Here is a 121,896-nt window from a genome sequence, read left to right as displayed (position 1 = left end):
AGTCTGCCCTGGGTCTGATACTGTTTGATGTACTAGCTATTAACTGGATGGTATAATAAAGAGGAAGATTTTTAAACTGGCAGTTACACCAATCTGTGAGGAACTGCAAGCATTTTAGACAAGAGTGCTATAATTCAAAGTAATCTTGACAAACAGGAAATAAATCTGAAAGAAAGAGAATGCAATTCAGTAAGGACATGCGCAGGACAACATGCAAAACAATAAGCATGTATACAGCTTGGCAAATGTTTAGCTAGCAGTTCTGCTGAACAGGATCCAAAACTGCAGGGATCAAAAGAGTTGTAAGTGAGTCAATAATACCAATGTCATTGGAAAAAGCATTTATGACTACAATCCAAAAGACCTGTAAAGCACTTATTTTGCATTTTCAACGCTAAGACACTAGCTGTAGTACTGCCTTTCATGTAGGCACCACAGTTCAAAAAATGTTTGGACCAGTTCCAGAGGAGAGAGCTCCCCTTCACTGACACAAAGAGAAAGGCAATAATCTAGTCGCTCTGTGGTGAACAGGATTAATAGACCTAAGTGGTAGAAAAAGGGAGAATAACTTCCTAAGAGAATGGGTAACAGCTCCTCAGAACCCCATGGGTGAAGAGGCTGTGGAATCTCCATCTCTGGAAGATTTTAAGAATTGCCTGCAATGATATGGGTATAGTTCTCCTTGCCTTAAAAAGGACAAATATACTGCAGGTCTCTTTCGGAGTTCTGTATTCTATGTTTTGAGGGCAAGTATATCAGTCTCTTCTCTCCCCAACTCATTTGATCGGTATTTTTGATATCATTTCTGGTCATTGCAACTGCTAAAACTAGGAAGTAGAGGTAATTCAGTGAACTAGCCTGGGATAGACAGGCTCTACCAAGTCATAAAATATTTGCGTTCAGACAACACAAACAAAAAGTGAGAGCTATGTGACATGGAAAATGCATAGTAAATCAAAGTACACAAAAAGCATAGTGAGTAATGAAAACCATTTCATATCCATTCACTAGTAGCTGAACTTATATATTACATAGGAATGAGGATTGAAATGTTTTTCAGCTTTATCCAATAATGCAGAGAAGTACTGGGCTGTACTGTGGAAATGGAAAAGCAAAACCATTTAGACAAGAGAAGGTAATTCAATAAGCACTATGTGAAATCTTCAGAGAGTTGGTGTAGTTCAAAAATAATCTTTTAATCCTATGGGGATCTGCAGGCCCGAGTCAGAGAAATGATAGAGACCAGAGACATGTAAAAGCAAAGTGATTGAACCCAGAGGTATAATTCTGAAATGGAGAATGATGAAAAATTACTGTATCTGATAAGCAGAATCTGAGTGTCTGAAATCTTAGGAAAAGACTGCTAGTAGAAAATGACTGTGGGCAAGAAACAGAGTTTGCAAAAATTGTAAAAATGCATAGAGAGAAATTTTGCCTATCAAAACACCAGGGAGATGCAAATAGTAAACATATCTAAAAAATATTTCAGGAGGAAACAAATGAACACGGTTACTGTTATTTTCCAATACATTGGTTTTATACAAGGTAGGTTTTCCATTTGATCTGTGTACATGTGTGTGATGGTGTTGCTTCTGATATAGTCAGGTTCCTACGTCCTTGTTTTACAAGACTTGAAACCTGTGGAAAAAACCACATGGGTATCCTACTTCCTGAAGAAAAAGAGGACTTACTACTATCCTCTTGCAGCAACAAGAAATAACAGCTGTCTTTAGATTATCTAGTTTGACAGAAAGAGGATATAGAAAGACGATAACACAAGAAGCTGTATGAGTCAAGGAAAAAAATGGCACAAGCACAGAAAGAGTTGGCAATACCATGTTAAGCACAAACATCATTATAAAAGACAAAACAAAACAAACAACAAAAAAAGGCTTCTAGAAGGATAAGACAGAGGATCAGAGAGGATCAAGGGCAATTCCTAGATTTCTGGATTTAGAAGCAAAAGTTAGGAACTTAGTTAATAAAAGTGTATTGAAATCAGATACAGGGAAAATAACAAAACAAAACAAAACACTTTTTGATAATAACTTCAGTCTAAATGAAGTTATGCCTGTGCTCAGGAGATAACAGAATCAAGATGGGCATATAAGTGGGATTTAAAAAATGAAGAATTGCTAATATGTTCATATTAGCTAAATAGATAATGGCTAAAATATATTTTCATTATGAGTTGTAACAGGATAAAGATATATAAAGAAGCCTGCCAACTGCAGATTCTTAAAGATCTCTAGAGACGGGGAAAGAACGATGTAGACCTAGTCAACACTGAAAAGTGAGAAGACAGAAAAGCATCTTCAATCAGTTTTCAGTTTCTAGCTCAACAGAAAATGCAGAAATGAGACAACTGAGGTTTAGATCATGTCTGTGCTTACTGACTTTTTTTTTTTAAACTACAAGCATCTTTACAAGAATTTTTTGCTATTGCTTTGCACATTATTTAAGGAGGAATATTCCATGAAAAAAAAGTGTTCATTTCTATGCTCTATCATCAAGATATCATTTGAACATCATTTTGATGTTCAATTAATCATTTTCTTCACCAACTTTCATTCTGAAAACCTTTTACTTCAAAATAAATTTGAAATGTCAACTTGGACTGATTTCTAAAGTATCTTTATCCTCATATTTGACTTGGACTGAATGGTGTCTTTAAGAAAGACAAATTAAAGGTAAATTTTTCACTTTTTCTGTTCAGATACCAAAATCGGACTACACCATAGTATCAATGCACCACCCTAATAAAGGCAAAGTTACCTAGCTACTCAGTGCCCATCACTGCAGAAATAAACTGCACATTTGGCTGAATGCAGAATTTCAGTACAAAGTTATGAGACTTCTCATCAGATTTGGTCCCAGATCACTGCATAACAAAGTAAAACCCGGTCAAAACTTATCCAATCTTTCCTGGAGTTGGATTAAGTTGAAAAGACACTGCAAGAAATCTCACTTGTGACTGCGATTTAGACATGTTCAAGCCCCATCTGCTCTCTACCAAAAGCAGGTCTTTCATGTGTATTGGCCATGTGCAACACAGGCAACAGGATTGCAGCCTGGGTAGACTAGGTCTACCTAGAAATTCAGACTTTAATAAGTTCAGAATTTCATTATCCCATTTCTAATAACAAAAGGATGAAAAGTTTTACTGGTTTTGATATAAAAGCCAGAAAGCGCAGGCAACAATAGTGTTTTTGATAAATAAGTCAATAAGTCTTGCAAAACTGCAACGAAGGCAGTTTTAATTGGGGGAAAAAACAAACAAAAAAAAACAAAAACAAAAACAAAAACAAATAAAGGAAATAAAAGATATCAGATGAAACAAATCAATAAATACATTTTAAAGAATAAATTACTTTTCTCAAAAGTGATGGTGACAAGTAGTATACAAATAGAAAACTGTTAATCATAGGGCACAATAGGAAAACCCAGGAGAGCCAAGCTCTCATAATCATTCTTAATTAAAGCATATTGTATGGCTAAAAACAGCCCAAAAGAAAAACAATGTAATTAAAATGTGTGCATAGATGCAGTAACCATACAAAGGAAACAATGACATATTGAAAAGTAAAAAAGAAATAATGCTGCACTTAGTTGTAGGCAAATTTTAGCTCCAATGAACAGTGTTTTCAAAATACTTCAGAAAAATCAGATTTAATGACACTTGCTGTTATACTGCCATCCTGTGGCAAGGTACCTGCAGCTTTATGTGAACATAGTGTTCTCGATAACTCGCTTTCAGGAAGACAGGACTACCTAAACATTCTTATTCTGAAGACGTGAACAAAATCAGTAGAGATTTAGCTACACTTCAGGAGATAGTGCTGGAGAAACTTTAACCCTACTGAAATTGGTATCAAAATTTTGCTGCACAAGGCTCATGACCTCATGCTCTGGAAAGACAATTTGAATACATGTATGTGGCTTCTGTCTGAATCCTAGTTTTCTGGTTCTTAAACAAAATGAGTTTATTTCATTATTTTCCTCCTGTTATAACAATAAATCTTACATTTATTTCCCTTTAATACCAGATCCTAAGACCATGCTACCTTTTAGTTTCAGCTTTGGTCCAAGTCTCTCTATTCATATGACAATTAAGGTTGGACATTCTTATAATATTTAAAATATTCCTAAACTGAAGACATCTTCAAATAGACAAAAGTAGATTTATTTAGATGTTTCTCTGAATCTTAATATGTGAATTTCCTGTTATCAATCTACAAGTGAAAAATGTAGTAAAGTGTGAAGTAAATCTTCTGCATTACAGAAATCTGAGCTTTGGGAGAATTCTCACCACCAATAAGGTGATAAAATGGAAGAGAAAACAAACAAACAAACAAACACCTATTGCAAACACCTATTTTTCTTGTCCTTACTTAGGCAAATACTTATATTTAAGATGATAATTACAGCTCAACAAGCAGATGGGGGTAAAGGACATTCTTAAGCACATGCAAAAACTCTTTTCTAAGAATGGACTGAGTACATTACATGCTTCTGTATCCCCCTGACACAAACTTGAGGAATAGGGGATGTATCAAGGATTGAACTAAAGATTTGAGATCTTTACATTCAACATCTTTAAGATTGAGATGAAAACATTTCACCTCAAAGAGCTGAAGCTCTGAGAAAAGGCCATAGACATCTACACTGTCAAATAGGCATGTACAGACATTTATAGTGCCAGTATCTGCACATTTAGTGAAAATCAGATTTCCAAAATAGTTAAGACCTTACGAATTGCTTTCAAAGCACTAGAAATTTGGCATGTAAGATATACTGAGCTCAGAATACTAAGCATCTTGCACAACCGGTTTCTAAGTTTATTAAAGAAGTTGGTAATTAACATTAGCCATTTCTGTGACATTTCTTTTTGTTATCAATATCATTAAAATTCTGCTAAGAGTTGCCCCGTAAATTACACTAGCTTCAATTTATGTGAGACCGTCAGATCGTTTGCTCAGGATACCCAATAATAGAAACTAATTTGTATTTCACTATCAAGAGAAAATAACCCACTAATCAGTTAAACAACACGTGCTAAAATACCACCGCATCTCTTCAGCTGTGTGAATTACCCAGCTCAACTCCCGTTTCTATTTTATACCTTCAAGTGACACCTAGAGGTTGTTCCCTGAATGTGACCAATTTTACTTTTTTTTTTTTTTTTTTTTTTTTTTGAGTTTGGCTCTGACAAGAAGCTTGCTCCGTTCTACATCATCCTAGAATTGCTGCAAGATTTTCAGAATACCCATGATATCTGCAAACTTTATCGTAGACTAGACTACAACTACAATACATCATCACTGTGCATGTTCCTTTCTATTTTCCCACACAGCAAATGGAAGGTAAGTAATGTGAAACTCTCTAAATACAAGCCCCTTCACCTAAAGAGCGAATAAAGTGAGCACAGGTTTTACAGTTCATTGAAGAATAAAGTTCATTGAAGAATAAAATTCCATACAGCCATGTAACTTCTGTTTCTCAAGAGTCGTCTTCTTCTCTGTACAGCAGAACACGATTTGTTTACTTGTGTATGCTTTTGGGCAGGATGCATTTTGTTTGGGATATACATACTTTTCTTTGGTGTGGTCACCAAAGTACAGACAAAAATCATCCCATGATTTTTTGGGCTGATGAGCTTCCCAGGCTGGATCTCTTAGATGTTGCCCCTGATTTCTATTGCCTTTGCAATGTATTCCGAACACATTTCGCTGTCAGAAAATGGAAAATGCAAACTGTCAGGAAATGGAAAAAGGATATTTGTGACCCTGCCTTTGGAAAACACATTGCAACATTCTGAGCTGCAGTGCAAGTGTCACTTGTAACCTTAAGAACTACTTAATATTAGCAGATCATGCTATGCACTATGAAAAGTACATAGGAAGAACTACAAGATATAGGTCTGTTTCTTCATTGGAAGAAACATGGAAAAAAACCTTCTTTAGATCAGCATGTCAATTGGCTTACAATAGATTTGTACCTGGAATATTCTTAATGTCAGAATAGAGATTTCTAACCATCCCAGGTTGAAGGTACCAAATTCAACATATATTATATACATATAACATATATTCTTGGCTTTATCACAGAATACACTACATCTGTTCTTTATCACTGTTACTAAGAGCTGTGGTGTTTCTTTCTGCCTATTCCCAAAAAACATCTGACTAAACAAGTCAACTGAAGAGGTGTGATGGCATTTTCCTCCAACATGGAAAACTGTCTTAACAGCTTTTTGTTTAGCTGACTGCAGACTGCAGGACCACTCAGACTGCAGAAATACTTGTGGTCTTTCAGAGATGTAATGGCCACAGAAATCTGTAAGATGCTTTTGTAAAATAATTATTACTGGAGAATGTCCAAATTTGTATTACTAATAGGAAAACTTGTTGATGTCTGGTGAGAGCTTATTTAGAAGACCCTGTAGTCCATTTTTACTGCTGACAAGCCAAATCTTTGACAAAATCAAATCTGGCTTCAATGTCAAAGATTAAAAATGACTGTTCTTGATTTAAGCACAACCAAGCCTCCTAACTTTCATATGTCACTCACTCTGCCAGGCCCAGCTTTCATCCAAGCCCTGGGGCTTTGCATGATCTTGCTGTTCAACATATTTGAAAAGAAAGATCTTCAGTCTTGCTGTAAGAAGATCTATCTGGCAAAAGCCCCAGCAGCTACCATTCTACAAATGACACCCCTGCATATCCTGGAAGGGACTTTACATGGAAGGCACCAATCCTCACCTTAGACCTCTGAGCCACTCAGGCTCTCATTTAACCTCAACCCTAATCTTTACAGGAAGCATAAATTCAAGACTGACAGCACCCTTCAGTGTTCACCATAAAAGATTAATCACTTTTCATTTCAACCTGTCTCAATTATCACAGGCCTGTTCGTTTGCCAAACCCAGCAATGTATACTATAGTTTGTTCCATTCCACCTATTAGGAGAACTTTAATCATAATCTAAAAGCATTAATACAGTAAAGAGAACTCCATAACCCATTTAATTAGCTATGAGTCTTCCCCAGAGAGCCCTACATGCAGAGAGTGAAACTTCCATGACAGTACTAAAGACAGACTCAAAGGCAGTTAATAGCGATTCTGCCCATCCTAAAGTAGACATATAGCGGGTAATGAATGCAGTTGCTCTCCATGCTGTACTGACTAGAGTTGTTAGGACAAGCCTCCTTTGCCATTTGAAATGGCCCTAAGGTGCTTAAGACATATCGACAGATGTGGCTTATCTGTGTTCTTCCAGAGGTCTTACAGATCTTTGTGAATCTGGAAGTCAATCAGGGTATCAAGGGTTATTTTAAACAGCATCGGACACCTACACTGATCCCAAGGAGAGATTCTGAGATAATAGCAACTGAGATATCTAAAACTTTATAGGGATGACAGAATAATTATTTGATATGTTTCAAAACTGGTCAGGAGGAACAATAATGTTCCAAAAATTAAGGGAATCATATTGCAGTATTCCAGAACCTGAAGTCTAATGGGCAGAAGCAGAGGTACCTTAAGGAATTTGGAGGATGTAGACCCCATAAGCTAATTCTCTAATCACACATTGTGATTAATAGCTACAAGGATGCCAATAAACTAAATGGGGTCAGGGCATGAGTCTGACATCTGGTATATTAACAGCCCAGATAGCATGGTTCTTGACGCAGTTTCGAACTGTGCCAAGAAGCAATCACGTAACAACACTGTGGTTAGCCAGGAGTTAGCTAAAGTCATAGATTATTCCAAGCAGGCATTGGTGGGTAACAGAGTTTATCTTTATGGAAGCCGTGCCATGCCAGTTGGCCTGGGTCTGTTGGTCTGAGCCAAAGAATGGATTTCAGGCTGTTTTATTTAGTTCTGCCTAGAAAAATAGCCAATAAAGCAGCAGTTACTGTCAAATGTGAAGGGACAACATCTGTTGTCCTTGGTAATACATCCTAGTTTACCTTTCAGTCCTACAGATTCTCAATGACCTAAGTTTGTGTAGCCTTTTACCAGAGGAATATCCCTACCACAGGCATGTTCTTCTACAATTGAAGGTCCCTGGGGAAGCCATTCAGATAAGAACACAAGTAAACAATCTCCCCAGCCATCAAGAATCCCATGATGTAACATGCAAATAGGGTAGCAGACTTAACTTGGGGAATTTAACTTAATTTCTGGGCAATTAACATAAATATTTAATGACTGATTCATGTCTTGGGAAACAAAACAAAACAAAACAAAATAATAGACAAATTTAGAATATCTGTCCTCCACCTTTCCCAGGCTCATCTTCACTGTCAGGCTCATTTCACCTCAAACACCTCTCTGTGGTGGTTTTACTCAGGTGGGCAGCTGAGCTCCACCACAACCACTCTCTCTGAGGTCAATACATAAAGGTTTCTCTCTGCTGTTCCTTCCTTTTCACTCTTTTAGTATGCTCCAGTGTGGGTCCTCTGCAGACTGTAGTCCTTTTTGGGGTGTACCCGATCCAATGTTGGCTCACCCACAGCTGCAGTCCCTTCAGGCAATTTTTTTTTTTTTTAAAGAATTATTATTTTTTGAAAAAGAATTTCAAAGAACCAGTTTCTCACAACTCTAAAAATAGAAAGCACTAGCTTCCGTATTTGGACTTCTAATTTAGTGGGGTTTGCATCATTTTAATTTGAACCATGGGGAAAACTGCAATACATTGTCAGCAACAAGCCTCGTATTGCAAAGATTCCTGCACATTAGTAATTAGGAATATGAAAAATGCACTTGTTTACAGGCAATAGTTTTTCCACTAGTATTTAATTCCCTAACAATCAGTTAGGTGCACATAAGCATTTGAGAATGGGCAGAGCAGGTAATTAGTGGGAGAAGTAAACAGCATCTGACATAATACTTGAGAAACAAGCAAATGATTTCAGTATGTATATTCTGACAGAAGGTCTAACTCTTTGACAGAATTCTAGGCATAGTACTCTTGGAAACTGTACATCATTATCATGGTAAGGTTGGACTGGTGCTTAGGGACATGGTTTAGTGGGTGACATTGGTAGCATGGTGATGGTTGGACTAGATGATCTTGAAGGTCTTTTCTGACCTTAATTATTCAAATACTCTATGGTATCTATCCCAAGCATTAACCCACCTCTAGGTTGTACCAATTGCACATGGGCAGCTGAAAGCTAATTGTACTTGACTTCACTTCTGAACAGGTATGGCCATGTTCGCCCCAAACCTACATGCATTTCTGGGTCTAAAAAGTGACCCTCCCACTGTTTGAAATAACTTGGACATAAACAATTTATTTACTTTTTTATTATTAACAAATTGCAAATGAACAAACAGTTCTTCCTTGACAATAACAATGAATCACTTCTTACTGCTGGAGAACGAACCATTGCGTAAGTTACCCACTACATCCACACAGGAAATTAAAGGTTCTGCAGTGTCTGCACAGCTTCAGACCATCTTTTCCTACTGCTATTTTCAAAGCTGATGTCTGTGCCCTACAGCTCACAGCAAGCAGCTCATAGAGTTCAACTAAGCGCACCCCCCAGGTGCTTCATTCCTCTGTGAGCAGCTTTCATCGCTGGGCGGAGCTCAACAGAGCTAGCCCTGACGTTTTTTGAAGTGGATGATGTAAATGGATCTTTGTTACTGAAGCTTTTCACAAGTTTTGCTTTCAAACTTTTAATTTAAAAAAGGGCAAATTCCGAAAAACGCCTGTTCCTCAGCGCTCCGCCTCGGGCCCCGCCTCGCCTCAGCCTACAGCGGGCAGGAACGAACGAGCCACAGGGGGGAGGCACTGCGCATGCGCGTGGGCCCGCCTCGTGCCCCACCCCCCCGCCCGCCGCCGCGGCTTAACGCGCACGCGCGCCTTCGTGGCGGGAAACCACCGGCGGCTGCCCTATTTAAACGGGGCCGCGAAGCGCGCGCGTGCGCGCGGCGCAGGCGCTAGCGGGCGGGGCGCTGGGCGCACGCGCGCCGTTTCCCTGGCAGCTGGGGTTGTTTTCGGCTGAACCACCTGCGTGGCGCTGGGGGGGGGGGGGAGGGGAGCGAGGGCGAGACCATTGGAGGAGTGGGGCGGGGGCGGCCGCAGCAGCAGCAGTACCGGTACTGGCGGCAGCGGCACGTGAGTCGGGGCCGGGGGGCGGGGGGAGGGGGGAGCGCTGCGCCCCGCGGCCGTTGGGGCCGGGCCCCGCTGGGGCGGGGGCTCTGCCTGGCGGCCCCCGCTGCGCCTCAGGCGTCCCCGGGGCGCTTACGGGGTGATTGTAATAAAGTTAGATTCAAAGATAGCGCGAACGCCTGTTTCTTAAAAATAAAAATAAAAAATAGATGTTGTAAGGCACGTTAAAAAATCCCTGATTCGTAAATCCGAGGGGTTCGGCTACCAGGCGGCTGGTTTTATCGAAAGGAATAAAAATAAACAAAGCCTGGTGCTCTGCGCGTTTCCAGCCTCCCTAGGTGGCACTCGCTTGTTGCAGTAGTTAAAAAAATAAATAAATAAAAAATAAAAAGAAAAGTGGTTTTTAGTTCATGGAAATCCTCCAACGTGCAGTTATGTTCTGTCAGCTCAGCTTCCAAAGTGGTCCGAGTGGGGTAGGGAACTTGTCAGTTCCCTGTGTGGGAAATATAAACAGTAAATATAAACAGTGGAAATGGTCTATACTCTGCTTCATTATAACATAAATTGCTTCTGAGATCGTCTAATTGTTATGGTGATTAATAAAAGTCCTTTCCTGAAAGGTGCGGCTCATGACATGCTTTGCATTGAGAACACCTGTTTTGCAGATGCGGAATACAGAGACTTACTCTGTCGTAAAACACCGTGAAAATAACAGAAGTTTGATGTAGATTTGTTTAGAAACACGGGGGAGATATTAGAGGAGAAAAAGTTAAATCAGTTTCAGGGAGGTGTCTAGTAATTCCTGGAAGTTTTCATGATTTAGTTTTCCTAGCTATTTCTGTCGCCTGGAATATACCTCTGTTCCCAAATACACATTTTTTGTCATTCCTGGATTGCTTTTTGTTAACTAACATGGAAAAGATCAAATATAGTCAGGCAAAAGTGCATCTTGCCAGTTTAATCTCGATGATAACAGGGTTTATACAGATTGGGGCTCTGTGGTTGCTGAACTCCAGTGTAAGATTAAATCTCTCCTATTTTAAGGTGAGATTAGACTGAGTAAACGCTCTTGTTCTTACCCTGTTGATTAAGGATTTATATTTACACAAGGCTAATAGTTGCTTTAATGCACCATGTCAAATGTCATGTAATTCTAAATTGCAAGTGTATATGAAATAAAAGGATGATCATTATAGGACTTCATCTCATTTTTATTGTTGCAAGAGGATAGATTATTTACCGAATACATAGAGGTAAATAGAAAATGATGCAGTCACTGGTGAACTTGGTGAATCTATGCATTTTACAGAGAGCACTGGTACATATAAGATGAGTCAAGCCTTTGGAAATGTGTTTGTTCCATTACAATCACAAGGATCTTCAAAATTAATTTAGCTGCAGGTTTGTTTGTTTGTTTTTGTGGTATGGTTCATTTGTCCTTTGGTTATAAAATTATTTCAGTAGTTGAAACATGTATGCACTTCAGTAGTTGTGCTGTTTTGTTATGCATAACCCCTTACTTTTGTTTTTAAACTTGAGAGCACTTAATCATTTCATTTGTTGTTTATAATTATTTTTTTTGGAGAGGTGGTTGAAGTCACTGAACTAATCATAACAGAATCTTGTGTGTTCTTGTCATTCACCACGAATGAATAAAGTGATTAAATGTGCTGTTTTTTATCTTGTTTTCAACTCCTTCAAATTACAAATATTTTTTAGCTGATTGTGAATCAACTACTTGAAAAGCAGCACTTAATGACTATTACTTTTAAAATGGTCCTTTTGCATAATAGGCTAAATTTCAATGGTAGATTTACTTTCAGTAATATTTTCTGTTTTTCATTTCCTGTAAGAATTAGGCATTTGTGTTATTTTTAACAGTTATTGTTCAGTTGTGACAGTAAAGCTTTGCTTTACCAGTCAAAACATTTTTTAGTAAGGGAAAATATTCCTACCCTGTGGGTGAAAGCATGAAATTACACAACAAAACATTTCCTGTGAAGTCACTTCTGGTCATCCTTGTAAATTTCAAACATCCCGAGGCGCTGTTGGATACTTAGTATAAATGCTTTGCTTAGTACACAAAATAAACTCATGACACCTGGAAGCTGGCTAAGCAGCACTTCTTTAATCCCAAACCAACCCTTGAGCTTTGCTTTTTTTTGTTTGTTTGTTTGTTGTTTATTTTTAATTTGGTTTGGTTTTGCAAGCAGGCAGGCCAAACTACCGTAAGTAAGAAATAAGAAATGACCTGAAAGTTTGTAGCCTGTGGGAGGACAAAGAAGAAGCAAATAACACTGTGAAAGAGAAATGAGAGGGATCTGAGGGTACTGTAGTGCAGATGCTGGGGCACATAAGCATGTACTTGTAAAATACGTTTGCCCAGGAGTGATTTATAGTATTGAGGCAAGTGGTGTGCATGGCCTACTTTCATGCTGTTAAACTTTCCTAGCTCCAAATCAGTGTCCACTTGCCAACTGCCTGTTAATAACAATCTATCATCCATACTAACTCCTAAACCGTATTGCGGGAGTTGTTGGAGGAGTGCTAGCTAGATGGGTTGCACCAAGGCTGTGCCAAGGCTGATTTAACAATATTTACTGGTATGTCTTAATTTACTAGGACTGGTGTAGTCTGGGTATCTGGTGAATGTGCGAGTGGCGTCTAACAGAAGGTGTTCTGCAGGGAGGACTTGGAGCTGCTGCCTGATGTGCTGTTGGAAGGGCAGGTGGGTATGGTAGTGTGCTGCATGGAAGGCTCAGGGGAACATAACATATTCATAGAAAGCTATGTTTCATTAGTTCCACTATTTACAAAACAGCTTTTTCTGTTAAAGTTTTTTTGTGAAACATTATGATTTTTTTTGATGAAAAGATAAAGCTGTGTAATAGTTTTATTTGCCTTCCAGCTTTGGTTTGAATTACATTTGTAAGATTTTCTTCACAACCAGGAGGGCCTAACATTTTTTCTTTAAAGGAATGAGTTTCATGTGATTGCTTGTCTGCTTTATGTAAAATACAACTGCTTTATATAAATGTAAATATTTAGGGATTTGCAATAAAGTTAGGTTAGCTGGCAGCTATGAACCTTTTCATTGTAGGCTATCACTTGGCTAAAATGTGACTTCGTTTATGATGCTATCAGACAGGAAACTGATTAGAAAAGCTTCAATATAAATGGCTGCATAGTTCGCTATTTAAATACACTGTACAGTTGTTATTGTTTTTGTGTTTGTGGTGGTGTTGTTTGATTTTTTTAAGATTGGAGAACTGCAGTACTGAAATATTGGCTATTATCTAGAAAGATACCTATTTTTATTGCCATAGCGGTTTAGCAGTTCTTTTACTTGCTCTCAGGTAGTTAAGTTTCTCATATGCTGAGAATTCTGAGCTGAGATCTGAGAGAACTTCTCATAATTTAGAGAAATACTTATTTCTAGACCATTTGTGTAAAAGGCCTGTACTCATTCTTGATATCAATTAGTGTGCATTCAATTTGTAGCTTCAAGTCTATGGACAAGTTACGTTAATTAAAGTTGTTAATTACTTTAAACAGAATGGTGAATTCTGAGGAAGAAGCAGCTGGTGTGCTGAGCTGCTTTTAACCAAGGACTGAAAATGCCAGCAGGTAAGAACCCTTTGTGTTTCATTTCTAATGTGTATTTTATAGTCAGAATAATATAATATGAGTTACTTCTGTCCATAAATTTTTTATCTTGCATTGTTTCTATTTTGAGTCCATACTTAGAGCTGATTTTCAAAGCATTGTTTTTGTTACTATTTTTTGTTTTACATGGAGGCTTCTGTAAATGTCTTAGTTACAATGACAAATATGCTATAGCTGAGGATTCAGTAGCCTTTTTTCATGGTGTGACACAATGCCTTTTTAATACTTTCACTGCAGGTTAAGCATTACTTAGGTGGGAGGGCAGAGGGCTAGAACACCTACCACTTCAAGGATTGAGATGCTGGTGATAGCACTGTCATAGAAGTCAGGGGCTATCAGGGCTATAGCTGATTTCAAATCCATGGGCGCTCCTGCCTCTTGCAGGTGGTGCTCTTCTGGCTTCCAGGCTCAGTAAGAGCCCAGAGCTGCCCCTTCTCCTGGGGACAGTTCGTCACCTCCATTGTCAGTGTCATCTGCTTTGGCTGACCCAAGGTTTGCTTGCCACTTGATCTCCATGTGTGTACTGTTCAAAAATCTCCTTTCTTCTTGAAACTGTAAACAGTGCCAGTTTCAGCAACAAGTAGCAGTGTGGCTTGTTTGTACAATGTTGCTGAGTTACCCTCCTGCAGTTTATAGTCAGTGGAAATTTTTAACTGAATACTAAGCAAATTTCTTGGTAAATTTTTCCTGATTAAAATAATTCCTCTCTACTGAAATTGTAAAGCACAATTAGGCAGTCTTATACCGATGGTGATTATTGAATCATAATCCAATTTTCTTTTTTTCAGTTGAAAGTGAGGCAAAGGCAAAAACCAAAGTTCGCTTTGAGGAAATCTTCCGACGTCATGCTGGCCTAACAGACAACAAGAAATCAAAGAAAAAGAAGTTCCACTCTCAAGAGAATATTGTGGTAAGTTTGAACACAGCCAAGCTTTGTTTGGTTGCCTTCCTTAGTGGAAAAAGACCACGAAAATGTATTGTAGAAAGGAGATACAAACATATATATATATATATATTTAATTATAATTTTTTAAAAGTATAAAGTGTATTTCTGCCTGTATCTTTTGGTTTTGATGTGGCTTTTATTTATTGTTTATGTACCACAAATTGATCCTTGTATTTCAGAGATATGCCAAAATTATTTGGAGTGTAACATTGGTAAAGAGTAAGTGGTGTACACAGGTATGGACTCATTTGAAGTCTGTCAATACTTTTTCTTCCAGTTTTTCGGAAAAGATTTAAGATTTTCAAATTCAGTATTGACTTCAGTGCGAGTTTGAATGATGGACTTCTGGGATCATGGCCATAGCAGTATTTGCTTTTGAGAGTAATAATACATCTGTGAATTGAGAACCAATGAGAGTTTAGGTAATCAACTTCATTACATTCCCTAAAGTTAATGGTATAAGTATCTACAAAAAATATTAAATAACATTTGAAATGTGTTTTTTCATTTTAATCTCTGTAATCAGCATATTTCTACATGTGCTGAACTTTCTTTCTTTACATGTGTATTAAGGAGTTCACCTGTTTTTAAGATATTTGCCTTAGCTTGTGACTTGAAGGTTAGGAATGCATTTATCAACCTGTCTTTATGGTTAGATGACATCTTTGTGGCATATTTTCCATTAAAAATGGAAAAAATGGAGCCTGTGAGATTCCTCTCATTAAAAATGGAGCCTGTGAGATTCCTCTAAATTATGGTTCATGTTGTAACTTTTTTTCTGAGTAGAAAAATAAATGTTTGTGTCTTATATATCCCAATTATTGACTTGTAATGTTTGGAATTTCAAAAGAAAGAAAATTGATTAAAAGGCAAATGTTCCTTTTTTTTTTTTAATTTTTTTTTCCTGTTAGACTTTGTTGTCAATCTTTTTTCTTGCAATTGCATCCATACCACATGTTGGAAGTGAATATTCATTCTTTTATAGCTTAGTTAAGACATAGAAATGATATTTTCTGGAATATCAAAATTGTACATGTATTTACAATGTAACTACTCTGAATATACTTGTATACAAAACTTAGAGTTATAATACAGAATGCAACTATGTATTACTCTCATATTTTAAGCTTACTTTGGTTTTAAAACTGGTTTTTATTCCTGAAGATTCTCATGTAAAACACTACTGTCTTGGAGTTGGCCAGAAACACTTGCAGTATAGTCATGGTGAGCTGAAGCAAAAGCTGGTGGCACACAAGCAAATTAAGAAGCATTTTTAGTATCAGTGTGAAAGCCTAACTTTATGGCTTTGGTGAAGCTGTAAACTTAAACCTGCCAAAGTACTGAAGCACTAAGAACTTGAGAAGAACCTGTATTGAAATATTGCAAAGACCATTTTGAGTATTTCCTTAATGTCTGGCAAAGATGTAAGAGCTCAGGTTGATATTTTCCATGCTGGTTGCATTCTGGTAGAAATTTCTGTAAAAGCTTCAGCTTTCTTAGTAAGCAATAAATGTGTGTGGGAGAAGAGGAGATGGAGGGGGTTGTTTGGTTCTGTTACAGTTTTGTTCACTTCATGTAACTTAATTGTGTAGTGTTTCATGTCTTGAAATAACATGTAATTTTCAGCAGTGGTTGTCTTTGTGTCACATAATTGCCATAAATGTTTTCCCAGGTTTGACCAGAAACAGGTCATGGCTGAGAGTGTGTTTCCAATGGAAATGTTCCAGGCTGTTGCTTTTGTCCTTACTAAACCTTGCTTTTCTTGAAGTAATAAAACTTCCTGTCATAGGCCACTGTTTCCTTGAAACCTGAGTTTGGAACTGCAGGAGGCTGCTGTGATTTTAAATGTCAGAAGTGAGGGTAAAGAGACCTCTTGCCTGCTATGCTCTGTGTGCCCATTGTCTGGAGAGAAAAGAAGCAGAATGACTGGAAGGGGAAAAGCCACGACAGTAGGGCAGGATGGGTTCCAAGCCACAACTGATAGGTATGAAGGGATAGGAATGGAGATGGAGATGTCAGCTATGGTCAGTGAAAGGTCTGCCTTGTCATTCAGCTTTTGCAGCTGAACTGTTTTTTCTAACTGTTTTTTCAGTTCAAGTGTGTTACGAACAGGTGATTGCTTTTAGTTCTTTTGCCCTTCATTTCAGATGGAGGATCTATGACATGGATATCTATCCATGTCTCCACCTAAGACAATCTGATGCAAATAATGTTTTAATTATTATATTTAATTAAATGGTATGCATAGAAAACGTGGTCTGAATTAAGAACGCACAGGCTGTGTCTGAAAAATTAGTTTCAACTACAGTCCTGAAACAGCTTTGTGTTGCTTGCATCTTTTAATGTTCCTGGAATTTGCAGCAGTTTGTGATTGTATTTTCCTTCATTATGAGGAGATTCTGTTTTTTGTTTGTTGGTGGTTTTTTTTTGTTCTGAAAAGTAAATTTCCTATAATCAAGTGACTGTGTACTGTATTTTTGTGGACAAATATTTTTGTTTGTAGGCATCATAAATAAAAGGTTCTAGTAAATATTTCAAGCAGGATTTTGCAACAACTAGATTTGTTTTAGGAAATGATTCTTGCATGCCAAAGTTATTTTAGAAACTCTCAAGCAGGTCAGGTATGAGTTTGTTATTGTTTGTTTGGGGTTTCTCAATGAATTCCACTTTATGTGGCTTGTAGTTTAACACCAATAGGTAGCCAGTCACCATACAGATGCTCTCTCACTCCCCCTCCTCAACAGGATGGGGAGAAAAATACAATAGGAGAAAAAAAAAAAGCTTGTGGGTTCAGATGAGGACAAAGGAGATAATTCATGAATTACTGTCACAGACAAAACAGACTCAGTTTAGGGAGATTAATGTAATTTATTGCTAACTGATAACAGACTAGAGCAGTGAGAACCAAAAGCAAACTACAAACAACTGCAACCCTCTTTTACTTCCCACCCACCAAGAGGCACAGGGAAATGAGGGCTCCCTAATGTTTTGTCTCCACCGCTCCCTCACAGTCCCTCCCTGCCCCTGCTCCCCGTGGGGTCCCTCCCATGGATGCCGTCCTTCCTGAACTGAGCCTGCGGAGGCTGCCCACAGGCAGCAGCTCTTCAAGAATGGCTCCAATGTGGGTCCGTGACATGGGGTCTGTCAGGAGCAAACTGCTCCAGCATGGGGCCCCCACGGGTGGGCGGCAGCTCCCCACAGACTCCCTGCTCCTGCGTGGGCTCCTCTCCACGGGCTGCAGCTCCGGCCCAGGGCCTGCTCCTGCGGGGGCTCTCCATGGGCCGCAGCCTCCTCCAGGCCACATCCACCTGCTCCACCGGGGGCTCCTCCACCCATGGGGGGGCTGCAGCGTGGAGATCTGCTCCATGTGGGACCCATGGGCTGCAGGGGGACAGCCTGCTCCACCAGGGGCCTCTCCACAGGCTGCAGGGGAACTGCTGCTGCCTGCCTGGAGCACCTCCTGCGCTGACCTGGGGGTCTGCAGGTAGAGCTGGTTCTCTGACATTTTCTCACTCCTCTCTCCTAGCTGCTGTTGTGCAGCAGTTTATTCCCTTCCTTAAATCTGCTCTCTGAGAGGCCCACCTAGCATTGCTCCCTGGCTCGACTCTGGCCAGCAGCATGTCCCTTTTGGAGCTGGCTGGAGTTGGCTCTGATTTGACATGGGTCGGCTGTTGGGCTCTTCTCACAGAGGCCACCTCTGCAGAGTCCCCTCCCCTCACAGAGCCCTCCGGCTACCAAAACCTTGCCATGTAAGCCCAGTACAGGGCTTAATGCATTAATGATAAAAAAAAAAAAGAGCATAACCTTAGTTATGGCTGCTGATTTGTCTTAACAACTGTTGGTGTTTTTTAACCTAGATTCCAAATGCTCTGCAGTTAAAGCCTATTGGAAGAGGAGGTGGATAATTTATTAATGTTACTTTATTTTTTTTCAGGTTTTGCAGAGCTCATTGCTTTAAATACTATTTTCTTTCCCTTACTTCATTCTCTATTTCAAGTTATTTATATGTGTTCTTCCACATAAATCATTGATTTATGAATAAAAAGGATGTTAGTAGTCTATTTCAGAAAAAAAAAAAAAGGTGATGGTACAAGACAGGCCTTTTCATGATTTCATATTGAGATAATTTAAACTATTTTTAGATGTGGGGAGCTAAAAATAAAGACACCTACTGAAAAGTTACATGAATGGGTTTTGATTTTTCTGATATATTTGATAAGTATGCTTAAATTAGGTTCTAGACACTCACTCATTTCACAGAATCAGAGAATGGTTGAGGTTGGAAGGGACCTCTGAAGATCATCATGGCCAACCCCCCTGCAGAGCAGGATCATCTTGCCTCCTAGGCACATTGCCCAGGATCACACTCAGGCGGGTTTTGAATATCTCCAAAGAAGGAGACTCCACAACCTCTCTGGGCAACCTGTTCCAGTGCTCTGTAATCCTCACAGTAAAGAAATGTTTCTCCATGGAACTTCCCGTGTTTCAGTTTGTGCCTGTTGTCTCTTTATATTTTATTAGGATAGTGTTGTTTAATATGTAGACTGAGTAATTCTAGTTAGTGCATTTTACAACTTCCTAGTTTCAGACTTCAGCTGTTAAACTTTTTTTTTTTGTCATGCTGCTTTTATTTGACGATTTTCCTGTACAAATAATAAACTTCTGTGATTTTTCCCTTCTGTGTTTTTACTCATGTAATTCCAACTTTTTCTTTCTTCTGCTTATTCATTTGTCAATAGTTACAATACTTTCCTTGCTCTCCATGCTATCTCTTTGAATGTCACATGTGAGTAAAAACAAGATAGTAATGAAGGTTTACAGGCTCACATAGTTCTGGTTGTACAGTGTGGAGGCAGTTGACTTGCATAATGAGTATACTCTTCCTAGTCACAGAATATTATTCAGAGGCTAGCATTTTAAAGTCACGATCCTCCAAAATGTGATTGCTGCTGCAACTTCACTCTCTGTCCACGTCAAGTATTCTATTCTCTTTTTGTAAGTTTGTACATTTTGGTGATCATACATTCTTGTACGCATACTATCCCTTTCTAAAAATGTTTGAGACAAATGTGATTTTGTAACTGAGAGAATCCTAGCTTGAAGCAGAAGCTGGCTATGTTTATTGAAGGAAGAAGGTCTCGGCAAAGAAAAGATTGTATACATTCTATGTGTATGTATGCACATTCTTTGTGTTTTAAAGTCCTTTTGTAATGTTTCATATGGAAACTCCAGAGTTGTGTGGTTTTTTTTGTTTGTTTTTTGTTTTTTTTTTTTAAAAGAATACAGTAAATGAACCACGGTGACTTTTAGAAGCTCCATCAAGGAACAGCAATCTGTGCATCAAGCTTTTTATGGATCTGGGCATAAGTTACTTGCTGTGTTGTTTGTAATTATGCTGGTTAGTAAACCAGGAAAAGGCACCTGAAGGAGGAAGGAAAGTTTACTACATGTTCTCTAAAAAACACTAAAAGTAGTCACAAGGAGTACAAAGACAAATGTATTAACTGAGATTAATCTCTGCTAGTTTTACTAGGCTGTTTTTTAGATTATTTGTCATTTAACTAAGATTAACGTGTTTTTTTATCTTTATATATATTTTTGGAATCAGTTTTTTGGTTTTAACTCTTTCTAATATAATTTAATTATCAAAACGTTTGTCTCTAGCTTGTACTTTAAATGTTCTTAAACATTTAAACAAAGGTTTTCATGCTATGCATTTTCTTTGAGGGTTTCATGGTGTAAAGCATTCAGTATACTTATGGAGTGGACTTGTGGATTTTTTTCATGGATGTACATAAGTCATTTAAAAACATAGTGAAAATAAACTGAAGGTGAAGTGCCCAAACAGAATTTTCTGTTTGTTTGTTTTATTTTCAGTGCAAATTATCTTGTCTTTCAATCTCTCACTTCTTAATTTTAAGTAAGAAAACTATTAGACCCTTGATTTCATTTTGCTTTTTGCTTTGTGTAATGTTGCTTAAAAAAAAAAAGTAGCATGTTCATCCTTAGAACGTAATTTTTATTACAAGTATGTTTTATATTCTTTTCCTTCATAGCTTGACACCTTTAGAACTAATATTGATCTAACTAAAGAAAGTGGGAATGATGAAGCAATTATAAACAACACATATAAACCTGAAGAAGAGAGTCCCCGATTTACAAAAAATAAACTGAGAGAGAAAGCATCAATTGCAGAGAAGATAAATAATGATATTGTTAGTGGAGAGGCAAACAAGCAACCAAAGTCTAACAAGAAGAAAAAGAAATCACTGTTACAAGAACAACTTAATGAGGAGGACAATTTATATGAAGCTAAACTGGAGAGTTTTGAAAAAAAGATAAATGATTTTCCAAAGAAAAAAACAAAAAGTAAATCACAAACAGATGTACCTCATCAAGAAGGTGATAGAAAGATTAAAAATTCCTTGACTGAAGTGAGAAATGTAACTGAATTAGAAGAGGAAGAAGAACTAATTCAAGCCTATCAGCTGCATGTGGCTGAGGAAGAGGTAAATGCAATTAAAAAGAAAATAAGAATGAAACTTAAAGAACAGATGTCTGAATTTACCTCCACTGTTCAAAGCCATGAAGCTGCACTGAATGATGAAGTTGACAAAAAGAAGAAAAAGAAAAAAGAAATCACAGGATTTTGTGAAGCTGAAACAAGGTACTATGATAAACTACCTTAAAACAATATGAAAACCTTTGCTGAAAATTCATACACACATAGTATAGTTTATCAGAGAGCTTTTGCCTGTACAATTTTTCTAAATGATGAACAAATGGATAATTCTGTTATGGAAATAATTACTAAATAGTGTTTCATAACGCAGAGAGTAATATTAAAATTTACAGATTTTGTATAACTTTTTAAAAAATATCATTTTATGTCTGTTTTATGTGGAAGCCACTCAACCATTTAGTATGTTCTCTTGGTAATGAGTGATGGCCCCAATCCAGCAAAAAACTATATACTTAGCTTTATTCAAATGAATAGTTCTGCATGCACACAGGAAAGTGTTTGGATTGGAAAAAGACTAATTCCAGGGAGCTGTGTTTGTGTGTATTTTCAAGATACACAGATGATAGAGAACTGAAGATGAAGTTTCAGGTGTATTAATGATGTTAACAAACAGTTGTATTCATATTTGCAGTAGATTGCAACTGCTGACAGTAATCCATTACATTTCAGTGCAATGTCCCTTTCTGAGCTACAGCATCACCCAGAAGATAGCAATGAAAATCATTCATTGGAAAGGCAATTTGTATCAGAAGGACAGAATGTGGAGGAAAGCATGGAAAAACAGAAAACAAAAGCAAAGAAGGTTAAAAAGAAAACTAAAAAAGGTATGCCAGCAAAATGTTAGAATGGTGTGCTGCTTTATCTTAGCCTCTGTTTTTGTTTGTGTTTTTTTTTTAAATATTTTGCATGTAGTACTAATGAAAGTGACTGAGACTGATGTTGAAGTTATTAAAGTTTATTTAGTTGTATTTTTGTGCTTCCAATTCTAATACTTTTTTTATTTTTAACAGAAGTTAATTTGATGTATCTATCCAAAATCTTGATAATTCTTTTACCGGAGATAACTTTAGAATTGTGGTTACAAGTGTCTTTTAAGAATAATATTTTATATATCTACTAACTTCACAGTTCATTACTTAAGTGCATATTCTAATTGCCTTTTTGTTATTTCATCACTTTTAACTTCTTATTTACATTGTAAAGGCTGTATCACCACTGTTTTAATGCGGTGCTCAATTTAAACGTAAGAAATACTTTTTCACACAACATATACTAGAGAATTGGAGAACTCATTTCTTCAGATGGTGCAGAGACCAAAATAAGAAATGACTTTTTTTTAAAGGGATGTTACACAAATTCATGAGGAATAGGTCTTTTGATAACTATTAAGCATGGTAGTCTTATTTTAACTTCTAAATCAGGATGTTCTTTAGCCAATGCTTGATAGATACAGGCTTTTTTTTTTTCTCTCTTTAAAAAAGTTATAGCCATAGGCTGTAGTCCAGAGCAGGATACTGAACTGCATGAATTTTAAGTCTTTCTGGCAAAGAACTTCTGTTGATTAAGAGAAAGACCTCTGCCTTTAAATAAAAATGTTTGTTAATAGGAATAGGTTGTATGAGGCATATAATGCATATATACTATGCATTCAATCATTCAAATTTTATTATTTTATTTTAACCTATTAAAAAAAGAACATATGAAGTACTTTACCATTAATTGCTAAAGGAATACAAAGTGTTTTTGTTCCTTTGAACTGCCACTAGCAGAACATAGTAACTTCTGGTGGTTATTGTTTTGTTCTTGTTTGTTACTATTTCTAGAAGATAACACAGGATTTACTGCAGAAAACAATGAGGAAATGAAGGATTCAGAAGTTTCAGTTCAGTCTAAATTTGGTTTTGATGATGATGTTGTATTGGGAGTTTATATCCATCGTTCTGATCGACTTAAAACTGATCTCCTGGTATCTCATCCTATGGTTAAAATTCATATCGTTGATCAAAGAAGTGGCTTATATGTCAAGAAGGATCATAGGTGACTTTTTTTTTTTTTAATAAACTATCTGTTGTCTGTGATTGTTATAAATGCTTTTTTTTTAATCTCTAGAAAATGTAATACAGAAATAACCATAGAATGGCTCGGATTGGAAGGGACCTTAAAGATGGGCATCCATGGGCAGGGATGCCACCCACTAGATCAGGTTGCCCAGGGCTTCATGCAACCTGATCTTGAACACCTCCAGGGATGGGGCATCCACAACCTCTCTGGGCAACCTGTTCCACTGCCTCACCTCCCTCCGAGTGAAGAATTTCCTCCTAACTTGTAATCTAAATCTCCCCTCCTTTAGGTTAAAACTCTTCCCCCTTGTCCTGTCATTATCTGATTGAGTAAAGAGTCTCTCCCCATCTTTTTATAAGTCCTCTTTAAGTACTGAAAAGCCACAATGTGGCCACCCCAGAGCATGAAGCTTGCAAGGTCGTTATTGTATTTCTAATTGTATTAGAAATACAATACTGTATTTCTAATCACTTCAGTTGCCTCTTTCCATTCTCATTATCCATACGAATCCCAAAAACAGATTTCAACCCTGCTTATGCATAGTGATCCTGGAAGAGTCCGTGGAATAAAGTTGGTCATAATAATTTGATTGCTAGGGTTTTGCAATTCAGCCTGTTGCATTTCTATGTTCATTTGCCTTAACCTTTGTATGGCTTTAGATTTTTTTCTCAAACCAAATAAATGGTATCTTGTATTTGTTTTCACTAATTTAAATTACTGTTTTGTTTGAGATTCGTTTTATTTAAGGAATTATAACAATTATAACTGTTTGGAAATTTTCAAACAGTGAGAGGAAAGTTTCATCTTATTATGAAGAAGAACAAATAGAGCACATTCTTCCTATTATGACGCAACCATATGACTTCAGACGGTTTAAATCAACAGTTCCAGAATGGGAGGAGCAAGTAATATTTAATGAGCGCTTTAGTTATTTTATTCAAAATACTGAAGAAAGCCCTCGGGTAATTCTGTTTTTTGAGGTAAGATTAAATATTTAAAATTTTTGCTTGTTATGATTTTGTGTTACATTTGTGTTTCTTCAACAGTATAAGTTTAGCTTATTCAGATGTCTTATTTCAGTTATACTGAATTAATAGCAGAGCTTTAAGATACAGCATTAAGTGGAGATATCAAAAAGCAGTATTGGTGATTGCTATTATTTATAAGCTAAAAAACCTGTTCTGTAAGCAGTAAGGGGAAGAAAGCTTTCTTATGAATTCATGAAACTTATGAACTTGAAAAGATTTGTAAGATTGTTCTAGATTGTTCCATCAGGAGGGATGGCACCACATAAAGAAGCTATCAGTTTCTTTCCCACATTCTTGAAATTCGAAACAGTTTAAGTATAAGAAACTCAAAAAAGGAGTCTGTCTGCTTGTAGCAACACCTCTTTCCTCTTGTACCAATGAACAAGCTGTTGCCTTGTTTTCCATTAATTTTTTAGACATCTGCTTCTCTCTTATTTTTCATAAATTAATTATTAGTTCACCCCCAATATGGTTGTGTTTATAGGAAAGAAATGGAGTATATATTCAATGTAATTTTCAGCTCAAGTATTACAGTATTTATAAGAATGTATATATCATGTATATTTCATATACGTTGTATATACAATATCACCTTATGTTTCTTTGTGTTCTCTGATGCTCATAAATGAACACACTTATAGAATTAAGAGTCCCTGGTTACTTAGCGCAAAAGTAATTACAGTTGAATGTAAAGGTTCATCATGGGAATCACATTAACAATGGAGAGCCAAAGTATGACTACACTGGAAGCCTGCTGTTTGATTTCAGTGTAGTTTTTGAAGTTAAAATTTCAAGATAGAATGATATACTGGAAGAATTACAGGAAATATGAGAAGATTGTGGCCTGACCAGAAAAATGAAGAATCTTGCGGGCACAACTGATGAAGTTAGGAAAGGACCTAACCATTTTTGACCAAACATTTTCAGCTAGATTAATTTACAGCTGGTTCTGGCTGTAGGATTTATTATCTATATGTATGATTTGTGAACTACATAGGATTTATGAAAATTACACATGAATTTTTTCTAATGAGACAGAAAGGAAGAAAATATTTTTTTTAAGACCAGATTTATGTTCTTTTTTAAAATACGTCATATATAGTCATCAGGCAAATGCAAAAGGTTCTGTTACTACTAATGGTGTACTTGTGTGGAAGAAGTACTGTTTTTGTACTTGCCTAAAATTGAAATCTCTTTAATTTAATGAATCACCTCTAGCATATTTTTATCAGTGTTTTCTATTAATACTAAGTATATATTCATCAGAAGTACACTTATATTCCTGCTAATGTTTGCAGATCCTTGATTTCCTAAGTATGGATGAAGTGAGAGCCAACTCTGATGCACAAATTCAGGAACGTGGTTTCCGAAAAATCTGTTGGGCATTTCTAAAGGTATTGTAAATATTTCAAGGAAGAAACAAAAAATATAAATATTTCTTATTAAATTATCTAAAAACCTAGCTTTTTATGAAGTAGTGAAACAATTCTGAATATTTCCAGACAACAGAGATGAAAATCAAATTTTTTCTTGCCTGTCTGTTCCCTCTTTTCCCTCTCCTTTCCCCACATAAAATCCATAGGAATACATTTGTCAGAAAAATATTTTTTTCAAAAAAGTATAGGATGTGTAAGAATTTTGCTTATATATCAAGAGTAGATTTACTTTTTAAAAAATTTCATGAGCTGTCTTTGCAAAGGAAAAAACAAATCTACTGATTTATGTACCTCGGCTGTGCTGTATTGTAATGGCATTTTTATTTGTCTGGTCTTTGGAAAGACTCCCTAACCTGATAATAAAATCACTGTCATTTTTAGATGCAAAGCTTGAAATGAGATACAGGTAGTTTAGCCCACACATCATGTACCTTTTTCTCCTTTTTAGAGAGACTTGAGTGTGCCAAATTGGACTTGTGAGAGCTAACGAGGTGGTATGTGCTCTAACTTGCCTGAGGATTGTACATTTTGACCTACCCCTTTGGATGGTAGATCTTGACAGTCCACAGCATGAGACATATAGGAGAGGATAAATGCACTGCAAGCTTAGGAGAAAGCACAGGGACCTCCAGGTCATTCTGTACTGATCATCTTCTCGACACTTCCCAACATGAATCTGCAAAAATCAGGGGTGTGGTATTCCCTGTCTGGGTGTATGTCTGGGCATTCAACACAGCCTACTTCTGAGCAAATGGAAGGATGAATTTCAAGCTCATAAATACAAATAAAATTACGACCTGTTCTTCATTACTTATTCTTTATTATATCTATCCTTTCATCTATCAGTCAAAGTAGAAGTTCCTGGATTCTTTCTGTGGTACACAGAAAGAAAAACACAAGCATTAATTTCTGACTTTTTCTAACAGCATGTATTGATTTTTAATCAGTAACAGGAATTCATTTTTCTAACTCTATTTAGATCAATAAAGAGAACTCTTCTCTCGGAAGAGTTAATGCTTTCATGTATCTTCTGTTCTGAGGCCATGAGACAGAAGGGGAAGAAAATCTGCTCTGAGTCAAAGCCTTACCTATGCCCTTTGCTGTAGAATTCAAACTTACGTGGGTGAGGAGGCAGGAAGAAGCTTTTCGTGGATTTACAGTCATTTGAGATTTGGGTGATTCCAGCAAGTGGTATTTAAAACAAAAAAGTCAGTGAGACTGCAGAGGGCATCCCACCTACTGGATGTTGTCACTGTGCATGTGAAGTATATTTAAGAACTAAGCTTTAATCTTAGTGATTTGATGAAGGGGTTATTTAATACATGCTTATTTCCTTATAGCTTTTAGGAATAAGCTTCCCCGATGGGAAGTAGATTATTTCTAATATAGTAAACAACCAGAAGATAAACTCTAAAATCCAAGACTTCTATTAATTTTGTGTTAATGTAACACTTCTTTTCTTTTTAATTGCTCTCCCAGCTTGTTGGTGCAAATGGAATTCTAAACATTGATGGAAAACTCCGTCTGCAATTGTATTACCCACCTCCAAAGACCAGGTCACATTCAAATGTTGTTGAGGTTTATGACTGGTGGGCAAGATGTCCTAGAAATCGTTACCCATCAACTTTATATGTAACCATAAGAGGCATAAAACTTCCAGATCATGTGAGTTAAATATATTTACAGATACACAGACTTTTCTGTAGGAGTTAGTAACTAACTGGCGTGTGTTGATGATGCATCTGTATGCATTCATATAAAAGCTGTACTTACATGTAGGATATGAAATGGTTAGTATGTAACTAGTTATAGCAACAACTTTGCATCTTAAGATTCATGTTCCAAACTCAGCACTTCACAGCTATCTTTAAAAAACAGACGTTCTCTCCTGTGTGCAAATTTGCATGTTCTGCCATTGACAGAAAACTTTCAGGGCATGTTCTGGAAAACAGGTATTCCTTCTCATTACGAGAAACACTATTTTGAGTCACGGGGCTTATGCAGGTGTGTAAATTCTGTAAGTGAGAAGGACCATAAGTCACTTAACTCTGAATTGCTTTAAATATTTGCTATGCGATAATCATGTATGAGGTTTCTTCCAGTCTCTTCATTTTTCAGATGTAAAAATGTAATGCATTTAAAGTTAAAAGTACTTTCTGATCTTTTAAGATACACACTGTTCATTTTAAAACATTTTTCCTGATAATTTGTTTGCCTTAAGGTTGCTCCTTCTTTCCGTTCTATGGTGGCTGTTCAGCAGGAACAAAGTAGTGCAACACTGTGTGAGCTCCAGAGAGAGGGATCTAAAAAATCATGTGAAATCACTTCTCCGGAGAAGAAAAAGGAGCAACTTAAATGGACAAGATTGCCTGGACAGGTGAAGTATTTTTCTTTGCTTTTTGAAGAAAAATAGTTTAAAGTTCTACTACCTTTTAATAGTTTTATTTTTATGATGTGTTATGAAGCAAATCATTCACTGAAACATTAAAACAATAACAAGAAAACTACTAAGCAAAATACAAAACACAAGGAACTCGAAATAGTAGCAGAGGCATAACATCTAACCAAACATGGTTGATATAATTATTTTTTCCCAGAACAGTCAGGTGTTCTTAATCTCCAGAATTCTCAAGGATCTGAAAGAGTAGGGCTATTCAGGTAGTGGAAGTAAGACAGTTTCTAGATTTCATCTCAGTTGTACAAGTCCTTTCAAAGGACTTAAATACACCTGAACTTCATTTTATTTCCCAATAACGTTTGCTAATTATAATAGTAAAGAATAGTCGAGTCTGTTTTACAATGCAAATTTTCCTACTACAAATAGCAGGAAACATAAAATGCATATTTATGATAATGTTAATTGCAGAAAATTGCAATTCTGCAAATAACTGTATTCAAAACCAAGTGAAATATAATCCTAAGAATATTTGCTTGACATCCAAAAACAAACAAACAAGGCAGTTCTTTTATTCTTAGACCAGTCCATATACATAATGAAGAACCTTATTAGCAGTGATCATCTCTTTTATGATGTGGTGTCTTGTGAAAGAGTTTCAGTAAGATTATCATGATGCTGCATGTCTTTGCTCCAAAGAATAATAAAGCAGATATTTCTTTTAAAAGAAATAGTCACTCCAAATTATTATTTCCTTTATATACATAAAAATGACTCTTATCTTTAAAGCAAAATTACCTTTTTAAAGAACCACAGTATATTTGTATCTGTCTCCAGAGATACAGACTGATAGGTGATGTTATTTTTAAAAATCCTCCATGTAATTATGAATCACTTATGAAATAAATTTTGTGTGAATTGCAGCTTCATGAACTTTAAGAAGTTTGCTCTAAGCTGAAATTTATATTCAACATTTTAATGATTTATTTTAGAGAGGTTTAAAAAGCATTAAAACACATGTTCAGTTTCTAAAAAAATGTGTTTACCTTTATTCTCAAGTGAAGAGTGAATACGTAATTATATAATAACCTGATTTATTCATTTATTTTAAATGCATAGGAATCTGTTCATGCACGTTTGTCACTCTTAAAAATCAAGTTTAGGTTAAATTTCTTATAACTACTGTGGATATTTTAATTTCCCTTAATTTTTTAATTTAGTTCTGGAGAAAAAGCCCATAGATAAAACAGAGGAAATATTTTGAGAGAAAAAGATGCTATGCTACCTGTATAATTTTTTGAAATATGTCATTTCCAGTTAGACTCTGAAAAAATAAAAATAAAAAATGGAAAATTCAAATACAGATGAGGAATGATGAAGGCAATTTGGTAGACCAAACTTCTGAGTTTCTGTAGTTACTCTTATGAGTCCATGCCATAACTGTTAAGTTAGTAAAGGTTATGCTTAAACTCCTTAAACAAGTTTGACTTACTAATTTCATAGCTTATATTACTGAGGATAGTCATGATTAAGCATATTTTAAAATGAATGAAATGTTACTTATAGATTTTCTTGGGTTTTAAGGACTTTTTGTCTGTATGTTCATTTCTGCACATTATAACAAAGTAAATGTGATCTAAGTTATGCTGCAGAACTGTGTCTCTTTATAAGGTTGATTTTTTCTTTTAAATTCACTTTGGATATTAATAGCTTTTGAAGATAAGATATTAATAGCATGGCATAGCTGAGAATGTCTTTTTAAGTGTTGATTAGTTGATATTTGTAACTCTGTAATCCTAATTCTTGCCTGAAAAGCTAGGCTTGTCGCATACCAAACAAACATCTGTTTTCACTGCGAGGTGGAGATATGGGCTGTTTCTGTATTCGTTTCTCGCATGATGGGAAGACCCTGGCAGCAGCATGTGCTGGAAGGAATGGATACCCCATTGCTTGTAAGTTAATTTTTTTTCTCTATCATCGAAGTAGTTTGGCATTAAAGGAAAATGTGTATTTTTATTTTTTTCAAGAGGTTTTGTTTTATAGTGTATCTTGTAAATTTTCCGTACATTAAAGACTTGTGGAAATGATCTGTCTGTTAATAGGCCTGGAACTGGCTTTTCATACATGGTAATATATGTACAAGTCAGTGACATGAAATAACAGTATTTCTGCATAGAATCCTAGTGGAAATACTAAATCAGTTTACATAAAGAACATGTTATCTGATAATAAGGTTTTAGGTGAAATAACTTTTTAAATTCTCACCCCCCACTTTTTTTTCCCCTCTAATCTATCATCACGTCTGGAAAATTGTTGTCTCCACACTGGAGGCTGCCGTCTTCCGTAGTCCAGTTCAGCTGGAACTACAAATATTCCTTATTACTCAGACTTCGGGATGCTTGTTCACAAGCATCAAACTGCATAGTACTGTTCTGCATAAGAATTTTTAGATTTACAAAGAGTAGTATTTTAAGTATACAAAGTAAATGTTTAAATGCAAGGAACTGTAAGTCTAGGTTCCTTTATCTGCAGAAAATGATCTCTGTCTTAATATTTATCTAACATTGGTCATCTGCAGTCACAGTTTCAGAAATTAAAAAAATAAATAATTCTAATGTGGTTCTAATTATGTAAACCTGGTGAGCCCAATCTCTTAAGCGTTAAGGCATTTGTGACATCCGTGAACCACTAGATGGAAGTATATGCTTGCTGTTTATGTATACCTAGCAACTATTTGATAGTGTTTTCTGAAAATGAGAAGGTAAAGAAAATGAATTGACCTATGCTAGCAAAAACTCAGTATGAGACTAGACTAAACTTTGCACTAGTAATTGTGTATAATGGATTGTAAACACTTACAAAAATTTTATTTTCCTATTTGAACTTCCATTAGTGTATGAAATTCCTTCTGGACAGTTCCTGAGAGAATTTTATGGTCACCTTAACATTGTGTATGATCTTTGTTGGTCAAAGGACAATGAATACCTTCTTACTGCATCCTCTGATGGTACTGTCAGGTACGTGTGACAGAAATGTTCTGGCAGACAGCTTCAAAAGTGTGAGAGTGGTGCAATTTTGTGTATATAAATTTGAGAGCAAAGCTTTTGCAAAAAAATGTAGTATCTAAATGTACAGCAGAAAAAAGTGTTATATTTCAAGAAATCACTGAGGCAATTGGAGTATTCTATCCTTAGAGAATTGTCATATTCGGAATACAGTATTAAGCTTGGAAATTTGAACTTGAGGCAGGAAATTTACATTTGCCATGTTGCACATATATAAACTTCTGAGGTTTTGGAGATTTGGTTGAAGTATTTAACTTTAATTACTGTAGTTATAATTTGATATTTCTGAGTCTGAAGGTGAAAACATTTTCCTCAACAATTAAAAACTGTACTTTAGTGCAGTGTTAACATTAAAATTCTAGTCTGTTTGAGATTTCAAAGCAAAACTCAAAATTACAGAAAGAACTTGAAAATATGGCTATGACACTGCAGAATTTTACTACAAGCAACTTCATAGGTTTTCATGGACATTTTGGGGGGTTTTTAAGCTCTTCAGATTCCTATCTGTTGTTTCTGTTGTGCAACTTGGTAATGCTACAGGGAGTTGCATAATTAAAATGCCAGAAGAATTGTTAAATGATACATTGTATATGTGGAGCCTTTTTGCCCCCTCCCCACCTACCTCCTCACCCCTTTTCTGTGTAGGAATAAAGAGAATATTTTGAGTACTTGTTCCATGTTTCTCTTTCTTTTTTTTTGTTTGGATGCATATTAAAGAAGAATTTCTGGTATTAAAGTAAATATTGATTTCAGTCATTTATATTTAAACAGTCCAGCTGTTCCTCAATTCTTGAATTTGTGGCAGCATGACGAAACTAGTCTTCTGCCTTCTTTTCTGTATACTACACAGTCACTGTATGAGTTATTTCCTGTATTTATTGACCGTTGCCATAAGCTCCTTAAAAGTGCCTCAGTTTAGGAAAGGAGTTTCTTCTTTTTTGCTTTCATGTTGGGAACATCTGGCCTGAGAAACATGGTAGAATTAAAGGATGAGGACCAAAAGATACACTGTTGTTGTAAAGTCATAGCTGTTTATTACCTGGATCATAAATCTCAGACTGAGTTCTAAGGCATCTTAAAGGGAAGTTTGAGAACTTAGGTGAATCCTTCTTTATATAGTGCTTCATATTGGCAGTGCTTCTCCTGAGGATACGCAGGCTTTAGTCCCTCATTATTTCTGAGCAATAAATAAACTTTTCTGTTGTTAAGAGTAAAGCCATTTTAAAAGATAGGTTTGTGACCTTTGCATGGTAAGTTGCAAGTTAAACAGTGTACTCCTAAAGATTGTAATTTTGTAATGTACTTACCTCACAGTAAGCTTAGAATTCTTCAGCAGTCACCAGAAACAAAACCTGAAAGGATAGGATAGCACTCAATTAAATTCTGTTTTAACTGTGCTTTCTGAAAATGCTACCCACTTGTATTTTATGGTTAAGGTACCATTCCATTCTTTAACCTCATCTTGGGAGAAGGCTCAATATAGGTGTGCACACAAAAAAAAATAATCCTAAGAAAGAATCCTAAGAAATCTTACAGCTGTAAGGATAGGAAATAAATCCATAGTAAAAACTGAGTTTATGTGAAGAAAGTGTCCTTGAGAATCATGATCATTATGGTGTGGTAAGTAATTGTTGTTTTTAAAATTTTCTAGAGTTCTAGTTATATTTAGTGGTCCTGAATATTTGTTTGTGGTTTTTTTTTTTTTTTTTTTTTTTTGGCGTTTGGTTGCTTGTTTTTTTTGTTTTTTTTTTTGGTCATTCTACTTTTTTCCCCCATTAATGTTAAAACATCTAAAATAATGTGTTTATAATTCTTGAAAGAAAAAGAAACCAAAGTATTCCATGCATTGCATTGTGTATTCAAAAATGTGCAAAATATCCATTAAATGAGTGTGTAGTCATGAAGTTACCTGGAAGATGGAGTACTTTGTGAGGTATTAAACATATCTTGTTTGAGAAAATGCTATTGAAGTATTAAATATAGGTGGAACAAATTTGTAAGATAAACAAATGCTGTTAAGTATTTGCAAGCATTTGATTTCAGAACCACTAGCACAAAATATGTTAATTATATGTGTGTCTGATTGCTTTATTCAGTAGATATCCTTTCCTTTTAGAATGTGGAAAATTGAAACACAGGCTGCATCTGCAGTGAGAGTTTTCCCTCATCCTTCATTTGTTTACACTGCAAAGTACCACCCAGTTGCTGAGTCTTTGGTGGTGACAGGATGTTATGACTCTGTGATTAGAATCTGGAATGCAAATGTGAAAGAAATCCATGGGCAACTGCTACAGGAGCTTGATGGTCACAAAAGTTTCATCAACACACTTTGTTTTGATGCAGAAGGTATATACATAGTATTACTTCAGATATTGCTCATTTCAATCGAAGATCAGTTTGAGTGTTACTTGAGCTTCATTTCATAGCAGCAATATGAAATGTTGCTAAAATAGAATCATTTTAGCAGTGTTAGCAATTAATATATCAGTACTGTGCATTATTTGGTACTATTTTGGGCAAACACAAAGGGATGTGTAGTCCCTGATATCATTGAAGAATAATCAGAAAAGGAAAGCATAGAAAAGACAAGCAAACAAATATATCCAGCAATCATGACAGGGCAAATTTTTTATAGTAGTTTAGTTTGCTTTGTTCCTGTAGCTAGCTGTTGTTAGCTAATGATTTGTTGTATCGCAGCAAAAATTAGCAGAAAATAGAGCACAGAAGCTGCTATTCAGAGGATGCAAATGCATCAGGATGCAGATGGAAAGCCTAATAGCTAGCGTGGAGAGGTAAGTTCGAAAAAGTAAGTTGGGATAAAGAAGTAAGTGGAAGAATTATGTGGTAACTTAAAAGCAGAAGTAGGTATTTGAAACCAGCTTCTAGAGAGCTATCCTAGCACTTCAGAAGATTTCATGATCAGTACATCAGAACAGTAGTGAAGACAGCTCCTCTGTATTGTTCAAAGCTGTCAACTAAATACAAGGATAGAGGAAAATAAAGTAGCAGTAATTAGATTATGAGAATTTTAATGCTACACTGAAGAAGTGGGAAGGTGGTGAACTGTTCCACTTTCTCTGCTAATGCTGAAAAGTGAGAGAAGGACAGATTAGTTATGACATTGTGAGGAATGTTAGCAGGTAGATTAATAGCTGAAAGTGGGTGTGAGAGATTTACTGACGTACTACTAGATGATGGGAAGAGTTGAAGATAGATGAATGAATAAGATTCTTGAAAGCGTTTGACTTCTGGTATTAGTGACATCATTAGTAGCTTTGTGTTTCATTTTTGGAGATATTCATGGGAGTAGGTACTAAGAAGAGGAAAGATGCATTTCTGTAAAAATAAATAAATAAAATAAAATGTGCTTAAGAATAACTATTGGAATTTGTTCAAGGTGTTTCCAGAGAATGTATAGGTAAACAGTAGATGATCATGTAACACTCATTAAGCTATAAATGTTCTTTTTTTGATGGCTTCCTGGAATATGAGTAGAAAATGAATACATTTAATAACGTTTTCAGCATCCCTGCATCTGACTTATTTGCTAAATGCGTATTTGTGGTTTCAGCTTCCAGCATGCAAGTGTGAGCAGAACCACCGAATCCTTTAGGTTGGAAAAGACCTCTAAGATGATCTAGTTCAACCTTTAACCTAGCACTGCCAAGTCCACCATTAAACTATGTCAATGTATTTGCACTGAGTAATCATAACAAAAGAGAGGGAAGCACTGGTGTTTGCCTATTCACAACAACAATAGAAAAAGTTGTTGATTGTTCATAAATCCTTTTCTTTATTTGTTCTTTTGCATGGTATTCTTACTTGAAGCCTTTATTTCACAGGGCTCCACATGTTCTCAGGAGATAGTTCAGGACTGATAATAGTTTGGGATACATCTGTGAAAGGAAGTTCTCAACACCTATTTCAAAATTGGAGAATTAATAAGGTATACTGATTTCTTAAACTAGCATTGTAATATTTGTGAACTGTTCCAAATCTAGTCATTTGATTTGAATTCTTTTTTTTAATACGTTAACATTTGTTTAACTGGAAAGGTGTATTTTCTTTAAACAACTTGTTAACAACGAAACAACTGATAGAACATGCTATGTTTCATTGACTTAGCACTTCAGAATTACTTTGCATTTTTAATTTTATATGTATATAACATGAAAATGCTTGAAGTTTAGTAATGTTATTAACAGATAGATGCTAATTTATTAAACTTATTCTCTAAAGGCAACAATAAAATTGACCACAGGTTTTACAAATCAACTTTGTTCATACTTCTGAGGTGTAGTGTTCTATCAGCATTTCTGTCATCAACTGTGTTTCAGAAGTTTAGAGTCACAATAGAATGTTTTTTTTGGTTGTGAAAAGCTGATTGCCTGGGATACAGGGCCTTAATCTAGGAACAGACATTTTCAGTACTTGAACAGAGTGAAGAGAGCACGAAAAGAGTAATGCAAGAGAAAAATGAATAATAATGATTACAAACATGAGTTTTAAAACACCTTTTTCTGTAGGAGATAAAAGAAAATGATATTAGAGGAACTCCAATAAATCATTTGGAGGTGCATCCAAATGGAAGGCGTTTATTAATACATGCCAAAGACAGTACCCTGAGAGTTATGGATCTCAGAATGTAAGTAGATTTTGATATTAGTACATATTTCCCTTTGTTTTTAAAGCTTATTTAGGTAATAAGGTGCCATAAGCTACTAAATATATTATAGCTGTGAAGAAGAACAGATGTCCTAATAACTAAGGATAGCAATAATAGGGCTAGGAAATGGTTTCAAAACACTGTTGTGTTGCATACCTTTTATGTGATGTTGGGTAAGTCTTTTAGAACAGAGTATCTAAAAATGACTGGATTACTTGGGAACTGAAGGCAACATGAAAGAAACTACCCTAATCTCCTAAAGATTGCATTCACTTTTAAAAATGGAATCTAGGCCTGAGACTAACTTTAAAATTATAATATTCATATATTTGTGCCTTAGTTTTGCATTAGAAAGACTGTGGAAGAGTGTTTTTATGATAAAAATAGAATGGAGATCATAATCATGTGTACAGAATAATGTATATAATGGTTATATTGAGCAAGTGGTAAAATATTTTAACCCAATTTTTTATTTTCTTACTTTTACTAATTGTGAAAATAATGCTTTAATAATAAATGGCAGTAAATTTAATAAGTAATAATTTAATAAGTAAATAAGAATAAATTACAGTAGAAAACAGGCGGTTGATAGAATCACTCAAGTTGTGGTTGAATGCAACCTCTGGAGAGTGTTTTGTCCACCCCCTTCTAAGACTAGGTGAGAGTAGGTTGCTCAGAGCTTTGTCCAGCTGAATGTCTCCAAGGATGAAGACTCCACAACTTCTGTGAGAAATATTGTCTAGTGTTTGTTCACCCTCAAAGTAAAGGGAGCTTCTTCATAAGTTTAATTGGAATATCCTGTATTATGGTTGGTTCCCATTGCTTCTTATCCTTTAACTATGCAAAGCTGAGAAGAGTCTCACTCTCATCAGTTGCACACATTGATAAGATGCACCTGAACGTTCTCTTCTGGAAAGTCACATTACAGACGTGAATGCTCTTTGTAAATGATTCATCTCATCTTTAATTTCATGGGCTCCTTTTCAATGAAAGGAGCCAAAGGGTGACCCTCACCATGCAGAAAATCAAAGGTCTCTGGTGTTCTACATGAAATTACCTGAGGGAAGTACCCGCCCCACCTCCTGGAAATCTCACTCTTTAATAATATTGGATTGGCTGTTTGAGCTAGCTGAAGACTTTCCAATTTTAAAGTGTCTCTCTTTATTTGTAACTGTAAATGATAAACTATAATGACCATGCTAGAAGGCTAAACTATCCATGTAATGAAAGCATGAAATCAGTAGATTAACTGAGGTAACTTGTAGAGTTTATTTAAACTGCTGGTGATCTCCTATCAATACCATTCCAGAAAATTGTAGAGAGTTATAGTTTAAGAAAGAAAATTAGATGTGCATATTAAACCTCTTAGAAAGGGTTAACATGGTATGCAATTGCACAAATATTTTAAGTCAATTTATCAGTAGGATACAGCATCTCCCCCTGTCTCCCACACCTTTGGCCATGTATTCCTAGCATTTTCTCTGTATCAGCTCTACAGATCTTTGGATTCAGGCTAAGTCAGATCAGTGAACTGATCCGACTAAAATCAGCCTACAAAAAAACAAATGATTAATTTTAATTTTAATCAACTATCTGATCTAACTCATCCAATAGCTGCCAAAAAACTAGAGAAGTGAGGGAGAGCCTGGGAAAATACGGGTGGAGAGGGTAGCAGCAGGACTGCCGCTTTGACCACAACCCAAAGTTACATTGGCTTAAGTCTATCAATAAACCACAGGGTCAGATACCCAGTAGTGATAATTTTACACGTCATCATTAACTGTTCATTCCCTGTATGAGAAAAGAGGGGGTGGAGGTCACAGATCAACACAATTCACTTTGACAGATAGTTGTTCTGAACTGTCCTCTTTCAACTTTTTTTTATCTTATTGGATAATGCTACTGTCCTGTCACTCAGGTATGTGATCAGGGTTTTGGTTCAGACCTTGGGGTTTCTTTCTTCTGAAGGTTAGTTTCATATTTTGCAGAGCTATTCTACATCTCAGAGAGATTGTCTTTCTGTTCACACACCAGAAGCTCTTGTTTGGGCGAATATGGTCTTGCACTGTGATCATTATAGCATACTTTTCCCCTTCTTGTCAAATAGAATTGTATCTCAGGTATATTTATCCAGAATATTGTTAAAAGTAATCCTGCCATCTGGTCATATTAATTGTATTACACTTTTCCCAGCATATGTCCATTGTCTCTGCAGTAACAAGTTTTAAATATTAATGTCTTCATTCTTTGAGGGCTGTCATGGTCTACTCCCGTTCTTGCCTCAAAATCAGTATCACAGTATTTCTTGTATATTAGTCTCCACTTTGAACTTCCATACCTCTTTCCTAGCTGTACCTCATGTTTGAGATAACCTCTTACAAGCTGGGTTATGCTTCTTTAAATGCTTTTGCAAATTCTCTATTACGTGATGTTAGCGAACTATTTAACAGTAGTTAATTAGTAGGTCATTATAACTATGCTGACCAGCAGTGTCTTACTGAAAACAAATGGATACTTAAGTAGCAAAATGACATTAAAACTATTAATAGTAAAATAATTAATGTTGATGTTTGAAATTTGTTGATTTTTCCTGCTGTTTCTGTAGCCAGTGAGACAGCCTGAAAAGTTTAAGGAGAGCTGCTGGATAAATGCAGGCTCTACTGGGATGTAATCAAACTCGGGAAGCACAATGAAAATATTGGCAGAGCTTGGAATAATAGTGCTAACTTCCCCATTTTCTTTGAATTCCAGAATCAAGAAAACTCAAATAGCTATAGCTATATTCATTCTCTAGATCTGAATATGTGCTTTCTGTGATGAAAGTCAAAGATATACTACTAAATTATCTATAATTTCAGGTTCATTAAAAAATAGGGAAAATAAAAGGTAAACACTACACTCAGCAAGAAGTGGGTTTATTAATGTGGAAGTATCTGCTATGTTTACAAACTGTTCTTTATCTTCAGTTTGGCTACAAAGAAATACATAGGTGCCACAAATTACAGAGAAAAGATTCACAGCACCTTAACACCATGTGGCACGTTCCTTTTTTCTGGAAGTGAAGATGGGAAGGCATATGTCTGGAATCCAGAAACAGGTAATTTTATGGCTTTTAAGCCAGTTTGTCAAGATTTAAGCTTTATTGAAACACCCTTTTGGTATGAAATAAAACTTCAGTAAGATGAATCAATCTTGATTCAGTAAGATGAATCAATAAGGCTTCAATCTTGAAGCCTTAGCTCTACTTTTTAAATAGCTGTTACTCATTTTCAAGATCTAATCCTTTAAAGAAAATAACTAGGGAGAGGTTGCATTTGTGGTATTTAGCAGGAATGGAGCACCTTAAACTCAGCTGCAATTCCACAATATGCAGATGAATGTATTAAAACAAAATGCACAACTGTGTTTTAAGTCAACTTTTTTTCTGTGTGTCTGTGTGTTTTGGTCAACTTTCACTCCCACTGTCAATATTAAATAATTGAAATCCACCGCTAAGATAGCTATCTCTAGTGAAATGCAAGCACAAACAAATACTGTGGAACGCCGCCTTTCCAGAACTTGCTTATCAGAAAAACACAACTCAGCTAACCTGATGCATCCTCTGAGGTTTCCTGTAGCTACACAGCTGTAGCTGTTTTTCGATGTCTTGAATAATTTAAAAACTTAAAAAAAACAAAACAAAACAAAACAAAACACTCTTATGCCAAGTAATATTTTTCAATGAGGAAAATGTCCGAATAATATTTACAGTGGCAGTCACTACGTTGCAGTAATACAGGCTTTAAACAACTCTGATATGCGAAGTACTTGCATATGCCATACTACAGTAATATATCATTTAAGTTGTTAAGCTGTGTTTAGCTTTTTAAGATGAGAACCTTTTTATCTTAATAGTGTAAAAATGAATTAGTTTATAGCTTCAGAATCATTGACTACTTCAGAAAGCTAAACAAGACAGTGCTTTGGCACCTTACAAAATACTGCAGTTAGTCAACTGTATCAAATACGTTTCCATGGTACTGATAACCATATTTCACTTTTGTAGGAGATCAGGTGGCAATATATTCTGAACTCTCCTTCACATCTCCACTTCGTGATGTTGCCTTTCATCCACATGAACACATGGTGTCATTTTGTGCCTTTGGTCAAAACCAACCCATACTTGTATATATTTATGATTACAAAGGTACAGTACAAAATCTCTTCATACATATGCTTGTAAATGTTCTGTTTTTCAAAGTGATTTGCTTGTGTTTGTGCTTTTGAAGGAAAAAGAAAACTGTATTTGGTGATAGTATGTCTCTATATCCTGGGAGATACTGAGAGGCTTCGGGGAGACGATATTGCAGCCTTCCAGTACCAAAAGGGGCCTACAAGAAAGCTGGAGAGGGACTCTGTCAGGGAGTGTAGTGAGAGGACAAAGAGTAATGGCTTTAAACTAAAAAAGGGTAGATTTAGGTTAGATACAAGGGAGAAATTCTACACTTGGAGGGTTCTGAGGTGCTGGAACAGATTGCCCAGAGAAGCTGTGGATGCCCCATCCGTGGAGGTGTTCAAGGCCAGGCTGGATGGGGTTTTGGGCATCCTGGTCTGGTGGGAGGTGTCCCTGCTAATGGCAGGAGGGCTGGAATTAGGTGGTCTTTAAGGTCCCTTCCAATCCAAACCATTCTATGAAAACATGACTGGACTTTACTCTGAACAGGGTGGTTGAACTTGGCAATAACTACAGGTCTTTGCTGCTTCAGTTTTAGATGTATTACTGTGTTGTTCTGCATGAGTCTGTCAGCACTTTATGGCACATAGGAAGCATCACGTAAATATTTAGAATCTTCATTTCAGAATCAGGGTGGATTATGAAGCCAGAAAATACCATCATTCCGAAAATTATTGAACAGCTTAAAAAAACTCTGTATTTTGTGTTATGTTAAAAAGTAATGTTGAAGAGCTCTACAGAAGTGAATTCATATAAGAGTGTATAGATTGTTTTATTAATGAGCGTTAAGTATCTGTGGCAGATATGTTTATTCTCCATGTTATCTGCATGTTAAAGAGAATTTGGTGAGAAATGCTAGCTTTGAATTTGTGATCTGCAAAACAAAATCCAGACTCTCTTTTGCAGTCTTCTCTGGTTTTGTGTTTTTGTGGTTAGCTTTAGCAGTGTCATTGTTTCAATTAAGCACATAGTTTCAGATGTCATGTTACATCTTGACAGTAGTTAATGTTAATGTGCATTATGCATTAATTTTTGCATATCTTTAACAGATTTTTGTTTGAATTATATTTGCAGTGAACATAGGTTTATAAAGCTAATCCTGTCTTTATACATTTACTTTTTAAATAGCATGTACTAATGAGATTACTCATATCAAATCTCACAGTTCAGGTTATTTGTCTATTGAACTGGTTGACTTTTACAGGAAAATAAAGTGGAATGACTTTACAATCAGTATTCAGTAGTAAACTTCAACCTAGTAAGATATCTGCATTCTAGAGAATGGAAAAATTGTCAGTTGAAAAAAAAAATTGACTGTTTAGTAGACAGTCTTTAAAAAGCTAATAAGGTAGTTTAATGTGTGTATATTTAGAGATCACGCTGATATCACACTGGTAGTTATTTGTATCATCTGACTGTTTAACTAAGTCACTGGTGACAGTAAGATTTTGCATAGATTGTGGCATTTTCTACTTGGTCTGTTAGTAACTTTTTGTTCCTTTTTTGGTTGAAAGCATACAGCTTGCTTTCAGAAGATAGTCTTGCTGCTTTAGTACTGAAAGAGTTAATCATATAGTAATACTAATTTTAGTCACTGACACAGTTTTTCAGACTCCAACAGTAGGTGTTTTACATGCACAAGAACTTTTATAAATATCCTGGACAGAAGTTGCATGAAGAATTCTGTTAACCTTTGTTGGCTTGAGAGCTCAGTATAAAAATGACAAAAGTCAAATGATGTGTTTAAATGAGTGAGCATAACTTTTAATGAAAGTGTCCTGTTCTAGAAGAGTCTTTTACCTCTTAAGAATGACTCCTATGCTCATATACGTGTCTATCAGCTTCTGAATTTTTCAAGTATAATAGGCTCACTTGAACTAGTTTGAAAAAGTCTTGAGGAGATATACACAGTAAAATAGCTGACTTGAACTCATGGCAAGCTATATGCTTCCTAGCCTTTGAAAATCTTTCCTTTTCCCCCACACCTCCCCAGTATTTCTTCATGGAGAACACCACTCTATCATTAATACCATAATAATACCATAATACCAGCTTAGTGTGAGAGGCTACCGAACACAAATAATAGAAGGGGAGCCATTGTGATCAGGAGGCTTCAGGGAAAAGTAGGGGACTGTGCGGAAAACTTCATTTCTCTTTGAGGTTTTCCTCATTGCACTATTTACAAAATATTACGGTGTTTCACTGAGGACATGGCTGGTAAAATGCTAGTGGTCGTTGAAATTTTTTCTCCTATGATAATGTAAAGCTTCACCTGATATGTTAATATTGGCTGTTTCTATAGTTGCACAACAGGAAGCTGAACTTGTAAAAGATCTCAACTCATCACTTACCTCAGCTGCACCAAGAGGACCACAAATTTTTAGTAGTTTTTCTGAAAATCCTATGCAAAAAAGTTCAGTGATGTCTCCAGCAGATCATTTTGTCAGCGTTGCAAGAACATCAATGAGAATGCAAAAGCTGAAACAAAAACTTGATTCTGTTACGGTAAGTCAACTTTCATTACTTTCCAGGAATATATAGTTTCCTCAGGCAAAGTTCATATTCTGTGAATGGTGTATGTAACAAAACATACTTATGTAGTCTTTGAATCCCATCAGAAATGAATACATATCACTGATTCTAATGCATCTGTAAGTATCTCTTCGGAAGAGATTAATCGTGTAAAGCTTGGTTACTCTTGTTTATTAAGCATTGATGACAAGGAATGCTTTTTGTTAATGCCCATTGCCATTCATACAATTTACTCCCTGGATCAATATGATCATTATGGCTGAGCTTTAGAAAGGTTGTTAGAGGTGGTTGAAGTTGTTTATTCACCTCTACAATTGTATTTGGCAGAAGTGGCAGAAGTTTCATAGTGGGGGGCTGCAGGGCTGGCCTGTGTGACAGAAGGTGAACTAACCTGTGCTGGACACAGACATTTCCAGCAAGCTCTGTAAAGGACAGTATCAATCCACTGAACACTGCAATTGGAAATAATCAGAAGAGCATATGGTACCTCTGCGAAAACATATTTAAGGAAGGGGGGTATGTCTGCGAGGTTCGGGAGACACCAGAGTGGATGGGAGGCAAAGGGAAGCACATGAGGAGGCACAATTGGAGATACAGGAGGGAGGGTTTGAGAAATGGAGGAGACACGGAACTATACAAGTGGAAATAAAGAGGGAGATGATGGAAAAGGCACAAAAGGAAACACAGGAGGAGATGTGTGAGGGGACACAAAGGAAAAGACAGAGGAGGTATGCCTCTGAAACAACTGCAACCCATGGAGGAATCCATGCTGGAGAAGATACAGCCCCTGAAGGGGGACTTCAGTGGAGGACTCACACTAAAGCAGATGAAAAAGAGTAAGAAACCAGGAGAGGCCAAAAGAAGGAACCACTGTGTGCTAATCCCAGTCTTCTGCACCACCCATTGCTTTACCAAAGGGACTATGTATAATGCAGTAGCAAAAGCAAAGGGACTAGAGACTTGGAAGGGGAAAGGAGAGGTGTTCGGAGTAAAGTTGAGGCAGTCAAAGAGGGAGGAAAGGTATTTCTGAGTTTTTTGACTGTTTGTCTTGCTTATTTCTCAGTATTTGAATCAGTAATTATTGCCAATCACAAAAGGTTTTTAAGTTAAGTAAAGACTTGAGACTATTTTGCTTGTGACAAGAATGCAGAATATTCCAGAACTGTGCAGTTATGATTGCTGTTCACAGTGACATGATCTGCGTTTGGTTTTGCATGTTTTTCATTTTAAGTATTTTTTGAGTGCATATTAATTTTATGTAGCTTTCAGCTTTGTCTTCATTAATTAGTGAAGCACAAAAGATGCAGACGATTAGATGAAAGTACTTACTGCTGAGGATACTGTAGCTACCCTCCGCAAGTTTTAGGGGTTTTGATTTGGTTTAGGTCTAGTCTGATTCCCTACATTCCCGTTATGCCTGTACTTTGAAACTACCTGAAGAAAAGCAGGTATCCCACAGCCTTCTGCCTTCTGGACTGTGAGCTTCTAGTGGACCCCTTTATAATATACCATACTATAGCTTGCATGGGTGTCCTGGTTTCAGTTAGAATAGAATTAATTTTCTTCCTAGTAGCTGGTGGAATGCTGTGTTTTGGCTTAGGATGAGAAGAGTGCTGATAACACCCCGATGTTTTAATTGCTGCAGAGCAGTGCTTACAGCAAGCCAAGGACACCTCAGACTTTTGCTCTGTCCTGCCAACAGGCAGGCTGGGGGTGCAGCAAGAGCTGGGAGGGGACAGACCCAGGACAGGTGACCCAAACTAGCCAAAGGGGTATTCCATACCATCTGACGTCATGCTAAACAATATATAGGGGTGGCTAGCCGGGGGGAGGGGGCCGGACTGCTCGGGGTTGGGCTGGGCATCGGTCAGCGGGTGGTGAGCAATTGCATTGTACATCACTTGTTTGTACATATTATTATTATTTTCCTATTATCACCATTGTATTATTATTATTATTATTGTTATTATTACTTTTGTTATTATTATTTTCCTGTCTTATTAAACTGTCTTTATCTCAACTCACGGGCTTCACTTTCCATTTCTCTCCCCCGTCCCAGAGAGGGAGGGGGAGGGTGAGCGAACGGCTGCATGGTGTTTAGCTGCCGGCTGGGTTAAACCACGACAATGGGTAATTGTAGAATCTAAGGAATGGCTTGGGTTGGAAGGGACCTCAGATCATGTAGTTCCAACCCCCCTGCCATAGGCAGGGATGCCACCCACCAGATCAGATTGGCCAAGGCCCCATCCAGCCTGGCCTTGAACACCTCCAGGGATGGGGCATCCACCATTTCTCTGGGCAATCTGTTCCAGTGCCTCACCACTCTCTGAGTGAAATGGTAGCATGTTGCTGCTGCCTGTACCATTATGTATGGCTCACATAAGAAAGGAAGCCTTTTTGTTTGTTTGTTTGTTTCTTCTCATTATGTACCTCCTCATCTACAAGTGAGCCCTGGTGCCTTGAAGTTGATTATGGGCCAAAGAGATGCATATAGTATGGAGGGAATGGAGCATGTAGCCTTGAATCTGGGACAATTTTTTTTAAGGAAGATGTTCTAGGAGAAATTATTCTTTCCCTTCTGGATGTCTTTTTGTCTACAGAAGAAGACTGAGATAATAAATATTTTATTATAGGAAAAAAAATAGCATATAGCATCTCCCACAGTGATGTGTCTCTTATCACTGTCCCACAGTGTCTCTTATCTGACACTGTTCACCATATGTGCTGTAGACTCATCCCATGCTGACAGATGTACCAGAGCGTCCTTTTCTTTCTTCCCTGTGGGGTACGTTGCCCGCAACTAATATCCTCTGTATTGATCCACTGAAACAAGCAATAAAAGGAACTCTGTACCTCGCGTTCTTCCTGTAAGACCTTTCCTCCCCAAAGCCAAACTGACTGTGATGCTCTGTAGGCTCTCAGTGGAGAAAGGTTCAAGACTGAAGGGTTAGGAGTGTGCAGTCAGCATTCACCGATAGTGGCTGATGGCAGGCAGGGAAGCCTGTAGCTTCTGCAGTGTTTTATGCTCGATAGAATGCAGAGGTGGGGAGATCACCACTATGACGAACAGCTTCAGCCTTTTAATGCTGAAGTCTCAAATAAGTAGGCATCACTCCAACCAGTACTTGCCAGCACTAGTGTTCTTGGGACTCTGAATACAATCTCAACTTGTTTTACATGGTGCTGTTGCCATATCATTGGTCTTTGCAGTATTATTGAAGTCATTAATAGCGCTTGTGGTCAAACCAAAGAAGTTCAGTACCTCTTTGCAGACCAGGGACCAATTCTGTGGTTCCACCTGAAGTTTTGTAAGCTCACCTCTTCCCTGTAAGAGGGCAGTATGCTTACTTTAGTTGAAATCATGAGTACTGTCACAGGGAGTTGTTCATAAGGGTTGCAGCTGCAAGCATGCAGAAGAGAAGTCTGTGAATGCTGATGTGCCCTTACAGGGGTCTTTTTAAGTCATAAAAACAGGATCGTTACAGCAACACAGAACCTTTGTAGTGAGGACACAGCTGTTGTGCTGCCACAAACAGCTAGCTGTCTGCCTAAATCTTCAAAAGAAAGCCTTCATCTTTTGAACTTCATGCAACACTGATCATTGATCCCCTTATATACAGTGACAGTCATGACATCAGCAGTTTCCCAATACCACTGCCATAAGATTGTCCTGCTGCCAGAGGAGCTCTAGCTGCTCAGCATGATTTGTTGAGTAGTGTTGTTTCCTGCTGGTCTTGGGTAGCATGACACTGGGTGACTGAAGAAATATGTTGCCACTAGGTGGAACAGCAGTTAGGAAAGAGTAGTACAAGAAGGAATAGCCTTAGCATGGGGGAAGTCAACAGGATATAGGACTTGTAAAGAGGAAAAAGGGATAATAAGCAAGACAAATCCTGTTCCTGCAGACCAGAACCACACTACAATGTGGAGCAGTGCACAGTAGGTGAGAGCGACTCTGGGAGACACTCAGGTGTGCTATGTCTTCAAGTTAAAAATACTTATGTGGACGCAGTCTTAGTTTCACATTCCTAGAAAGGGTAATGCCTTGTGGCTATGCACGTGAATTAAAGGACTGCCCAGTTCTGCTATAGGTGGGAACATTTTGTATGACTTTTGAGTGAATCACAGTTGATGCTTCTGCCCTGCCTTGCAAGCACAAAATAGATGTAACATCTTTCTTTTTCAGTGAAATTTCATGAAAGGTTTGCTATGTCATTGCAGTAGATGGCTTTACAGTTTCTAGTAATTGATCTTCCACTTACAGTTTAGTTAAAGTAGTCCACTCTGCACAACTTGGAGTAGTTAAGCAAGAATAATGAAATGGCTGTTGCTTTTCAAGAGCTGCACAGCTACTGTGGTGGTATCTTTAGACAGTGGTGCAACAGCACCACTCAGATTATGAAACTGGTGTAAGAAACAAGGTAAACCACGTAGTTCCTTTGAGTAGCACAATACATGAAGCATGGTTTCCTATGATTTTCATTTGTCTCTTTCCTGTGTGGATTTTATAGCGTTTGATAATGTATGGTTTTGCCAACCTTTCTGTTAATGTACAGACTTATTTGGGGTTTTGTTTTCTGGTCTACCTTTAATCAAACTTTAAGGACGTAGTATTTCCGAGACCTCTATTCCTCTGTTCAGTTTGACTAAAATTTGATTGGAGGAGGTTTAAAATTTGCAGGGAATTAAGAAGCTGATGGACTGATTATCAATCTAGGTAGATAAGCCTATTTTTTATTAGGAAAGCTGGGATGAATGTTGACTGTGAAGTAATTGCAGACCTATATACATGTGTGTGTATATATATATAGCCATCAATGTTACTTACTTCAGAATCAATTTTACTAAGCATTGCAAGTATAGTTTTTCGCCTTAACCTGTTGATAAGTTATGTGTTTGACATGCTTTCTTATTATTACTTGTCTGTGAAGACACTAGCAGCTTGCATCACAAATACTATTTCAAAATATGTTTGCTGTTCTTTATGAAATAGTTTCATCTTTCATTTTTTCCAATTAAAGCATCTAATTTTAAAAATAAGTTATTTTAAAATATATATATAAAATAATAGTTCCAGATAGAAGTTTTAATTTCTCTTGACTTATTTCAATTTAGTAGTTATCATTCATTTAACTTTGCCGTATTATATATTTCTATCTGAAATAATGCTTATTAACCCATGAGCAGCAGTTTTACATAGTTTTATGGGCTTGTGTTCTACATGACGTGATAACATCCATGACTAACTGGCAGAATTTACATAAATCCTGGTAATATGTTAACATTAAAACTTAAATCCAGATTGCAAATTAGTTGATACTTTATAGCTTTGGATGTATATACATATACACATGTGCAGCTCTCTTTCTCACGTGAAAAATGATGCTTGCATAAAAGTAAATGTAGGTTTTTCTGGAGCCTTTGCTAAAGTGTGTACTCCCACCAATGCTTTGCTAAGGTGTTAGTCAGAGTAAGCCTAATAAAAGCTTCATCTCAGCTGATTACATGAGAAAATATGTCCAAGTGCCTGGGTACAAGATGGTCGGTCTGCCGAAAATGGAGACGGGAGTCTATTAAGCCATGCATATGGTGGCAGACTGCTGTATGGTGGGGTTGGAATGTGAAAATCCAAATGCGAATGCAGATGTTATCTTTTATGTATTTGTCTGATGCTATGTAGTACTGGAAACTATGCAAACTTTGTACTGTTCTATAGGTCATGTTTGCACACCAGTGCCTTGTCACATATAGGGAGTACCATGTTGGAAAAAGCATGTTAGTGGCATGCCTTGTTGGCAGCATACCTGACCTGAGATCAGGCTTGGGGTCATGCTTTATGAGACAAAGTTGGAGATTCCAGACAACAGATGTGTCAGCCCAGAGATTTCTGGGTGACACCTGCAAGTACGTAACAGCAGTAACTGATGGACATAAAATTAATTTGTAAATGCAGAGTTTAGAGGTCTGCAACTTAGCTGTATGACTGGGAGATGTAATATGAATATGTGAAAATTCAGTTTAAGCTAGACAGAAATTGAAAAAATTCTGATCCTGTATGAGTTGTGTTTTTGGTATTGTGATAAGTACCTCCTTTCTAGTCCCTATAGATCAATGTTTTTGGTTGTTTTTCTTCTTCAGTACCTAAACGTGAACCTTAATGAATGATAGAAGTTTCTTTCCTTCTCCTCTACACCATTACCATCCTTATTAGCCCAGAAAACATGTCATTACAACCAAGAGTTGTATATTGGACTACAAGGATTTAGGAATTCACAAAAGCTAGATTGTTTTGCTACAACATTAAAGCATGTGTGATAAAAATGTTTCTGTATCCATTTCAATTGGACATGTAAGTATGAATTTCTTTATAAATCCAGAATGCGGAGCTGGCTTCTTTACCTCACAAGGAAATTGCAGTGTAGTGAATCTTGGCAGCAATTATCTGTGCCTTAGGGAACTAATGCTAATGTATGTCTCTATTCACAGAAGTTTTTGGTAGGAAAACACTTAATCCATCTCTAGTCATTAAAAGAACTCAAATGCATTTATTTCAGTGTTACTACGTACGTCCTTAAAATTTCACTTCCATCTAGCAATCAAAATACCTGTTTATAACTTTGCAAAGCAACAGGGTAATACATGTTAAGTAGATATGGAAAGAAGGACTTCTTTTAAAGGTATAATATCCTAGCTGTGAAATTGTGATTTTTTTTTTTAATGTCAGAACTTTTCATGCTATAACTTGAAAGAGAAAAAAACTTAAGGACAGCATCTATTTATGCTCTGCAGATTGCTAGAATCAATTATATATTGGCTGCCTTCTCTTTTAATATGTGAATAATTCTAAATTAATTAAAAACGCTTGGCTTTTTCCAGTCATCTTCATGGCATATTCCTGAAACAAAACAAAAAAAATATTAAAAGGTTATTGAAGAGATTACCAAAATTCTGTTACTCAGAGGGTTTTCAGTATAATGTTACATGAGTAGAATGTAGAAGAATTCTTCCTTATACACAGAACTACCTACAAATGTTGTTTTTTTTTGTTCCTTGAGTGTATTACTACACCAGAATTCATTAAGAGAGTAGGTACTGGGAGAGCATCCAGAAGCTTTCTACCTCAGATTGCACTGAATGTAGTGCACGTTGATCATTAAGCTGTATGACTACATTGTCATATATGATGCTTTAATACAGTATATGTCAAATCCTATGATATGTAGTTCTCTGTGATGGTTTCCTTTTAGAATTTAGTTGAAACGCAAAACAAAACTCATCTATAGAATTTAAAGCCACTGCTTTTCAGAAAAGATATATAGACTTCGTAGTAAATACACAAACACGACACTGATGCCATCTAAGCCATCAGGTGGAAGAAGGTGGAAACTTGTCATCTTGTCTGCAACAAAGACCTAGAGCCAGATGCTGAAATGGTGTCTCTTTTTATGCTGCTGTTGTCAGAATCTGCCTTCCAGGTTGTCCTGTATTTGAAAGATTCCAAGATACCATGCCTGACTTCTGGGTTTTAGCGTAGGTCAGGAAGAGAAGTACTCTTACAGTAACTTAGCTTCTACCTGAAGATGGAAAACCAGAAGGTTGCAATACAGTAAGTAATGAGGATTCATTTTAAAATATTGCCAGTTATCTGAATGTATTTGGCCGAGTACAGGAAGATGCCATAATGGCTGTGCTGGTTGAAATAGTTTTTTTTTTTAATTGATCTTGCCTGCACTACGACATTTTTTCTACAAGTTGTCAGAGGAACTACTGACATTCTGTAATCTTATATATCATATGTATAAGAAATAGGCAGTATTTTTAAAACCTCTTTTTTACTCTCAGTAAGTTCATATAATTATTTTAAGTTTCTCCCAAACAGAACTTGTAAATGGATAAGAAGCCATTTTTTCCCCCTGTTGTGCATCCTATGCTTGGAAAAAAAAATAGTTTTCTTTCTTATTAGAAGCGAAACCATGGCTGAATAGTCGGTTATTTTATTTTTTTTATTTTTTATGGGAAGCCTTAAAAATTTAAAGATCAATCCAATTCCAAAATGAATATGGAGAGGAGGTTTTTTTTTGTTTTTACTTAAGAAATCTTCAGTGAGCCAATGTATTGTATACTTAAATTTGTTCTGGATACCCCTGCTGTAAAAGAATATAGAAAAATTACCAGAAGCTCAAGCATGAGTAAAACAACTGCTAAGAGATATGGAAGAGTTTGCACGGAATGACTAAACTGACTAGAGCTTCCCTCAGTTTTGCTAGGGTATCAGGTGGAGATGAGTGAGAGGGAAGTTGTGATAGAAATACATAAAATCATGAATAATGTGTGTGTGTGTGAATATAAAAATGTGAGTTATACTGTTAAATGTGTGGCATTATCATGTTATTTGCCAGTGGGTTGTGTGGTAATTCTCCAGAACAGTTACTAATGTTTTTTTCATCAGATTAGTAAATAATTTTAAAAATCCACAGAAGTTGGATTTTAAAAATGTTTACCAAGGTTACTGTTCTCAAAATTACTTTTATAGCTAACTCAAGTCACATCGATGTGGCCTGCTGCATGATAGTAGGTTTGGGTTACAGTTGTTTAATTATCATATTAATGGAAAACATGATGCTATAACGTAGGCAGAGACGATCATTTTTCTGACAACCTGTACAATACGCTCTATTAGAATAAGCTCTCTTAAATGAAATAGGAGATTCTGAAGACTACTGTATTCTTTTTTCTTTATATTTCTCTTACCCCCTCCCCCAATATTCCTTTTCAGAAGCTAAGAAATGTTTTTTCTTGTTCTAGTTTTCTTGTTCTAGGAAATTGTTGCAGTTATTACTTTAAATGTAGCTACTCCAAGCTGCGCACTTATAAGGATGTGCTTTATTAAGGCATGGTGAAACCATTTTTGGGGTCTGAAATCCTATAACCTTATGCATTTTAGTTAGTGGATACAAACTTTTTTTTTCCTCATTAGTCAAGCAGATATTGTTGAATAGTTGTGATAGCAAAGCAAACATTAGTATGAAATGACTCAGGTATTATTAGAGGATTTATATAGGTAAATACTTAATAGCAAATGATTATTTTGCTGTAATTTACCTTCATATATCTTAATATTTTATTATAAAATATGGTTTTGGAAATTGTTGTGAAACATTTTTTATGCTAATTCATTCAATCTGTCGGTTTTAATTCTAAGACAGTTGGACACAATTATAAATTGCTTTTAGACTATGTTGCTTGTGTTAGGAGAAGTTGAACAAAACTTTTTTTCCCCTAGCTTTCTTCTGTGAAAATGCCAGAAAAAGCAGGCCAGATCCTTAAAATCTGTATTATTTCCTTATGTTAGAATATTCTTTTCTTAGAAACGTTTTTTTCTACGCATTCTTCTTTTTTTTCAGTAAATATGAAATGAAATTTAAAATAATGCAGGCAGATTATGTGAAAGAAAGGAAGCTATTGACTGTATTTTGTAAATAAAGGAAATTTGGCATGTGATGAGTAGTTACAGACACCCTGTCTTCATACTACTTTGAATGGATTTACCAGTTACTCTACTTATTTACAGCTACTCTGCAGTAATTGCTACTCAAGTTGCTACTTTCCACACTTGTGCAGTAAATAAAAGAAAATTGGTAAAAGCAAGATATTTTATCTTCAAATAGATGTCATTCTCTGGGTAGCTACCTTAGAAATGAGTAATTCTCGTTAAATAGGCATTCCAGCTTGTCTTTGTGCAGTGTGAGCTTCCTCCAAAGTCAGATCTCCAGTAAGATCTGGTACCAGAATTGTGAAGTCTTCCTGAGTTCCCTGAATACCTAAGTTAGTTATATTGAGGGCTTTTTCCTCTCTCTAAGCTTTTATTTAGCATTAACAATATGTTTATATCTTTTTACGTGGATTTTACTGACTGGTCCTTTAATTTTATTTCCAGTTTTGTCACCTTAGTTTTCTTGCCATGAATGTTTGTACAGTATTAAAGAAAAGTTAGTCACTGTTTGTTTTCTCCTTGCTGAACAAAGTAAATGGGGGTATCTGAGCAGTGTTATGTATATTCAAATCATATTTAGAGCAAAGAAAGCTGGGCTCGCTCATACTGGTAAAAGAGAAAAGATTATATCTGCTCATGCCAGCTGGCTTATTGTCACCAAGGTGTGCAGAAAGCAGTTCTTGTTAACAAGGATATTATATGCAAGAAAGTACCATAAAGATGGTACTTTATGTATTAAGTGATATATAATTAAGTGATTTAATTCACTTAATTGTTGTCCATTTTTTTTATTAGTGTATTTTTTGGGTGGAGATAATTTCTTGCAACTTGTTAGGTGAGAAAGAACACTACTTGTGGCCCAGATACTGAGATACTGTAAATCAACAGTAAAAAAAAAAAAAAAAAAAAAAAAAAAGTTATAGATGAATAAGCCTCAAAGGATTTTTAATGAAGTTTCACAAATTCCTTTTATATTCGCTTAGTTGGAGTAAGCAATTTGCTTCTCATTCAAACAAAATAGTTTAAAATAACTATAAATTTGCATTCAAAAGTGCTGCTTTAATATGAGGAAATCTGTCAGGTTGCTTTTTTTTTTTTTGCTTTCTCTCATTATAGTTACATTACAATCTCTGGAACAAGCAAATGAGGGCTTGTCAATTTAAGAAATTAGATTACATTTTTTGTTTAAAATACATAGCTTTAGAAGTGAAATTCAAGCTGGCTTATAGGAAGTTACTTTTTTGTTATTTAGAATAATAGGAATGATAATGATGTTTTCACAGAAAATACACCTTTTGAACATCATGGAAAAACAAATCAGAAAAGTCTACCTAAAATGGATTTTATACATGCTTGGGAAAGCCTATAGTATATTCAGATGCTTGAGTTGAGGTGAATAAAGGGGGAGGGGGCTTACAGATGTCTGAGTATTTACACGATTACCTGAAACTGCATGCTGTATTTACAGTTATGTCCTAATGTGTTTTTATCACCAGATGCAGAGGAATAGGTTTCTGTATTTATTTGAGCAGCTGTGAGTCAAGAGTTTCTGCTGTCTATTTTTCTTAAAAGGAAGAGAAGTAAAATTGTAACTCAATCTTGAGGTGTGTTTTGAATGGGACACAAGTTAAATCCATCTCCATTTCCAAGAAAATTATACTTTTTTTTTTTTTTTCCTGTAACTGGTAAAGAGAAGTCATGTTTTGTTTTGTTTTGTTTTTTTTTTTTTGTTTTGTTTTGTTTTGTTTTGTGTTTTTTTTTTTTTTTTGTGTGTGTGTTTTTTTTTTTTTTTTTTTTTTTTTTTCCTGGTCATACCATCTTTGATATCAAGATTCAAAACCAACCTTGGAAGAGTCCACAGTTTACATATAGCTTTTATTAAGTTAACGAACCTAGCTTACACTGCTATAGCTGATGACATTAGCCAATTCTGTTAGCTTGTATATCCAGGCATGTTCTCATGCCGAAATGCCAGTTTTGTCCAGTCCAGGAAAGGTCATAATCTCAGTGCTTCACAATTGAGAAAGTCTATGTAGTGTAACCTACATTTAACTGTTTTGTGCTTTGTACAAAGAATTTCGTTTCCTTTCTGGCTTAAACAATAGCCTAGTACTTTAAATGTGTAATTCTTAACAATAAAAAAAAAAAAATCTTAAAATTAAAAAAATATATTTTTGTGGTAAGCCTGTAATTGAAATGCAGGAACTCTGGCAGAAATGAGAAACTGAAATTAAATATATATAATTACTGTATGCTGAGGTATGTCAGCTGTAGGCAATGACTGTATCTACACTGTACAATGGCTATCTCTAAACTGTATGATTGAGCACCTTCTAGCTTCAGTTTCCACATGCATGCCCTAATCATTTCTGGGCTTCCATGTGGAAAAAACATAATGCACAGAAATCACAGGGGAACTATGTTATAATCTAGATGAGTTCCTGATCGGAATAATCAGAGTAGGAAGACTGCAGGGAACATCAGGGGAACAAGCTTACTTCTGACAAAGCCAGTGTGTTTCAATTTTATCTATGTGTAAGAGGATGATAACTTATGTTTTTTGGTATTTGACATTTAGACTAGAAGTTACTTATGAGCAGAATAGATTTGTCTGGATGATAGCGGTATGCCTGCCACACCAAAATTCCAGCCTTTGCTGGACACCTTCTAAAACTATTGTGATAGAAATAAATACATTTTTACCTAGATATAAACTTGATTCACACTTACATTGCAAATTTAAAAGTTGTATTGTACTATTTAAACATTATCACTTATGTATTTTTCTCTGTGCTAGAAGAATAGAATTTGTTTTGGTTTTGTATCAGATTCAGATGTTAGCTCTTATTTAAACCACAATCTTAAGGAATTTAACATTTTTTTAAATTGTCTTTAAAAACAGTGTCCTAGAGGCCTGAAGTTTCAAAAGGGAAGACTAAAACTAAAAGAGTAAGAGGCAGTATAGAGCTGGACAGCTTGATTTGACTTGCAAGTACATATGGAAATGCTGATTATATTGGTTGCAAAGGTCATAAAATTCCATTCTCAGGAAAAAAAAAAGAAAAAGAAATGGCAGTTGTCAGCCTGTCAAGTCTTGCAGTCTTCTGTTTTTTGTCTCATGCAGTTCACTTTTAATGTGAAAACTAGTTCCACTGAAAATGTATATTTGCATAATTTGCATAGAGCTGCCCTAACAAAAAAGAAAATGCAAATCATGTTTGTTTAAACTTGGCAAAAAATATGTAGGTATATTTTTATTGCTACAAAAACTACATGAATGTTATAACTTAGTTTTACTCAATTCAGGATAGTAAACTGTGTCTTTGATAAAGCTGTGGTTTTTGCATGAAGCAAGCGAAGCCTGTTGTGAAAAATAACTAGATTGATGGTTGGTTATCTTAGCCAACTTTGCTCGTTGTTGTAAAGGTATTTAGCAATGCCTTCCCACAGCATGCATTTCAAAAAAAAAAAAAAAAAAAAAAAAAAAAGATTGCTTCACTCTATTCTGTAGGTAGCCTGATGTCTGTTGTAGGAAAATTAATTACTCTTAATAGAACACTAAACTTTACCTGGAAACAATTCTGTTGAATCATTAGTCCTCATATCTGAATAGTTCCTTCCTCTCCTATAGTGGTGGTGGTGTGTTGTTTTTGCTGTCCTCCCCTTGGGCCTTTTAAGAGATTTAAGTAGTACTTGGGAACTAGTGGCACAAAGGTCATAAAACTGATGCTACATTTACTTCAGATGGGCAGACTTGTATAGCCCACCTGCACTGAGCTTCCCTGCTCTTAAGGGAAGGAATGAATGGCAGGCTTGGCAGACTTCTTAAATTTATCACTGTCTTTTAAATCTCTCTTTTATAAAAGCATGGGGGTTGTGGGTTTGTTGTTTTTTCTTTGTTTTTATTTTGTTTTTATCTTGCTTTTAAGGACTTGGAGAGGAAGAGTTGTAAGATAGAACTGACTTTGCATTTTTAAATGTCTGATTTTCTTAAATCTTCAGGAGCACGTTCACTTCTAATGTATGTGTCTAGTGCATTTGATTTCAAAGCATGCTATGTGGCATGTTTAATGAAAGTATTTGGGTAACAGCAGGAAAATAAGTGAATTAAATACTGTACAGGAATATTTACAAACTCTGTAAATATTTCTCTCATCATTTCATTCAAGCATCGTGATTTAAAAAAAAAAAGTTTCTTCTGCTGTTTTGCTCTCCCCCTTTCCCCCAAAAATGAGCCAGAGAAGTGTCTGTAAGAGGTAGTTTTGAATAGTTTGCTCTACTGTGTTTAGTTAGATTTCCAAAGAGTGATACATTCAAACCTGTCTTTATTCCCTAGTAGGGTTGGAATCCAGTTGTTTGCTGTCAAATTTGAAAGATGATTCCAAAACGTTTCATGAGCATACCTGACTGCAGAACATGCATTTGTTTCATTGGTTGTGAGGAAGAAGCCAGTAGTGTGCACCCAGCACAAAATACATGCAGAGGAGGGATCTAATTGCAGTCTTCCTGCAGAAGGGCTCCCGTTAGAGTGAACAGTCAATAAAAGGAGATGAAGCACCAGGAAACTGGGCTCAACATGTTTGCGTAACAAGATTACCTTTCCGTGTTTGAATAAACACATAAGTTAATGACTTTCTGTATTTGTGTGTATCACAGAAAACTTTATATTAATGAAACTTAGCTGCTTCCATATGTAAATGTACCAAAAGCAGATTGATTGCGTTGTTCACAAAACCAAGCCTTGCCAACATGCTTGCATTTCACAAGTGGGTATTTATTAACATTCAGTCAAATTCAAAAATTCAAAGCACTAAAATCTAGATGCTTTACAGCTTTTTATATCATGTTCCCTGGCTGATCTGATTTTGTCTTGCTTTTCTTTCTGTTCAGTTTTGGAATATGGTCATAACAATCACAATTAGTTGCTAAGAGAGTACTCCACTAGTAAAAAGGCAGTTTTTTAACATATTCTTCTTTCAGTAGATGAGTTTACAGTAAGATGAAGGTCTAGTGGAGTAATAAAGAGATGATAGCAGATGTCCTCCATACCCCAGTCAGGTTACTCAATGCGCATTTTTAGTTCTGTATTGCCTTCATCCCAGGACATCAGCCAATGCCCAAATACTCTGCTTTAATAAAACCTGTTAAATAAATAAATATTTAATAAAAGATTTAATAAATATTTAATATTTATTATACGACAGAAATAGTATTTATATAAATTATGAGTTCTGGGAATAAACCTCTCTTTGTTTTAGCTGCCTTTGTTTCTTTAAATAAAATAAGCCAGTAAATTGAACATTTTAAAAATGTCATTGTTATGTTTTGGCCCCTGAGTGAAGTTTAAGGGTCTGATTGAACTTTGCTGAAGTGCAAGGAAGTGAGAGGAGGCTTTTAGTTAGAATAAGTGACTATGCACATTGTTCTGCATTGTGTAAGAGGCTTGATTTGAATGGGTTAAAAAGTGTTTTATGTAAATAGCTTTCTCAAAAAAAATAGCATTCATATCTACTTTGAAGAAATTTACCAATCTTTTATTTAAGGTCTATTTTCCCTCCCTTTTGGCCATTTTACCAAAAGCAGACAATGAAAGCAGTTAACAAATAATAAAATGTTCAATTTGATTATGTGAAAAACTCAGAATTTCATATTTTTTATATAGGCTCTTTGGGATAAGATATCAAGAGTAAAGTTTGGGAAACATTTACGCTTTGTACTAGAAGCATGTATGCCAAGAAACTCCACAGCAAATCAAATTTTAACTACATTATCTTTGTTATTATGGAAATTATGACTGCAGGTATTTTTTTGTATAGCTTACATAAAGGAAGTGCCTGGTGTTTTGCACTAAGTGTACTGTACTGGCTTGCAGAAATAGGTTTGAAGTTAGGACTGGTTTAAGATTTTTATTTTTTATTTCTCTCAGACTAATATTGAGTAATCTCTTCTTAGATTTAGCATGGTTTGACTACTCAAAAATGGGAAGTTATTTTATATATCGCAGTTCACAACCATATATAAATGACATCTTATTTTTATATACTAAGATGCAACAAGATGCTAATTCAAGCAGTTCTTTACACTTCTCACTGCTTGAGAGTTTGTGCCCATATAAAAACATGCAGTTCAGTTTGTAGCTCAGTCACTAATTCTTCCACAACTCTCTCTACAAATGTTAAGAAGAAAAACAACAAAAAACTGTCCATCTAAATTGATATTTTCCATCCACTTGTCTTAATTTTTTCCTAAAATTTAATAGTTATTTGAAATAACTAATTATTTCTGTCTTAGCTGTTGCATCAGCAAGTAACCCAGGAAATTACACTTCATTTTCTGATTTGTCTTTCCTATTACAGGCAAGCTCAAATCTCTTGCTTCCTGCGCCATCATCACTGTCACCACACTCCAAGCTAAGACTGACAAGCACACTGAGCACTCCACTGAATCCTCTGTATGCTTTCACAGCTAAAAGCGGTATGTTTTTCTTTATTTGATCACTCTCTCTAGTGAATGAGTAATAACTTCTGCTAGGATTTTTCTTCTGTCTGGATAAACTTTGCTTTGTAGCTCTTTCAGGGCGTGGCCAGGTTATGTGATATTGTTTATTATAAAGTGCAGTGTGATACTGTCCCATACTTATACTTGTTCCTTCATAATGTTCATTTTCTTTTATATGTACACTTATTAGTGCTGTAAGTTCCCAGAACAGTGTGTGATTGCCAGTTTTTCTTAATTTAACATTTTGTTTTGAAGTATCTTGAACACAGACACTGCAAAGCACTGAAATCATATTTTAAAAAAGCGTGTGTATTAATAGAGGAAAACAATAATAAGAAAAGCATTTAAGCATTTTACCTAGGAGCAGTAGTGCTCAGTTGTCTGTTTACAGTAGTATTTAACTTATATTTAATTTTTCCTAAAACATCGTGTTCAAAGATTTTGAGAAAAAGGGTAAGCAATCAACCTCCACATTTTTGTGCTATGTAATTACTTTGATAATATCTTGTTGCATTGCTAATCATAATCATTGCTAATCATTTTGTTTAACAACAAAATAGATAATTCCATATGCTTTTTTCTTTTTTTGGGAACCTATGAAGACAGGAAATTGTAACCTTAGTTTCCAAGTGTTTATTTTTTGTTTTGTATCCTTCAGAAAAGTAAAAAGAATTCTAGGGGAAGAAGGGAATACATAGTGAACTAGAAACAGGTAATAGAGATTTAAAATGTTGATAGTACAGAAAGGGATAGTCTCTAATTATATAGAATTATCTCATAATGGAACATGATTTTTATTGGTAAATCATGTTATGATTACTTTTTGTATTTTTTTTTTAAGAATGAGTCCTTAGCATGGACCACTAGTTTCACAATCATTCTCAGCCACAGCACAAATGGTCAGCTACCAATGAACTTGTGCGTTTCCATTTTTCTACCATTTTTCATTTTTTAAGAAAAAATCTGTAACAAGCATCATAAGCATCTGCTGTGAAATAGATATTATTGTTTCCAGCATATGAAAATGTTATAGAAAGAGAATACATATTCTATTTTCTACATATTTTGAATAGGATAGATAGAATAAGTGGTTAAAATAAGTGGACTAGCCACTTGAAGGACATTAACATTATACCCATTTGACAACTTAGTGTGTAATATTGCTCAAGCCAGTGTCTTGAAGCTTGCAGAAGCACAGATAAATGTGTTGATGGCAACTTCTTAAATAGCATGATCAAACGTAGATATGTGCTCTAGATGTTTATGCACGCTTCCAGAATAGTTGTTTCCAAAACTGATCAATACTTTAACACAATCCTCAGTTATAGGGTATTAATTATGGAAGAGAAGTATAGTGAAAAGAGGTAAATTTTAATGGTCTTTCACCAGTCAGTGAAAGCAGTGAGAAAATGAAGACTCCTAGGGGAAAAAGACCATGAAAAGTCTAGTGGAGCACAACTGAAATAAATTTCCTGTAAGAAAATCTTAACAAATCCTAAATGATTTTTGTCATTTTAAGTATCCTTCAAGTTCTGCTGCTGTGATAGAACTGTTTTTATTGAAATATACAAGAAAGCTTTACTCGTTTAGTTCATCTTTCCCCATTTCTTAAGTGTGAAGATAGGTGCTTGTGTTTGTAGCTGTTAACTATCAGTTTAGTTTTACTTTTGAATAATATAAAAACTGTAATATATATACTTCTCTCTATATATACAAATATATAACATATGTAATATATATAATAATCTATATAGTCTGTACTAAAACAGATCTACTCATGTATGGAGTCTGCTGGAAACACAAAACTTTTTCGTATGTTGGTTTCATTTATACACCATATATGTCTGTTGTGTCATAAAATAATACAACATCATTAACTGTGTCTAATACAAGGATCTTTCATTTTTGACCGGTGGATGGTTACACATTCCGGAGTGCTATGTAGGCAGTTATTCTGTCTTTCTTCTCATGCTCCCTGATCAACTTTTTGCTGTGTATCTAATGCTTCTGGCATTAGATACTGGCGCACGCTTCATTGGGTTAGAAACTGGCTGGATAGCCGGGCCCAAAGAGTCGTGGTAAATGGAGCCAAGTCCAGTTGGAGGCCAGTCACTAGTGGCGTTCCTCAGGGCTCGGTGCTGGAGCCGGTCCTCTTTAATATCTTCATCGATGATCTGGATGAGGGCATTGAGTGCACCCTCAGTAAGTTTGCAGATGACCCCAAGCTAGGCGCGTGTGTCGATCTGCTTGAGGGTAGGAAAGCTCTGCAGGAGGATCTGGATAGGCTGCACTGATGGGCTGAGGTCAACTGCATTAAGTTCAACAAGGCCAAGTGCTGGGTCCTGCACCTGGGGCGCAATAACCCCAAGCAGAGCTACAGGCTGGGAGATGAGTGGTTGGAGAGCTGCCAGGCAGAGAAGGACCTGGGAGTGATGGTTGATAGTCAGCTGAATATGAGCCAGCAGTGTGCTCAGGTGGCCAAGAAGGCCAACAGCATCCTGGCTTGTATCAGGAACAGTGTGACCAGCAGGGCTAGGGAGGTGATCGTCCCCCTGTACTCAGCTGTGGTGACGCCGCACCTCGAGTGCTGTGTTCAGTTTTGGGCCCCTCGCTACAAGAAGGACATGGAGGTGCTTGAGCGGGTGCAGAGAAGGGCGACAAAGCTGGTGAGGGGTCTGGAGAACAAGTCCTACGAGGAGCGGCTGAGGGAGCTGGGCTTGTTCAGCCTGGAGAAGAGGAGGCTCAGGGGCGACCTTATTGCTCTTTACAGATACCTTAAAGGAGGCTGTAGCGAGGTGGGGGTTGGTCTATTCTCCCATGTGCCTGGTGACAGGACGAGGGGGAATGGGCTTAAGTTGCGCCAGGGGAGTTTTAGGTTGGATGTTAGGAAGAACTTCTTTACTGAAAGGGTTGTTAGACATTGGAACAGGCTGCCTAGGGAAGTGGTGCAGTCACCATCCCTGGAAGTCTTTAAAAGACGTTTAGATGTAGAGCTTAGGGGTATGGTTTAGTGGGGACTGTTAGCGTTAGGTCAGAGGTTGGACTCGATGATCTTGAGGTCTCTTCCAACCTAGAAATTCTGTGATTCTGTGATTCTCAAAGCAAAACGCAGAATTTTAATTACAGTGAAGGTAGCATGTAATCCTAATAGCAATCTTTTTAACTATGTAACTGGTGTATGTTCTTGCTGTACAAACTTAACATTGTAGTTGATGTCTTGTGATATGGACAGTGTAGTAGCCTGGATGCATGCAGCACTTTCTTCTTTTAAGTGACAATTTAATTGTCCATGTCTTCCAATAGGTAGAAATAGTGGAAGGACTGAGAATCTACTTTTGTGATTTATTAGTGATAGCAGTAATACTGCATATCTTTCCTGAGTTTTAAATCTTACTGTATCCAAATATATTTGTAGAAATAGCTGTAAATGATTTCATAGGATTTCAAACGAAAGTAACATCCAGGACTGTGTCTTTAAACATGCATGCTAATTTAACAGATGGGTTCTGCGCCCTCTCAAACATGTAGTATATTTTAGCTTTACTTCAAGTGCACACTTTCACTGTATGTAGGCTTTCATGGAGCCCATAGTTCTTGTTTTGTTCTGCTTCTTGCCTTCCTCATTTCCCCCAAGATCAGTTATCTCATGGTCACTGAGGCAGGACTGCCTTTGTCTCCAGTCAGTTCTGCTTTATTAATTATTAGCAGGGCCAGAGATGCAGCCCACCTTAGCCTGTCTAGCATCTGTATCAAAAAGTTGTCCCCAGCACATTCATAGAATCATAGACTATCCTGAGTTGGAAGGCACCCACAGGGATCATCAAATCCAGCTCTGGTTCCACACAGGACCTCCCAAAAAATCAGGCCCATGTGTCTGAGAGCGTTGTCCAAACACGGCTTAAATTCTGATCGGTGCTGTGACTACTTCCCTGGGGAGCCTGACCCCTCCCTGTCCCAGCTCCATGCCGTTCCCTCGGGTCCTGTCGCTGTCCCCAGAGAGCAGAGCTCAGCGCCTGCCCCTCCGCTCCCCTCGTGAGGGAGCTGTGGGCCGCCATGAGGCCTCCCCTCAGCCTGCTCTGCTCGGGGCTGAACAAAAGAAGTGACTTTGGCAACTATTCATATATCTCGCCCTCTAGACCCTTCACCACCTTCATAACCCTCCTTTGGGCAACTTCTAGTAGTTTTATGTTATTATACTGAGGCACCCAGAAATGCACACAGCACTTGAGGTGAGGCAGCACTGGAGAAAAGAGGGACAATCTCTTCCCTTGACTGGCTAGCAATGCCATGCCTGATGCACCCCAGGATACATTTGGCCCATGTTGGCTGTGACCAATGACCACATAGTCTTTCAGGTGTTTTTCGAGAAGTCTGAATTGCTTGTAGCCTATGTTTTTGTCTTTTAAGCAGATACAAAAATGGTCAAAATTTTCTGTGAGAAGCAGGGTCTATGATTGTGACCCTTCCCGCTATTTAAAGAAAACGTTGTTCAGTTGCTTTTCTTGATCAGGCAGTCTCTAGCAGGTACCCCCAAAATAACCTTCTTCAAGGCCTCCACATTCTTACCTTTACGCTCTTGACAAAGCTGTTACCTACTCCACAAAAAAAAAATAAAAATCTAAGACTAAAAATCTTTGGTATCTACAATTGAGGTTCTACATTCCTTGTGCTGTATAGTTCCGCTTACACTCATGCTTCAGTGCTAATTTTATTATACTTATCTTATAACGGTACTCTGCAGCACTACAGTGTGCTAGTGCAATTCCTGCCTTTTCCTTATGTACTCATCCTTGTACCTTTTTACAGGATAAGACATTATCTAGTTGTTATTTTCTTAAATAAATAAGGAAGTAGCAAAAGCTCCAGCTTTCAATTATTCATTTACTGAGTGATATTAAAATCTCCCTTTTTTTGTTTATTTCCTTCCCTCCTTAAGATTTTAAACATCTTTGCACAGAGAAATCACCTTCCTGCACGCATAGACATGGTTTTGCAGATCTGTGGCATACCATGAAAGAAATTAAATGTGTTTTTAGGCTTTGTTCAGCAGTGACTTTTCAGTAACTCCCACTGTGTTCAGGGTATGTTTTCTAAGATAAACTTTAGGCTATAAGTAATTGTAATTAGAAGTGACCCTAATTGTTAACTATGTGGGAGATTGAAATTCAACTACAAATATTACATAGATCTTTAGAGTAAAATTTTGACTTCAATAAAACTAGTTAATTAAACTTGCTTTTAAAAATCAATTATGTTATGTTCTAGAAACATGATGGTTCTTGTATCTTAAAGTCTCAAAACCAAAAAACATAATGCTTTGGCAGGGTTGAGAACAATTAGAAATTTTCTCTCTATTAACACAACTGAAAGTCAAAGGTGTTTTCCACCGGCATATAGCAAAAGCTTCAAAGAAGTCTTTCTTGCTCTCTGAAGATGTTAGCAAAATTGACTTTGCATTTAAGTCCTCAATTATATTTGATAGACTATTCAAAACATACCTTTTCTGTCTCAACCAGTCTGTAAAGTAAGTTTTTACACCATTTATCAAAAAATATTTCTGCATTATCCAAATGCTCTTAAAATACTCTTCATGTTGTTGTTTTCTGTGTTGTTTTTTTTTTTTTTTTTGTTTGTTTTGTTTTTAGAAGCAGGTAACAAGGGTACATCAAGTAACAAAATTCACATTTTTGCAGAGATGCTGTGGAAATTTTGTTAGAAGTTTCACCCTCATAAGTATGCTAGTGTGCTAGTGCATAAGTCCATGGAACCTGATGTGATGCATCTGTGGGTCCTGCGGGAACTGGTGGATGAAGTTGCTAAGCCACTGTTTATCCTATTTGAGAAGTCTTTGCAGTTTGAAATTTCCACTGACTAGAAAAAGGGAAACAACACCTATTTTTAAAATGGGAAAAAAGGAAGGACTACAGGCCAGTCTGTCTCACCTCTGTGCCTGGAAGGATCATGGAGCAGATCCTCCTGGAAATTGTGCTAAGGCACATAGAAAGTGAGGAGGTGATTGGCGACAGCCAACATGGCTCCACTGAGGGCAAATCATGCCTGACAAATTTGGTGCCCTTCTATGACAGGGCTACACTGTTGGTGGATAATGGAAGAACAACTGATATCATCAACCTAGACCTGTGTAAACCATTTGACACTGTCCCACATGACTGCCCCTTGTCTCTAAATTGGAGAGACATGGATTTGACGGATGGACCAGTCAGTGGATAAGGAATTGGCTGAGTGGTCGTACTCAGAGTTGCAGTCAACAGTTCAATGTCCAAATGGAGACTAGTGATGAGTGATGTTCCTCAGGGGTCAGTATTGGGACTGGTGCTGCTTAACATCTTTGCTAGTGGCATGAACAGTGGGATTGAGTTCACCTTCAAGTCTGCTGACAACACCAATCTATGTCACATGGTTGACACACTGCAGGGAAGGGATGCCATCCAGAGGGACCTTGACAGGCTTGAGAGGTGGGCCTGTGCAAACCCAGTGAAGTTCAAAAGACCAAATGCAGGGTCCTGCACCTGAGTCAGGGCAATTCCAAGCACAAATACAGGCTAAATGGAGAATGGATTGAGAGCAACCCTGATGAGAAGGACCTGGGTCTGTTGGTCGTTGAATAGCTCAATGTGAGCATTTCTGGGCTGCAAGTGCATCTTTCAGCCCAGAAAGCCAACAGTATCCTGGGCTGCATCAAAAGAAATCCGACCAACAGGTATAAGGAGGTGATTCTCTCCCTCTGTTCTGCTCTCGTGACACCTTACCTGGACTACTGCGTTCAGCTCTTGGGCCCCCAATGTAAGACATGGATCTATTGGAGCAAGTCCAGAGCAGGGCCATGGTTATGATCAGAGGGATGGAGAACCTCTCCTGTGAAGACAGGCTGAGAGAATAGGGGTTGTTTAGCCTGGAGAAGAAAAGACTCTGGGGGAGACCTTATAGCAGCCTTCAAGTACATAAAGGGGGCCTACAGGAAGGCTGGAGAGGGACTTCTTGCTAAGGCAAGAAGTTAGAGGACAGGGGGTAATGGCTTTAAGGTTAAAAAAAAAAAAAAAGGGGGGGGGGGGAATAGGTTTAGATTAGATATAAGGACAGCATCCTTTACTTAGAGGGTGGTGAGGCATTGGTACAGGTTGCCAAGAGAAGTTGTAGGTGCCCCTGGAGGTGTTCAAGGCCAGATTGGATGGGGCTTTGAGCAACCTGATCTAGTGGGAGGTGTCCCTGCCCATGGCAGCAGGGTTAGAACTGGATGGTCTTTAAGGTCCTTTCCAACCGGAACCATTCTCTAATGATTCTGTGATGATGGGATCTAGTTGCTAGTTGCCAACTTCTTTGTTCTCAAAAGAGTACAAGAGAACTGAATAGAGACAAAATGCAAGCTAAACACACAAATTGTATCTTCAGTGTCAGCTGACTTACCTACAGTGAAGCCAGGTAAAAACATTTTTTTTTTTTTTTTTTTCAAAAGCAAAACATTAGGTCTAAAATGTTTACTATGTATGTCTGTGTTAATTTGAATGGGAACTCCCCTGGAGAAAATGGTCACTCATTTTAAGGTATTCTTAACTCTAGCCTTTCCCTTAGGGACAATAGTAAAGAGAATAGCGTAAGAAAATATTTTTTTTTCTTATTTTTTAAATTATTTTCTCACAGAGGAGTAAAAACTGAAAGTTTTAACCTAAAATATTTTGTCAAAGTTAATTTCCTTCTTTAAATAATAGACATATCTATCACAAGACTCTTCTTATGCCTCTCTCTTTCCTTTATAAGCTATTTTGCTATACAATTTACATTTTGAAGGCTAGGTACTTGAATGTTGTGTCTCAGTTTCTTAAGTGCAAATACGTTATGAAGACTCAATTGTCACCTGCAGCCAACCTTTGCACATACTTCCTAGATTTTATTGCTTCTTCTCAGTCACTAGAGCAATTTGAGGATACTTTGCCTTACTTTTTAACTGACTTTGGTAGTAAACAAAAATCAAGAGTACCAGGACACAGCTGTGTCTTCACCATAGCTCACAGGCTGCTCAGGAAATTCAGGTGGGGAAGGAACTTCCACAGAGCTCTGCAGCCCCCCCATGCTTTGCTGCCAGTATCAGTTGCCAATGTCAGAGTTTTGGCCCAAGGCACAAATACAGGACCTTATTTTAAGGTAGAAGAGCTGAGTGTTTACATTTACAAAATGAATAGTAAAAATGATTTTTTAATTTGAAAACAAAAGATGTATAAATAGATACATCTAACCACAAAAATGTTCCAACAGAATAGCAAAGACAGAGAGACAAAACCATTAACATTAATGACAATCTAGTTCTTCAATTTTAAAAGGTTGGTTATCCAGTTTCCTCTATCTGATTGATAAGATGTTATAAATGTCAGAAGAGTTTGTATTTTCTAGTTAAACTTGCAAGAATTGTTTATACTGAGATCAAAGATACACATGTTCTTTTATTATATGTTCTTTTTCATGTTTCTTCTAGGCAAGTTAATTAAAATATTTCTCTAAAAATTACGCTAAATACAGAGCACAATAACAGTAATCTTTGAAGATTCCAAAAACTTTATCAGAAGAACACCATTTATATTTACTTGAAATTGGTGTATGTTAGGGTAATTACTGCTGTGCCTTCAGGGTAAAGGAAGTACTTTCAGCCAAATTATACAAGGGTGTGGATTAAATGAAGCATTACTCTCTGTTTGGCAGCAGTGGGTATAGATTGCAAAATCAGGGTGTGACGTAGTACTGTGGAGAGACTCTGCCAAAAGTGATTTGGCCTGAGTGTGCCCTTACTTTCTCAATTATGTGGATCTTAAACCAACCAAATCTAATTAATTCCTAAGTAGAGAGCTCGTGTTAACTGTTTTCAGTCTGAGCTTGTCTGTAGCTTTTTTGAGCTATGGAAATGCAAGACAGCAAATATTGACAAAGTGCATGCTTAAATGAAATTCTAGCTGTTTTTAGAGGTGGAAACACTTCTTATGTCAAAGGGCAGTGCAGCAAAACATCAACTCTCCGTCCAGAAGAAAGTTCAGGTCAGCAAGGATGCTTTCTGTGTAGCAATAAGCATGCAGGAATAAGGTGAGTAAATTCGTCCTTACATGTATTGCTCTAGTCCTTCTGTTCCAGTCATTTCCAGAGCAGCTGCAAGGACTATGCAAAGGATCCTGTGGCAGCCATGGTGTACAGGAGGGAGGCATCTCCCTTTCCTCCCCAAGGGCGCCAAGATGCTTTGGTTTCATCTGTGTTTTGGCAAGCGAGCAAAAAACAAGTACACTTAAAAATCGCCTTATTTTTAAGATACATTTTTGATCCTTTGCATACATACTTCTTCAACTTTTCTAAATCTGCTTTGCTAGTTTTGTAGTTGTATTTTTATTTGCGTGAAAGAAATGAAGTTTTATGGCTTTGGGTGTAACTTCTTTTATTCTTATTGTTGAAGCACCAAGTTCAGTGGTTCAGTGAGAGCCATCTTCCCTCACAATTGTTTTTTATTTTTATTTATTTATTTTTTTTTTAAGTAATTACTTTTGAATTAACTTTGGGAATCTGTGGACTATACTGCAGTTGACAATTTATTCATCGACTGTGGTACCAATGTAGCTCATGGTAGGTTAGTACTGATTATGTTGGTCCTATAGAAACTGATGATAGGGGATGTTGGCTGGGAAAGCATTAAGAAAATGTACGGATAATTTAAAGTGTCTATGGGTGCATAACTTACGCATTGCCCATTGGTGTTGTCACACAGCTTTGTGACTGGTAATACTTAGAGAGCTGGTCTCAACATGCCGCTTTGACCCAGAGTTTCAGTAGAGCCTGCCTCCTCGCTGTAAGCTTGCTCTCTTGCTCACTGGAAGTTTTAAGGAACAGTGACTCATCTGCTTGTTGACTCAAATGAGGTGGTAGAAACTCTTAAAACTCTGCATATCACTCCTTCATTTGGAAGTTTTTTTGCGGTCTTAAGGCACACTCAAGTGAAGGAACGTATTGCACAGGTTCCTTTCTTACCTTTTTCCTCAAACAAACAATTTAGTGTTTCCTGAGTAGACCTCAGGCCCAGCTCTGACATGCAAGGCAGTCCTTCTGCAGAAGACTCATATTCAGGTTGTGTAACAGGCTGTATTTAAAACATAGCATATCTCATCTGGAGGCTGGTTGTAGCATATGGCATCCCCATTCCCTATCCTGTCCATATCTCCTGTTTTGAAAAGAGGGACACTGTCTCTACTTGAACTGACTCTACTAGCATTGCTTTTTATTTTTTCTAGAGTTGTTGATGTCTGTTGCAGTTGTACATATATTGATACAGGTCTTTCCAGAATCCATGTAGAGCCTTACTAGCCACAGGAAACAGACTGCTGCAGCTAATATGCCAAAGAATAAAACATGAAATTGTAGATTACTTAATGTATATTGAATATCTTTTGCTGTGATAAATTGCCTACCAGCAGATGTGTTGAGAATTCTTTTACCAAGCTTCTGTTTGTCCCTATCCACCAGTAGAGCATAAGAAGCAATTCCCCTCTTTTCTTTTATTTTTTTCTGGCAAGGACTGTAACCTTTACACCTTTGTCAGGTGTAATGTTTTCCGTTATTTTGCAAGTGAAGAGAGTAAATAGGCTGTGTTTCCCTGCTCTTTGCATCTTTGAATTCTCATTTTGGATAAGCACATTTAAGAAGAGTTCACCATAATAATAATAAAAATACTATGGTCTTGCCTTTGAAGTTTTTTTTTTTAAGGATGTCTTGAGCAGTGAGGCCTGTCACCTCTATTTATTCAGGAGAATCTATCCATAGAATGATGGAATCATTAAGGTTGGAAAAGACCTTCAAGATCATCTGGTCCAACCATCCCCCTACTACCAATGTCACCCACTAAACCATGTCTCTAAGCACCAGGTCCAACTTCTCCTTGAACACCTCCAGGGATGGTGACTCCACCACCTCCCTGGGCAAAAGAACATTGCATTGGCCGGGAATCGAACCCGGGCCTCCCGCGTGGCAGGCGAGAATTCTACCACTGAACCACCAATGCTGACTTTTTGATGATGCAGGTTGCTATTGGAAGAAATCCTATTGCAAACCAGGTTCAAGCTAAAAACAACTTAGCTTTTATCTCATAAGGACTCCAATTCACACCAAGTTCTTGGAATTTTTCATTCTAGAAATCAATTCAGAGCCTGTTTTAAGCTACAGATAGATCAATTTGTGGTAGCTTCTCACTTCTGTGTTTATCCACTACTTCTGTGTTTATCCACTCAGTCTTAAAAGATTTTACAGCCTAACTGTTGTTGATTCAGATTTTACTGCTTTTGTTTAAAAAAACAGAACAGGAGAAGATGCATTTGTGGAGCTCTTGGAGAATCTGAAGTGCATTGCATACCTATAATGCATGCCTATAATATACCACATCATGTGTACCTTGACAGCAGTACTTTATCAGAAAGTTGTTTTTCTTGTGCTGAGGATCATAAGGGACAGTTCTATCATTTTTATTTACTCATATACATAAAGGAACTTCAGTGATTGAAACTGTGGTTTGAATTAAGGATCTTTCTGTAAATCAGCTTTTCTTCATACCAAAACAAATCCTTTTCAGGGTAAGTTCCAAGTATTCTGCAAAGAGAACAAGGTGTGTCTGGAGTTGTCTGTATCACCAGTGCTTGAGCTGATAACTTGGCATGTGCAAATGTGCAAAAATCATCTAGGATGATCTAACAGCTGTTCTTTTATATGAAAAAGCTTAAGGTATATGCTTTCAAAGTTCCAAACTTTTAGAATACTAGTAGACAGTTTTCTGTGTTTTCTCTGGTGGTTTGGTCCTTCCAAAGGAACAAATGTTTGTGTATTAGTTAGCAGTGCTAAGTCAGTTTTAAAGAAACCCAGGTATCTTTCACAGTGCATAAGATATAAAAATGGGATGCTTTCATAGTAAGGTATGGAGAAGAATTTCCTGTCCTTGAATATCCAGACCTCAATAATGTCATTTCTCTTACTGATGAATATGAAAACTTAGTAGTTACTGTTTTTATATGGATTTGGAATTACTGGAGATGCAGTACAAACCATAGTCAGAAGTTATTTTAACTGATATTAGAAAAAAAAGAATGATATAATCAGCCGGTCATTGCTGAATTTCAGTTGTGAGAGACACCAAGCAAAGTAAATAACTTTTATTTTTCTTGCTTGCTTAATTTTCATTAAAGAATAATTTTATCTCCAGTCAGATGTGGCTGGATTGTGACTATCATAACATGTTTTAGGAAAAAGATAGGTGTATATCCTGCTATTTTCTCTCATTCCAGGAGAGTAAATTAATACAGCCCAACAGAAGCAAAAATACTACAAATACAAAAGCAAAGGTTTTTTTTCAATGATGTGCATCCACAAGTGTAGGTGCTGCAGTTGCTCTGTTCCTTAGATGTGCTTTTCCACAGGGTAACATTGCAAGCTTTATTTAATATAATACAAAACAAGTTTCTTTTTCAAACTGAATTTAGTTTTGTTTGTTTTTTTCCTTTTAAGTAGTTCTGATGAGCTTAGCAAAAATTGTAATTACTTTCTCAGGCTATCTGCAGCACTAGAAGAAAAATAACTCTTATTAATACAAAGTATGTGTCACAGTCTGCATTTTCCTTGCATCTTTTTTATCTGCTATCTAGAACTTGTAAATAATATTGCCAATCTGATTTCAGAATGCTGATGTTATCTATAGAGGCTTATTGATGTTTGCTGTACAGTCACTTTCCGTTCTCTACACTGTAGAAAGAAACAACTGGGTACTATAACCCCTGTTCATTTTTCAATTGTATCTAATGCCATTATGATGTAAGGTTGTTATAAATTAGCACGTTCCTGATTAGCATGGATTCAATATATGTTCTTTACTTCAAAAGAATGCTCGGGACACGTGCTACTACTTGCATTGTTTATATATGGTACTGTAGAAACTTAACATTTGCAAGAAAAATGTGAGATGATGATTTGATAAGATTACTCAGAAATAATTAGGTGGGTGTGTAGGCTGCTAAATGTATTTGATTTTAATCTCTAATTAAAAAGTTAGATTTTTTTATTGTTTTTGTGATGCAATAGCTTTTACTTCATTATATCTTTTGTAAATAGGGGCCAAATTCTGCCTGTTCATTATGCCAAAGTACAGGATGAATGTATGTATATGGAAACACTCTTCTCCTCAAAGCCAGTGACAGACTGTCTCCTGTAGTTCCTTCTGGAGGATTATTTTAAGATACAGAACACATTCATGTTTGTATCCATGTACATCTTGAACCAGGAGTTAAAATGATGGCTAACCTTGCATGAGTATCTCTGTGCATTCCTTTGGCTGATGGTAGGTGTAATTATATTGTGGGATGTGGCACTGCCAGAAGCGCAGTGTTTTTCATGTTGGTGCTGTCTGATTCTGAGATCTCTTATATGAGGATTGGAATTAGCTGGTGTTGCAGTGAAGATATCTCTTTGTGGATCTACAGGTGTGAATTCAAGCCTTGCTCCATTCCACTGGTAGCATTCACTTAGCTCTGCTGCAAGGGTGTACTTGGTCATTTGGGCTGGGAAATCAGAGACAACCGGATGCAGTAGCCATAGACCAGTCCTTGGATATGGTATCAGTCCTGGATAGGAAAGTTACCGTGTTTAAGCACATTAGACCATTTGTCTTGCTCAGTTGAGGAAGAACATGACCAACTCTTGGTGTGAGAAGCCAACTTTCTCCTAATACCTGGAGTTGGCACACCTGCCAGAAAATCACTTGGTGGTGTGGAAGAAGCAGCAGCAGTATCTGGAACTGCATTGTACTGAATTCTGTAACTCTCAAGTTATTTTTCTAGGTAACTGTTTTTAAGACCAGCATTTAGTAAACAGTTGGTAAAAAGATAAATACCGCATACTTTCTGATGGAAAGCTTATATCTTCTTGTGCAGATTTTTCTGTATAGTGTAGTATTTTGAGCGTCATTCACAGTCTGATCTATTGACATGTTTCTAAGTTTTGTGTCTTCTGTTGGTTTGTGAGTTCTCATAGTACTAATGGGAATGGGGAAAGGAAACAAAAAAATGTTATGCCTTTCCCTGCCCGTCAGCACAGCTCTTGATTTTTTTTTGTCACTGCCACCTAGATGAGTCCAACTGGAGCAGTGACATCTGGCAGCTGTAAAGCTGGAGTTTCTCTCTCCCTCTCTCTCATTTTTTAAGTATATAAAATGAAAATAGTTCTCATATCTAACAGGTAAAATCAATGAAGTTATATATATATTGTAGAAAATAAGACAATAAACAAGGATTTTATTTGTCCTTTGTGCTTTAAAGTGTGCTTTATTTGTCCTTTGTGCTTTAGATATACATGTAGGTAACAAATTGGAACCCCATTTAGAAAATGATCCCGGAACTGAGGTGATGGGTCGATTGTTCTGAAAGAAGACAAGTGGGGAAAAGATGAGGAGGGAAAAGATGAGGCTAGTAACAGCGTGGGTTTACCTGTCATTGGGTAGAATTCTGTGAGTCTGCAGAATGCTTTGCAAGAGCCATGTGGGTGTTTGCAGAAGGCTGCATTCAGTAGTGATGCCATCACAGCACTTTGCGTGTAAACTTAAATATATAGTATGTCAGAACAGTCTGCTTTGAGAATATACGTTTTAAGTGGTATGGAAGATACAGGCTCTGAAGAGAATTAACCACTTCCTTTGGCCTTAGACTAGTTAAGAATAAAACAATATCTTAGAAAGACTGATAAAAATAGTCAATTCAGAGTAAGAAAAGGAACAGCTTTTGAAGGATGTTTTAACGCTTTACAGCTTCAGCTGAATGTGTTTCAAAGTTTTAGTTTTAAAAGCTACGATACAGATTAAACTCTATTTAAACGAATTTCAAAACATTTTGGTGCTAGCTATTTTCCATTCAGTCTAGAACACATTGAGAACGATAGGAGCTAGACAAAGTAATATGTAACAGTTTTTATGTGAGTGCTCCCCTACAGTGTTGGATGTTAGTAATAACATCTGTTTTGCTGGTAAAATGAAAAGGTACATGTGTGTTCAATGAGTGCATCCTTTCCTTTAGCTTTATGTGAAGTGCATCTGAAAATGTTTGTGGTAGGTTTTGAAAGTATTTGTGATCTTGTGCTTAAGTAAAGGAAAACAGTTTCTTATCCAATATATAAACAATTCTTTTATTTAATGAATTCTGTTTGATCTGTTAAAGCATAATTGTTGTGAGGATAAAGCCTTTGAGGGAAGTTTAATATGTATTTATATCATTACAAAATGGTCTTCTTTCTCGTATACAATACCTAGCTTGGAAAATAAAGTCCCAGAAAGAACTGAGTTATACTGCTCTGGAAACTTTTATTTTAAAAACAAATAAAAACCTTTGTCTTGAAACCTGAATTAAAGATTACACTGCATACTTCAAGATCTTGTCGCAAAATCCATACTTTTGATTAGGTGACTCTGCTGAAAACATAATTGTTTGCTAAAAATAGTTGTAAAGCCACAAAAGATGATTGGAAAAGGGGATGAGCTGATACACACTTATTCATCCTATATTTCAGATGCCTTTTTTTTTTTTTTTGAGGTGTTTGTTGTATATTTGGGTATATTTTATAACCAAGCTATGTTGCTAGAGGCCACAATATAAATTACAAGATGTATGTCTGCAATAAGAAATATGATTTCTTAGAAGCATAGTTTTTTTCATGTTTTTCAGGGATTATTTTTTTCTTCTTTTTAAAAACAGTATTAATAATGTGAAACTGGAATAAAGATTTCTTTTTTTCTCTGCATGCTTTAGAGGAGTTCATCACAGAAATGAGCTGGAATATTACCTTCTTTCTGTTTTCTAGTTATTTGTTCAGTGGTATTGTTCATTGATTTTCTGAGGACTTTCCATGCTAAACCTTTGGATGATTTCACTAACTGTAGATTCCATGAAATTAGAATTACTGGAGATTTATGATGCAGAAATACACTTATTGATTTACAGAATTAGTTTATCAAGAATTTCATGAAGGGAGAAAAACTGTTCTTTTGAAAAGTTAATAAAAAAAAAAAAAAGTGAATTCTGTCTCAGCCTCTGTTAAGAGGATGTTTTCACATAAACATTTCATATTAGGCTGTCATAGGTGCCCCAAAATGATAATAGTGTAATCATGTCACTACCTAGAAGGACATTTTGTCCCTGTCCTGGCTCTCTTGCTATTACTTTAGAACAAATGCAATAACCAAAGATGCTGCTGTTTAATAGGAAGTGTTCTCAATTAATTGCTAGTGCTATTTTGGGGGCACTGTTGTTATCATTGTTGTGAAATAGAAGCTACTTCCTCATTTAAATTTCTGTATAAATCTAATCTGTGTGGAACTGAACTCGTCTGCTTCCTGTGTATTTCAGCCCAACTATTTGGAATTTGATCACTTCATGCAACGTGCTTATCTAGAGCAGGGGGTAATATTTTTCTTCCAGTGAAAGCACACAATAAAACTGGGAATCTGGTAATGCGGACGTGCTTTTTTGGGTAGGAGGACACATACCTGGTTATCTTTTCTCTTTAGTTATCCTTATACTGGGAGAGTATACGTGTATATTGCCAGAAATGGCCAGGGGACAAAGGATGCACTTGCAGTCCACTTTTCAAGTTGTACAGGAAACTAATACAATTTGAGACTCCACATCAAGGAAGCCAGCTATATTGTTTCTCAGAAGTTATCAGTTTGATTGTCATTTTCATAAACTCAGTGCATGCTTGGACTCGCTAAATAATAAGAGCTGTCCTGCTGTTAAATTGTGTCAACGGGGAAATTCTGGTCATATGAGAAAAAGCAATACCACCTATCGTTTAGAGACATTTAACATCACATTTGGACATTAGCAGTAGGTTTTCCTAGAAGTGATTTATTCTTCTCATATAAAATTCCTTATGAATGAGACCTCTGAAGAATCAGTGAAGAGTAATAGGAAATACAGTAATTCAAATGTTAATACTTTCACAGTATTACTTTCACAGATTACCTTCTCGAGATGTACAGGACGTTGAAGGTGACATCAGAAGCTGTTAACAGAGATGATTGTTGGAAAGTTCAAATAAATCCTCTGAGTCAATAGAAGCGCTTCCCCAGTAGTGATTCTGAAGCATCATTAAGATAAGGCAGTCCAAAATGACCTAAGGGAATGTTTTTTTTTCAGGTTTGACCTTACAGGAGATTTAATTACCTTTATCAGGCTAAGTAAAAGCCCCCACAAGTCATGGTGTTCTGTAAACATCATTTTTGGATGAAATGTCCTTCTGCAATCCTGACCTCAGTTTCAATACCTCAATACAGTAGTTGAAATGTTTGCCCAGCCTAGGTCAGAGAGAATGGAAGCAAGCACTGCTGAGGCTGTTAGTCACACCTGCTTGGTGTCACTTACATGCTTCATCAAGCGTGGAACCAAGTCAAGCCAATAACTGTGTAGCATTGCTTTAAAAATCTACTGCATCCTTTGAGAAAGAAGGGATGGATTCCCTTGCTTGCTGAATGGACCTTGTTTTGTGAATGAGGGAGGTTTCAACTGTGGTTTTTAAATGTCAGTGTCATCAATGTGAAGGCTAATAAGGCAATGCTTGATAGCTGAAAACAACTATAGATAACACTAGAGAACAGTCGGATGTAACCAGATCACGATCAATATGAACAAATAGCATTGGCTGTGTGGAGCACAGAACACTTGAAACCGAGTGTGCTGTGCTCTGGTCAGCATTTACATCCCAAGCAAAGTAATAGGAATTCCCTGCTTGCTTTGAAAGAAGGCTCTGCTAACAGGAAATGCTAAGTCACAACCAGTGCTAGATGGTAGAATTCAGTACAGTACTCCTTACGTCTTTGAGTTACAAATCTGTCTCTTTTCTGTGCTTGCAGCAGAAGAGGTCTGCACTGCCTTTATTCAGGTTTTATGGTTAGACTGATATTCCCTCAATTAAGTCTTCACTTGACAAGCAGCTGCACATAGAGACCCACAGGAGTACTCACATACATGTACATAAATACAGTCCTGAAGTACTTAGTGGTAATAAATCTTTTTTCCACAGGAGAACAGGAAAATAATTAGTGTTACTGATTTTAATTAAAAATGCTTTTTTTTATTAGGAAGATATTTTTTCAAATAAGCAATTGATTTCATGATATGTGTTTTACAACTTTTACCTTAGAATGGATTTATGTGAACTGGCAAAGACACTATAGTTATCTAAAGGGAAAAATATTTTTTTTTGTCATGCAGATATTTTATTGGTCTTGAGTTTGAATTGCTTTTAATCAAATTGTTGATATGACACCTGTATGCAATAGTATATCCATATGTATTTTGGCAAATAACATACTTGAAGAAATGTAAGCTTCAGATCTACCATCTTGGAGTGTCAGTTGAATTCAGAACAGTTTCTATTCTCATCTCTTTTCCTCTTCCACAGAGTGGAAATTAATTAATGAAATAAAAATCAAAGTAAGTCTTTCAAAATGAAGAATTTCAGAATTTATACAAACATTTTTGAAATGATTAAAATCACATTTTTTTAGTTCATATACTAGATTTAAAAATTAATTATTGTACTTATCTAGGATTTCTCAAAAGAAAAAAAAACACATTGACATACGAATGATCTGCAGGAGCATGGCTTAATTACGATTGCTTGATCTTGCATCTTTTATTATATTTAGAAATATCTAAGTATCTTAATGATTAAACATTTATGAGTAAATCTCCTGTGAAAGTCTAAACCACTACGCTTTAGAAAGTATACTGTAGGTGGAATTGTGCAAGCTTCCCTATGGAGTTGTGCCAGTACATGGGAATCTGAATCTCAGAAATCCTCTTTATTCATATACTGGGATCCTTAAGAGTAGGCTTTTGGAGTGGTAAATGAAAATGAGTTTTCAGAACTCACTCGTGTTCGAAAACAAAGCTTGTTTCAAATCTAGTGTCTCACAGAGAAAATCCAGTGAGCTTAACTCTGTGTTGTCTGGCATCACTATACTTAAGAAAAAATAAACCATTCTCCAGCGAAGCAGTAGCATTTTTCATTGTCATGTTCAACAATTTTCAGATTTTTGTATCTTTTTAAGATGCTTTCTTAAGTATACAGCTGAGGAGACCAGTAACAAGAAGATAAATCCATAAGTGATGAAAGGATTTTCCTTGGCTTAGTAGTTAACATAATAGTTTGGAAAGAAAAGAATTTACAAGTACTTGTTCAAATGCGCTATGTTGAGAATGAATAAAATAAACAGCAAGATGTGTTGTGATAGGAACTCGGATGATCAAAGGGAACTACTGAATAGGCATAGTTATTCTTTCAGATAAAATAAGGAAGTAATTCCTTTGAGAGTTTTTGTGATCGTTTCTGTTGGAAAACTTTGTATGCATTACTTGGAAATTCAATGAAGAGAAAAGCAATACAGGCTAGATAATAGTGTCAGCTCTGAGCACGAGGTGGCATGTGGACATAGCTTGAGCTATTTCTCCAAATCATTTGAATGGAAATATTGGATTAGTTAACCTTGTGTCAGGTCTGTTAGTTAAATAAACCCTCCAACTGTTCCTGACTGAAGGATGCATAGTTGCGACTGAAAGATGCTGCTGCTTTTCATTAGAATTTTGTCAAACATATCCTGCTAACATAATGATTTTAAAATAAAATGGTTTATTCGGTGGAAAAGGATAACAAGCAAAAAATTCACAGCCTTTTCTTTTCACAGGGTGTTTCAGCCCAGTAGGAAATCCTCTTAGCGGAACACTATTGGGTAGAATACAGACGGTAAGGAATTCTATCTTTGCATTTTTTTAAAATTGATGTTTAACTATAAAATGTCATTATTCACAAGTTCTTATTGTAGAGAGGGTTTTTTTATCCTGTCTTTATTCACAAAAGAAGTATCTTCAAGCAAATTGTCTGCAAGGGCAAATAAGGTTCTGCCACTGCTAGCTGGTAGAGAGATCAGATATCTGCAAATTAAAGCTTTATTTTTTTCAAGTTTTACATTTTGTTGTCTAGAAATAAATAAGCCAGAATCAGTCCAGTATTATTGATTCTTATTAAGAATGTAGGCATTGATAGGGGGAGAAAAATGGGACAGTATCTTGAAATTTAATCCTGTTTTTACTGTTTACTTATATTTCATCTTTTTGTAACAAGTGACATCACAGTTATCCTCTGTTAATTTAATTGCCTATATGTAAGTATTGATTGGAAGCATACAGTAATGTTATTTTTTCCTTTATTATATTTCTTGTTTCCTGATCACTGTAATAAAAATCCAGCAGGATCTGTAAATGCCATTAATTCCAACTACACACTTGATAAACCTGGATTAAGCATGGAGGGACTCATCAGATGATGGAAGAGCGAGTGGACATTGAAAGTGTAGGGAGCTCTAGAAGGCTGGGCCTGTTGTACAGCAGATGTTAGTCCTCCCTGCCCCCATGTACAGAATATCAGCATTTAACATTCTGTGTTAATTGTATAGTAATTGAAACTTCTCAGAGAAATGTTAGAAAATGACATAAATTAACATGGAGTATTTATAACTGTTTTACAGTTTTAGGTTTGGGATTTTTTTTTGGACTTGCATCATTTATCTGCTAACAGAATCTCTTAACAGTAGGCTTGTAAGGTGCATAGGATTCACCAAAAATTTTGAAAGTTCAGTTTTCCATTGCTATGAAAAAGCAATGGAAATTTATTTTTTGTCTAATTGGTTCTCGTTTACACATTTTTCACTTATAAACCATCACTGTCTAATTTTTAGGAAAAATGATAAATTATTCAACAAGTATGTCAGTGTTCTCTGTCACAGAAAGCTTTATAAGCATTTATACGATCAGCTGTTTTGGTAAATACTAAATATTTTTTCCTGAGGGTTAGATTAAGGTTTTGAATATTTTAGTTGCATTTTCTGGTATATAAATATGCAGAAATATGTATATGCTGCTAGAGCAGGTAAATTGATTTGTTCATATCAAGAAAAGAAAATAGTAACAAATGACAAAACAGTTGAAAAGGTTTTGAATAATTTTAGGAGCTGGAGTATTCCACATACATCTGAATTGATCTTTTTTTTCCCTTTTTTTCTTTTTTCTTCCTGTCTTTTTTTCTTTCTTTTTTTTTTTTTTTTTTTAATCCCTGTGGGCTTTACTGCAGCAGCTGTGTTTGCATTTCTGTTTTCTGTTTGTACATTGTAGGTTTCAATAAAGTGCAGCCTGGCACAGGTTATTGTTTTTTTGTTTTTTGTTTTATTTCCTCTAGGCAGATTATAGATTCCCATGCTCATTAAATATTGAAAGGCTGTAATCAAATAAGGATTGTAGTCATCTGAAGCCTAAGGAAGTACCTTTACACTAGTTTCATGATAGCAGACAGATTAATTAAGACGAAAGAAGAGTACATTATTCCTAGCAGCTAATGCTTTTAGAATCATTTTAATTTAGCTGTTAATACTGTCCTTGTACTTCTGTTTCCTGTAGACTAAATTTGTGCAGTTAAGTGTCCTGAGCTCAGCATGTGTTGACAATTAATTGGACCAGAGAGCAAGAACAAAAATATGACAGTGCTAACAATATTACATTACTGTATGTTAACTCTCAGCTTATTTTGTGTTTCATTTAAAACTTCAGCTCCTGGAGTAAAGAGATTACATACTCAGGGAAGGAGAGGATTAAGTAAATTTCTAACACTTGGCTTAATAAGGAAAAATGAAAACAACAGAGAAACTGTAGAAGCTCAGATTCCATAAATTTTAAAAATGCTTTCAGTATTATCACATTTTAAGCAAGTCACGTTGTTTTTTCTCCAGTGTTGTGTGTTCATTTCTAATTTTCTGTCCTTAAAAACAAGCAAAAGCAAAGCCACCACCACCAAAACAAAACAAAACAACAACAACAACAAACCTTAGTCTCAGAACCTCAGCTGTTCAGCACCGAGGCACAGATCTGTTGGGCAGACAAGGGAAGCTGTAACATGCATTCCCTGTGTCCTGGCTGGAGTGACTGCAGAAGTCATGCTCCCAGTTTCTCTTCCCTTCCACTCTGGCAGAAAGAGGTAAAGGGAACTGGAGAGAAGCTGTGGCACTGTGCAGCATCAAGGAGAGAGACGTTTGTCCTTTGTGTCACTGAGTCTCTCCCTCTGCCAGCAAAAGGGCAGATATTTGTGGTACTTGGAGTATATTTGTTTAGTGCTGGAAATGAACTGTTGTCATTCTTCAGAAAAGGCGGTAAAACATATCATTTCTTACTCAGTGCTGCTTCTGTTAAGGTCATGAATGTTCTCTGATGCCCAAATCTTGTTGGCCACCTGAATCTGCCTGAATATAAAAGCAAAACCTCTGTTACCACAATCACTGAAACTGCCCAGTTAAGAAGAAGCCATAAATATTTTAATTAGTGCTATTACTAGGAATCAGTGACACTTGATACAGCAACTTACTTACCAGGTCACTCTTACCTGCAGTGCTCTCTCATATTAGTTATTAAAACATTTTTTGTTCATTTTTGTTAGTAAAACCGAAGCTTTAAGTGGGCCTGTTGTGGATAACCGATAAAATGCTCCATGGTGTGGAACTCTGAATCAACTGCTGGATCCATTTGTCTTCATCTGAGGATGTTCCTTATGCTAAAAGCTCCTCACAGTTTTGTCTGAGCCAAATCAATGTGACATGGTGGGCTTTTTCAACAAGCATTTTATTCCATTTTCTCACAGATGGTTTGCCTCACAGTAAGACCAGCTCCTTGGAGCATAACTATAGACCCCATGTCTGTTTGGATGTAAGAAAAGGATTAACTGGCTTCCATCTTGCATTAAAAAAAGACATTAACATTACATTAAGAACAATGTATTTATATACTTCAGTACACCTGTTGCTTTTTTTTGTAATCCTGAAAATATGGCTTAATCTTTTGATATGACATAAAAAAATCTAGTGTTTTTGGGCTGAAAAGCCACTTGTTTTTGCTGGGTTGGTACCAGAGCAACTGGTAGTTAGGATGTTTGATAAATTACATGACGTGGCAGAGCCGGCTCCGGTACTATACAGGGTTAGCACACTTGTGGTAAGCAGCCGCAGGCAATTCCCCAATTCGTGTTTCAGCTGCCACAGGGACTGGAAGGGGGATGTACGGGCAGCCTATGCTGTGTTTCGTGTACCTCTTTAAGAAGAAATTCTCTGGATTGTTGTTGCCTTAAAAGTTTAATGCAGTATCTGAGAACATTCGGCATAGTCTCAGGATGACTCATGGATTTTAGCTTGTTATTTCCAAACAACTTGCTCCTTTCAAGATCTTCTTACATTAAGTGTTTGAGAGCACATAAATACTTTATTAAAAAAAAAAAAAAAGTCAGATTGAGACACAATAAATGGGGCAATGTGAGTACCTGAGCTAGATACCTAAATAATACTACTAATAATTCTGATGAATCATTTTTGAGCAACAGGAGGCACTCCCATCCCACAGGCTAAGCACATTGCCTGCACAGTTCTCTTAACCTTGAGAGTGAAAAATGAGAATTGGCTGAAACGTGGAAGGCACTGCTAGCTACCAGTAGACCATTGATCAAGCCTCTTATTCTGAACTGCACTTCCACTATTCTTTGTTCAAAATTTGCTTATCAAATCAGGCGGGTTTGGTTTTTTGTTGTTGTTTTGTTTTGTTGGGTCTTTTTTGTTTTGTTTTGTTTTTGTCCTCTGTGTATACCCACAATTATTCAGAACCCTAGGTGGTAGGCTTAGATGTTCCGGTAAATTATAAGAACCGAGTGCAACTGTTCACTTTTGTACTGCATTCATCAGTATGCATTGTGTGTGTATGTAACTACTGTGATGCTGCCTAAACAATCTGGAGACAAGATGAAACCTTGGTTTGCAGGAGTGTAAAGGATTTCTTTACTGTGTGGGATAAGCATAGCTAAGTTAAGAAAACAATGTGCAAGGGCAAGAATCTCTGTCCTACAGAATGCCATTTATTCTGCTGAAGATTGCAATAATGATGTTTCTTGAATCATCCTAACATAAATAGATAATAAAGGGAGCAATATGTTTTAAGTACTTTTTTTAAAAAAGAGAAAACTTAATGCAAAAGACAGTTTAATGGTCTCTAAAATATGAAAAAGAACCATGTTAGAAATTCTCAAATATCAATGTTTATAACATGGCACAATCTGTTATAGCTGGAAATGTTGTTTACTCCACAATACTCACATTTGATTCTTCTAAAATATTTTAATTGCTATGTAATATTTCTATTCCACAATGTAGTTGGTATCCTTTGATGCATGCAAAATCTAGGGGAAACTGGTTTCTACATTGTGAAAATAAGCCATTGGAAAAAGTTAATTTAAGCAACCAGCAAAGAAGTTCAATCTCTTCCATTGTTCTGATTTCTCTTCTGCTAATTTTCACTGTATTTCTGTTTTCTATCTTGCAAATGAAAGGCTCTGTTTTTTGACAGAAATCCAATTTTGTAGCTACTTGCACATCCTAATTATTACATTTTATATATGGTATTCGTTTGACTTCATTGGAAGTCTGAAGAGTGTCAAAGATGGAGCAATTAGAACTGAATGTGAAAGTATTGGTTATTAAGACCAATCTGAAATTCTCCATTACGTGAAAGTGACATCTTTTGCATACCAGTTCAGAGGTAAAGTTAACTGCAACAATTTCTTAAACATCTACAGTATTATTTTCAGTGCAGACAAGCTTAGACTGTGTAATCATCAATCCTGTCCTCCCACATATTGTCTTTAGCAGGGTGTACACACTTGAAAAACTTAGTGAATATATTCTAAACATCTATATAGTCAATATTACTCATGGTTGCTCAACATCACTTCTGCTTTTTCTTTTTTACAAAAGTATTTTTATTGTATTTTTTTTTTGCTGCAGCAGCAGATGTAACAAATATGGAAAATACTTAAAATTATAGTTTATTAAAATACTTCATGTTAAAGTTATCAAATCATTTCTTCTTCTAGAATGACGACTGCCTAGCTGCACTGGGGGAAAGAGGAGGAAGCAGTTGCCCGCTCAGGCAAGAGACAGTAAGTATTATGTAATTTTTTGCATTATCTCCATTACCTGTTGCACAGCATCTGTGCTTTTGAAAACTTCTTTTCTAGTATGATCCCAATGATTTTTTTTTCCACCCTAGGTTATCCTTATCATCATGTTCATAACCACCATTACCCATGTTACTGTTGTTCTTATATCACTCCTGAAAAGTCATTTCATAAAATGTTGATGGATATAGATTTAAACTTTTTCTTTTTGATTTGGACCCAGACAGCATTGAATACATATCTGAATATCACATCAGAAGAAACTCCATTGCTTTGGGCATAATTGTGAGGCTTTTACATTCTTCTTTGGTCCTGAGATGCATTTCTCCCTCATGCTCATTTTCTGATCATTTGTCTCCAGAGAATATAACAGCAATTTCCACATTTCTTTTAAATTGTCAGGCTTGTTAAACCAGTTGTGGTACAGGACACATTGGTATTTTAATTTTTTATTTCTGGGAGACAGATTGCGGTGCTTGCTTGGTTGGTTTGAACTGTTTGTTGGCAGTGTTTCCATGTTACTGAATTTTTGTAATTTTTTCCAAACAACAAAACATTTACACGAAAACTGCCTTGCAAAAAGGCACAGCAAAAAGTATTTATTACTCTGCTTTTCATTGGGTTTCATTCTGCTAAGTAATTAGTGCTAAATTCCTTTTACCTTACATGACCTTTCATAGTATTATCACTAAGGAATCCTTCGCCATTGAGCTGAAGTGGCCACTGTTATAGCACCCCTTACTGGACATGATCATTTAAGCTTCCAGTTCTGCACTGCTTCCATATGGTGCTGTGTAGCATGTTTTAATTTGGCTCTGTTCTATTCTGTAGTTCATATTTCTATACTGTCAACATCACCTGTAGTTGTATTAGCTTCGTTAATGCAGGGAGGAGAATTATGACAAAGGATGGTCATTGTTTAGCTCCTTTATGTAAGCTCATGATTACTGTACACACATTTAGATGTATTTCCTGTCCACTGACAGCTAAGCTGGTATTAATGCTTTGATGCTGACCAGCTCACAAATTCAACTTTCAATGGTAGAAACATTTTCATCTTTTCCCATTCATAAGTGATTCATCAGTGATATGCAAGTATTTTCATACAATGTCATACAAATGACGTTGGTTAAGTTTTTACACCTAGAACTTGTAGGTGACCATACTGAAAATAGAAATACAAATATGAAAAGCACTGTACAGATCAGCAGTTTTGGGATTTAAACACATTCATAGGTAATAAAAGAAAGTTTACTCCAAATCCCTATTTTCATAACAACTTTTCTGTCTAATCCCCTACGCTTTCTATCACTCCCTAATAATCCCTGTTTCTGACCCGTTTATTTGTGATTTCATAGGGGGATCTGAGGTAAGAATTATATGTAGGGAAATAGTGTTCTGTGTGTAAAATAAGTCATAATTTTTGTTTCCAATTATAATGAGGGAAGTGAGCAATTCCCTTATTCTTTCAGTTCACTTCTTCTCATTTTTCTCTGACTTCGAATTTGTCAGAACAGATTTTTGTTCATAGAACAGGGGAAATAAATAAGAAATTATATTCGATATCTGCACATTCAGAGTAGAAAACAGGCTTCAGGTAATGTATTATATGTAGTGTGCATGGTATTGACCACTGTTACCACTTTTATCCTAAAATGTATTGTGTTTTTCAGTGGCAAATGGCTTTCCTATATGGAATGGAACATATACCTATTTTTTGCAGATATTTTTAAGATCATATATGCAAATCCTTATTTCTAAACAAGCAAAAAAAATGGGAACTGATCAAAGCAAAACTTTGCAATGACATTTTTCCACTACAATTTTCCTTCTGGTAAAACTGTAGCACTGGTGAAGTATTTGTTTGAACACATATGCTTCATGTGCACAAAGTGGGATCTGAAGGTGGTGTAACAATTCTGAGAAAGTGAATGTATGAAGTGTTTTTTTTCCTTTTGCTTCACAAGTAAATTGCTTATAAAACTAACAGCTGCTGTTTTGAAGCTAATCTTAGTGAATTGAATGTTCTTAACCATTTCTACAATCCCACAGTCCTTTATCTTGCCTCTCCTGCTGCTTTCCCACCACCCCTGATCCCATTAGCAAAACTTGAGACAGCCTCAGCTTTTACCAAAGTGCAGCTTTGGTTTCAGCTGCTTTTCTGCAAGAGGAAGTGAATGTTGCGCTTTTTTCTCTGTGGCATGGTTGTGATAAAGCTGTGGTGCTCTTATCTCTCTTTTAGGTAGTGGCTCTTTATGACTACACAGCGCATCGATCAGATGAGCTAACCATCCATCGCAGTGACATTATCCAAGTGTTGTACAAAGATAATGATAACTGGTGGTTTGGCAGCTTAGCAAATGGACAGCAAGGCTATTTTCCAGCTAATTATGTGGCTGGTGAAAGTAAGTTTACTGCTGTCTTCCTGGTATACCAATGTGGGTTTAACTGATGGTCCAAGATTTTACTATGCTGTACTGCTTATTATTCTGAAGATATGAATTTATGTAGTACACAGATGGCATAATGATGACTTACTGTAATGCAGAAATTGTATCAAGTTAGCTAACCACTTAGCAAGATGAAAACCTGACTTTAAAAGGTATTGACACTTAAACGTTCCAGCTTATGTAGTACTGGCTTGATTATCAGTTAACTGGATTGATTCCTCAGTCTTTCTTACATATAGCCATCTGGTTCATGCCCTGCCTTGACAATGTTTTAGGTCACATCTTAGCATTTTGCTGGCATCTGAGGCTTTTATAGGCGATATTACTTAGCTCTAACTGGTTACCATTAAAAAAAAAAAATCCCCCCTCAACTCTAATGCAGATTCCTCTGTTCCCAAGTAGGTGGATTTCAGTATGAAGCTATAAAAGAGCGGTGATGGTTAAATCTCATGTCTGAGCATTGAATTTGCTACCAGGCCCTCATCATTAAAATGGTTTTGACTCAACTAATACAGCAAAAACTAAATGTAACTGAAAATATCGGAAGCATCTGACTGAGTCAACTGATGTAAAGATGCTCAGTATTCTGCCAGTCGTTAGTATTCAATTTATGTATATATTGTGTGGTCGCATGCTACAGGAAATACATTTGCTTTCCTAAACTATCTAGCTATCAGTTATACTGGTGTTTAGAAATCTTTTAACCAAACATTTCTCAAGATGTTTTCCCCCAGTTTTCTAGTTCCTCCCACTGTCTTCCAAGTGAACTCTAATGTTTCTGCCCATTCCTTAGAAAAGCTTGGACATACTACTGTGTTAACTAGATGATGCGACTTAAAATTAGTTGAACTGCTGTCCTTCCCCTTTGTCCTCCCCTCACGCATCCTCTGCGTTTTCTCCTTGTTCTCTTCCTTGCAAAATAAGCCAGAGAGCAGTCTCTATGGAGAGTCTTCAATAATGTCCTGTTGCTCTTGAGAAAGTTTTAACAAATGTATTTTGAGGTAGTTGGCCAACTTGGGAGCAGAGGGAAGTGTATAATTTGTTTCAGTTGTTGACCATATTAATAATGGATCAAAAGAAATACGAATTTCATTGCTGTTGCTATAGCTGTTGTTCCTAGTCATGTAAATGTTTGATTATTTTTATTTTATTACCTACCAATTTAAATCTAAGCATAAAGTTAATGGGCAACTTTTGATCAATCAAGTTTAGTTTCAAACATTTTTGATTAGTATCACAAATGTGATATATGAGTATCACATCCTATTTTTGGTTAGATCATAATGTCATAGTCGTTCACATAAAATAGATGCTTCTATAATTCTTCCATGGCTCTCACAATGGTGAATTATGAATCCTGTTTTCAGAAGAATATGAAGAACAACCTGCAGGATTAGTATCGGATTCTGTTCCTCTTCTGTCTGAAGGACCCACAGAAGCACAGGAAGCTTCTCCAACACTACAAGAGGTAATAACTGAGAAGAAAGTTCTGTAAGTAGTGGTAGAGTACATCCATTGTATGCCAGGTGGACTATATTAATTTTCCTTTCTTTTTGGAAAAAAAAAATAAAAATCTGATGCATAGACTTCATTCCAGTACAGCAGATTATTTTTTTCAGCAGATGGCTAATGTTCATATCTTGTGTCAATTAATTATTCTACCTATTCCTGAACCATTATAATGAGTGCCTAATCTGCCATTGAATCCAAGGTTGATAGAAATGTCTAACAGTTACTTGAGAGAAGTAAGTTTTTAAGGAACAACATGGATTTGTCAAAAGCTGACATATTGTCTGGCACTTGATTGTCATTCTTGGAATATGTACTGCCCACAGAATCTTCAAATTTTCTGCTATCAGATTTCCATATCTATCAGGTTGCTAAAAGAACAAAAGCTATGATGTTTTCTGAAGCATTTTCCAGTCCGTGTAGTACTTCCCTAATTAAGATACCCAGTATGATCATAAAGCCTCATTACCAGACCGTGCAATATCCTGCATGCAAACCTACTTATTTGTCAATGGATCTTTCTATTTAAAAGCTGATGATGATCCTCTGATATGAATGACTGCTCTCATCCTGTAGGTTGCTCACGAGGAGGCTTTATAGTTTAGAGGAATAAAGGAAAGAAATACCAAGAAACCTTACACAGAACAGTATATTATTTTTTCTGACTCCATCCCTTTTTCTTAATTCTAGGCATAATTATTTCCTGCTGTAATATGTAAGATACTACTGCTTTTAGGGGTTGTCTCCTTGGTTAGTTATTTTTATCCCTAAGTACATTTTAAGTAAGTAAATAAGAGTTTTTACCAACTGTTAAAGCTCTTGTCTTGATCAGATATAAAGTCTCTCCATTCCCATAGCATACAGCTTTTGGGTTGCAGCATTGTTGTTGTTTATTCATCACATATTGTATTCCATGCAGAAACATTCCTATGTTTGTGATTTTAGTTAGAAGTTGGAATGCACAAAACAGCAAAGGAATAGCAGTCAGTTTTTAGTAACGTTACAGAAAAGGTACGTGACGGAAAAAATATTGAGGTGGTATTTTTTTCTAGATCTTTTGAGATACTGCCCTGTTCAAAGCAGGCCAAACAATTTTCACTTCTCTAGACAGAGAATCAGAAACTTACTAACTTTCTGTGTAGCTCATGTTCCCCTTCTGTGAAATAATGATGATTGTCTTACACTGTAAAACAGCAAAGTAGTAATAGAAATGAGTTTAGTAACTGTTAGAATTTAAGAATTGTTTTATTCCAGAATGCTTGTAGCCCTCTTAAGTATGCTTTCAACATCTACTCATTTAGTGAAATATTACTAATATAACTAAGTTAAACGGGATTTTTGTTCAGATTCTTTTTGAGTGATTTGACTTTTCGATGTATTTCTCTAAAATTGAATTTAATACTTTGTCTGACTTACAGGACTCAAAGTACGCAGAGTGGCTTGGTTACTTTTTTTCTTTTATCAGATGGTGTATCTTTGCTATGTAATATATTGTAATGTTGAAAGGTAAAACACTCAAATCCACTTCTATTAACCTACATTGTGTAACTTTTGTTTTTATATATGTGAATAGGGAGGTAACATTTATTAAATTATTTAGTACAGATTACTCACTTGGCAGTCCTGTTGAAGCCAGCTGCTGTAAATTGAATGCTATGAGTGTTATGTTTCTAACTATACTTTAAAAATGAAATTAATCACCACATAGATTAGTAATAATTAATCTGAAGTATCTGTTACCACTACGTGGCTGAGAAACTAAAAGCCAAATATAATTGTCCCAGAAAGAAAAGGGTACATTACTTTCAGATACATGCTTTCTTCTAAAGTCAGAGTGGAACAAATTCAGAAAAAATAACTTCATTACTAGAAAGCAGGAGGATTTCTTTTATCTGTTATCTATGTTGCTGGAGGCAAGAAAGGTATCACAAATGGAATATGTTGCTACACTCATCCTGTTTCACACATACACAGATTATAAACAGGAGAAGAGCTGAGGTAGTTACTGTCATTAAGACTTGATCATTTTTGTCCTACCTTTTAATTTTTGTTTTAGTTTAGTAGAAATCTAGTTTAACTAGATCAAAACAATTTTTGTGAACTAACTTACATTTGTCAGTTACAACCAATACTTATTATTCAACTTTATAAGAAGTAATTTTTGATTAGTCCTAGATTTTGTCAAAGTGTCTGTAGTTGACATTTTATTCTAACAATTGTTTTTATATTACTAGTAGCTCTTCCAGTAACAGTTTTAGTAATATTTCATCAACATTTTCTTTATTATGATTCTGCTGGCACTTCAAATTAAATTTGCCATGTCTTTAATCGTTAGTTTGAATTTTGTAGCAAAGCACATACAATCCATGCAGATATTCAAATGGCATAATGCATAAAAATGCATAAAGTATACAATAATAGTCTGAAAGAAGGCAGATATGTTGCTTTTCATCTTGTGTAGCATTGATCAACACCACAAAATCACCAGGGGTCAAGAAAAGTCATAAAATGTTTTCAAGTGCTGGAAAAAAATGGTATAAGAGATTGGTATAATGGTTACAAGTTAAATACTATCAAAGAATGAGCAATGAAGAAGAAAGTACACCATAATACATGGTGTAGAGAGGTAAATTGGATGCAATCTTTTTTCGCCCTCTCCTGTTGTTAAACAAGAACAGGGAACACTAAGCTGAAATGGAACACATCTAGTATTTAGAGATGGAAATTCTTGTTTATGCCATGATTAACTAATCTGGTAAATTAGCTACTACAAGACATTGTTAAAATTTAGACATACAGGGATTAATTTTTTTAATAAAAAGTTTAAGGATGATGTAGTGGCTGAGATTCCAAAAACATCTAAGAAGGAAACACAAATCTGGCTGCTGTTTTGTTTTTGTTTGTTGGTTTGTTTTTTTTTTAGGTTACACATACTCACATATACACTGTATAATTCACCAAAAAGATACCAAGTTGAAGTTACAGCAAATGAATTAAATCTCTCTGGAAAGTATGAGATCCCTTCAAGTGCAATGGTTTTACAAAAACTGCTGAGTACTGCATAAAAGAAAAAAAATGTCACTGAGCTGTTTGTCATAGTGAAGGAAAGTTCTATAGTGCTTTGACTTTAGGCAATACCAGATACTTCTGAGACAAAACTGCTCAGAGGACCACTGGGGGTCTGATCAGTTATGGCAGTTCCTGTGTTGCAGCAGTGACACAGCAACTTTTCTTCCTATTCCTTTCAGGTTTTTTCATTAGTAGAGCTGAAAGAAAATGCCAATTTCTTTTACATAAGAAATATGAAAAATCATTTTTCTGTAATACCCTATTATTTTTATCTTGACAGAAAAGGAAGCACATTTTCTTTTAAAATCCAGAAAATGAATTAAAAAAATAAATTGTTGCTTAAGTTGTTAAAACAGACTATAAAATATAACCAATGCTTTTTGTTGTTATGCTCCTTTTTTGCCTTTTTTTCTCCCACAAGTGTACTTCCCCAAATAGTTATATCCAGGTTTGATACATCTCTTGTTCTTTGTGTATTTTTAGGGAATATTTAAATATTTAATTAAGACTGCAAAAATGTGATTACTGTGGAAATCATCATAGCAACTACTCATGAGATTTTGCTACCATACTAGTCTGAAAAGGGCACCTGAAATGCAGGTGAATAATATGGTAGTTTGTATCACTGACAATACCGTATAATCTTATTAAAAACAGTTTTCCAACTGCAGGTATTATAAGTACCTAACTATCTAGCTAAGCATCAGAAATTACGATGAGTGAATTAAGTGGAATCATTAACATTTGAAGAGTGTGTAATACTTAGGGTCCAATATTAATCTTTGCAAATACAGGCCATTTTGTTGTAGTTCAAAGAGCTTTCAAAATGATTTCTACCATCAGCTTTGCATTCATAACATAATAATTTTATGCAAACCTCGTTTTCCTGCCTTATGAGTTACTTAACTCCCGAGCCACAAAATTAGGTCATAATCATGTTTAATTACAACATACATTTAAACTGCCAATAGAAATTTCATGGAGTGAAGCTCTCACTATGCTGTTGAAGAATTCCAAGTAATGGGGGCAGACCTATCAACTGGCTGGTCCAGTAAATCTGCTGTTTTCAGGTGCCTTAAGCTGAATACAGAAAAGACAGGAATTCAGATAGTTTTGTGCTAGAAATCAGAATTTGGGGTTTTGTAAAATTTTCACAAGTCTGAGACATTTCAAATTCAATGTAGTACGTCTTTTTTTTTTTTTTTTTTTCCAGAAATGTACTGCTGTCTAAAAGCTTTGTGATTAGGCTTTATAATTTGGGGTGGTCTACCACTTTTTATTTCAAATGCCTCTAAAAAGATTCTGAATGTTAAGTATTTCAGTTGGGTTATGTGGGAATAGTGAGAAGGAGTGATGGACAAAACAAAGCAGTAATTTAAAATATCTATTAAAATCATAAGAAAATATTCTTCCTAGTATATTTATCGTTGAAAAAATAAGTCAAGGTATAAAATAATGATTATAAGCATGAAAAAAATTGTTTACTTCCTAGAACTACATTGTTATTACATGGTTTGGATAATTTAACTAGAGATCATCAAAATTTGACTCTATGTATATTTAAACAAATTTTGAGATTATCCCTGTGTTCACATAAATAATTCATGTTCTCACTTTCTTTCTCCAGAGTAGGTTATAAGACAGCCTAGCATCTGTAAAATAACCTGCCAAGCTATTGAGGCTTTTTCTCTGGGCTTGAGCTCTTTCAATGTGGTTGTTTTTGTGGACTCGCAATTTATTAATTATAACTAAAAATTAAAAAGCGTAGCAAACTTACTCAACAATATCTCCAAAAATGCTAGCTAGAAACTTTGCTAGTTTCATCAAAAATGTTAATTTTATAGTTCTGATTCTGTTTTGTTTAATTGTGCCTTTCTTCAGGTTAGTGGGAAACAATTAGTGACTGATCAACTGTTAGGAAAAGGAGGGACTAGAAAGAGCTGAGAATCTGAGAAACATTTATAAAAATTAGCAAGGTAGATTTTTTTTTAATCAATAGAGCTGAAGACTTTCACACATCAGATGTGTGTTTTGAAGATACAGAGAGGTTGCAGACCCACTAAAATGTGATATTCAATTGAATTAGAATGGTGAAGCTGATAATTCTGGACTTCATTCTTGCATAATGTGATTACAGATCTCTTCTTCTAAAGGCATTGACACCTTCTGGGCTGAAAGATACCATGCATTTTTAGAATCAGTCTGCAAAGTTGCTGTGTGGTCTATCTCAGCAGCCATTGAATAGACATTATAAAATAGATACAACTTTGCAGATCCTGGTAACTGTTTTGATTGTTCTGGAAGAAATCTTTCTTACAGAAATTTGCGACTAGGAATAGACTATTTTCCTCAAGCAAAATCTGACCTTAACATATTTCATCTTTTTATTTCTGTAGTTTATTTTTAGGTACTCTATTTTCCCTTTAAAATGGAGTTTGTGCTATTCAGATTGAATAGTATTAAGCATGTGTTTTGCTACTTCAGCTGGTAGCACTTTCCTTTTCAGGTCCAAAACCACCTCTGTGGTTCCTATGAGTTCTGTCTCACAAATGTTTGTGCCTGTGTCTACAGTGTTATTTGAGCTATTGAAAGAAAAGCTATTTGTTTAATAAGCAAACTAGTATCTATTGGGAAAAAGTCAAAGATGATATGACATCCATAGTAATTTGCTGTAAGTTACTGTGGTCTATTTAAAGACAGGAAGAATCAGGCTGAGACACTGAACTGACGAAGCAGAACCAAAAATACTATTGAGCGACATTTATATTGTTAAGATAGGTCTCAAAAGCAAGCTAACTTCTCTCTTCCCCATTGTTTTCTCCTCGGGTCCTTATAGCCTCTTTCTGAAGAGGATTGAACTATTTTTATGCAAATTTTAATGCAAAGCTGTAACCACAGTTGAGTTCCCAGAGGCCAAGACTTCAAGGCTGAAAACACCTGTTCTGAACCATAGTGCTTCAGTCTGAAGCACCTTGTCTCCACTCTTCCTCCTTTTTATTTTGCTGTCTCTCCAACAGTCTTCCAGTGATTTGATTTCAGAGGTATGGTATTTGTCAGTATTCAGTTGTGACACTTAAAATTATGATTTTCATCTGCTATATTTCCTGTAGGTCTCTCCTAGCTGTGAGCAGGCACAGGATTTCACGTATCAAAGACTGGACAAGGCAAAGTCCTCTGTGCCTGTGGCTCTATCATTCCTAGATGTGGAAGCTAGTGAATGTTAGCATAGTCCTGAACACTTCAGTGGTCTAGCTGCTTTTCAAGGGAAAGAAAAATTCATTTCAATGTGTCTGATGTACACAGAGCTGCAGTTCTGCTAGATACTTGTAACTGTGGTAATAATTTTAGACATAGGGGTGACAATATGGATTTAGATAGGCAGGCACTTAATATTAGAGAACTTTATATATGAAGTTCTCTATTTTTGCATTTTAAATAAGAAGGCCAGGGCAAAATAAATCTATGCAATTCCACTAGCAAAACTTCCTGTCAATTATTGATTTAATGGGGAAATCTTTGGAGAGGTACAGAACAGGATAAATGAATAAGGAGTGTGGTGTGGTGTCACAATCAGTTCTCCCAAACTTGACTCATTAGAAAAATTTTGACAGGAGGCTTCAATATAGGTCTCAGGTGGTAAAGTATGTTAGTATAAATCATTTCATCCATGGACTGCAATAGAAAACAAAATATAGACTTAATACAAAAAGAGTTTAATGTCCTAAAGACTAATTTAAATGACATGGACATGTTTGTTCTTGCTGTCTGTGATCCAATGAATCTTTAATTAGATGATGTTCTGTAGAAACAGCTTCTATGGGAAAGTTTACTTGTACAGAGTAGGCTATAGAGCAAGAGCTTTTACTTTTATGGCTTGCATCACCTAAATAGAGGAAGAAAATAAATTCAGATTGCCTGTACTGCTCCATCCTGTCCATCTGCCTCGTAATATGTCAGATTACCTCTCCAGACCTCAGTTATAGAAACAACTCTACGCAGCCTAGAGGAAAGTACTGCAAAAATCTAGTTAGGATGAGACTTCTGATGGTCTCCTGCCTTTCTGGTGTGCTGTATTTTTCAAAGGGTGGAGAATTAGAATAAGGCAACAAAACAGAACACCACTGGTGGCACTGCACAAGGACCTCATATGTTGTACTGTGTTCAGTATTTGTTCTTGTGAACAGAAAAGTTCAAGATATGAATATTAACTATCTGACACATTTACTGTATTTTTTGTTTAGAACAAACACAGCCCTAGTAATTTGGTTTGAATGTTTAAGCTCTGCACTGTGGATGAACTTACTAACACCATATCTGTTACAATGCAGTTTGCTGAATCTTAGTACAGACACGCTAACAACAGTGGAGAGGTGTTTGGAGCATCCCATGAGGTCTGCCCATGCAAAATAAGAGGTCAGAGAGGTTTAGAAATAGGGAAAGGAGATGAGCAGTCTCCTCAGCCCTCCATACTCTAAGACTTCTGTTGCCTGCTCCTTATATCAGCATGCCCCTGGTGCACTCTCCATACACAAGTGTTACCACGGCCTCATTACCTGCATACCTCCTGCCTGCCCCCCTACCCTCCACTGCCTTATTCACTGTGCTCCTCCTCTTGCTTTCATCCTCTTGCTGCACCATCTAGTTAATGTGCTGCCTTCTTGCATCTGCCCCCACCCCACTTATTCCTTCAGTACTGTTACTGCTTGCTTACATCGCTGGGATGGGAAATGTAGGTCGAGGACTGGGCTAAGAAGGACGCAAAGATAAGTGGGATAGGGAAGAACAGAAGGTAGTGGCAGTGAGATCTGCTTCAAAAAGATCTTGTATCTGTGCAGTTCCTGCCTCATTACGTGCTTGAAAGTTTGTAGGAATGAGGTAAGAAAGCTATCATATTCAAATAGTACTCTGGAGAATTGGGAGTCTGTCCCTACATACCCTAGGAATTCTCATTAATTACCATACCAGCTGAACACAGGTTTTGCAAGGTAGTCTAATTGTGTGCTTTCTTTCTTTGGTACCTACGCTGAAATGCTGTGCTTGACAAGCCTATGTAACAAGTAGTTTTTAAAACAGATCATAGGAACTTTCAGTTAAGAAGCTTAATTTAGTGGGTATTTTAACCTCCTGATTGTAAAACAAGTATAATTTTCTGTGTTTTGGTATTTGAAAGTATTTAAAAATGTAAGAGATGTCAGTCTTCTGTAGTGTCATTTAAGGGAATTCTAGCAGAATGGGCTTTGGAAAGATCCACACTTAATTATAGTATTAGTACAATACGCTTAAAAATGGAACGTTTAAAAAAAAAAAGTTCAGCATTGTTCACATAGGATTTTCAGGGAAAAAAATCAGTTCTGACTGCAAATAAAGGGAATGCCTTATTGTGTATGGCAAGGAGCTACAAGGTTATGAATGATGTAGGAAGTATTAGCTATTTGAGAGTCATTCCCTTTACATCAGTCACTTGTATTTTCATATGAATGGCATTATATTTCTTCCTTTTGTATTTAATTTTACCATTGACTTAGTCTGAAGCTTATTTCTGTATTAACAAGCATTTTGTCTGTGAAACAGAAGATTTTTTTCCTACTTCAGCCAATGCTACACTCCTACATTTTAATAAGCTTGATTTTTGTCTAAATTAATCTAGCAAACTTATTTCAGCAGACTACTTCTAATGACTAATGTTTGCACATGGTTGTTGTGGGCAGTGTGCTTTATATGATTTCAGTAAGTCAATAGGAGCTTGATCCTGTTTCTTCTAACTCACCAGTAAAATAACATTAAACTAACAAAATAATAGTAGGGATCAGGACCAAGACAAAAAAGTTCAAATTTCATTAAACTACTTGCGTTGACTAGATTTTATTTTATTTTAATTAATTCCATTTTGAGTTTAAGAAAGTAATTAAACTCTTCAAGACCTAAAACTGAGGTTTGGGAAATATGAGTTCTAGTATAGTCTTTATTTGTGTGTCAAGACAATTTTAATCTGTGCCTCACTTTACCCAGAAATAAAATTGGACAATAGCACTTGACAGTGGAATTTTAAGTGTTTTTTATTAGGGCTTTGAAATCTATGATGGATAAATTTAGTGTTTGAAAACAGGGTATTTTCACTCTGTTTCAACATACTGAAACAAATGCTTAATTTATTAAAAAAAAAAAAAAAAGAAAAGGAAAAAAAAAAAGAAAAAAGGTTGTGAAGCAACCCATTGTTTTCTGTTTCCATTCTACATAGAGTGGCTATCACTAGAGTGATACCTTGCATATGAGGTCATACAAAATGAAATAAACAGTTGGCAGACCGAAGTGTCAAGAACTATCTTTTTTTATCTTTTATGCTTTCTGTTACTTCCAAAAAAATCTTGTTGACTTTGTGGCTACTTATTTAGATGCCGTATTGTTGTCAGGCACTCTAGTGTTGCTGAATGGCACTCCCTTCCTAATACTGCTCCTATTTTACCTAGCCTTTCCAGAGCAGTAACGTCAATAACCAACTCTTTCCTTAAGCAATTCAAGCTGATACCAGAACATTAAACGTCTTATTTACAAGCAGATGAGTACATCTATGCTTGGCAGAATTGAATGGGCTGATCTTTTTAACACCAGGACCATCTGAGAAATTCAGAAACAATGTGGTAGGTTTTGCTTTAGGCAGGCTATGAATCTGAAGCTGAACTAAAAAATCATGAGCATGGGCCAAGTTAGTTTCAAGCTCATTCTTCTCTTCAGTCCCTGAAAAATACTACTTTTTGGAAAGTACCAAATCTAATCTGTCCCTCCTTTCTCTGGCCTAGGGCTCTACTACATGACCCTTTTTCTCCAGGTTCTTTGTAGGGACCGGTTGCTACTGTCACAACAGCTGCCTGGATACAACTCGTGTTTTTCTTTCATGCATACCATACCAGACACTTTCAGAATGTAGCAAACCTGTCAACCTGAAGTCCACAACAGTTTTTCACTGATAGCATTGTCTGCTGTGCTGCTTTCCACAGTTCTCCTTGGTTGTGGTGCTCTAGAGGCCTGTAGTCCATGGCTGGATGTGTTTGTATGCCCTGTTCCAAAAAAGCAAATTTTGAGTGAGCTGTCAGGCCTGTCAGTTGTGTTGGCTTCTGTCCTCCATGAAAATTAAGTTGTATGGTTTAGATAAAGACATTTGTGAATGGTCTGGGTGGAAGGAAGTAGAGAAAATAAGGTGTCAATGAAGACAGTAAACTCAGGTCTCATACTAACTGAAAAAAATCTAGCAAGGACATGATGTCTTCCTGATGGAATTAGAAGAGTGTTTACAGAGGGTTAGTTCCATCTTTCTTTTTTTCTTTTTCTTTTGAGCCCTGAGTAGTAAAGTAACCTGGAGTTGTTTTTTTTTGTTTGTTTGTTTGCTTGTTTTTTTTTTAAAAACATTTTTTTTTTTAAAAACTTTTTTTTTAAAAAAAAAAAAAGGCTAGACATCTCTTGTTAAAACTATGCAATGAGATGGCTTTTTAGCATTCTCCAGTAGCAGAAATAACTTACTCTCTTCACAGACTGTTTGTATTTTAAGCTTAGCAGATTCATAACTTCTTGTTTCTACACATACCTGAACTGTCTTCTATTTGCAAGTAGTTTTTTTTTTTACTTAAAAAAAAAAAAACAAAAAAAAAAACAGGCTACTGTTTCCTTGTTTGTAACCACATAGGAGTTAACATTTTATGGCTGATAGACATTAGTTTTCAAACAAGGTATATTCTCTCCTTATTCAGGAAGCTGGTGGGTTTTCAATGTACATGTGTTGGCCCCATTGTCTTTCTTCTTTTTACCTTCCTGCTTTTTTTTTCTTTTACAGATGTCACCAGTCATCAGTAAGACGGGGGACCTGAAATGTATCTCAGGGCATGACACAGATAGAGACTCACCTGCGACACAGTAAGCAAGAAATTTTTGAAATGATTTGCAATGTTACATCTGTAACTACTGTTAGGAAACTGTCTTAGCAAGCAAATCAAGAAGGTAACGTTAGGATACTTACTCAAAAAGAGTGCTTCACACTTGAAAATGAGAAGGAAATAACAACTTCTATACGCATGTACAAACAAATATATACCATAATGTACATCAGAATAAAAATGAAGGGACACGGGATTGTCTTGTGGCTTTCCTTCATTATGTATTAGACTTTATTGATACAAATTAAAAAATATTTTTACACCTTCTAAAAAGTAGTACAAATTGGAAAAGGTCACATACTGAGAAGGTGCAAGCTACCATCTTTGATTGTGACACTTGCATTTCTTAAAAATTGTGTGCATTTGTTGTGTGCTGTAAGCAGATAAGATCTCAACATTTTGAACAGGAGCTGCTACAATATATTTAGCTACTGCAATCATTTGTACCTGGAAAAATACATCTGAAAATGCTTCTTGAGGTATTTTATCTACCACTTTAGGTATCTGTCATCTAAGCAAAGTTATTTCACTGATTATTTTCCAGACTGGTCCTCTAACCCTCCCTCAACATTGCAGATGCAGTTACATATGTAATTTTAACATCTGTAAATCCTAAATGATTTTTTTTTTTTTTTACCTCTCCACCTGTATCTACACTTGAATATAAATTGTGAATGGAAAGTTCAACACTCATGTTTGATGAGAAAGGGACTGTAAAACTATAAGTTGGTAATAAGTTGGTATAATTCAGGGTTGAATTTTGAGCATGACTATTCTGATAGGACTTAAGGAAGGAAATGCCTTAAAAGTACCAACTTAAAAGTACAACTGTGACAGCTGATACAATCTGTCAGAAGCCATTATCAAAAATTTGATGACTGAACAGTGTTAGTAGTACTTCAGCAAAAAACTTGTTTGACTGCCTTTTCCCAGGCAACCACTGACCAATGCGGGACCACCAATTTAAAATGTGGAATCACAAATTATTTAACGAAATTCAATAATTTCAAGTCATGTCAAATGTGAAATACTCATTTTAATGGAAGCTAAGTCTACCCTGAGAAGAGGTCAGACTGAAGTGTCATGTTAAAGAAATAGACCCCAAACTTCTTCAGTTGCATTTCAAAAGGTTGAGGGAAGCTGCCCGCATGCCTTTGTTGCTGGAATGTACTCCCTCCTCCTGAACCTTTGGAGTAGGAATGTTACGGAGATGGCAATCTGAAGTCGTGCTTCATGTCATTGCTCTCTCATCTGGACAAAGAGCAGTGTTTCAGAGCCTCTTTCACAAACTCTCAAGGCACTGAGCCATTTATACCTGACTGATGGTGGGGGAGAGTGAAAGATGCTATGAGATAGTGTTTGATGCTGTACCTTATAAGGAGAGAGCTAATATGAAAAGGAGAAAAACAGATGTTTCAGTACTACAGTGCTGTATTGTATTTTGCTTCCCTTTGACCAGGCATTCTAGGCTTTGTTATATATTAGCTGCCTTGAAAATACATACTTTGCAAGCTTTTCCATGGACTAGAACACAGTGAAATGCGATTCAGTTGTCTTTTATTATAGCAGTGACTGCAAACACCATGTGGTTTTGTTTTTTGTTTTTCAAAAGAGTCTATAAGTTCTTGCCCTGTTTTAATAGCTGGAAAAGGATATTCTTCTCTTTGTCACTACTTTGAAAGACAGCTCCATGTTTCTGTTTAGAGGTTATCCATGTAGTACACGTTAGTCAAACATCTCAGAAACATGGCTGCATATTTTTCATTAAAACTGTCACTTCTCTGTACCTGAAACGATGACCCACAGAGGCTGTGACAGGACTGTAGTTTTCTTGTTCACTGCAGCTGGTTTGTTGAAATACCTAGAAGGTGACACGCAGGCAGGAGTTAAGATTCTAACTGAAAAAGTTTTCTATTGTAGCATCTAAAAGTGATTTCAATGTGACTTGAGATCCAATCCAATCTGTAATTAAATATTTGATCTAAAAGTTTCAATTTTCTTCCTGTTTTCTGTGAAAATATACTTAACATCCATGTCACATGCTAATACATAAAAGGAACTGATCAGTAGCTAAACTTCATAGCAATCAGTTCAGTTGTGATTACAAAGTATGCAGTTTCTCTATGGAAAAGTGACCTCCACAATTCACACTATATCTTTCTTTGAGCTTCCAAGTGGGTGTTTGATGTTTTGCCTAATAGAGAACACTATTCATTATGACCACAGTACCTGCTGCAAAAGAAACTGAAGGGCAAGTTCCGCTGGAATATCTATCGTTCAGAATTTCCAGATTTAAAATACCATTTTGCAACATGAAAACAAATTTTATCCAGGATAGCAGCGGATTTTTATCTTAGCCAAGCAGTTAACCTGTCTTCTGCAGACTCTAGAAAAAACAGAAATGTCTGTATAATAGACAACTAAAATTTTTATCGAAGTATCTCAAAGGTTAGTTACATTACTGCATCTGATGTGATGTTCAAATAATAAAAAGATGAAACCCTCTTCTCAAAATCTGAGCAGATTAGATGTATTCCGAAAATCTGCATGATAGCCTCACTCCTTGAATATTAAAGATTAGATACCATCTCTCAGCACAGACTTTTATCTCCCTAGATGTATTCCCATTTCATTTTTTTTTGAGCTGCACAAGGTAGTGCTCTCTCCATAAATTTACAATGATTACACATCAAACCCATCTGAACACTCAGTTTGGTAGAAAATTGTGCTTATTGGCTAATTAAGATTCTGATCTCAGGTTTCCTCAGGTGACAATACTTTTCAGCTTGTCCTAGGAATCCTAATGCAGAGGGTCTTAACTTCCTGAACCTTTTCCCTCAGGATGTTCTGGTATTAGAGCTGCAGCAATTCACATTTTCATGAATAAACAGTTTAGCTTAAAAGAAATAAATAAAACTTACAGGCAGGTAGTATTAATTCCATCAGGAAGGTCAATATGTAAACATCTTAATCTGTAAAAATTATTACATTAGCACAATATCACCATTAGTAATGGTCTTACAGCAATGTTTTTGGGAAACTACACCATCTCATTGCATTCTTGATTCCTCTGCTTGTTTACATATTTCAGCAGCATCCAAGATTAATAGTTCTGGTCACAAACAAAGATCAGTTTATGCTACATGTAATACTAATTTTAAACAAAGACAGTACCTGCCCTTGATAGATTACGTTTAAATTAGTATTGTATATATAAAGTTACAGCTTCTGTCAAGAATGGGGATGCATGGAAAAAGTGGTGTAACATCTGCGTAGTCCCTGGCAACATCTGCAAGACCAGCCTGTTTTCCTTGTTTGAGGCACTAACTAGTATAAGCACAGGAGCTTGCTTTAATTCTTTTGTCATTATATGATGTCTGAGAAGCATGGATAGACGTAATCACTAATTCTATGAACATATCATAGGTTAGGTAAGTTCAAATGGGAAAAATAATCTTTTGCTCTTTTCCTGCCTGTCGTCTCCCATACAATGGTTAAATAAATAAAACATGAATTTCTCTTAAATTGCAATTATTTTGGTGTTTGAGCTTAGAAAAGTGCAATGGATTTTATCCTTGGAGGAGAATGGTAATTTGTGTGTTTAATGATGTGTTGATTGTCGAACAAGACTTGCTGATTTTTAAGATCATGAGCGGTTCTTTTTATTCTTTTTAAAGCCATGCTATGACATGTTGAAAAGCAGACTAATAGAGTGGTCTCATATTTTGTCCTCATGTTTTTTCTGTCTTTGTTCTTCAGTGGAATGGTAGTTTTTGTAGCTGTTTGAGCATTGTGCTCAAGGGGGACAGACAGACAATTGCTCTAACGCATCAGCTGTGTGTGGAAAAAGCTCTAAATTTGAGCTAACTTTGTGTTTCTTTTACTCTTTTTATATCTACTTTCCCCTAGAGGTGTAAAGAAAAAGAAGAAAAGGATACAGAAGAACGAGACAGAAAATCAGCCCAACTTAATGGGTCTCGATTCTCCTGTATCATCAGTTACAGCTAATGGTGTTGAAAATGAACCTACAGCCCATGGGGTGGAATTGAAGAAGAAGAAAAGGGCAGCGAGAGGCTCGAACTTGAGCACAAGTGGAAAGACAAATATTGCCTTTGAGCCTGAATGCTATGACGTGTAGTCATAATTTAATTCCAAATACCATTGTGGCATTCAATATACACACAGAAATGTATTTGAATGATGCAACTTCAATCTTGTTTCTAAGATTGACAAGAAAAAAAAAACAATAAAAAAGAACTAAAATACACAAAATGGTGGCAGTTGTGACTTAACAGTGGTGTAAGCCTGTTCAAAATAATTTTGATCAGGGTTTCTTGAAATTAACAGATCTTGAATGTCCAGTTCCTACGTGGACTGGTAAAATCTGAAATGCACTTTCATATTTCATGAGAATCCCACTAACAAATACAATGTTAACCATCTGGTTATATCCCAAGTTAGGCTAAGCAGGCATTTCTGTGGACTGTGGATCAGTCTATAGTGAGCAGAGAATTGAGTCCAAAAGTGTGATCTAGAACAAAACAACCCCAACCACAACAAAAGTTCTTGAATTAGCATTTTATTTATTTGTATATAAAATAGAACAGTGTTCAGAATGGTGAAGTTCCAAAGGAATGCTGACACTACAATGTACCTGAAAACATGAGCTGTTAATTTATTTTTTTTTTTTTTTCTGACGTGAAATATTCACTTGGACAACATTGTGCAGCACTTAAGCAAATTGTTGAGTAACTACCTATGCAACTAGTCAAACTTCAGCGGGACTGTTCATGCTTTCCAATCCAAATAAGTGTTGCAAATTCCAGGCACTTATATTTTCAAATGAGATTTTTATGCATATAATAAAGGTGCATTGCAGTTTTGTCAGAGTTCCTGGCTGCTTTGGCAGCAGTCTTGCCAAATATGTGTTCTTTCTTCTGAATTAAATATTTCATTATCAAACTGTGTATTTTGTTATACTTTTTCTTGTAGTCTTTATTCAGCTGTACATGTCATTAATCTTTTTTTTTTTTTTTTGCTTGAGTATTATATTGTGAACTTTTACTAATAACTTCACTAATTATCTACAATTCTAAATAATTTATGTTTTATATTAAATGAAACACTTTCTATCAGTTAGTGCTGGTATTTTTTCTGGCTGGTGATGTCCAGTTTATTTTTACTCTGCTAGGAAATTCTTTCTCCTCCCCCTCTGAAGCAATAAATAACATAAAATTAGAAAGCCCTTATTTAGTAGACAGGACACTTGATTCCATTAAAAAAAGAAGTGAAAATAACAATGTTGGGCACTGATGTGTGAAATGCACCCAGATGCAGAGTACTAGTTGCTATATATTCTAATATCTTCCCTGCACATGTTAAACCAGGCAAATCCGTAAACCTGTTTCTTTTGAGTAAAAAGGAGCAGCAAATGTTCTTTTGGGCCCCACTGGTAATGGTTCTTTGCTAGCAGTCCCAGCTCTGCTTTGCCTAGTGCATGTGTATGGAGTTCTCTCCTAAATGGGACGCGTGCGTGTGCTGGAACGTTGTGAACATCTCTTTGCCAGTCATAGGTTCTGTAAAATTATCTCAGTCCAGGGACTGCCTGCTTCCAGCGAGGCTCCTTGTTTCTTATGCCTCTGCTTTTGTAATATATTCAAATTCACAATTCTGCGTGACATGCGGGATTTAAACATTTTAGGAAAGAGAAAAATCTCAACATGTTAGGTTTCTTTAAAATGTCCGGGGTCGCACTTAAAAGAAGGGCAGAGCGTGACATCAGGCTCCACGTCAGGGAGAGCTGAGCATTAGCCAAGATCTGGGAGCTCATCGGAAGGCATTGTAAAATGTTAATTTGGCATTGTGGATGCTGAAGACAGAAATAACACTTCAGATAAACACCACAGAGAGATGGAAGTTCTAATCAAAGGCACAGCACCTCCTTTCATGCTTGCGAACTAGGGCTCCAATTATGTTCACTGCTCTGAAGCTGAATAGAGCTGCTCTGCCACACTTTCCAAATTGAGAGGAGAGGCAGCAGTAGTGTCTTCCAAGGCACAGTTCCAAATAACAATTAAGCAGAAGAAATCAGATAAGAGCCAAACATGAAAATGCAGGGAGTTGAAAATAAACTTTTCATAATGTTTTCTTGTAATTGCAATATCTTTTGTTTTGTTTTTATAATTTTTTTCCTCCCTACCACATGGTTGGCTGGATTTTTGTATTGCTTTATACCAAATCACTGTGGTATTAGAGCTTTCTGCATTCATTTACCAGAAAATGAACAAAAATAAGGACCTGCAATTAAAAAAAGTTGAAGTGTTCTTTCAGCATTTAAGTTAGAACCTTCAGACTATTATTGCTTCTCAACAAATTATTAACAGGGCACACTAGAAATTACAGTTTTTACCTTTTGTTCAGAAATATGGCTAATATATTCATTGTAAAAACAGTTTTTCTTGAGAGATTCACCATTCTTCAGATGTTGGTGTTGGCATTTTAAAGTTTTTCTTTTTAAAAACATTCTTTTTTTCTTTTAAAGAATAAAACATAGTTCAGACTAGAATAATAGTTTAGAAAAAGTTTTGAAATTTAACTTCATATAATGCTTCTTGTTTCTATGTCAATGCAACCTACATATTTTTCAAATCACTTCAAAATGAACATTGTGTACATTTGCTGAAAACTGTACAAGTAATTAGAAGAAGAAAAGAATTAAAGAAGGATTCACGTTACCTCCTGAAATTTTTCTTTTTTTTTTTTTAAGCTTAATAACTACATTAAGTACCCTAAAACATGAGTGCCCTGCAAAATTGCTCCCTAAACCGTGACTTGAAATACCAGAATTATAAACATCTGTTTGAGGAATTTTTACAGGGTGATACTAGTTCATTGCTAGAACAACACAGATAAAAACTGGTTTAAAAAAGGGTAAATATTAGATATTTATAACTGCCTGGTGATAACAGCACAGTAGGTCTTTCATTGTTCTGGCGTTTTTAGATTTTATGTGTGTGTGGTTACTACGTACAGCTCCTATTACATTTTTGTAATTTGTCAGAGGTACTGTGAAGAGTGAATGTATAAATTAGGAAAATGGGAAAGAAAGGATGGCACATTTTTCCTGTGTTTCCCCATAGCCATCAGGTTGCATTTATTTTTTTCCTTAAAGTAATTTGAGGAACAGACATCATAAAACACAATAATTGTATTTGTAGCATCACTTAATTCAGAAGGCAGTAGGGGATGGATCGCAGTCAAACAAGGGCTAATGAGAACACAGAGGAACATGACAACTGAAAGTCTCTGTTGACTAGTGAACTAAATCTGCCGGCTGGACCCAATTGTCTGACGGAGAATTGAATGTCAGGATCATTTAGGGTTAACAATGGCCCATTACAAGCGAAAGCAGACAGCTATGAAAAATAGCCGGCATGGTAGCCATTCTGCAGAGACTGTGGATACAAACTTGATAATGAGGCACTTCATTCACTACATCCTTCTGCTCTAATTACTAAGGTGAATAGGAAATACTTCATTTAAGGCGGGAGCAGACTAAAGCAAAAACACTTGTTTGGTAAACACAAAGAGTGGTGGGGGGTTTTAATGATCCTTTTCTAGCACATATGACATTAGTATGTGTGCAGTACAGCCTATTTTGTGGATGTGGGAGGAGATAGGAGTATTTTCTGAATAGTAAAGGCAGGCTGGAAAGGTTCATGTACAGGCTTGTACTGAGGTGTTTTTCCTTAGCGTTCTGTCCAATGGCTGCCCAGAGTGTTTTGGACAAACTAATTTATGGATGTACACCTGCACTTGTAAAAACATATTGCATCAGTTCAAGGACTTTTACTGCTTGAAGTATAAATATGTGCATTAGGAGCAAAACTGCTGCATGTAAGGAATAGAAACAAGTGGAGGTCTGAGAGAGGGAAATAACCAACTTAAGAAGAAAACTACTCTGTGGGGGAGACTTGCAAGAGTGTGGCAATTAGAAATTGGAACTTTAGAAGAAGGAACAGAAGATAGCGGGAAGGCGTGTTATAGCAGAGCTTTGGTGGCTTCAGGCATGTTTTTGGGGCTTTAGAAATTAAGATATTTAACCACTTCACCTTTTAATATGTTTAAATGTTGTGCTATTTACAGGAGCTTTTTGAGTGGACTCTTAGAACGCATGAAGAATATTCTCCTTTGGTTTCCCAACAATTTGTAACTTGGCACTGTCTGATCTCTGAGCTACAGTCAAGAAAGCACCATGTATCTGGGTCATACCCCAACTCATGCTGGGGTAGCTGAGGCTTTGGTTCCCTAATTCTGCTTCTGGCACAGCTCTTCAGAGGGCACCTTTCTAGTTGCTGCCTGTTGCAGTGCGCACCTCTGCCTTGATCCATTCCCCTCCAGACTCTCCATCTGCTTTAGAATAGCTAGACCAGCGATGAGATGCTCACACCAACCATGTAGCTGCTGGTTTGAACGTTAAATATATAATCCTTTTCATATGTATAGATGTGCCTTACTCACAGTGTTTTATCCTTCATGCTCTCTGTTCTGTGCTGGTTTGGTTGCTGCCTTCCCCTTCAGGATGGTCTGTTCTCCAGCGGTGACACGTATGTTGGGAGTTCCAGTCCTGCAAGCTGCTCAGGGTAAATAAACCCCTCTTCTCAAAGTTTCAGCAAAGCTGGCAAGGCTTTCAGTAGCCCCATCATGGCTGTAGTTTGTCAATGAACATACACTAACTTGGATGACTGCAAAAATAGCTTGTACTCATAAATGAAAATATCTCTACTATGGAGTTTCCATCTAAAACTCCAGCTGCCTGTTTGATGGCTTTGGTGTGCGTGTGTGTGTGTGCGAGGACTTTGTCAGGCCAATGAATTTGCACTGTGTTTGGTTGTGGCAAACAATTTACAAGGTCTGTCTAATACTCAGAAGAAACTGCAGATGCCACTTTTAGCGGAAAAATGTTTCCACACCGGTAAAGCAGTATCAGTAAAATCTATGCACTGAGAAGACATCAAATTCTTGTTGCACTTATATCGCCTGCACAGGCAGGGAGTATAATAAACTAGTGTGTAGCAGCTGTAAATTTTCTGAGGATTTATCTAACCACAAATACATCGAAATGGGGAAATAGGGCTATATTAAACTGTGCAAGATGCTGCTGGAACTGAGCCATTTCTGCAACATCCTGTAATTAATTTATTATGACAGGTCTGGCAAACTGAAACACCCAATACACTTGCGACAGACTGTTATGATATAGCTGTTTGAAAACCCTGTAGTCACATAAAATGCAGGTATAGCTGGAAAGGAAAATTAAAAATATATAATAATAGTAATAAAAAAGCATCAGAGCACAAAATATTACCATGATTTTTCTGAATTTAGAAATATTTCCCAGAGCCACATTCACTAACACCATGGAGTGGCCATGGCAGAGTCAGTGCAGGCAGAGGTACTAGCTGGAAAGGAAATCATTGCAGAATATATTGGCTTAGATCCTACTCTTCTGGGAGTCAGAAAGGCAGTTAATGATGTTCTGTGGGCATGTTCAGCTAAGGAACCTCTTTTTCACATACTTTGTGAGTCAGTGCAGGCCCTAGCCATGTTTTCTGGTGATGAAATTCAGTGTTGGAGCTGAAACACTCAGTGCTGGTTTAACTATTTTTCAATCACTCCTTATCGTTGTTTCTTTGCCCATGCTAAAGACATTCTGTTTAGTTTAATAATAGTAAGAAGGTTGCAGTGAAATGCTGTTAGTTCAGAAGAGAATGAGTACAAATTTCTCACAAATCAAATTTTCATTCTTACGGTGATTCGAATAAGACCTCCATGCACTGCACATCTGTATAATTAGAAGAAAATTCCTCTTTTTCCCTTCCTAAATTTTGGTAAGTAGAATAGGTAGTTTTGCTTCCTTGCTTGCACTTCTTGTTTTAATGTGCACAAATTAAGCCTTTGTCGGTTTATCCGCTGCTGCAGGTGAGAGGTGCGTAGTAAATGCAATTGGTTGTCATCGCCACGTGTTACTCACTTGGCAGTGGTTATTTTTCATGGACTGGAAATGTTCCTTTAGTTCCACTTCTAAGTTTTTATATTGCCATTGCATCATCAGCTGTTTTTTTTTTTTTTCTCTGCATTTCATCAGTGTTTTTGACACCTTTGTGTGGACACTGTATAAAGCAACTCAATTTTATGTTCTGCATTAATTTTAGTGCTTAATGGGGATATGCAGTCATGGCTGTAGGAGTGACATCATCCCCGGGCTCATTAAAAGAAATGCCATGTAAAGCCAAGCTCTTAACAGCCTGCATAAGCCTATAATAAGCTTATAGGGGGGTGGTTAATCCCTATTGTGGTTTTGTATAATGTCATAATGAGAAAGTGACATCAGGAAAAGGGCAGAAGGGGCAGTCAATGCGCTCCCTCTGCATTGTGGCCAAGGGCACTGGCAGGGCTCCCACCACCCCTCCTGTTGAACCAGCAACATGGCCGGCACTGATCGAGCCCAGGTTACAGACTAAAAATGTCTTTCAGTTAATGGAGGCAGAGTACTCTGGCACAACAAATATTTCGGGGTGGCTTTCTTTGATGATGCAGCACTGACTTGTAAAGGCTGGCAGAAGGTGTGGAGCTGCACGTCGCCCTCCACTGCCCTGCTGTGCAGGAAAGGGCATGGCCTATTTGCTGGAGGAAACTCCTGCCTGGGACCCCAACCTGCCTCAGTTGTTCAGCATTGCTGGAGTTTAGCTCTTTGTACTCTTTGGCAACAAAATAGCGTAAGTTTTCAGGTCACATTTGGAAACTTGAGCACCTGGTGTTTGCTGAGAATCACTTGAGGCAGTTTTTTGACATTAGGTTTGTGTGCCAAGAGACACAGACTTGGTGCCCAAAATTAGGTCAGTGAATAGCCTGAATTCATGGGGGGAAAAGAATTCTGATAATGCTGGGGTTCTAATTGTTGTTCAAATGCTATGTTGAAGGGCAGAGACCCATGTAGACATAGTCTAAGGTTTCCTGCCTCCTGCTCTACCTGTTGCTGAGATCCACCTCCCAACACCACCAGATTGGCTGTGACTGTCAAGCAACAGCTTGATTCAGTTTGGTTTATTGGGGGAGCTTTCTGAGGGGGGCGTAGGGGGTGGACAACAATACTTAGCGTTCATTCACTGGTATTTTTTCACACCAGTAAAACAGGATGCAATACAGGACCAGTAATGCTGATGGTCATACCACTAACAATTAAAATTCCTTCTAGGCTATGAAAAACTGTGAGCTTTGGAGGAAAATTCTGTAAAACTAAAATCCCTTCCAGCCTAACCAATAAGTGTGTTTAGACTGGGCCTGTCACCACACATGATAAACCTAATGTCTAGCTCAGGTTGCTAATTCTAGGAACGAGTTCTACTTGGAGAGGAAAGAGTGAGTGGTGTAGTGCACTGGGGTTGACACACAGGTCAGACACTGCCAAGATTCAGTCTTTTTGTAGGCTGAGGTTGCTTCACTGAGTCATCTGAACTCTGCCAGGTTCCCATGCTGAGAGTAGCAACATAACATCTGTGAATGTTTGATTTTTTTGTTGTTGTTCCTTTTCTGAATGTTTGATAAGGCATATTGGAAACTTAAATTTGCATCATCCAAGAAACCTGTTTCTAATTTGTTTGAACTCTTGGTATCTTTTTCTGGAGCATTGCCATCTGTTCCTAAACCTAAAATCAGGCAAGTTTAGGACCTTTCTTAGGGCCTGACAATGGGCTGGCACAGATTCCAAATTTGAAGAATATATTTGTACCCGAAACATCCACTGAGCGGTGGCTAACCTCACTTCCATTGGGACTTGGAGCTTCCATTGTGACTTGACGCAAGACGAAGGGCTCTGGGCAGGATGTGGGATTCACAGTGCTGCTCCCACTCTCCCTCGCAGCTGCTCTCTGCTCCCTGCTGGCCTGCCGCCGCCTCTGTAACATTCCAGCTGAAATGGAGAAACGGGAGGGGTGGCAGCGTGCCAGCCGCCCGGGCACGGAGCACGGCACAGCCCTCTGACGGACACCCCGCCATCCATCCGCAGGGTGACTCACTTCTTCAAGCGCTCGTGCCTCGTGTAGCTCAAAGAACTTTTTCACTCCTGGGCAAATGTGGGCAAATATTGATAGAGCTGCCTTATTTTCTACCGGCCTTTTTGAAGCTCGGGGTTTCTTGTTTAGGTTGGTTGGCTGGTTGTTTGCCTCTATCGTCGTAACTTTCTCTGACTGGAAAGGTGTGAATGGAACTGGTTTTTACTGCCTCCATCCTAACCTGCTGAAGTGTCTGCTGTAGGGTGAAAAGTACTAGGCTAAACTGAGTTTAAAGCTGTTGCGATCTTAGTGCTACCTGAAAACCAAGCAAATGATTTCACAGAAGACGTTGAAATGATTATTTGTTTCCATTTTGTTGGATTTAATTTGCATCTGTTTTCATTACTTTATTTCATAATATTTTTAACTTAAATCAGATTAATCCTTAACTGCTGTCTAAATATTCAGTGACCTATTGTATTATCCTAAGTTATGTTTTATCAGCTCTTAATAAAAATATCAGCAGCGATTTTACAATAATTAAAAATAATAGTAATTACAGTGACACAGGAAATTTTAAAGGTCTTGAAAGATTTTCAGAAAGAACTTTTGCACTTATTTAAAGATCATTTTTAGAAAAAAATCTCTGTATGAAAAACACTGGCAATGAATTTGCTTTTTCAGTAATATAACTAATCTAAGTGAATAAGACTGAAAAATTTTGATTTCGGTAAGATTTTTGATACTGTCTCATATTATATTTTTAGTAAACAAAGAAGAGAAATATGGTCTAGATGAAACTATCATGAGGAGTTGATGCATAACTAATTAAAAAAGAAAAGCTGTATTCAAAAAAGACTTACCCAAGTTTAGTTATCATACCAGGGAGATATTGCATGGGAGGTCCCTGAGGTCAGTTCTCTGTCACTTCTATTCACTATTTCCATTAATGAGTTGGATGATGCAGTAGTATTTATAAAACTTATGTGTGACACCAGGAGTTTGCAAGCTGTCTGTAGGGCGTGATCATAATTAAAAATGATTTTGGAAAATGGAACAAATGATGCAAATCACTAAAATAACAGTCAGTAAGGTCTGTGCAGAGTACAGGAAGAAGGAACCAAAGGTAAATATATGAAATGTATTTTGATTTTATTACAGAAAATGTTAGGGGCAGTAATCTCAAACAAAGTAAGTCAATCAACAATACCCTATGCCTTTTTTTTAAAGAAAGCCATCTGGGTGTTGATATTAGCAAGAATAAGATGTGTAAGATCAGCTGCTTTTTTCTTTCCAAGTTATGTTGGTGAAGCATCAGCAGGAATACTTTGCTCTAGTTTGGGGCAACACGTATTGAAACCTGTAGACAAATCGGGCCCAGCAGTGGGAGCATGACAGCGATGCTTAAATGTGTGTAGGTTTTTATAGAAAGCAACAAGTTAGGCAGCCCCCTCTGTTTGGTATTATATATGGCTATGTGATTTATTTTTTATTTTTTTTTACATAGCATGGCTATTATTATTTCTTTCTCTGTTGTGGACTATCTTAGTTTTATCTGACAGCGGTCTGACAGAGCAAGAAGTATTTCTGGGAACATTTAAATTAGATGGTCATATATTTCCTTTCTTCTCTGTGTTACATGTACTATTATTAGTTGCCTTTTTCGTCCTCTAAAATATCATCTGTAAGACCCGCTAGATCAGAGCTGGTGCTTAACTGCTCTTTGAGAAAAAATGACGGTGAAAGTGTTTTATTCATTACCTCCTCTGTCATAAATCTCTAACTGGAGCAAAAATCCTGACCCTGAATCTCTCTACAGAACCCATGAGCCCATGGCTATTCAGTTTTAATCGTGCTGTTCTGGTGATTTATGACATGGCCTTGGGTAAATTGAACCTCAACCTCAATTTCCCTGCCTTTAGCTGAAGATACTAACATTTCTCCTGAAGACAGCCTGAGAGCTAATCTGTATAAGGATGCCTTGACAATGTACAGTCCTCAGGCCCTTGTCTAGCAGAATCTCAAAGGTTCAGCTGTCACGCACCTGTATGACTCAGTAAGTTGTTGGCAAAGAGTCCATACTTATGATGGGACTAAGTTTTGAGGATTTTTTTACATAGTTTTGTAAACTCATGATTTTCAGTCTTACGGCTTGGATAGGCAATTGTATTGATCTTATTTTGGGGGCTGGCAATAGCAGACATGAGATGAAAAAGCTCTGGAAAAGGCCTGTCTTTGTAAAGGAGGATTGTTCAGCTGCACTTGGCGACCGTAACTTACGACAACACACTCTCCCCTGGCAGCTATCAGAGACTGCAGAGCAAACCCTACTGGAGCTCCAAAAATCTGGGGTGGGAGTCTGGCCAGAAAAACTCAAAGCCTTGAAGTATGTTCCATGGCAAGGAAAGAGAGGTTCTTTTACCCTCGGGTTTCTTGCATTCATAAGAGATAATTACCATCAAAACAGACAGAGAAGATAAATGCTGGATAAGCTGGCAAGGAAAGGACACAAGTTGCTGTCCCCCACAAACAGGAATGCACACCTAGCATACAGGATGGTGTGCTGATTTGGTAACAAAACACAAGTATGTTAACAAGTAAGTGAGGAGACAGTGCCTGTTTTATGATATGTGAAATAATAATGCAGCGTCAAAATATCAGAGGGTCATGCTGCAATTCCAGTGTTCATCCCAATGGTAAGCACATCGTCATTAAGGAGTGTGAGTATCTTCAGGTTGAAGCTGGACTGATATGGGCTGCAACCACTTAGGCTTTTGGAAAATAAACAGCCTACTACTGTGATAGGAAAGGAGGGGATTCCTGGTGGGTTCTGACCTATGCACCTCCAGTTCAGTAATTCACTGAGCAATATGTTTAAACTAAAATAAATACCACAGTCCAATTGGAAATGATTCATTGTTATAGAACTGGGCCTTTTTTCAATTCCATTTTTCTTCTTTTGTGATTTCAGTCAGTGAGTGGTTTGTAATGATCTCACATTTTTTCTCAATGGAGGACTCTTTCTCCACAGCTCAGAATTAACACTATTTCTATTCAGGAAATAATGTAGTCAGTGAATGCAACCATTTAGCGGAAAAGAGGGAAATAATAGTCAGGAAATTAACTACGCCATGTTTAGGTTGGGTTATTTTCCCCACCCTTTCCAATTCCCACAAATGCCCTGAAAGTGACAAATTTACTCCAAGTATTAGGCTGAGAAATCACTTTTTGCCTGCAAGTAAAATGTATTCAATCCAGATGAACATATTTAATTTTATGTTAAATAGAGTACATATGGATTTTATAGCATTTATGTTGAGTAATCCCACCAGCCATTAAAATAACTTGGGGTTTGGTGGCAAGCAATGGAAGCTGGACATTTCTTCCACAGGGACTGATGCACAGCTGAATGCATTCAATCGATGTATTTTATTGTCTGTAGTGAGTGGTGCACGTGGACCTGAAAAGGTTCCTCCACCATCTACTTTAAAGTGGAACAGCTTTAGGTATTAACTTCCACCCTGCAGCCCTTACCCTGGCTGATCCTGGGTTGACTTTAAAATGTGGAGGTTCGGAAAGCGTAAATATTTACACGCTTCATTGCCGGGCAAGTCCCACTGAAGCCAGTGGGAGTTGCTTGGCACAACTGCTCTGCAAGGACCTGATTCACTTCTGCATGAGTTTTAGCCATGGTGCCAATGGCAGACAGGTTTTAGGGGGTCTGGGTAAGAACGAGGAGCCCAAATGCACTGGGTCTGGGTGATGCTAGTTTTCGGGGTGCCCCCGGAGGTGCTGTGCTCACCCACCGTCCACAAGGAAAGAAGAAACGGGTAACCTCAGGCTCCGGCTGCTCGGTTGCTGGTACCTCGTGTAGGTCATGCTGACAGCACCTATTGTTCCAAAGCATTTGAAGGGCATCCAAGTTTTGGCATCATTAGATTATTGCCATGGTGCTCAGGCTGCAGATCCTGTACAATAAAGTAGTTGTGCTTCATGTTCAATCACCATGAGCCGTTATCTGCAGCTTTCATCTAGTCTCCATTAATGAAAGAACAAATCATTCCAGGGACTAAATAGAGGTTTGACCATTCAAATATATGCAAAATGATATGATTTATGAATGGGAGGAAGTCGTTCTGCAAGCTCAGAATTCCACTTGCTGAGGAATTTCAGCCTAACAGTGAATCCAGTCAGGTCCCGAGCCCGTTGCAGGCAGGGAACAAGTCCTGTTATACTGTGTTACGCAGCTGCATGGTAGTCCAGCTGGAGGCTCCCAAAGACTAATATTTCCAAATTGCACTCCATTGCATTAGAGGATGATCATTGGTTAATTCTAACTGCTAACATTGCTGCAAGGAAGAAAATAAGAAACTATTCTCTATGTTTTTTTCCAATTTAAAAAGAAGGAATGGGCCTGAACTGCAGCAAGGAAGATGCAGATAAGACTTTCAGAATAAAACACTTTGTTAAGAACAAAGAAGCCTAAAGAAACTTGTGGCATCTCCACCACTGAAGACATGTAAGAGGAAGTTAAACAAATCTATTGTAGAAAAGTCTCTTAGGCTTCATGCTGCCTATCAGCATGAAGATGAACATAGTGACCTCTTGAGATGCCTTCCAACTTTATTTTCTATTTTTGTCACCAATACAATGCCCAACACTTGCTGTTGAAGTGTTTTTGGCAAGGAAAATGATTTTCCTTTCATAGAGTCTGTGCATGGCACCCTCAAAGTGAGGGGTATGGAAGACACAAGGGGTGCAGCAGCAGACTTCTGAGTGCTGCCCAGCCAAAGGTGGCCAAGCAATTGCATCATGGCCCTGCCTTCCAGGCTTTGTCCTTTTAGTCCCAGCCCTATGCTTTACTCTGTTTACCAAATTTGCCTTATTTATGGCTACAGAGACTTTGGCAGCTGCAGAGCACTCTTCTGTATTCACCACACTGGAAACTGAGGCACAGAAATCATGAAAACTTGGCAGAAAAACAGAGCAAGGCAGCAAACATCTCCCTTATTTTTCCTGCATTTGCCTCCCTCTCCTCCTAATGTGATCATACCAAAGGAAGAAGGTGAAAGCAAGCCCAGAGGCTGCTAACCTGTTCAGCCTTTCTGTCGTGGTCTAGCTCATTTGGTGGTGGATGGGAAGCTGTCAGTTTATTGCTATTTGTGACAAATCAAAAGTGTGATTGGGTTATAAATAACGCTGAAGTGGAAAAACTCGTGTTGGGGGAAAAAGTTATCTGGACCAAATATACTTCCCACAAGGGACAAAAGTTCTCTGGTAGTGAAGTCAGACATGCTCACTGTGTGATTAGAAGAGGAAAAATAGACCAGTCCATGCCAAGATGACTGCACTGCGGTGGCAGGTGATAGTGGCAGGAGGCGAGAACCTCTCCTCCTTGTGGCTGCAGTGGATGGCTGGAGGGACTCAAACCAGAGCTCAGACAACACCGGGAGTGAAATGAGTGAAATTATGATTTCAGTGAATGAAAATGAAGTACATATTTGAAACTTGTAGAAAGTAATGACAGACATTTTGTTTTCAGGGGGGAGTTATAAGCAGCAGGAATGAGATAAAAATGAGAAGCGTCACTTAGGCTATATGTAAATGGAAAAATCCTAACATTGGGATTGTGGAATAATCTCCCTGGGGGAGTAATACAAGCCCATAGTTTAGGACCTGAACAACCGGGCCTAGAAGGAGCACAAGAAACTGCATCACAAGGAACGGTCTTGTCTTTTTCACAGGTCATTTGTATTTCTCCTGGCTTCTCTGAGCAAGAAGGTTAAAGATTGGAAAGCTCCTTGGCCACTTCTTCTTGAAGATCCAAAGGAATGTTTAATATTGACGTCTCAGCCAAGCTAAAGCTTTGGGAATTCTTATCTATCCTCAAATTCTTATCTTTATTCTCAGTTGTTTACATTTCCCAACTTCCTGTCTACAGTACTTATCCAAGTTTATTGTTTAGTTTTACTATTCCTTTCTTACAACTCCTCCTTTACACTCAAGCATTGGCTGTGCTTCAGCTATGGGTGATTTCTCTGTTTATCTTTACCACCTCATTCAGGTGTGAGAAGCAACATGCTAGTGCTTGGAACAGCCTCAGTGTTCCCAAGATGCAAAGTTTTCCTCATACATTGGCTGTTTCTTTTTCACTCTTGTAGCAACCTTTTAGTTTGTGGCACTGTTTAGGACTAGATATGCTTTCTTTACTCATATAATTTTAAGCTTGGGTAGTGTTTTTTTTGTTTTGTTTTGTTTTGTTTTGTTTTGGTGTTGGTTTTTAAGTTGGTTCCCTCTAGGTAAAAAAGGGTTAATTAGTCTCAGTAAAATATTGACAGTCACTAGGGACTGCTGTGACTGAGATGAAAAACAAGACTGCACCTGTATGCTGGCAATTTCAGATAGATTCTGGTCAACTATTTTTCTCTAGTGCTTTGTTCTGCCAGCTGCCTCAGTGCTTTGGATGCAGGTGGAAGGATGGACTTTGCTATCTATAAAAAAATTTAATGGTGAAGACCAACTTCCGCTTCACCTCCCCAGGGATCAAAGTTATTGCATTGCCACATAGCATGGCAAAGCACACAGCAGGCAGCAGGCTCTGTGTGCCTAGCCACAGCATGGAGTTCTCAACTCAGAAGAAATAGCTTGAGAATTTTCCCTCCCTCTTCTCTTTTTCCTTTTTCTTTTTACTTTTTATTTCATTGTTCTCTTTTCTTTTTTTTTTATTTATTTTCATTTTTCATTTCATTCTTCCCTTCCCTTCCCTTCCCTTCCCTTCCCTTCCCTTCCCTTCCCTTCCCTTCCCTTCCCTTCCCTTCCCTTCCCTTCCCTTCCCTTCCCTTCCCTTCCCTTCCCTTCCCTTCCCTTCCCTTCCCTTCCCTTCCCTTCCCTTCCCTTCCCTTCCCTTCCCTTCCCTTCCCTTCCCTTCCCTTCCCTTCCCTTCCCTTCCCTTCCCTTCCCTTCCCTTCCCTTCCCTTCTTTATTTTAAAAGACACAATCCCCAAAGAAATCCCAAACTGAGCGACATTACGCAGAAGGGACAAGCAGCCACTTTATAATACATGCCATGCTGTATCAGTGCATTTCCTTGACAGAAGTGCTGTTGTATTCCAATAATCCAATACAAAGCAAAGGATTGCATGGGGGAACTAACTGTATGGCTTGATGTGTGCTCACAAAAGAAGTTCTCACAGAGACTCTAAAGGTTTATGTCATAATGTGCTGGTGTAGGATGAAAATAAATAGTCTCATCTACCTTCATTGCCAGTAGTAGAGCAGCAGACAACACACAGACCTTTCGTAGGTGTTGGATCTATTCTCCTGACAATATAATACTCTTAAATAAATCTGGTAACAGCAAATTCTGCTTTGCACAATGGGAATTTTCTGGGGATGTGTTACACTGTGTCCTACAATAAGGCTCTCCTTGATATTTTAATTGCTCATGATAGAAATAAACAATAATTTAACAGCCATAGTACGAGTGAAGGTGTTTATGTGAGGAAAGCGTAATGCTTGCTAGGATAACAGTTTCTGTGAAAGGACCTTTAGCGGGGGAAAAAAGATATCCAATGGAAAAGTAAGAGGGCAATGTACTGTTTGTGTGGGCTTTGGAAATACTATTAGAAACAAAAGCCATCTGATTTTTTGCCCTTTTTATTCAATGATACAAACAGATGTTTAATGTAGGTTGTTTTCTAAGATAGCTGTTTTACATTACTGCTATATAGCCCCACGCCTTCAAAGTGCCTTAAAAAGAGGAAAGAAATACAGAAGTTGCTAAATGGAGATCAGCAAGTTACAGCAGCTGAAAATAACCCACATGCATATTGCAATTAAACATGTGAGGGCCCTAGTTGGTTTGTTGTTATTTTTATTTTTTTAATTTCATTTTGAGCTGACAATGACCTTCTCATGCTCATCTTCCTTTAAGCAGTGTATTTTTACGTACATAGCACGGGTAGGTGGCTACAGAATAACATTTGGTATTAAGAAAGATGAGGAAAATCTCACATGTCAAGACCTGTAGTACCCTGCGTACTGAGCTGGTTTGTAGATGGATCTCACCATCTCACCTGTCTGTACCACAGCAGGTACCACCATCTGCAGTGCAAGGGAAGTTACCACCATCTGCAGTGCAAGGAAAGATGTAATAATAGTTGAACCAAGGATCTTATCAGGTTTATTAGGCAGCGTGCTCCTATGTGTTCTATGATATCTGGACTTTCTCACCTGTGGTGTTAAGGACACATATAACTTTGTGTAGGAGGGTGTCTGGTCAATACTCAATTTGCAATGCTAGTTTCACATGTAGTCATGGGACACCACTTTGTCCCATGTGTCTCATGTAATTTATGAATGCTTTTGTTGCTGTGGTTGTTTAAGGACATAGATGAGATTCTGCTATCTGCTACAGAGAAAAACAAAGTCTGTGGTATATTTGCATTGGTTCAACTATTGGTCTAAGAAGCTGTATCAAGTAGTCTAATAAAAAATATTGCTCTCCCTATAAACTTTGTCTTACTATGTTGTTGTAAATGAGTCACATTTCATGATAGCTGATGAGCACTTACATGATCCTATGTTGCATCATATCTGAATGGGTTTCCGAACTTTCTATCCACACTCTTCAGTGTTATCTTATGTTTGGCAGAATATTGATGCCATTTAGATAAATGACTCATTATATCTCTTTTATTTGGGGAATTACATAAAGCAGTTACAATGCTATTGCTATGCCTCATATTATGTCCAGATGCATAAGTTATTTCTCATCTTACAGACAGGTTGAATTTACTGTGACATTTATTGTCTGTACTTTTTTCCATAGGTGCTATCTGTAAATAGGCGATTTTCTGTTGTTGTGAGCTCTTATTTGACATCATTTCAAATTGCTCTCCAAATGCACACACAGATTTTGTGGAAGTGGCATAGTCTGTGTAAAAGTGGTGGAGCTGAAACCTGAAATACTCTAATCTGTCAGCAAATAGTAGTAACTGAACTACATGAATGCAGATCACTTATACAAATGAAAAGGTTTTTACCTCAAATGGACCAAGCCCAAAAGGCATGTGTGATTTTCTGAAGAGAACTTCCTCTTTGGATGTACAAACTTTGAATGAACCAAGTTAGTGGAGAAGGTCTGAGTTAAAAGCTATGCTGTTTTGTTGTTAGCCTTTCGCTTGGTAAAGTTTTGTTTTAAGGCAGGTTTTAACCGTGTTGTATGTATGGGTTTGTATGTGACGGTGTGCTGGAATGGCATGTTTCCTTGTGTTTTGTTGTGTGAATGCATAAATATTCTTGATAGACATGTGGTCCCAGGCATGTCTAATGATGGGAAGGTGTTAGGTACTCCACTTACTCAGCATGTTGATGGATTCCCAAGTTCTTCATACCAATGTGCTCTACACATTTTAGTCTTTCCTGTGAAATACTAAGAATGCCACTAGACAGAAATCCCAGGGCTATTCATGTCATTCTTGTCATACTGAAAAATATCTGTTCAGTCCTCAATCTCTATTATTTGATTTGCATGAACATATGCAAGACTTTTTGCATAATTAAATATGTGGTTAACTCATTGCAATAGAACTGCATTTGGTAATAACCAAATCCATGGGACTGTATAAGTAGCACACTGCTGATCTCCAAAAGTAAAAATTACATAATGAATCCTGATATTAACTTAAGATAAAGGGACTGCTATAGGGGATACCTAAAATAAGATCAAATGAAGGTGTTACATCATTTAACCTGCCAAAGGCTGATTTTGACTGTCAGAAGAGAGTACTGCACAACCATTGCATGTTCTTTTTCAGCAGTATTCACCTCTGAGGCTTTCCTTGGTGTGAGAAAATGAATGTTTGTGAGTCTAAATGATATAAATCTGTATTTCCTTTCAGACCCAAAGTATTTTTTTTTCTGAAGTATTGAAACAGGATAAAAGTGCTGAAATGGTATAGGTGTTTCCGAAGAAGTTTCATAGATTTCATCCCTATCTTTGCTGTATCTGCAGTTCTCACATAATGATATTGAAGTATTCCAGTATACTTAATATGTTCAGATATGAGTATGAGGAAAGAATGCTGATCCTCATGATGTACTAAGTGCCTGAAATTTAAATAACACTGTGGTTAATGAAGCTTTGCCTATATTAATATGCTTATTCAGTTTACCTGTGCTTAACACAGAAGTGCATTCTGCATATCTTTTCATTATAGGCATTTGCATCTTTTCAATTACTTTTCTTTGCTTGAATGTAAAGTGTTAGTGTAAAATGTTGCCCATCTTTTGAATAATCAAAACAAAAATTATCATTTAAAGTATAAATTAAAAGACCATTAAGGCTTGGGAGTGTGGTACTTCAAAGTTAGGGGAGTCAGAATTGAGGTTCTCTGTGCAATTAATTCACCCTCCTCTCACTCCCCACTTTTCTCTATGTGCAGGATAATACTAATCTTCATTACACAGTCACATTTATGTGTGCGCACACACTCATACACACATTTACATATGGATCCTAGCTAGTAGTTCCCATTGCTTCCAACTTGTCTTTGTACCTGCTTTGCTCTATATCCCTCTGCACTTGTGTCAGGTAACATCCTTCCCTGTTACCCTCAGTGAGGGGCAGCAGGAGACCACTTGGGAGATGGAGGGAGCTGAGCTGAGTTGAGCTGCTGTGTGATGCTGCAGCAGCCCCAGAGGGTGAGGAGCACGGTCACAGATGGCCAGCTGCAGCCTCCAATGACTGGTGCGCGTTGCCCAGGGGCTCCACAAGGAGGTAAGCTGTCAAGCTGTAGTGAGTCTCTGCCACTCGTGTGCCGAACTAAATCTTCAGAGGTCATGACTTGCTCAAATTTGTGTGGATCTGCATGGGAATGGGATCACAAACAATATGCTCTTGTAAAATTTCAAGTCCTAGATCCACAGCGTGGAGGCAGGAGAGCTTCTCCCTTTTAAGTGATATAAAAATAATTTCAACTTGGCATCATGGTTTAAGACCAAGTGAGAGTGTGGAGTCTAAATGGATTTTTAATCACAGATATATGCAATGCAAAACAAAAAGTCAGTTAAAGTTCATGAGCTTATGCTGGGCTATGCTAACTAGGCATAACTGGGCAAGGAAAAACTAGTTTTCCT

The 121,896-nt window shown here is 36.8% G+C and overlaps 1 protein-coding gene across 7 annotated transcripts; it reads left to right on the top strand.

The window, feature by feature from the left end:
* Positions 1-10,011: 10,011 nt before the first annotated feature.
* On the top strand, positions 10,012-103,671 carry AHI1 (Abelson helper integration site 1). 7 transcript variants are annotated; one of them, XM_084514396.1, is made up of 27 exons: positions 10,012-10,131; positions 12,748-12,853; positions 13,681-13,752; positions 14,176-14,283; positions 14,580-14,701; positions 20,794-21,404; positions 21,930-22,084; positions 23,087-23,297; positions 24,109-24,301; positions 25,648-25,743; positions 27,265-27,450; positions 28,007-28,162; positions 30,000-30,132; positions 31,074-31,197; positions 33,362-33,591; positions 35,088-35,191; positions 35,772-35,890; positions 38,878-39,008; positions 39,957-40,097; positions 42,427-42,629; positions 58,506-58,623; positions 78,401-78,459; positions 83,668-83,733; positions 85,994-86,156; positions 87,569-87,669; positions 98,605-98,684; positions 102,614-103,671. In XM_084514396.1, the coding sequence occupies exons 3-27, from the start codon at positions 13,743-13,745 to the stop codon at positions 102,840-102,842; spliced, it is 3,849 nt and encodes a 1,282-aa protein (XP_084370522.1). In that variant the 5' UTR covers positions 10,012-10,131; positions 12,748-12,853; positions 13,681-13,742; the 3' UTR covers positions 102,843-103,671. The 7 variants fall into 7 exon arrangements, with proteins under 7 accessions (XP_084370522.1, XP_084370523.1, XP_084370520.1 ...); XM_084514397.1 differs by having other exon boundaries at positions 23,084-23,297; positions 87,572-87,669; XM_084514394.1 differs by having other exon boundaries at positions 23,084-23,297.
* Positions 103,672-121,896: the final 18,225 nt, after the last annotated feature.

This window comes from Aythya ferina (assembly GCF_964211825.1).
Source record: "Aythya ferina genome assembly, chromosome: 3".
Taxonomy (NCBI): Eukaryota; Metazoa; Chordata; class Aves; order Anseriformes; family Anatidae; genus Aythya; species Aythya ferina.
Note: the sequence above shows the minus strand (reverse complement) of the source record. Positions and strands in the feature narration are given on the sequence as shown.

What these genes read in the sequence shown, in the direction of transcription:
- AHI1 (XM_084514394.1), top strand. An exon ending in GCATAAAACTTCCAGATCAT is followed by an intron (nt 27,451 to 28,006) that starts GTGAGTTAAATA and finishes GTTTGCCTTAAG; the next exon opens with GTTGCTCCTTCTTTCCGTTC. An exon ending in TAATTATGTGGCTGGTGAAA is followed by an intron (nt 86,157 to 87,568) that starts GTAAGTTTACTG and finishes TCCTGTTTTCAG; the next exon opens with AAGAATATGAAGAACAACCT.